At 40.4% G+C, this 144179-nt stretch overlaps 4 protein-coding genes and 1 pseudogene across 19 annotated transcripts; 3 read left to right on the top strand and 2 right to left on the bottom strand.

The window, feature by feature from the left end:
• Positions 1-28259: 28259 nt before the first annotated feature.
• On the bottom strand, positions 28260-60600 carry fbln1 (fibulin 1). Of its 2 annotated transcripts, XM_080304606.1 has the most exons (18): positions 60445-60600; positions 60008-60173; positions 55973-56081; positions 54222-54351; positions 50900-51041; positions 50383-50442; positions 50206-50292; positions 49894-50031; positions 49657-49794; positions 48596-48739; positions 48372-48497; positions 48068-48193; positions 47292-47411; positions 46683-46814; positions 46443-46566; positions 41777-41922; positions 39985-40125; positions 28260-28823 (listed from the first exon to the last, which is right to left on the bottom strand). In XM_080304606.1, the coding sequence occupies exons 2-18, from the start codon at positions 60060-60062 to the stop codon at positions 28684-28686; spliced, it is 2058 nt and encodes a 685-aa protein (XP_080160732.1). In that variant the 5' UTR covers positions 60063-60173; positions 60445-60600; the 3' UTR covers positions 28260-28683. The 2 variants fall into 2 exon arrangements, with proteins under 2 accessions (XP_080160732.1, XP_026031090.2); XM_026175305.2 differs by lacking the exons at positions 28260-28823; positions 39985-40125; positions 41777-41922; positions 60445-60600 and adding an exon at positions 44797-45664 and having other exon boundaries at positions 60008-60348.
• An 874-nt stretch (positions 60601-61474) lies between these two features.
• On the bottom strand, positions 61475-76862 carry LOC113026466 (transcription intermediary factor 1-alpha-like). 12 transcript variants are annotated; one of them, XR_013910580.1, is made up of 21 exons: positions 76279-76840; positions 75923-76041; positions 75332-75479; positions 75007-75139; positions 74622-74738; positions 74397-74511; positions 74038-74184; positions 73745-73859; positions 71081-71421; positions 70350-70475; positions 70160-70265; positions 69990-70044; positions 69719-69851; positions 66783-67129; positions 66395-66524; positions 64740-64814; positions 64181-64336; positions 63774-64084; positions 62583-63062; positions 62258-62375; positions 61475-62123 (listed from the first exon to the last, which is right to left on the bottom strand). XR_013910580.1 is itself a non-coding variant. In XM_026175294.2 (19 exons), the coding sequence occupies exons 1-18, from the start codon at positions 76547-76549 to the stop codon at positions 63812-63814; spliced, it is 2907 nt and encodes a 968-aa protein (XP_026031079.1). In that variant the 5' UTR covers positions 76550-76840; the 3' UTR covers positions 61475-62375; positions 63774-63811. The 12 variants fall into 12 exon arrangements, 2 of the variants coding, with proteins under 2 accessions (XP_026031079.1, XP_080160731.1); XR_003272922.2 differs by having other exon boundaries at positions 61475-62375; XR_013910581.1 differs by lacking the exon at positions 62583-63062.
• A 100-nt stretch (positions 76863-76962) lies between these two features.
• On the top strand, positions 76963-81991 carry LOC113026470 (aldo-keto reductase family 1 member D1-like; annotated as a pseudogene). Its single transcript, XR_013910589.1, has 9 exons — positions 76963-77525; positions 77703-77870; positions 78012-78128; positions 78443-78520; positions 79644-79766; positions 80052-80161; positions 80355-80520; positions 81686-81768; positions 81877-81991. The product of XR_013910589.1 is annotated as an aldo-keto reductase family 1 member D1-like (transcript).
• A 149-nt stretch (positions 81992-82140) lies between these two features.
• Positions 82141-105490, top strand: slc6a13 (solute carrier family 6 member 13). Of its 2 annotated transcripts, XM_026175300.2 has the most exons (16): positions 82141-86957; positions 87189-87304; positions 91178-91387; positions 91960-92094; positions 92695-92835; positions 93766-93847; positions 94083-94215; positions 94576-94710; positions 98883-98986; positions 99160-99284; positions 100600-100712; positions 100947-101084; positions 101540-101642; positions 101887-101987; positions 102170-102340; positions 103138-105490. In XM_026175300.2, the coding sequence occupies exons 2-16, from the start codon at positions 87298-87300 to the stop codon at positions 103300-103302; spliced, it is 1863 nt and encodes a 620-aa protein (XP_026031085.1). In that variant the 5' UTR covers positions 82141-86957; positions 87189-87297; the 3' UTR covers positions 103303-105490. The 2 variants fall into 2 exon arrangements, with proteins under 2 accessions (XP_026031085.1, XP_026031086.1); XM_026175301.2 differs by lacking the exon at positions 82141-86957 and having other exon boundaries at positions 87123-87304.
• A 2587-nt stretch (positions 105491-108077) lies between these two features.
• mon2 (MON2 homolog, regulator of endosome-to-Golgi trafficking) lies at positions 108078-142149 on the top strand. Of its 2 annotated transcripts, XM_026175291.2 has the most exons (35): positions 108078-109244; positions 117119-117182; positions 117922-118049; positions 120470-120601; positions 120689-120818; positions 121009-121106; positions 121431-121556; positions 122029-122223; positions 122598-122722; positions 122988-123127; positions 123257-123410; positions 123765-123955; positions 124296-124377; positions 126417-126598; positions 127228-127340; positions 128309-128413; positions 128698-128778; positions 128891-128964; positions 129194-129284; positions 129432-129533; positions 131006-131116; positions 132815-132990; positions 133264-133426; positions 134010-134303; positions 134405-134603; positions 134775-135418; positions 135765-135908; positions 136883-136900; positions 137482-137610; positions 138869-139059; positions 139137-139197; positions 139290-139413; positions 139640-139847; positions 140944-141026; positions 141377-142149. In XM_026175291.2, the coding sequence occupies exons 1-35, from the start codon at positions 109137-109139 to the stop codon at positions 141538-141540; spliced, it is 5130 nt and encodes a 1709-aa protein (XP_026031076.2). In that variant the 5' UTR covers positions 108078-109136; the 3' UTR covers positions 141541-142149. The 2 variants fall into 2 exon arrangements, with proteins under 2 accessions (XP_026031076.2, XP_026031078.2); XM_026175293.2 differs by lacking the exon at positions 136883-136900.
• Positions 142150-144179: the final 2030 nt, after the last annotated feature.

Below are 144179 nucleotides of genomic sequence, written 5' to 3'. Positions count from 1 at the left end.
ACTTGAAAGAAGAGTGGTTGGTGGTTATTTGTAAAACTTTCTAAAAAAAAGGTGCATCCTTTTTAGTCGCAGGGAGATTAAACCTTTTATTCAAGTGACAAAACACCTTATTAACCTCCACCTAACCTCTCAGGATTGACCTTTGACTTGTGACCCTGACACCGCTGTGCTTTACTCCGGCTGGGAATCATGAGCCTTTTTCAATACAAAAGTTGTGCCAAAATGGAAAAAAGTGCTGATTGTCTGAGTGTATGTGGAATAGAAGATTGAAGGGGGTGGAACAGAGAGAAGAGTTTAATTAGTGACACAGTACCCCCGGTAATCCACTCTCCCTCAGCTCATAAAAAGAATATGGGAGGGAGGGATGGGTGGGAGACATGAGCAGTTTTTAACAAGAGGTCAGGGAAACTTTGGCTTAGAACATGGGCTTTTATCAAATCCACTGGCAAATCTGCAGATTAGTCCATTCCTTTGTTTTCAGGAAGTCTGCTCCCACCAACTCAGAATGGTCCTAAATCCACTTAGGACCGTTGCAAGAGCTCCAAGTCACTGAACTGGATGGCAAAATACGCATGTGTCTGTCTGTTTGTGCGTGCACATGTGACTGCATGTGCAAGTGTGGAAACACATGTGCACGAGTTTCTATGAGCCGGGGGGATGACACAGTCAGGAAGGGGTTGTCAGGAAGCCTTGAGCTCAAACAAGAAGCATTGACCAAAAAAATTCCAGTGATCGCTCATGACTTTCTGGCCACCAGAAGAAATGCAAAAGGATGGCAGGCCACTTTCCCACTGTGACCTCTCCATAGATAATATGTACTTTGGAAACTGTCATACCTTGTGGTTTCATTAAAGGTCTTTTGATATTTACATGGCCTGTTGAGCTGCTCTCTATACAGAGTCAATTTGGTCAAAATGTGAAATTCTCCCCCTTAAGTAAACACCATGCTTTCTTCCCTGCAGAATCATTTTACCACAACCGAAGTCACTGGCATTTGATATAGGGTTATGGTCAAAACACTTGTGGACAGCAACAAAAGTCAGGGTCTTTAAATCCAATATTCAGTTCCTGACAAAAGCCCTTTTCTTTTTCAGTCTTCCCCTCTCCTTTACCTGTTACTTTCACCAAATATCTCTAGCTTTATGCTTCCTGTCCTATTCAACCTGGGGAAATGGGGCATTAGAGTGATGACAAGGAGCCAGAATCACTGAGTGTGCTAAGACTCCACGGGATGCTTCTTCGTTCACTCCTGCATATATTTAAAGTAGGTATCTTTCAACTCCAAAACAAAGATCTAGAAGAGAAAACACATTAGCAAAATTGGCAGAAAGCTGAGACACAAAAGGCAAATGATTTATTATAGCTTTCAGCAGAAATACCAGAGTAGTGCAGGCCCTCAGGTGCTTTTTTGGCAGACTATAGTGGAGGATAAGAGAATCAGTGCTGAGAGATGTGCTGGAATGATGAGCCTGGGAAGCAGAGAAGGTGTAGGTAGCGCTCCTTGCAGGTGGGGAAAACTGAAGGAAAATGCCAATGAGGGGGTACTTTTAAGACTTCAAAGGAATTTCAGCAGGTTTTGCAAAAAAAAAAAAAAAAAGAAAACCCCCCACATATTTTTTACCTGCATATCTGTCACCTGAAACAGAAAAAATATTGAAGGTGTTTTATTTCTCTTTAGTAAATCTAAATTAAGGACCATAAAACCTTTTAATTAAAAAGAAAATTAGAAATTACAGTCCTCTGGAGAGATTTGCCTGTGACTGACCTAGTTGCAGCCTAATCATATTTGTTATTGGCCCATGTGATATCAGATATTTTCTTACAGTAGTTTCACCCCTTCCACAATTATGCTGTCCAACCAACAGACCTCACCGCAAATCCTGGCAAAGTTGGATCACTAAGTCAGTGTCTCATTCACTGCTGGAATATAGGTTGAAATTCATGTTTAGGAGCTGGCTGACTGTCAGTCGACTTATGGACATTGCACTGAGCTGACTGGGGTGATCGTGGTGTATGCAGAATAACAGCAGGAAAAATATATCATCGTGGTACATTCTGCATTTGTTAGTGACTTGAGACATTATAGTAGGCTCCACAAGTGTTTTTCATGGCTCCAGTAAGTTGTTGAATATTATCAGTGCAGTGTTACCTTTGTGTGGCACCAATCATTATAGAACAATTAGTACATTTTCATGCAGTCAGTCAGTTCAATCACCTTGAAGCTTGTGCTTTAACCCTCTTGTGTTTTTTCCAGTGCCCTCTCAGCTTGGCTATTATGATACCCAAGAGAAAACATCCTCATTTTTGTAAGCGGGTTATCAGCCAGTTATTTTAAGGTGTTCCTTCATGATTAGGATCATCAATAATTTTAAGTAAGTGTTGTTAACAGGTCACTTATTTGTGTTGTCAGGAAATTTTGGCATGTTGTTATCTTTTTCAACCAGAAAGACTGCTTTCTGGCTGTCCAGCGCTTCATGCCAAATACTCACTGTTGGATCTCTTCCTCTGTTTGGGTCTTGTTCTAGGAGGTTATTTGTAGGTTTATTAGCCACTTGGCATTGTGTTGGTGGGTAATGCCTCTTTATTCCACAGAATTGCTCAGTCTCATTTATGGGAGGGTTGATCTTTGTTCTGTTTATCCTTTGGAGATGGGTGTATATTGTAGATGGTTCTAAGAGAGATGGATGAGATGGAAACAGATGATGTACTGTGGTGACGCCCAGGAGGAGCATTTACTCAAGAGGAGCAGCTGAAACAAGAAGACTATTGTCATTAACATAAAGCTAGATCTTGCCTTTATTTTTCACCATTCAAGTTTCATAGTTTCAAGGTTGATTTTTGCACTTCTAGGTCACTTAAGTGCTTCTCTACTCCTTCGCTAATCTGTAGTGTTTCCCGTGGTTCAGTCCTGGGTCCATTACTATCTTCTGTCGACGTCCTTTCTTTAGCTGACACCATTCAGTCTTTTTCTAGCATTTCCTATCATTTCTGTGCCGATGATATTCAGTTGTATCTGTCTCACCACCTGGATAAGTTTTCCACCCTAGTCCACTGTTAAACCCGGGTTCATGACTGCCTCTTTAGCAGTTACTTTATCTTAAACACTAACATAACTGAAACCATGATCATCACTCCTCATGATTTGTAATGCCTTGTGCACTGGATTGGATAAATTAGCTCTTATAAATATCTCCTACACCCAAGAGACACTTCCAGAATACTGCAGTAACACGTTCCAGCAAGCGAATTCATGTCACTCCCATTTTATATACTTTATATTGGCTTCCAGAATTTGTTTTAAAATCCTTGTTCTCACATACAGATCACTAAACAGGATCTAGACATTTATCCCTGCTAATACTGATACTATTGCTCATAGACTTTGATCTTAGGCTCAGAATCTGCTGATTGTTCATCATACAAGAATGAAAACAGGGTCACAAAGCATTGTTTTTAATGTTTTGTTACTTACTTTCTTAGTTACATTGGGATTATGTTACTATTACCTGCTGTGATGTGTTTTGATATAACATATGAACATGAATTAATGGTTTAAACTTGCATTAGAACCAGAAGGAGATACAAGGAAGCTATAACTTTTGTTATTAAAGATTAAGTGCAGCTTTATTATAGAAGCGCACAGGTGAAAGGATCCTTTTTTGCAAGTGATCGTAGTTGTGGTATAAAGGAGGAACCAAAATGTAAAAATTTTATTGCTTTTCCACCAAAGGAAAACTGAGTCTTTTTTGATTTACATTGTTCTAGAAATTATATTACATGGCCATTTTAGAAGGTATGCCCAAACAGTATAAACAATGTTTGTAACATGTTATTGTATTAAATTCAGTAATTACGTCATCGTTACAGTTATGTTGTAAGTTGCATTACAGAGATCCCTAGATGTAGAGATAGAGTTAGCGATAGAAAGAGAAAAACATCAACATTCTTCCACTTGTGCTACAATCCGTTGATTTCAGTTGGTGAGCAAGAAGGAGGAAAATAGCATAGTGGTCTAGGACATTTGTGGAGTGACACAAGAAACTGTGTCCAGGACAGAAACGCAGATGTTTCTGCATTATGCTAGATTAAATTCATTTTCACCTCAAAATACCTGAAATTAGTTGCAACTTCTTTAAAAAAAACTTTTTTGAACATGTACATATGTATTCACAGACTTTGCCATGACACTCAAAACTGAACTTAGATGTTCCTCTTTATATAAAGTCCCATAGTTGCAGTACATGTCCGAGCACAAATCAGCCCAACAGTGTCAGATCCACTTTAAAAAAAAAAACACGTCAAAACAGTCGCACTTTATTAACAGAAACGTTCAACATATCCTCAAAAACTCATCTCATCAGTCTTGTAAGTGACTCCTTTCACAAGGAAAGCTGAGGTAAACATCAAGGTAGCCAGACTGAAGAGCCTACACTCACTACAGATGAACGGGGACCAGCATTGCTAGGATTATGCACTTAAAATGGGTGGAATAAGAAAACAGAATACAGTTGACTGCAATCTACTGACATCTAGTGGTGAGATTTTACAAGTCATTTCTTCTTCATGTCCTGTAGACCCTGGCCTTATGGCCTGGCTGTCACATGTTGACAAGATCATGTTCTTCCTCTTTAAGGTTGGGGAATCTCTTTCATGGATTTTATATCTCACATAAAACTTCCAGAATACATTTACAATTCTATGTTTATCAGTAATTGTGCTATGGTTCAGGTATATCAAAGATTAAATGGTCTTTATTTGTCGCTTTCATTGAGGCTAACTTCTTTACAAGGCTGGAAAACTACACCAACCTTTGTACTGCAGTTAAACCTAGCCAAACAGAGTTGCCCACAATACAAAGTATTGGTCAGGCTGACTAAACAGACCAGGGTTTTTGTTTGGGTTTTGCCATAGTGTCACGGATGCCAAGTTACTCATTTGTAATGTCTGCAGCTTTGTCTGTGTATTTTTTCAATGTAAATTCTAGATGGGGAAAGGTTCAAACACTGTTGTGATGAAAATAAACATGACTTTAATTGCTTACAATTTGTTGTTCTCTCTTACAATGTAGTGAGCAGGCCCTGGAGCCTTCCTCCTTTTGGGTAGTAATGCTTTTGCTCATTCATAGGAACGCACATTAACATCCACTCTCAGTATTGGCTTTCACACACACCTCACCAGTGTCAAGTCTAGTAGTTCTAAAAACGTCATTGGCAGCTCGAAGGAAAAGCAAATATTTAACTAGAACTTAAAAATAATTTTCCACCTCACTAAGAGGACCACACACACATACACACACACACACGGATGCACTCACACCAACACATATGCATGCATGCGTGTTAAAATCTTCTCCTTTCCTTGTGCACTCTCTCTCCCTTTCACAAACACACACACACATATGCACACAGACACGGCTTTCCTTCAAACCCACATCCTGAATATCCTTCCCCAGGGGAGAAGATTTACACTGTGGTTGTCCTTCAGGTAAACCATAAGAGCTCTGCACTGAAGCCTCTACTCTCACAACCCCATGATTTTTGACTTGGTTTACAGTCAAATGAATACAGTGGAAAGAATGGAAAAGTGGGAGAGTTGCATTTGGGTATGAAATCATATTAGTAGCTTTACAAAAAATTCAAACTTGTATCCACGGGGCAATTAATAATTCCATTCAGACATAAAAACACACCCTCACAAACACACAAGACAAGAAAAGTGATACTAATTGCAACACTCTAACCTATATAGTGTTCTTACTCTATATTCTTTGGCTGGGCTGCTCTAGAGGTCTAGCAGGAGAATTGATGGGTGCTTAAAGCAGACCAGCAAAGCTAGGCTACTGGAGGAAGCAGTGGCAACAATTAATTCAAGCCCTGTAAACGAACCAGATTAACTATACTCACTTGGCCTCTATCATTGTGGCTTGAGAGTATAAAACTCTATTCTCCACAGACTTGGTTGGCACCAGTGTTTAAAAAAAGTCCGGCATTGTAAATGTCCTGCAGTACTAGATTTGGTTGTGACTACAGCAAGAATCTAGCAGTTTTAATGCATTCCAGAGTGGACCAAAGGAGACTCAATACTTGAAATGTGCAATTCACTTGTATTTTTATTTTTTATTCCTATTTATTCTATTTATCCCCTTTGTATATTTTATTTATATTGTCTCTGTATTTATATGTGTGTGTGTGTGTGTGTGTGTGTGTGTGTGTGTGTGTGTGTGTGTGTGTGTGTGTGTATATATATAACAATTCTGTAACTGTAACTTCGGTCGTTGCTGTGCTTTTTTTTTTGGAAGTCGAATTTCCCAGAGGAACCCACCCGAGGGATTAATAAAGTTCTATCTTATCTTATCTTATCTTATCTTATCTTATCTTATCTTATCTAATTGCTACAGCGCAGAGAAAAACATTTGTGTAGGGCTGCTCTTTCAAAACAATTGAGTGCATAACGAAACCCAACAGATGTTTACTGAGAACACACTTGGTTAGCCATGATATAAAAACGAGCTTTCCACCCAAAGGTATTAGAAATACGAAAAAAATATTTCTCTGGATAAAACACAAGAACATTATGTTCACGCTGTGCTTACATGTAAGCTAGGAAGGAAACTGGACTACCGGATTCAGTTTAGCTAGTAGCTAAGCTAATGGGTACGTAACAACTGTTTTTCTGCGTTCTTGTTCAGTTCAAATGTTTAACCCTTGTAAATTTGTAGGTTCATTTATTTTTATTTTACCACTTGTCAGTGCTGATGTTTAGTTTAAATGTGACTACTTCACATTAGAACTGTAAAACTTTATGCTTCATCCATTAAGTTCATAAAGTCTGACAGTCTTCCATAGCCTAATGAATGAGTTGTGAAATCACTTGTGAAGAGTGAATATGGAATACTATATGTAAGACAGTGAACAAAATTACACACTCTTGGTGTTAAATGGTCCACAAATGTAACTGAACCTGACGTCAACAGGCTGGTTGGTTGCTGTCAATAGATTAATAGTTAACAGTATCAGTACCAGTCATTCATACAGAGTATTTTTTAAACAAGGACTGCACTGAGGAGAGCCACGATGTGAGGGGGGGGGGGGGGGGGGGGGGGGGGAGTCTGGCATCTCTTCCTCAGAGCATCCATTTATTTGTTTTTGTTATCCTTCGCACACGTTGACCTATTTTCCTTGCAGACGTGCTGATGGGATTCCTGATCATGCTCCTGTAACATAGTCATGTTGTGGTGTGATGTGCATGCTGCAATCTGTTATGTTGTAATCTGTTTGGATGTACTTGGGAAGACAAAGATTATTTTATTGCATAAAATAGCGCTGGTTGCATCAGCTGACTGTGCCACTTGGTACACCTGGCAAGATGAGGAAAAATCAGAGTTACATTAACCCATTGTCACTTAGGGCAATAAAGTTAAAAGCAAGTAGTTGTCACATAATTTAGTTTTTCCCACCATTCTGCTTAGAAACATTGTCCTGTTGCATGACCTGTTTTTGGTCAAGCTCTAGCTGACAGATGACCTCAAATTTGAATCTAAAATACTTTGCTAGACAGAGTAGTTCATGACTGATTCAATGCTTGCAAAGTCCCCAGGTCATGTGGCTTCAAAGCAAGCCTTGATCATCACCCCTCCACCACTGTGCTGTTGGTACCAACTGTACAGTTGGTATGAGATGTCTGTGCCCATATGCTGTTTGAGTTTCGCCAGACATGGATATTTCAAATTATGGCCACAAATTTCCACTGTGGTCTTGTCTGTTCAAAGGACATTGTTTTAGAAGTCTTGCAGTTTGTTCAGATGTAGCTTTGCAGTCCTAGCAACCTTTCCAAGCAAGCCACGCTAGATGAGTTCAGATATTTTTTAGTTGTACTATCATGAACTTCAACTTTTAACTGCTAACTGAAACCTGTAGAGCTTGGGGTTTTTTGTCATTTCTCTGAGCACTGCACAGTTTGAGGTTGAGGTGAATGTGCTGGAATATCAACTTTTGGGAAGATTGGCAGTTGTCGTGAATGTTTTCCACTTATGAATAATCGTTTTCACTGTAGAATGATGGACTTCAAATTATTTAGAAATGGTCTTGTATCCCTTCCCAGTTGAATTATGGCTGAAGTCTTTCCTCCTTGGGTTTTTTAACACATGCCTCAATGCTGCAGCAAACCAGGAAACTCACACTTGTTGATGATTAATTAAAGTTCATATGATCAGCAGCACCTGACTGGTACTTACCGTTTTAATTCCTATGGAATCATGTGAAAAATTTCTTCTTCATGACTGTATTAAAAACTTTCCACTCTGAAGAAGGAGAATTAGTGATACTTTTCACATGAGATGCATCCTTCTGAGTACAAATTTCAGTCTTGTCACTGAAACTTAACTAAAATAAGAGGTACATGGCACATAAGATTGTAAATTTAAAAGATTAGAGAATGCCTTAAAGGGAAGAAAATAAAATTGACTTTGGGTGTGAATTATTGTGCATGTTTCCAAACCTATTATATTCAGTTCATGCTGACACCAGTACCGTTTTCCCAATCATTTTGTGAAAGACTGTTCTGATGATTGGCTGGTGATAAACACCACCCACCTAATACAGGGGTTACCAATCTACAATAAATGATAATTTAGCTTCCTACAGCAGGCAGGGTGTCAGCTTACACATCATCAGCATTCCTGAAGTCTTGCCCAGTGCAAAGGTCTATTTACACTGCCATAATAACACAATTGTTCAAATGGGCTGTATGAAATATTAAATGAAACAGGAGATGAATGGAATCCAGTCTGATATGCTTGGTTTCAGAAAGGAAAGAATCGCCTCTCTCGCCTTGTTTATCATATGCAAGAAAAATAAGTCATAATACTTTCCAGCCTATGAGCATATGATGCCGTTGTGTGGTTTCTTGTCACAGGGCACACTGTCAGATGCAATTACATACAGCAAACCTTCTTCTTTGAAATATACCACTCACAATAGAGGTACTAGTGCACTCACAGTAAATTGTTACCCTTTAGGCTAAATTTAATGTTGTTTACTTTGTAATGTAGTGGCTGTATGTACAGATTTTGAAGTTTTACTTATCAGGAGGGACCATGCGTTTACCTGCTGCTCCTTGGCAGGTAGCTCCATGCCCTCCTGGGTTTTAATTGCACCTTAGAACACACATGCATCAACACTACAATGAGCGGGTGGAGGGAGGTTTGGAGTCTTCTCCCACCCCCATTCTCTGCAGCCTGCTGGAGCGGGAGGGCTAGGTGGAGTTGGCCGTCCGACTGCGGTCTGGAGTGTGGGGCCTCCCTGCTGCTACGGAGTCGGGGTGGTCTGCCTCTCCCCACCGCAGGGAAAAGGGTAACACCACCTGGGTCTGGGTGCAGTTCCCCCCTCCAGGGGCAAGGGTACCTAGACCCGGTTTGTAGAGTACGCTTGGGGAGTGTGATCGTGTGTACAGCGTCTCTTTATGTCCGTCTCCACGTTGGTTGAGTGTGGAGTGAGTGCATATGAGAGCAGGGGGGGGGGGAATGGATGTTTGTGTCTGTGTGTGCCTGTATGTCTGTGTCTATATGTCAGGTGGGGTATCAGACGCCACCTCTCTGGGGACACCTCAGGCCCTCCAAGGTTTGGAGGCCTATCTCCACCTACCACCACTTCCCCTGCCGGTGGCGGACTCCCTCAGGTGTCGGTGCGTTGGTGGTTCTTTGTGTCTGGGGGTGGGCGTCCAGGTACACACCGGCTCACTCCTTGGCGGCCGCTTATCGGGGCCTGGAGCCTGGGGCTCGCTCGGGCCCCTTCGGGGGTGGGGTGCCCCCGGCCTCTCGGCCTGGGGCTCGGTCACTCAGGCACAGCTGGCGGCCGGCGGAGCTCACGGGCGCGTCACTGCAACTCCCCCTGGCTTCTGCTCCGCGGCTGCTGGGCGAGCCCTCATCTGGGACTCTCCTCAGCTCTTACTGGAACAGTGGCGCGGCTGCCCCTCTGTTGGTCTTCCTTGGTCTCTTGTGTTCTGGGGGCCTCTGGATGTCTGGAGTTTTGATCTCCTCCATACCTGCTTCACACCCTGGAGGACGGGGCTGTGGCCCCCCCACACTCCCTAGCAGATCATTACATGGAGAAACCTTTGGAATACAAGCGCGCTGATCCACACAGGTATGCACACGGGTGTTCACTGCTCGTAGACCCAAATTACACCTTTCTTGGCTGCTACCTCGAAGCACATCTGTCCTGCGTGCTGCACAACAACATTGAATATTTAGTATTTACTGCTGTTTACACTTAGCTAGATTAATGCGATGGTGTTGTGTTTAGTATGTTGCTTTGTTTCTTTTTTTTGTCTTTTTTTGCTTGTTTTCTATTCTTCTCTCAACAGGTGATCCAGGAGATTTTTATTTTTTTTCTCCCCCCCTTTCTCACTGTCCCTCTCCCCTTCTGTTTTTCCTTTCCTTCCTCTTTCTTTCTCCCTTTCCTATCCCTCACTCATGTCTGTAACATCTGAAAATAAAATATAATAAATAATAAAAACAAAGATCGACCAAATGGACCAATACGGCAATGCCACGATGATCCATTTGGCAAAGTAAATCCATTGGGTATCCTTGTTGGTCTTCAGACAACAATTCTGATGGCTAAAGAACCAAATGGGACAGGCGAAAAAAAAAAAAAAAAAAAAGAAGTTTTACTTACCTCGGGTTTAACACAAATGTAGCACTTCTGTTTTTTTTTTCACACAGAGTAGTGATTGCATACCATGCTATAAAAGCACATAATTCCTTTGCAGTACATTTCAGTTTTGATTAGAAAACACCCCATGGTGGTGTCTTGCAGGTCTGTCATGGGCTTCTTACTTTAGATTATTTTTATATAAGCCTTGATAAAGCATGGCAAGCTCAGACGTGCAAGAGTCTCAAAATATTGCCAAATACTATGAACACCTTAGATACCAAGGCATCCAGATGTAGTTTTTCTGCAGGGCATCAAACCGGGAACTTGATCCAACAGCACAAAGCTGAACAATGCAGAAAAAGGGTGTATTTTAGTCCCCTCTGTTTTTGTCAAGCAGGAGAAAATCTCTGTATACTTTTTGATGTATAGGTATGCATGGCTTTTACGCTCAAACTATTATAACATTGCTAACCTAAACCTGTGTAAGTACTGACAGGTGACTGCAATATGTGGTATACTGTGGTATACCACAGTACTAGCAGATATTTACATTCAAGTTCTCTGTGTTTTTCTGCAAAACTCTTCCATTGTAATGCCCCAAAATAGTTGTGTAAATGTCACTCCAAATCCTTATATTGCCTGCCATTACTCAACATCTCCCCATGAGGTTGAATGATTATGGATAGTTTTACAATATTATGCTAAGCCAGGCAATATGTCACGTAATATACAAAACACCAGTGTGCGCCAAGCAAAAACCATGTTATTGTCCAGCTGTGGTCAGAGAGTCCGCTTCCCATGAAACAAGGCTCCAGGGGCCAAATGTTGCCGGATTTGTGGCCAGGGCCACACTGCAGTTTAGCCATCACGTGTCACAGATCTGCCTCGTCCCCCGATGGTGGAACAATGAATGTGTCCAGGACTAGGCTGAAAGAGAAAGCTTCCTGAGGTCAGATGAGTATAATGCACTAGCTGGCTTTGAAATAAAACTGGTTTGTTTTTCTTAAAAGAAGGTTGAGGTTTTGGGGTTTCAGTCCATCACCCCCACACAACACCACCTCCACTCCTCTCCATTTGTTACAATGGAAGCATTATGACTTATGTATTTTGACCTTTTTGATCTTAACACGAGATGGTGATTGGCACAAAACTTGTTTCATCATAACTGGAGCTCTGGTTTGGCCCACTTAAATGTCAGCTATGTATAAACTGTGAACATAGTGCTTTTGTTAAAAAAATTAAAGCAGTCATGAAACACTACATGTATAAAGTCTCATTTATACCATGGAGCCAGTTTTAACACTGTCTGTGAGGCTGGATTTAATGAATAAGTGTTAAAAGGTTTTTAGAGCATGTGTAGCAGCATCTTGTGCCAAAACAGAATGTGATGTCACTAAGTTGGTTTGTTGGTTGCTACTGATAGACTTATAAAAGTTTAAGTTAGCTAACTAGTGACAGAACCAATAAATAAGTGGAAAACAAGGAGACTGAAAGTATAAAATGGTCTAAAGGAACTGTCGCTGACTGCAACAATGAGTTTTATGTTTAAAAAAAACAAAACAAGGATATACTGTCACTTTCACTCTCTGTCTCTTAAGCAGTAAGTGGTTCTTTAATGTTGGTTAGCGGCACCTAGCCGCTAATTCTCCTGTTAGCCATAATGTTAGGGTTTGTAGAGCACTTCATAAATGAGGACTGCATAAAAGAGAGCCCATTGTGTCAGGTCCACTGGTTGTTCACAGGACCAACAAGCCAGATGGCGACAAGCTGGAGACCGACACTGTCCCCTCAGTTTACAGACTGGGCGGTGCTATAAGTTGACAGAGCAGAAGTGATCAATGCTTATTCAATAAACGAATCTGTTTTCACATCCAAACAGTTTACAACTGTCTGGTGAATCACCGGCGCACCTGAATCAAGTGCCCTAAAACCCCTAACATTATGGCTAACAGGTGAATTTTCCTGTTTCTGTGCAGCTAGCCAGCAACAAAGAACCACTTACTGTTTAAAAGACAGGGTGAAAGTGAAGAATAACTTGTTGTTGTTGTTGTTGTTGTGGTTGGGGTCATCAAAAAACTCCTTGTTGGACCCAGGGGCAGTACAAATGTGACCAGCTTATACTGATTTTTAGTTAGTTAGTTATTGGTTCTGTCACTAGTTAGCTAGGATAAATTAAAGTAAATCTATTTGAAGCAACCAACCCAGTGACGTCACATTCTTTGGCACAAGATGGTGCTACAAATGCTCTAAAAACTTTAACTTTAAACATTTATTTATGAAATCTTGTTCCACAGACAGTGTTAAATCTACAACAGATTTTTAGAGTAGGACTCCGTGGTCTAAATTAGCTTTTATACATGTAGTGCTTCATGTCCAGTTTAAGAATATTGCATAGAATAAACATTGAATATAAAAAATGTTTTTCATTATTTTTTCATCAACAGTAATTTAACTGCCACTGAAAAAAAGTTACAGAGCTGCTTCAGTCTTCAGAAACAGCATGGCCCAAAAAAAGAAAACAGAGTCATCTTATTTTATAAGGTCTAACCTATACTGAAGGCGGTGGCAGAAAACGGAAGACATTATGAACAAAAAGTTTATCTTTTGTCACACACAGAGATTATGCAAAGTGTAAATGTACTCTCCTAACCTAGAGATAGCCAGGATCCAAAAATAGTTAAAGCTCATTGGGTGTAATGGTCAGCAATGGTCAGTAATGGCCAGTGGTTTGGCCCAATCTGCTCCTTGTTACACAGCTCTTCCTGTCCACACACATACTGTATAATAAAGACTTCCTCAACAGGCTGGAAACCACTCCATTCTCAACAACAGTCTTGAGGTCCGCTTTCTCTCCTTACCCCCCTCCCCATCTCATTCTTTCTTTGATTCTTGCTTTCTCTCAGCCTTTCCCATCTCTATCGCGCTCTTTCCTTCTACATACTGACCTTCCCAGGCTGGCCTGAGTCTTTATATTTCAGGCTTTGAGGCTACATCTGAAACAAAAGCAAAATTATGGGTCTGGTTTGGCTTGGGGAGAGCGCAGTGACCCCGGCATGCGGTTTTCTTAGGCCAGACCAGAGAGAGGTGAGGTGGGGAGAAGAATTTGTGTGAATCTAGCTGTGTATTTGAAGAAACCCCTAACCACACCTAATTTGAATGTGTCATTTGCAGGAGGGGGGGGCGATCTAAACTTGGGCTAGCCAGTGATAGACTAAAATCCACATACTACAGAAGGCACCCCTTGTTTTACCTTCTGTGTTAAGAGGTTTTCCGAGGGGCCATAGTCCGGAGAGAAAACATACAAATTATCACCTCATAAATATGCTCCCCTCTTCGCCGTTTATCCAATACATCATTTTTTACATTTCCATTATTTCTTTCATGTTGCTTTGGGCCATCAACCTGAAATAGCAAAGCATAATCTGAATGCTTTTATTGTCAAACTGTCACATGTTCAAGCATTCACTCATACAGTTTATGTTTTTAGAAGATTATCAATACAAATTTTGAAGTAACAAAGAAAATGCTTTAATGCTAGCATCTCATTGTTTGTATTCATGAAGAAGAGGTGTAGCAATGAGAAAGATTTAAAAAGACATATTTTAAGACCATACACAGATGGATCACCCTAAAGCAAAACAATCGGTGAATAAAGCTCACAGTTTCATCCTGTGTCTCTGAGAGTTTCCTACAGTGGGTCTGCATCGTACTGTGTGGTCTTGAACCCTATTTAGACCTAGTGGGTGACCACTGTACAATTAGGTATTCCATGTTTCACAGCAGCAGCAGAAAGTGGAATTCCTGTCAATGGAGGAGACCTTCTCATGTTTACTGCTCACATATTCCTCCTACGATCCATGGCAGTGCACCCAAGCCGGCTTATGGTTGATTGTAACACTCAGTATGAAAGAGACAGAATTTGAAAACCTCATAAGACACTGTGTTTATCTAACTGTAGAGCCTCGAAGGGAAGATCTTACTACATGCAAGGATGAAAGTTGACGCCCCATGTGGCAATTCGAGAACAGGCAGCTTGACAGTGTTTGACATAACTAATTCAAGGATGACGCGGGTTCATGTGATAGGGAGAAATCATCATTTTGTCCTTTTTTTTCTTTAAGTTGTATACATATAATGAGAGCAACGCAACACGCAGTCATCAGCGTTTCTCATTTGTCTACATTTCAAGACAAACCTCATGTAAGCTTATCTTGAAGTTTTATTTCTAAGCTAAAAATAAACTAGAATCAACAATCCGGAGAAGATTTCACCAAACAATCACACAGTCTTGAAGTATTTCTGTTTGAACTTTTGCGGAGAAGTCAGTTGCCACGGAATACAGTTGCCAAGTATTCCGTTTGTTTACTGGTTTAAGTCAGTGACTGTTGATAGATGACAGTCACTGACAGCTCTAGACATCTCCTGACAGCTCTAGACATCTCCTAAGACAGACCAGATAGTCTTGATTCTTTGCAAAGAATCAAAGAATCAAATTGCAGACCCACCCCATGGGGTGGGTCTGCAATTTGGGGAAAATGTATAACAATGGGGAGAAATCACATTATGGTTTTCATCCATTGAGCCAAACAGTGCCATGCGTCATTCGTAATTGTGGAAAGGCGACTTAAAACATCAAAGTATAAAAGCAGGACTTGATCCATGACAGTTTTCAGAAAAAAAAACAGAAAAAAAGACACAGCTTTGGATTCATATGCTTAAATCATTATAGAGTAAGACCACTTACCACTGCAAGCGTGCTCTAATGAGAAATCTCTCCATGCTGCTTGCTTGCTGAGTGGTGTTGTTGGGAGGTTTGATGACAGACCCTTGTGTGAACAACTGTAGCTTCATCACCGTTACATCCTTGAGATTAAGCTGTATAAGCAGCAATGACCTCTTAGTAGAACCCAAACAAATGCAATGGCTTTTTAAAATCTATAAGAAAGGGCCCTTCTCACTTTTTATCATGATTGCCACAAACTTACTTCATTTCAGAACAAAGCTGGCATCCATAAATTGTAGGGTTGGTCGATTGGGCATGAGCTCTTGGAGAGCAAAGAATCTAAAATCTACATACTTATACTTAAGTGATGAGAAACAGTCACAGACTAATGAGCTCATATGTTATTGCAAATCCTTGGAGATCACAATTTCAGGAAGGTGAATATAGAAAGCCTATCCTGCAAAAAAAGAAGAGCCAAGCAACTGGACAGATTAATTTTTCTTAGGTTTATCTGTCAACTAAAGATAGATTAGTCTTTGTCATAAAGACAAGGCATTTCAAAAGCAGAGAATAGGAATCGTGCCATTATTGAGACTTACGAGGTAATGAGCCAAATCTTGGCAGCACCACCATTAATCAGTTTGAGGAGGCTTCCCACTATAAAAGATAAACTGGTATGTAGCCATCTTCGACCAGACTCACAACAAACATGAATTGGACTAGATTTGTTCAGTCAGTGCCATCATTGCATAAATGTAGTAAAGACCAAGAGATTTGTTGATTTTCACTTCTCAAATGGCGTTTACTATTAGTCAGTTAAAATCTTAAGACATTATTTTAACATCCTTTATTTGATCCAAGAAACATTCCTTCAAAAGAGCCTTAAACAATTCAATTCATTTTTGTTCATATAGCACCAAATGACAACAACAATCACGTGAAGGTGCTTAATATTGTAAGGTAAAGACGATAATGATGATAATAACAGTGTTCCTTCCTTTGGTAAAGGAACTTGTTCTTGTAAATTTAAAATGTTTCTTTTCGGCTTCACTCTCAGCAGGTGCACCGTTTCCTGTTGTCCAGCTGTTTGGCCATGGTGTTCAAAATGGTGAGTGGTAGAGATTGCCAGCTCTACCCTCTTCCCACACTTGGTTCCTGTGCAACTGGGCAGAATGTGCTCTAGTCAAAGGTCTGTGTGTGGTCCATGGAGCTCCCACGGCAGCTCAGTGTTGCCCAAAAGAAAGCCAAAGCCAAATCCACAATCTATGTAAAATTGCAATAATATTTCTTCAAATCTGGAAAATCATATTTAGAAAAGTATACAAAAGGACCTCTAGCTCCCTGGTCACCCTGGTCTGGTCAGCTATCGTTGCTGAAGTCACATTTTTTGCGACTTGAAAACTTTTGACATGATACAGAGTCTAATGGAATTGAGAAAGAAAATAATAATAACAATAAATAATCTTTTCTTTTCTCTATATTTTTGAAGTAATAATGAATGCTAGGACAGAACGATAGAACAAAATGTCATGGCATTTTCTAAGCTTAAATACTTTGCCCCTATTGTCATGTCTCAAAGGACAGTGCAAAGCCTGCTTCTTTATCTTGTGCGTTCTCCAGCACACAGCGTGTCTGCTCTTAATTGTGGTAGGCGGAACATCAACAAGACTCATTCTATTCTTCATTTAATCCCACAGACACACCAGAAAACAGCTACAGTAGTTTCTGCAAGCTACATTTTCCACGGGAAACGGCCACAAGCCCAAAAAAGCAAAGCGCAGTGTCATCACCCAGGAATCCAAGAAATACCAGAAAGTCTGAGTTTTATTACAAAAATCATCTATGAGCACAAACAAATGTGGAGCACAAACATGCCTATTAATTGAGAAGGCAGATGGTCCTGTTGCGGGTGGGACGCAGTGAGCAGGGACTGTGGAAAACAAAGCATCCTCGGTGACCACGACCTTCCATTTCTGTCGCTCCAACTGGGAGACAGGGTCTGAGGTTGAAACCCACAAGAGTTGAACAGAATTTGCCAGTGTTGCCTCAGCAAGACACACAGACAGACCAATTCACAGGAACAAGTTGTATTGGGTTTCCGGGGGGACTGTTGTTTATCCACTTCATCATCAGTGTTGTGTTTTCGATTCTGTTTTTTTCCTTGATAGCTTTGGGCTTGAATTCACTTCCACTCTGACCTAAAATCCCCAGTGCAAAAGGAAAATTCACAAAATCAAGTTTTTAGTAGTAATATTGAAACAAGTAGACTCTGGAAGTGACAAGCAAAGCAATTATCAAAAGCTCATTTGTCTGTAGCCTTCCATAATTTGGGGAATTCCACTGGGTGCTTGATTTAGACAACACATATAAAATAGTTTTCTTTAGGGTGGGATCATACTGACGCATCCCAAGAAACAAAATTCCCCCTAAAGATGTCTTTTCTCCCAGACATAGTAACTGGATCCTCTGTTTAATAGTTTGCCGTAGCAGGGGACTGACAGAGTGGTTTCCATTCCGCTGGGCTGTAACCGATTGTCCCAGTGACCACAACAAAGGATAAAAAAGGAAGGAGGGTGAGTGGATAGAGAATAACTCAGGGCTTAGTGTGGACTTGAGAATCCTGAGATCAATGACTCAATGGCTTCCAGAGTCTCCTCCAGCTTTTAATCCTCAGCACAGTATCTGTAAGTCAAGGCTGCGTGATACAAGTATAGCATAATCATATGCACAGGATGTGGTGTCCTACCAGTCAATCTGGCATTTCAAAATGTTACACAAAGATGCGGGAATCAATGAAGCTTGACCTATTTAATTCATCCAGATATGAGTTTAAACCAAGGAAGAGACATCACCACAGTGGGCTACCAACAGTGCACTCCATATGTCAAATAAGTGGCATTCAGCCCTGCTTTGTGGGTTGGGTGCTCACACGGGTGACTTTGAAGGCAACAGACAATTTATTTAAGTGTGTGTTGATGGAGCAGTGTTACCTTCGCAGACTTCCTCTCCAGACGTCCATGGGTAACCATTAACCAAGCCTACTTTCTGTGACCTTCTACCACTACAAGACATATTATGATGGACTTCCTCATCACTCTGAATTTACAAAGGGTGATAAAAAAAAAAAAAAATTACGACAATATTAATTATTGTTGGCAATTGTGTGCTACATTAAGCCACACAGAAAAGCTCCATGCCAGGGTGCCAGAGTCAAAGACACTCATTAATATCACAGATGACCTTTTTTTCCTTGTGGTTTATGGAACTCTAAATCACTTGCCTAGTCATGCACAAAGTAAAGCAGAGCACTAAGTAGGCAGAGATGCAGTAATGTTAAAAGGAAAGCAGGCAAACACATTTTGACTGTCATCAAATTAAAAATACGCCTTTTGATGCCCTAAGTCCTTTTACCCACGATGGTGTCTTTGAACAATTGGATAATTAATTCTCTAAATCTCTCTTCTTAAAATCTGAGTGTATACAGAGACAGTGGTTTAGGAACAATGACATACAGATGTGCTCTGGAAGACTGAGCTTTGCTATTATAAACCCATAAATAGTATTTCTATCAAAACTTATTTTTTTCCCTCGCTCAGCTCCAGCACAAACAATTGTGGATTTTAAACTGTATGACAGCAGCTAATATATTCTTCCCTTCTCTTTTTCAGATTAATATTGTTTCAGAATGAGTTTGGCAGGAGGCTCATTATATTTAAATCTGTTTTACACTTTAGCATTATGATTATGGCAATTTGAAGTCTAGAGGTTTTAATACATTTTGTAAATAAGCGGTGACCCAAGTCATATAGATCAGGGGTGTCAAACCTAAGGCCTGCGGGCCAGAATCGGACTGCCAAAGACTAGAATCTGGCCCATTGGTCAACTTTAATAAATATGGGCATAAAGTTTGGACTTTTAAATGTATTTTCATAAGTTTTAAGGTTTTTCCTGCTCATTAAGACCTCCCCCATTTATACTGCACTAAAGTAAATAAGAAATAGATATGCAGAACAGTTAAATGACAGAAAGTTCATGTTTTTTCACCAATTACTATAGAAATCCGTGTATTTTACAGAGTAACAAAACAAAAAAAGAAAGTACACATTCTGTCAGTTAACAAAAATGTTGTGTTTTATAATCACAGGACAGTCTAAACAATGAGCAAACAGAATCTTTTCTGTAATTTTACACATTTATTCCTTGTGTTAGTTTGGTGTATTAAAAGTGTTTTAGTGATAAAATAATGGCTATGGTTCTGATCATGGCAAGTGCGTCATAGTCAGAAGTATAAAGTGAATTCCCAGCCATTGCATACATGACACCTAAATGCAAAACATACAGTACGTATTGGTCTCAGATGAAAATGCAAAATTCCGCTGATAATTTCATATGTTTACAGAGTAAACCCTTCGTGTTTTATGTTCACTATCTGCTCACTGCTTAGAGACCCAGAGGCATCTGAGAAAGTGAGAAGTGTCCACTGAGGGGTGACAGTTGGGTGTATGTGCTTAGTCACAGACAAAACAAGACCTTAGCAGACACTGAAAACTCACAGCTCATTTTCAGATACAATGAAAGCTCAAACATTTGAGGTCTGAAGGCTCTGAGATCATGCTCATTAGTATATAGATATAGCCCTCAAAGGTCAAGCACATAGCTGAGCGCTGGAAAGTGAAGACAGCTATAGTTAATGATGTAAGTTTAATATGGGACTGGAATTCTTTTAAAATCCTTGTTTTGCATTGTATTCAGCAGAGCAATTGGCATAACATGTCTATTATGGTGCATTTTCTGAAAATACACAAGTTTCTATTAACCCTCTGTGTAAAATGTAAATAACAACAGAAATATTAACAGAACACAGTTATTTGCAAATATTATAAACCAGTATTTTATTCAAATAGAACATATGTGATAACATTTCAAATGTTTAAACTGAAACATTTTCTTTTTTTTAGTGAAAAGCATAATAAACATTTCTTTTAATTTGATGGCATCAACACATCTCAAAAAAGCTGTGACGGGACCAATAAAAGGCTTGAAAAGTAAGTGGTACCAAAAAGAGACAGCTAGAGGAACACTTTGCAACTCATTAGATTAATTAGAGTGATTGGGTATTACAAATTTCCCACGTGTGGGACTAATAAAAGTTATCTTATCTTATCTTATCTTAAAACCATCTTAGACAGGCAGAGTTTCTCAGACTTAAAGGTTGGCAGAGGTTCACCAATCTGCAAAACTGTCTACAACAGTTTCTCAATTTTAGAATAATATCTGATCAATGAGAAATTATATCATCAAAAGATTCAGTCTCTGGCGGAATCTCTGTGTGCCAGAGACAAGGCCAAAACTCAATATTAGATGCCCGTGAGCTTTGAAAATCATTCCATGGGCTCAAGAACAATTCCAAAAATCCTTCTCTATCACAGTTCAGTGTGTTATCCATAAATGCAGGTTAAAGCTTTATCGCATAAAGAAAAAGCAATATGTGGACATAATCCAGAAACACAGCTGTCTGCCCTGGGCCAAAGCACATTTACAGCAGCCTGAGGCAAAATGAAAATTTCTTCTATGGTCGGGTGAATTGAAATTAGAAATTTTCTTTCAAAACATGAACGCCACACCCGCAAAACTAAAGAGAGGAGGAGCCACCCGCTGTCATTTTCAATTAAATTCAATTGTATTTGTATACAATGTTTAAATAAGTAACAAACAATTTGAATAAGCGCTATAGAATTTATAGTATAGAATCAAAACAACAGTTACACTTTTCACATTCAAGGCACTTTACAGTGGTCTGAAAAAGTATTGGTCCCCTTCCTGATTTCCTGTTTTTTGGTATGTTTGACACACTTAAATACTTCAAATCATTAAACAAATTTAAATATTAGCCAAAAATCACACAAGTGAACACAAAATGCAGTTTCTAAATGAAGGTGTTTATTATTAAGGAGAAAAAACCTACATGCCCATGTGTGAAAGAGTGATTGCCTTCTAAACCTAATAACTGGTTGGGCCACCCTTAACAGCAATAACTGCAATCAAGCATTTGTGATCACTGGCAATGAGTCTTTTACAGCACTGTGGGGGAATTTTGTCACACTCTTCTTTGCAGAATTGTTGTAATTTAGCCACATTGGAGGGAACACATCAGAGCATGACCCATCTTTTTTTTAAGGTCATGTCACAGCATCTCAATCAGATTCAGGTCAGGACTTTAACTAGGCCACTCCAAAGTCTTCATTTAGTTTTTCTTAAGTCTTTCAGAGGTGGACTTGCTCGTGTGTTTTGGATCATTGACCTAAAGCTGAAGCCAAGTGCAGCTTTAGGTCATGAACAGATGGCTGGAAATTCTCCTTCAGGATGTTTTGGTAGACAGCAGAATTCATGGTTCCATTTACCAGAGGTGTGGACTCGAGTCACATGACTTGGACTCGAGTCAGACTCGAGTCATTAATTTTATGACTTTAGACTTGACTTGAAAAAATGTTCTAAGACTTGTGACTTGACTTGGACTTTTACACCAATGACTTGGGACTTGAATTGGACTTGAACCGGTTTACTTGAAAAGACTTGATATTTTACCCCAAATATAAAATTTTACATGCATATTATATAGAGATTGAAAATGTGACGTCATTCAGGGGTAAAACCGCAAAGGATTCTGGGAACTCGTGGCAAGCGGTACTAGCGCACGCAGGCTTTCAATTAAAATCAGTCACACAGCGATAAAAAGAAACACAAAAATGTCAAGAAGCTGTTGTATTATTAACTGCAATAGCATGACAGCCACGGGAAGCCGACGGGTAAAGAGATCGGTTGTTATCGGATTACGTCGTTGAAGAGAAATTGTTCGAGCCATGTTTCCGAAGTAACAAAGACGCGACGGATGGCCTGGATTGCAGCCATTCAAAGATCAAATATAACGTCCCAGAACCCTCCAGCTCACAGGTTAGTCTGCTCCAAGCATTTACACAAAGGTCAGAGTTTTTTAGTAGTCAATGCGTCATTTTCATAACATAATTGGTGATATAGGTTACAAGCAAGTCTGGCGCTGAACAGAAATTGTCGCGCTATGCTCCTTTATTTATTGTGCATAAATAGTGAATTGTCCTGACACAATATTGCGTTTCGCTTCTGTTATTATGGTACATTGACAAAAACATATACTTTTATTCACAGGATAAAACAGTTGTTTTGTATCACTAATTGCCCAGTACGATTACAGCATACAATATTATTGTCACTGCTACATTTCTGTGATGCTACCAGAAATTATTTCCACTACTAATTAATTACCGTTGAGCTCAAAGGTCCTATTAATAAACGGTTAATGAATGTGTATTTATGACGACAGTTTGTGAGACTGGTAAACTTATGATACGTACGATGGTCTTTCGTTCTACACGGTGCGTTTCAAGGTCCTGCACCCATCTGTCGGTAAACTGTACCTGCTTGTTGCAGTGACCTGAAGTTACTAAACTTCATGAGTGTATGCACTCACTCCAAGAACCGTATGATTATAAATATGCATATAAATATGCTACGATGAGATAGCTGACTTCATCTAACTAGCAAATGTTGTCCAGGCTACGTTGGTGATGCAGTTTTTTTTAATGTGTATGATATTTTTGTCATGCGATTTTAAAGCTGGTCCTACAACCGCATCCAAGAATAACATGCAGCTTATCTCAGAACTGTCGGTGAAAATTATTCTTGGAGCTAGGTTTAATTGAGCTGCATTTTAAAGAGGTGCAATTTCACAATTTGTGTATATTTTCTAAGTTCACTATTTTGTATGTGTTGAGAAAAACACAGATTTTAAAATTACATGGTCTAATATTTACATTTAGCATATAACTGCAACATTATTTTTTTCGTTTTTTTTTTAAAGACTCGAAAGGACTTGAAATTCAAAATTTCAGACTTGTGACTTTACTTGGACTTTTACACCAGTGACTTGAGACTCGACTCTGACTTGCCTGACATTACTTAAGACTTGACTTGAGACTTGAGGATAAAGACTTGAGACTTACTTGAGACTTGCAAAACAATGACTTGGTCCCACCTCTGCCATTTACCACAGCAAGTCTTCCAGGTCCTGAAGCAGCAAAACAGCAGTGGTAGTGTGATGTACAGACCGTCACACTACCACCACTGTTGGTATTTTCTGAAATGCTGTGTTAGTTTTATGCCAGACATAACGGGACTTAAACCTTCAAAAAAGTTCTATTTTTGTCTCATCAATCCACATAATATTTTCCTAGATGTCTTGGGGATTATCAAGCTGTTGCTTTGGCAAATATGAGAAATGGCCTGCATTTGTATAGTGCTTTTCTAGTCCCTAAGGACCCCAAAGTGCTTCACACTACATTCAGTCATTCACACACTGGCGATGGCAAGCTACATTGTAGCCACAGCTGCCCACTGACAGAAGTGAGGCTGCCGGACACAGGCGCCACCGGGCCCTCTGACCACCACCAGTAGGCAAACATGGGGTTAGTATCTTGCCCAAGATATTTGGCATGCAGCCAGGAGGCAGCCTGGGATCGAACCACCGACCTTCTGATTAGTGGCTGACCTGCTCTGCCACCTGAGCTACAGCCACCCGAGAAGAGTACTGTTCTCCTTGAACACTCCTATTGATATCATTTTGCCCAGTCTCTTTCTTACTGTTGAATCATGAACCTCAGAACCTTAACTGAGACGTGTGAAGCCTGTGGCTCTTTAATATTGTTCTGGGTTCTTTTGTGACCTCCTGGATGAGTTGTCGATGTGCTCTTGGAGCAATTTTGGTAGGCTGGTCACTCCTGGGAAGCTTCACCACTGTTCCAAGTTTTCTTCATTTGTGTATAATGGCTCTCACCATGAATTAATGGAGTCCCAAAGCCTTAGACTGATAGAGGTCAAAGACTTTGTTTCTATGTTTTTTCTTTAGATTGTGGCATGATGTGTTGATGTGTTTTTGAGATCTTTAGCCTGCTTCACTTTGGCCGCAGGTTGTATTTAAGTAACTTCTTGACTCAACAGGTCTGCGGGTAATCAGGCCTGAGCGTGTTTTGTGAAACTGAACTCAGCTTTCCAAAAATGAGGTTAATCCCAGTTAATTCATGATCTAACAAGAGGGCTATTACTTTTTCACACAGGTCCAGGTAGGTTTGAATTACTTTTCACCCTTAATCAGTGAAATCATCATTGATTAATCATCACTGCATTTTGTATTTACTCAGGTTATTTTTGTCTAATATTAAAATTTGTTTGATGCTTGGTCTGTAACATGTCATTTGACAAATATGCAAAAATGCAAAATGTATATTGTAAGGCAAATACCCTACAATAATACAAAGAAAACTGAGTAAACCCCAACAATCAAACAACCCGCTATGAGTAAGCACTTTGGCAACAGTGGGAAGGAAAAACTCCCTTTTAACAGGAAGCAGAGGCAGAAGCAGGCTCAGGGAGGGGCGGCCATCTGCTGCGACCAGTTCAAAAGCCTATATCGCTGATGTGGTATGGGGTTTCACCAGATGAAAACAATGGGTCCCTCATACCATGAAATATACAACAAAGAAGACCCGGGAATTTTAAGCAGCTAGAATCCTCTATCAGGCACAAAATGGGACATTCCTCTCCCCAAAAATGTTTCTCAGTTTAAACATTTTATGTTTTTCAGTGTTTTTATTTACATTTCTCAACTTCTGTTAAACTGGGGTTGTAATCTTTAAGTTGTCATTGGATATTTAAACCTTACAATTAGAGTGTCATTACACAAAAAGCATATTGTTCACAATAAACAATGTACTTTTTGTGCTTATAAAGAGCATTTTATTCAAATGTTAAATTTTGCAACCGGTAGTAAAAGTTGTCTCAATACGTAACAAATAAAGGCCACATCAAACAAAACCATGTCTATACAGTCTAAGGTCAAGACTATCACACCAAGACTGTATGCGGTTGGATTGATTTTCCCTCTTTCCCTACGATATGCATCCACTTAAGCACTACGGACGTCACAGTGTGTTCTGAGCTGCTTGTAACAACAGAGAGAGTGCACACTGAATTTTCATGAGTACAGCCTTGGTCTATAGTCCCAAATGTGATTGATCTACTGTATAATCTGGCAACAGTTTGAGTTCAGTAGCGGTTATAAATGGTTACATTTACAATCTGTAATTTATGTAAGGGCACACATCTGTGCTTTGTGTTTTTCTTTTGGGTCAAGGTGGGGCCCCATTTATAATTGGTCAAATGTCTATCACATTAAAACTCAAAAGATTGAACTGATTTAAAGAGAAGTAAGTATATCACAAAAACAGTATAAAGTAGGTAATTTTCTGTGGAACCAGTCATTTATGATCCTATAGCTTTGTTTGTTTTTTAGTCATGTAAGACTCTCACAGTGGGTTTGTATAATGCAACACTCACAATCAATTTCACGTGGTATATATTTAGGAAAGATGGACATAGGTTTAAGTACACTATTTTTGTTTGACTTTTAGCTGAAAGATAGAAAAAAGATGCAGTTAGTTGGTTGTTTCTGACATTTTAATGCAAGGTGACATTTACTCAAGGATCTTTGTAGGATTCCCTGACTGTGCAGTGTTGTGTTGTATGTGTCTGCCATCTATTGGACTCACAAGAAACACCACTTGGCAAATTCATGTGACATATTTAGAAATAAGTTCTTATCAATAGAGGTAGATAACTGTAATTCATTTTTGGCTTTTGCATATTTAAAACTGTTACAGATAAAACTTGAGCTAAGATTGGATTAAAATATGCATCAATTAAATACAGTTAATTTACAATTACATTACAGTTGTTATTAACTCATTATCTCTGTGAATAGAAAATGTTCTAAAGAGATGAACATCTGAGGGACGAGGGGGAAGCATAGCAAGTTGGTAGTGCCCACCTAAAAGAAACATTTTTGTGTTTATGGCAAAGAGGAACGGTGGTTTGTAAAATAGAGGAAAAAAATAAATACCCACAAATGTATTAAAAGAGCTCACTTATATCCTATAACATGTGTTGCGGTCAGAGCTGTTGTAGGACGCCAGGAAAAAGAGGGAGTGGGTGAGTGCAGGAGTCGGCTGAGCACGTGCCTGCAGAGGTCCTCTGGTCTCTGTCTGGGATCAGCCTGCCACACCAGCCCCTGGGCTAGACTCCCATCAGCCCCATACCCTGTCTTCTCTGAGCCAGACACCACCATGACCACTTGTATTGAGAGCTCTGACCGCCATTGTGCCACAGTAGAGTACACAAACAAACAGTGCAGACACACACCGGTCTGCTCTCCTGCCATTACGTCTACTCAAGCCCACTTGGTTTAGTCATACCGTAGGTCTCCATTGCAAGCAGCTCCTTCTTGGCTTGGGATGAAGAATTTGGCAGAAGATATTTGCTCATTTGTCCCCACACATGTATGTGGTTTGGTAACTTTGCTAGGGACTGCTGCCCCAGTCTTTCTTACAGTGGAGCTTCAGAGCAAGCCAGGCCTTTTCTGGGTAATGTCCTCCCACACAGTCTGACTATACAGCTTTTTGCTGTTCGTTTCCAGCTGTTTACATCCTTACAATGTGTGTGTGTGGTTTTTTGTGGATTTTGGTATGCACTATAGAAAAGCCGAACATGTGGACATCTATTATCATCTGTCATCACAGCAGTTCACATTGTTTCATCATTTACTTCCAGCTATTCCCACCTCTTCTCCAAATAAGGCCATACAAAAAAAAGTCAGGCTACTCACTTATATGTCATCCAGAAATAAAACAGTTACAATGCATGCATTAACCATTTGCTCAGAGTATAGCTTAACGTTGTGCACATGCACATGCACTCACATCCACAGGCACACTGCATTTCTTCTTTCTTTTCATGTTGACCACAAGATTAACCTGCTGCCCTCTATTTCCTCTGAAGAGGATTCCCCCTCCTCCCCTTCAGTAGAGCCTTAAAATCTATCACAGACTTTAGATCCTGATGTGCCCCATCCTCTGTTTTCTTTGAAGTCTTTAACTGGCCCTGGCCACATTGCAGTCTGATAGCTGGACTGTCGCTTACACATATTCAGCTTTTTTCTGTCTGAGATGAGCCTCTCACCCATCCCAACATCCTTAGTATTGTCTGAAGAGGGAATATCTGGTTTAAACATAATTTGTCAGGCACAATTAAAAATACAGTTACATGGGTTCAAGTGACTCTGGCCTTTAAGTGTTGCTATCACCTTGTTTCCTATTGTTACTTTGCCATGTAGGAAAATCTTACATTTCCCAACTTCTAAACTGCAAAAAGATCACAAGTACTGATATGTCTGAATGCTCAAAATCAACTTTAGTACTTGTAATGACGATGGCACTCTAGGCAAAATTATAAAGGATCACTAATGTGATAAAAATACATTTCACATATGCTTACATTTAAAATATTTCTTCACTATTCTGAGCCATCAGGATACAAGGTTTGAATTTTTTTGTTTTGTTTAATTCCAGTTTTAGCTTGTAAATCCTGACATCTTTATACTGTTGTCAATTTCATCTCCATGTGTGAATTCTGCCTTATAATATATTTTATTTCAGTCTTTACATCTGTTTCTGAGATCTTAACATTTATGGATTACTTGTATTAAAACAGCCAGTAGTGAGCCTTTGAATGACATGAGCCCAAATAATATTTATACTACAGTTGGTATACTATTTTAAGGTAGTAAAGCAATTTGAAATTACTTTGCATTGCATACCTTGTTTTACATTAAAACTGTGTTGGGTATGTCAATGCCAAACATGATGAAGGATAGGAAAAAGGACTGAACCAAAGCTGTTAAAATAACAAACAATTTTGGTCTTCAAATGTTATCAGGAAAAAACAACAGATATAACAAATACTGTAACAAAAAAAATAATGTTTATTCCTTTAAAAAAGTTTGTGCACAGTAGGAAAGGAAAGGTAGGTGTTTTAAAAACAGAGGCTTAAACATCATGAAAAGAGTATGGCTGAATGTAATCCCCATATCCTTTAAGGGCCTCTCCAAATGCATGCACGTTCAATTAAAAAAGTCTTTTTAAAATATAAAGTTTCTTCATATTTGTGCACATAATGCTGAGCTTGTCATCAAAACAAAGTGTATTGCTCTTTTCAGAAGCAGCTAGGAGCATTTCATCTCAGCAACAGTCAAAAGCAATTCCATAGTCAACACATAACATTAAAACCTCAACACTGATATGTCCATTGATATAACAAAACCAATGTGTACAGTGTTGACAATGGATGTCTTATATTGTGATTGTTGGTAAAATCTTGACATTTTCAGAACCAAAACTCTGAGACAAACACATGGACGTTGACGATGTTATGGCCAGAGTCGCCCTGAATTGTCAGGTTGCGCATAGATAGCTTGAGTACTGTCATCGCTGGACCAATCAGAGGCTTCACCTGGCGAACAATACCTGGAAAAGACAAAGATGAATGAGAAAAAGTAGTATGGCTAAATGTGTAGATCCGTGCTAAGCAAGACTACTTGTTGTATCATGACATGTCTCAATAATCTCAATAAACAAAAAAAGAATTATTTTGTTCAGAAGCTTGAGAGTTGGTTAGCTTAAGGAACTACAATCAGTCAGAATAATTTTCCTCAAAGAGACTGTTGTCATTGTGGAGTCTTTTTGTCATTATTAATGTAGTTCTGTGTGTTTTAAATATGGTTTCTTTGTTCACCCTAGTGATATCTAGCTCTGGATAGTTTGGGTTTATAGTGTTGAGGATCAAAGTGTTTGCTCTTACCTCACTACAGTTTGTGATTGTATTTGTAATTTACCAGCAAAAGTGAAAAGACAGTAACATGTAGTCACAAGCTAGTCACAGCTTGCTTTAACTAGCCATTCTTCAGTCGTTAATTTCACATGTCTGATAGCTCTGTCAGTCTTGCATATCCTTAAATTATCTGTCTAGACAGGTTGCATAATAGCTTAGAACATATTTTTGAGTTTCAAGCTTATTTTCTTCCAACTTCAATAACTGAATTTGCAGCATACTATGGTTATACACATCTAGAGTCTTAGGACATGAAGTTTAATCAAAATTGAATTTATAAACTACTAATTTACAAAAACAGTTGTCTCAAGGATGCTTTATATTGTAAGATAAAGACCCTATAATATTATTATAGAGAAAACCCAACAATCAGACAATCCCCTATGAGCAAATACTTGGCAAGTGTAGGAAGGAGGAACTCCCTTTTAACAGGAAGAGACATGTGGTGGAACCATGATCAAGGAGGGCCAGCCATCTGTCATGACTTGTTCAGGGGTGAGGGTAGAACCTGAAAGCTGAGGGAAGTCCCTTAGCAGACTAAACCTTTAAGTTTCTAACCCATAGGTTTTTATCAAAAATCAAAGTCTTAAACCTAATTTAAAAGTACAGTTAACTCTGCTCACAACTGTGCAGCAATGCAGAATTCGAACCACATCATCAAGTTCGCCAATGACACGACTGTGGTGGGTCTCATCAGCAAGAACAAGTCAGAATACAGAGAGGAGGTGCAACAGCTAATGGACTGGTGAAGAGTTGTCAAGAGCACCAAATTCCTTGGTGTCCACCTGGGGGAGAACCTCCCCTGGCCCCTCAATACCAGCTCCATAACTAAGAAGGCCCAACAGCATCTCTATTTCCCACAGAAGCTGAGAAAAGCCCATCTCCCACCATCCATTCTCACCACCTTCTACAGAGGGACTATAGAGAGCATCCTGAGCACGCACACCTTCATACATCAAGTTGCTTTTTGCATACTTCTCAGACTTTTGCACATTTCTATTGCACTGTTGTGTCTGCACTGTCTTGTGTCTGTATCATTCTGTTCTGTATGGTGTTGCACTGTCTTTGTTTTGTTTTGTTTGCAATTTTTTCACATTGCACCTTAAGTACTCCGGTGCTTATTGTCTGTTATATGTCATATGTGGCACCATGGTTTGGAGGAACGTTATCTCATTTCACTGTGTACTGTACCACTGCACGTGGTTGGAATGACAATAAAGCCACTTGACTTGACTTGTGTCTTTCCCAAATGCAAACTGGAAGCTGGTTCCATGGGACACAGGGCGAACAGTTGAAAACTGCCTCCCATTCTACTCTTGGAAAGTCTAGGAAACATTAGTAAGCCAGCAGCCTGAAATTGAAGTGGTCTATTGGGATAGTATAATACTATGAGGTCTTTAAGGTAGGATCATTCAGGACTTTATATGTAACAAAAAGGATTTAACAGTAAGTCAGTGAAGAGAAGCTAATACAGTATGTGAGATGTATAATCTTTCCTTCTAGTAGTGCTCTCACTGGGGTACTTTGGATCTTTAAAATATCCTGATGATAAGGAATTACAATAGTCCTGCCTAGAAAGAGTAGTATTACAGCAGGATTTTCCAAATTTTAGCAAAACTGTGTAGACGAAAGGAGGCAGACCTAGATATTTGATTAATGTGTCATATCCTATACAAAAATGACTCCAAGATTCCTCACAGTAGTATAAAACTTTGTTAATTTGTCTGGATTTATAACTTTAAAACAACACAGGTTTTTATGTTTTTTAAAGGGACATGTACACAGGAAGCAATTCTGTGGTTCCCTGGTTATATAACCCTCTAATGTATAAGTCAATCAACTGTCATGTGTTAATCAATGATATTATTTGCTCTCACAGGTAGTGGGTTCAACTCCTTCCCTTCAAATTGAGAAAGTTTTAATTCAGGACTCACTCAGTTTGCATTGCCAGTGGTTAATTTTTTGTTGGGACTCGCAGTCAGAGAATATCATTAAGTATCTACTATCTGGGGCTCACCCCATCACTGCAAATCACTTCCTGTGTGATTAAGACATGTCTGCAGTTTAAATAATTGATTTGTGCCGTTTGGCTTCATTAACAAAGATGACTATCATTTGAACGACACAAACTTTGTAGTATTTTTTTTATATCTGCTAAAGGTTTTATGTATTAAATGAAAACTATTGGACCCAGCACAAAACCTTGTGGGACTCCATGACTAGATTTCATTTGTGAAGAAGACTTTTTTATACAAAAAAAATGGGAATCTATCAGATAAATATATTTCAAACCAGCCAGTGCATTTTCTACTAATGGTGTACACTATTCCCTGTAGTAAAATGTAGTAAAAAATTTCTGCCCACAGTCCAGTGTGCTAGATTGTTAACTTCCACGTCTAGGGTATACCTTATGTTTTACCATCCACTGACTGAGATCTATTGATCCATCCACAAAAAAGGGATGAATCAATAGTTGTTTCTTCAGTAGGAAATATTTAACTGTTCATTAATCAGGCTTTTGAGCAACAGATTTGGGAGTTTTTTAGCTCTATTCTTCACTGTCTGTGCAATCAGGCCTGTCAACTCAAAACAAAAAGTCAAACTGAATATGCAGAGATTCTATGTTCTCTCCCTCCTTTTCTCTCACAATGCAACGATTAATAAATTATAAAGTGTATATGTGACTTGTTTTCTGTCTTGAGATTTTGGCCTAGATATTGACCAGCAAACCTATTAAAAACAGAGCATGTTAACTACCAGACACCGTGATGGTAATAGATGCTACTGTAGAAACAAATATGTATAGTTAAAGATCACTATAGCAAATGAAAAGTTCTGAATAACAAAGTAAAATGAGGCACAGTTCAAACCACCGCACGCAAAGCTAACATATCACAACTCTATCAAAACTATGTCATTGAGAATAGAGTGGAGGCTGGAAGTTGGGTCGATCTTTAAAGAACAGTGAAGTAATCATCAATGAATACTGAATAGCATTTATTGCTTAAAATGCGTTTCCCTACTTTTTTGGCATCAGCTGATCAATTTAGATGAGTTTCAAATAACCTTTGCTGTTAATGAGCCAAAGATCTGCCAATGAACAACCCCATAAACAGAAGACACAGTGATATCATGGTAAAACAGATGGAAGAATAAACATACTGCAACAGAGCATTACTGAATCCCCATGGAATTCATTGGGTGCTCTTTTTAAGTGAACATGCGATTAGAGGGGGGAAAAATGCCAGTGTTTACACAAGCTGTCAACAGACTTTTCTCTGCAGAGGGCTGGGGACATTTCAGCTCTGGCCTGTTTGAACAGCTATCGGTGGTATAGTCAGGCAGCACAATCACCACACTGTCCTCCTATCACACCTTCAGCCGCCCTCTTTCTTTTTCCCCATTTACTTCTGCTTCTCATACTCATCTGAGTCAGTAACATGTTAAAGCCTTTAGTAGGATGACTCAAGAGTTTAACTCAGCATGGATCAAAATGACAGATCACTGCCTAGATCACTATGAATTATGAGGCTCTTTCCTGTGGTACTTGTAAAAAAAAAAAAAGGCAGTAAAATCCATTTGGTTGTCATTCACTACAGGGCAAATGATGATCCATTATGAGCCATGCACTGGGTCCTGTGGGACACTGGCATTGTATGATGGCCCCCCACTCACATATTCGCCTTTTTTTCCCTCCCTTCTCTTCCCTTCCTGAGGGGGGCTGGCGTTTGTGGCACCATCACTGTGGCCCACAAGGCTAAATGAGTCCCATGTGTTTGATGGAGGGGAGCAGTTGCAGTCACGCGATACAGCCATGGAGGCATTTCTCCAGGAATCGATCTTTAACTCTGGGAGGGGCAAGCTATAGGAACTTAGACTGGCGTCTCTCCTTCTCTCTGTCACTTTATTTTGCTCTCTTGTCCTTCTCCGAGCCAGGAATGTGGGCACACAACAGATTCCAGCAGATTCTGGTGATAAGCACTTGGAGAAGTGTGGAATGGGGCCCACTTCTACCAGGGTTGCCCCTTGTTTTGGTGTTTTGGGATTCTGTTGCGTAGTGACACTAAAGGGGCCCGGGTCTGAGATTTTATTGTTTCCAAACCATTAGCGTTGTCAGAGAGAACTAACCTTTTCTTAAACCTAACAACAGCTGCAATATTAAGAAAATAACTGACATGGAAAAAGAGATTGGATTTTGAGTCGGAAAATTATTTTCAGACATAAGCCAGCTGAGATGGCATGCAACGCCAGTGGAGTTAATCAGTGCAAAGGTTCATTCTTTGCTCATTTGCTTAAATCAAACGAGATCTGATCAAAAGCTTCCGTCCTGGGATGAGCAATCATGCAATGAAGATGAGTAAGTTGTTATGAGCACAATATGGACCACCGCAAGGACAGATGGGTTTAAGTCCACATTAAGGGCATTTTTAAAAAATGTTATTATTGCATTAATTGTGGCCTATATCTAATTACGGCTAAACACTTATAATCAGGGCCAGCTGAGGTTAAGTTTTCCATTAAAACTCCAGAGGATGGTTTCCGTGAAAAGTAAAACAAAAAAAATCTTACCACATAAATAAATAACAAAAACACAGAGACTAAACTAAACTAAAATTTATTTAGGGCATCTAAACAAGGCTATGTGGTATGTGTGTCGGCCCCATTAGAGTTTTGTAAATTTGTTTGTGGTCTAATTAGCACATGCAGAGTGCAAAAGTGTGCTGTCCGGAATTTTTGCAATGGCTCGTCCAAATCCTTCAGTTTTCTCAGAGCATTTGAAAAGAAACATGAACCATGGTTCAGGGTGCCTCGCTTCAGATTTTGGAATTTCTTTTAATCCTATATATGTTCATCTATATAAGATGTGCCACAGTTATCTTGCACACCTCATGTGAACTATTTTTTGTGAACCTTGAGGACAAGAAAGGGTCATTATGTCATTATACTGTGGGCTTAAGCGCCCAACTCTGCACGAAGTAGCGTGATACCATAGTCGTTTTACATGACCTCTCGGAAACCTCAGCGAAATCCCAACATGATGACTTTGTGTTTCCGTGAGCTTCCCATCAAAAGCACAGTGGTATCCTCAGTGAAGGCAAAGCATCAGCTAACAGCTGGGCCTCAACGCACTCACAGCGAACCTGAGGTGAAACCACAACCACATACGCATCTTTAACATTTCTTCCAAGCTATAAGGCAAAGGGCCAACATCCACATAACAGGTTGACTTTGATTTGCTGCAATGCCACCTGAGATTCATATAAATAAAGACGGGAAGGTTTTCAAACCTCTACAGCTGACAGCATGCCCTGTGACTGGGTTGCAAAGTTGCAAAGTAATGCCGGAAAAGTTTGTGGTGTCTTTCCAATTCTTTGAAGTATCTGCCGCAGGGTGCAAAGGTGACCCCACTGGTTTTTAACAGCCACCATCACACTAAACCCTAACAGCTGTACAGTTTGTCCACTCCCCAGAAGCATCCCACCACACAATAAAGTAGCCTCCCATGAAGAAAACAGTCCTAAATAAACACATAGTAGTAGCAGAGACGCTGCCCCCAAAACAAAGTGAAGCAAATGCCAGGAGGCATTTGTCATCCTTCATGGCCACGAGGTCTGCAATATTGAAGGGTTACATGTAAACAGTACAATTTCGGGGTTTTCTGGTTTCTACAACTCAGCAAGGAAGTGTATGACAAAATCCAAAATGAACGGGTTTAACACCAGAGACAAATGAAAAGTATGCATTGGCTTCACCGCAGTATTGTATAATGACATGCTGGTTGTGGCGCTATGCATGCTCACTGCAGTGAAACCCCTGGAGAGCATCCAGGTGCTGTACAAAGTTCCAGTATACAAAGAGGGTACTGGAGGACATTCTTGAGCACCCTCACTGTAGTAACTGTGAGATCATCCGGATCTCTCACTGATGTACCAAGTGCATCTCTTACTGATTCACAGCTGCTGGCATTTGTATAAACAGAGCAAAGAGTGGTTTCTTTTTCAATAACTCTTTTTTACTGCCTGAAAGGTTTTCTCCATAAAAACTCGAAGGCAAGCCAAAGAAATTGCTAACTAGCTCCCTTGTTACCCCATTAGTAAAACAAGCAATTTCAGTTTTGATAACCCTTCAGTTTGGCTGAAATATAATACATTCAAATGTCCCGGCGCGGCAGGATAATCAACTGTACGAAGACAGCGTACAGACCCCTCAGGGTCTGACTTTGTATTTATCTTCTGACTGGTGCACTGATGGCCACTCAGGTCAGGCTGTCCAAACACAACTCTGACCACTCCAAAGAGGGAGTGGGACCCATGTATACCCCATCCATGTCTGTGTGGCTTGGTATTTTAAGGCCAATTAACAGTGATTCACTGTTGGACAGTGGCACGCATGGGCTGTGACATCACTGAAGTGGCCTTAGGGAACTGGTTGGTTCTTTTCTTGGACTTTCTGTTTTAGCAGTTGTGGGCCAGAGCAGCTGAGATGACATAACATGCACCATTATCTTTACCACAACCTTTGCACTACATTACAACTGACCTTTCAAAGCGAAAAACCATAGCTCAGGGGCATAAAATAGACTTGAATGTAGACTAAATGGATAAAAGCGTATGTGAGGAAAAACTGCCCTGTTTGCATTTTAAATCATTGCACTTTATTATGCATTAGAACTGAAGTATACAGCGTGTTCATGAGCTTTTAGCGCACTTTGCTATCTATCTGGGCAAGTCACATCATGAGCGTGGATTAAAAACAGGCATTAATTTTGGGAATTGAGTGGTTAACTAAACACAGTTGGTTTTTCTTAAAAACACAGTGCTGGAAAGCAAAGAGTAATGATGAGTGTAAATTAAATGGATCACCAAAGCACGGGAGATAAGTGTATCATAATGAATTATTGCGACAGTTTTATTGCGAGCAATGTGTACTATATGTGTTCACACCAGTGTCTTGGTAACTTGACTTACTGACTGGGTACGCAGAATGTCTGTGCGAGCTTGACATTGCTGCATCGCTATCTCTTCATCAGTACATTTGAAAGCGGTGGACCACCCGAGCGGAGCGCTGTGTGTTTGATTGTGGGATTACTGTGTGGAGGAGAACGTGTTTTGATTAGCCATACTGTAATCTCCCGACAGGGATTCTTCGTGGGCTTGGCGCACTCTGGTGGGCCGTGTAAAGATCCAGCCAAATAACAGCCTCGCTCGAAGCAGAGCGGCGTGTTGTCTGCTTATCTCCACAGCTGTCCTCAGCTTCTCACCAGCAACAGCCACAAGCTAGAGCTGCAGGCTTCACTGGCTCAGAGGCGGTCATGTCTCACACAGAAGGTTCACATTCCGCCAGTCACTGTGGACGGCAGCATCGAAGACCACGACTACCTGCACAGAGGCGCTTTGTCCATGGCTACCTCGCTTGCTGCCAACATCGTGCCAATGGGAGTGCGAAAGATATTTATCTCTGGACATCGTATAAACCACTAAGGCATATTTCCACCTGCCTTTCAAACTGGAATGGAATTTAGCCCCAGCGTCTCAAACTCACAGATTCTCTACATCATGGCTGTGATTCATAAACAAAGTCATTACGTAATCTGTTGCCATCCAGCAAGATAAACATCAATACTACACAATAAAATCTGTTTTTCCAACTTAAAAGAAGAAGAAATGCAGACAGCAATGATTAATGGCACATTAAAATCCTTCCATGACAAATAATTACTCATGAAGAGGAGTCATTTGAACAAATCCAAGGCATGACTAAATGTGTGGTGACTGGTTCATTCAATGGTTGGCTACTGATTGTGTTGTACATTGGATTTACACACAAGGATCCTGGTCAGGGGTTTGGCTGTGTCAACTGAAAGTGGAGATTGCATAGCATAAGAGCTGTGGCTGAATGTATAGTTACTTATAGTTAAAGCGGTCACATGAAGAGAAGCCTTCTCAGTAACAGTTAAAGTCAAAAGAACGCTTCCATGCTCTCTGAGCTGGCCTTGATACGTGGTGATAGAAAAAGCATGACCACTCTTGGATGATAGTTCGCTGGTAGACAATCAAACAAGGGAACTACCAGCATTTTATTAACACCTCAAACCACGCTCGTGCTTCCAGCTGAAGCCACCGAGCCAGTGTTTTTAAAAGCAGGATTCATCTACCCTCCCGCTGACTGCCAGAGTCAATCACCCCGTCATCAACCCGACTCAAACAACCTGCCCCTAATCAAAATCAATGACTGCTTCCAACACTTTTTGACAGGTGACAAATAAAACACTTTGGAGAATCTGGTGTTTGTCTACCTGAAGAGATGTTTCTTTGTGTGGTCGCTGTTGCGCTACTGCTGTGGTCATCCTGGGAATTTGTCCACGTCTGATTGGTTGTGATTATGTTTTCCAAGTGCTGAGGGATGTCTTTGTTTGCACAGATGCATCAGGGTTGTTATCCAGATGTGACAGAGCTGTTGAAGCCAGTGATGGATGACCGGGAACTATGAAAGAGCGGTGTGGTTCTTACATTGTGGTGTGTTCTCAGCCAGTGCTGTACATGTGCGTGTGTGTGCTTGCGCGTGTATGCGTCCGTGCATATGTCTACGGCTACACCGCATGCATGTGCGCACTTTTAAAGTTGATGGGTTTTAAAATAGGGAGTGAAAGGGAAAAGAGCAGCAGCCAATCAGACCTTTTTAAGAATCACTTTTTTTCGAGTTAGCAACAGATTCTGTGGACTGCTAATTGCCTCTTTTGTCCCGTTCAATAACACAAAAAGTGGCCAAAAATAATGACCGAAGTCAGTTTGAGTTCACACACTTGTTCATTAGTGGAGCCTCAATGTCTGCTACTCTTCACATCCCACCAAGCTGTAATACCACTGTTGGAGACACACTGGAGATACTGGAAACTAAGCTTCCTTAAGTGACACGTCAGCTAGCCTCACAATGGTTATGCAACAGCTGCATCTGCGAGCCAAAGCACCAGCAGCACAACCCACTAAATAAAACCAAGAGGGCCTTCATCACACCATGGACGCCACACTTCACAGCAAGTAGTCAGTGACCAAAGGCTCCAGTGCGCAGGGCCTCAATTTGGATACGTGATGGGCAACTGGTGCTAACATGCAAGAGCTGCATCCAATAAGCATCCAATGGGTTTGGGAGAGAAGTGGCTCCTCACAAACAGGCCTTTCATGTGGTCGTCAGTTTAAGTGCTCTAATGCTCGGCGAGACACTGAGGCCTAGTGCAGGGAAATGGAACAATACATTTAACCACATGAAGCACAGCGCCCAGGATTACTTCTGCACATATTTTCTCTCTCCCGGCCTCTTTGACTGAACTGCAGTCTCTCGCTTTGTCTTTCTCTCCATACTCTTTTGCTCTCTTTGCTCTCCCTCGCGCAAACACACGCTGCCCCTGCAAATGAGCACCGCTATAAACAGGGAATTTCTCCTAAACCCTCTTTATACACATGCACACAGACGTGCACAGTGGATGACACATTACAAAACAGAGCTTATCGTTCATGTAGAATTACACCGTTGTGCATTCCAAGAAAAATACACCACTCGCAAGACAGTGCAATATAATTATAATTGGTTTTACAGGAATTTATGTGAGTTATTGCTGGTGATAAACTGTTTTTTTTTCTCTCCCATGTCTTTGGGTGTATTTGATAAGTACACATCTGTTTCTGCAAGTGCATGAAAGAGGAACACTTGCGTGCTCGCACCAGTCTGGCCTTAACCAGTGACAGCCACACACTCTCTCCTCCTCCTTCCCTCCCTTTAATTCTTTAAAGACAGATGTGCATACTGACAAGCCATCCCTTCATCCATCACTCGGAGAAGAAGAACAAGGAGAAAAGGAAGAAACTATACTTCATCTACCAACCCTGCCTGCATCTCAACACACCAACTAAACAAAAACACCTAAGCAGGTCCAACAATGTGTCATCTCAGGGCTGAGAACGCCCTCATCCTCCCTCAGCCAAGGCTCAGTTCTGCTCCTCTACAGACACCACCAGTAGCCTTGGGTCACCACCACACTAAAGTATACCAATGGCTTCTACCCAAACATCTGTTGTTGTTACACACCGCTGGAGATGGTATCTGCTGCTCCTACTTGAAACAGTGCAAATCCTTTTTTTTTTTGTGCATAGTGGCAGCTACTGACCAGGTAGTTATGATGAATTGCCTGTCAACAGCAATTAATCATGCACACATGCATACGAACACACAAATGTAGATTTATGCCCTCTATTCTTGCACGTTCAGGCCACCATAACTTATTGTGGAAAATAATGATCTTTGGGATAAGCATAGCCATGGATAAGTGAATTAAATGGTACTTTGCTTAACCACAAGACTGTGAAAACCGATGCCAAATATTTGGTCAGGCAGAAACAGGCCTTTGTCTGTCTCAGAGAGCCACTCAGAGGACAGCTCGCCGAGCACAGAGACACGAGGAGCCCCCGTGAAGACGATGACAGCTACATGATGCCACCACGCTGCAACGACCATAACAAGCTGCGTCAGATGTACTTATGTCAATACATTCATCGTGAATATATTTTTGTGCTGTTTTGTTCTTGCACTTTTTAAATGCACACATGTGCGTTTGATTTGTTGTAAAATAGATATATATATTTCAAAATGAGATGAGGTCAGAAAAACCACCTCCTTTGTCAAAAAGAAAATGCAATTTCCAGTCACAGAGACCATCGGGTGGTATGTGTTACACGTTAAAGTCACTCTTGTCTGAATGTGCTATTGGTTCACCCAGACAAGCAAAAAATACCCTGTACTCACCCACATACAGCCCATTCTCCACTCGCTTGATGATGTCGAAGGCGTTGTCCACGTTGCCCTCCAGGATGTCAAACTTGACATCGTAACTCCCGAAGTTATAGGACCCGTAGGCTGGCACTGTTGTTCTCAGGAAGACGATCTCTGATGAATTATTCAGGGAGAAGAAGTTAAGACAGTGGGATTGCTGTGCAAAGCCGGTCCCAACTGTTGTTTTTTCTGAATTTAATTTTTTTTTAAAGAAATACAATAAAGTGTGTGATGACAGTGCTTGTGTTCGTGATAGTCAGAGAAACCTTAAGGATTTTTAGCACTAGTTCTTTACACTCCAATTCAGGACATATGAGGAATGACAAGAAGTGACACTGAGAACGGCTGTGTCTGAAACACACACTGCATGACAGCCAAAAGATGCTTATCAGCTGTCGCAACCTGCAAATGATTACAGTTGTTACATATGTGGCAGCAGTTCTCTGGGGAAAGCCAGCTAAAACTGTCTTCCACTGAGGACTTCATGGAAAAGCTCATTTGGGTGTCAGAGGCAGCCGTACGGATTCTGGCAACTGTACAGAAAGCAGTTGATGGGAGCTCAGAGATTAAAGCAGATAAAATTAAGATAATAATAATAATAATAATAATAATAATAATAATAAGAAGAAGAAGAAGAAGAAGAAGAAGAAGAAGAAGAAGAAGAAGAAGAAGAAGAAGAATGACACTGAAAAAAAGATGAGATTTGGAAAGAAAGATAAACATTTTTTAAACTTGGTGATGCTAAAGAAATTCTTCCAGTCCAGAAAAAAAATTTATAGTCATGGTAAAAAGAAAAAGCACCTCTGACAGTTTAGTGTATCAAGACATAATATTAATTTTTTTTTTAAATCATCTGGTTTAGAATAGGTGTTAAAATCATTCAAGAACAACATGATATGAACAAAAACACTTGACATATTAATCATTATATTCCATAAAAATTAATCCAAAATGCAGAAGCAGTGAAAAACTAAGGAATTAAGAGGGTATACATGTAAGTAGCAGCCACATGCTGTTAAATCAAATGTACTGCATGTGTTGTTGTTCATCTGAGGTTGGATTGAAAGACCTGCTAAGGTCTTTTTTTATTATTATTATGACCGAGGCAACTGTCTATCTGTGTGACATATATGAAACAGGAGAGGAGGAGGAAATGAAAGTCAGTAGAAGTAGAGTACATGTGTGTGAATGAGAGGGAGACAGGTGTAAAAGGGAACAGGCAAGGAGTGGAGATTGTGAAGGTAGATTTTAGGTGGAGTTTAAATGCCAATGCACAGTCCAACCCAATGCACAGTGCAGATGAGAGATGAAGAGAAGAGGGGAGGCATGGTGGAGACAAGTGTCAGGGGTAATTTTGTGACAGAAGAATAGCAGCAAAGATGAAAAGAATGGTTTACCAAATGATGTATATTTTGGTGATGGCGACTTTAACAAAAAGACAGGAGGCCAAACTGGATGTGGCAGGGCTGTAAATGCTAATGCATTGGTAGTGAGCAGGGAGGACAGAATTAGAAATGAGTACATTAGAGAGACAGCTCGGGTTGAGCAGTTTGGAGACAGTTAAGAGGTTTGGACACATGCTGAATGAAAATAATAAGAAGATATGTATATAAAACAGCAGCCAACCGCTTAGCTTCAGAGACCACAAGATATCGGCACATTGAAAACCTTTTTCTTTAAATAGAAAAAACCCCTCTTGTGTTTAGTGCTTTATTTACTGGATTATGTACCTTTTGTGTGACTATTCAAATAGTCGTGTACCTACCCTCAGGCCTTGGTAGTTCTCTGAAAGTAGGCAGGGAAATGAAGGTGTGTGACACTGAGTGCGTGGGGTCCAGAACGCAGGCGATGTTATTGGGCTGACAGGACTTTACACAGCGAACAACTTCAGACCGTTCAAGCCTCGCCGCTCTGAAGAAGTGAACAAACATACTTACCCACCAAAAACAAAACAAAAAATAATTGGAAAAGAAAACATGCACAGCCTCTGACCTTTTAGGTTCTGCTTGCTTAAAGCTAACCACCTTAGAACAAATCAGGGCAGCGCGATGCTGTTGCACAAACACTATTTGAATGAGGCAGAAGGGGCACTGAATGTAGCGCTCGGCACAAGAAAACAATCAAATTCTTCAAATTCTATGTGGTTTGGAAGAATAATAAACCAACAATGGCTAAGGCTCATGCCACAGTCAAACTTTGTAGCTTGTGGAGACTTGTGCTGTCATTGATGTCTTTCTGATCCACTATTTCAAGCTGTGTGGGAAATGAATTACTACATTTACAGAATGATCCACAACCTGCTCAGGAAAATATTTGGATTTGCAGAGCATCCCCGGCTTCACATCAGATAATCTCTTGAGGAGGATTTATGGGGAAAGGGAGTGTTCTAAAAGACTCCTAAATTGTAAGCCACATGACTAGACAACTCCCCAGCCTCTCCCCAGGGCAGCTCTCATCCTATTATTTAGGGCTTTGTTTATTCCACAGACTAATCAGTGACAGGTCGGAGGGATTGGAGTGCCTCTACTGGCTCCTAAAGCTAACGCCACCTGAAACATCACTATTAACTACCTGTCTGCTACATAAGACAGCTTTTTTAGAGAGGTTTCTAAGGCATTAGCAACCCCATAAATCAAGAGTTTGAAAACTTGTGATCATTTGGGAACTTTTGGAACAAAATAAAAGCCTTGATTATGACATTCAAGATGTTAAACTCAAGCTGAGCCTTGCTTGAGTTTAACAAAGGAGGCAAGTCAGTACACGGTTACACTGGGTTATGAAAACATCCATGTTGTCATGTATAAGTCCAGTTAATGTGCATGGCAGCCATATAGCCACACTGTGAGTCATGCCCGTGGATCTCTGGCGCTCCTCGGGGGACCTATCTGCTGCAGCTCAAAGCTCAAGCCCAAGCTTGGGTTGCAGGGCTCCTTTCATGGAGAGCGAGGAGAGAAGCCCCTGACAAAAAGTCAAGCCACCACTGGGTAGGGGCTTGTAATTAGCAATTAGCGGCGGGTCCAGGTTTTGCTCTGCTCTGGGCCAAACCCACAAAATGTTCTCCTAGTTTATAATACCACGTCCTGAGCTGCAGAAAGACCCAAGTGGGGCTCTAGAGGATGAGGTGAAAGCTGTTGGGGTAGAGAGTAAATTTATGAGAAGACAATGACCTAGAGTGAACTGCCCCCCCCCCCCCCCCCCCCCCAACCCTAACCCTTTTACACTCAGATGGGCTCTTCAAAGCAGAGGCATCAGCTCAATGTAATTACAGTTCAGTGTAAAAACAAAAAAAACTTCTACGTCTTCATTTGTGAATATGTGTGCATTTATTTCATGCACACACACTTGGACACACATGAACATATGCGCGCCTTCTCCATGTCCCCATGCCTCACGTGGCCCAGCCCAGGAGAAAAAAACCCCAATATTCTCAGACCAGAAAGAAAAACAGACTTTTTTGGATGAAAGTCTTCTGGTCAAGTGTAGGGCCTTTTATTTTTTTGGTAATTATTATTTATAGTCAGCACATTGATAACGCCCCAACACAAACACTGCAGGGCATCATTCATTTTGTGCGCGGTGATGTTGCTGTACCGCAAATTGTTCAGACCACCGGCCAGAGCCCAGAGCCCCATAACTCAATGTCAAAAGGGGAGGAAAAAACTCCTGTACGCCACTAGACTCTTATTTTAAGGCTATCCCCAACAGGGACCAAGTGCATCCTTACTAGCCCAAACGTTCGGGACAGGAGGAACCTGAGAAATCTGCATTTACAGTTATTAAAAGCCACAGCCGCTCAGGCAGCACCCTCACAGCATGTCAAGCTATTTATAATCTCCACTGGTGCACATTTCCCCTCTCCTTTCCCACTGCATCTCTTCTCATGTCACTTACTCAGCCTTCATTTGGAATTGTCTGTCTGTGTTGGGGTTTGCACCCGCAGTATGCAGTGGAAATCTGTGCAACGGGAGCTAAAGAGATGTGCACGAAAAAAATCACTGGTAATGGTAAGTGACATTTGGGAAGCAGGAGTAACAATGCAAAGTCTGGTGTCAGTCTGGCTTACTGGAATTTGAAGGAGTGGAGTCACTCTAAGTACTTTATATATTACGTGTAGTTAGTGACTGAAGGTTTTGCTGTTTGCGATTTTTAACAGGTTTTTTTAAGCCAATGTTAAAGACAAAAATACAGCCTGGTTTGCACATATGTTTGCAGATATAATGCAGGAAACCCTTTAAAAAAAAAACAAGAAAATTAACTTTAATGGCATCTAATAACATTAATAAATGCTGTTTAGCACTAAAATGTTTAAAATACTAAAACACTTTCTTGTAATTGAAGAACTTTTTTTTTTAATGACAAAACAGAATATACGCAATGTTCTGAAACTACTGGAATAATAGTAATATGAAACTTTGTGAGGGGAAATCTTCATGCCTCCATCTGTGACTTAGCCTCACATTCCAACTGCTCCCTTTGCTGTATTTGATTAAACCCCACAAAGCACCATTATCAAACACTGGTTTTAACTTGAACATGTGTTATTTCTATTGCAGTTTTAATAGAAAACTGTTCATCCAGCACATAAACCATAAAATACTGCAAAATGTCAGACTTTATCATGCAACCATCATCAAATTACACTCAGTTGTCGGCAGACTTGGGTTGTTACCATTTTGAGAGTTACACTGACCTAGAACGCCACCTACAGTGGCTTCTTTGACAATGCCTCACCTAAAAAGATGCATTCTGTTGGTCCTAATATAAACTCCTGAATAATAATCCATGTTTTTTTGTTTAAAACAAAAGCTTTATTGTGTGTAATGCTATACAACTACAAATTGTGATTGTTTTTCCTTCTGATTAATGTATTTTACAGTGTCATTAAAAAAATAATGTGCCATGTTTAATGTGCATTTATTAGGAGACAGAGTAGTATTTGAGTTCATTCATTTAAAAAACTGTAGTAGAAAAAAGCCTCAATAGCAGACAAGATAAAGGGGACAGCGGTACCATAGTTTTGGACCAGCAGTAGCCCTGAAAGGCCTGCACTTGCCAGAAACTCATGAAAATTTGAATTATATTTTTACCTGTACATGCTCTAACTATACTTAACTCGTGTAATCATTAATATATAGCAGGCTATATTGCATCACCATCCTTTACTCTTGCATGCATTTTGCAATTTTTCTGATTTCTTAGTGAGATTAAGTTAATATGCCACATCCATTTTAAGGGGGTAAAAACTTGTGCAAACCTATGAATCCCTTTTGTTTATTCTAGTAGGGGATTATAAGGTACTCTAGGCTCCTCCTGGGTAACAAACACCAGCACTTTAGCCAGGTATGTAGTGATTGTGCCATAGCGGCGCAGCCTCAGTTCCAGAGACAGCTCAAAGTCCTCTGGCTTGTTGATGAGCTTTGCCACTGACATCACACCACCAGTGGGCATCTGCTCAGTTCTGAAGAAGCCGCCCTCGTTGCCAGCTGTGATAGCAATGTGGATGTCATCGCCAGGCACGGTGTGGGAGGGGCCCATGCGGAAGATGGTGGTGAAGATGGGGATGTTGGTGGGGAAGGTGAGGTAGTAGTAGGTTATTCTCAGGGGCATGGTCAGGCACTGGACAGACTCATTGCAAAGCAAGCGTTCGCATCGACTGCAAAAGAAAAAAAAGAGATCGGAGGCAGGACGGGACAAGACGGAACAAAACGGGCAAAAAGAGAGAAAGAGAAAGGGAGATCAGGTGAAAATTTCATTTGCCGTGCATGGCATGCAGAGAAAGGAATTATCACTTTCAGTTATAGTGCCCTCTTTAGGATCATGCAAAACGTTCTGTCACTGGGTGCCTCCAAACAAGGGTGTGGGTGTACACATTGTCATCGTCATGTGCGCCAAAATTAAACTGAAAAACACCCATGTGCATGTCATCACTCGGAAACAGCAAAACATGCTACAGCCAGATTCATACTGAAATCATTCCAGCATTGAGCATACTGGACATGCAGGGGCTCTGATCCATATACAAACTTGGAGTGCTTTAAAAAGCCTGATATGTAAACTTAAAGCTCTTTAGATGGTGACTGTTTCAAATTTAACTATATGGAGCACAGACCGTGTTCTTTGAGTGTTGCATGAAACTATGTAACAAAACAGAAAATGTCCTGGCAATTGGTTATTTTATGCCTTTTTTTTTTTTTTAAATGGTGATGGTCCATAAATAGTAATTGATAAATGCTAAAATTAAATATGTGGTTAAAAAAATACACGAAAAAAATGTGAAATTTACTATATTTTTACGAATTTGTTTTAATGTGTAATAGGGGTAAACTCATTCAATTTAATTCTGTCGTAACACAGACAACACAATCATAGTTATGCCTGTTCATAAACATGTCCCTGCTCAGCAAAGAATCTGCACCAGTTCAAATACTCACGTCTCTCCGACCCGTCTGTAATTGTTCGGACACTCGAAAGACAGGCATCTGAATCCTCCCTGTACATTGAAGCAGCTTTGATTCTCTGTGCACGTATGGCTTCCTGTCACACATTCATCAATATCTGAAAGACAAAAAAGGGTCTTAAAAGTCACTAACATGATTTTTTTCCCAAAGCTGGGGAAAAAGGGCCTCCAACAAACGCCACATGACTGCAACATGACATTACAGAGAGCTCACCCTGGCAGCTGCGCCCGTTTACCGCCAAGGTGTAGCCATTGACGGGGCAGGAACAGTGGAAACTGCCAGGCGTGTTGTGACAGCGGTAGGAGCAAATGTGACCTCCGGTGGGCAGGGCACATTCATCTATATCTGGAAACGTCAAAGAAAAAGGTGAATTTGTAACACATTCATTTTATTTATATACACATAATAAGGATGGCCAACCACCATTAATGTCTGATCCATATGTGCCACACATTAGCGTTCTCACATACGTCTCTGTCAGGTCATGTCTAGAAAAATTCAAGGCTGATCTGCATGTTTGAATGTTCCTATTTGTGGAAATTCGGCTAATACCCCCAACTCGTCACAGCAGATGGCCGCCCTGGGTTCTGGCAGATGTTTCTTCCTGTTAAAAGGGAGTTTTTCCTTCTCACCATCGCCAAGTGCTTGCTAATAGGAGGTCATCTGATTATAAGGCTTTTTTCTGTTTTTTTCTGCTATCCTTCTTTTATTGTAGGGTCTTTACCTTACAATGTGCCTCGAGGTTGTGATTTGGTGCTACACAATAAAATGTCAACTGAATTAAACTGAGTATCAGTTGCAGTTCACATGCTTCAACTTTACCTTCACAAGTAGTGCCATCTAGGTCACTGAGCTGGTAGCCACGGCGGCAGTAACACTGGTAGGAACCGTACACATTGGCGCACTCTTGACTACATGGGGTGCTCTCACACTCGTTCAAATCTGCACAGAGAAAGTATCAAAGTTAGCATCAAAATGTATGCGTGCATGTGTCTGTAATGCAATATTTACCTATTTATGGATAAAGAACAAGTAACTATGAAAGCTACCTAAAAAATATGACTCCTAGATTGATGACTGGTAAAATGCTACGTAGGCTGAAGATATACAGCAACATATTTCTTAAGTTAGACTTGAAAGTGTACCCCAGTGTACACAGGGGTATCTAGGTGTATCGGTTATCTCTTTGTTGGTCTTGTTCCAGCATTACCATAATAATGTTGGTCCAGGATCAACATTGCAACTGAATGCTTCCCTGATCCTGGACCAGTATTATTATGATACAGGAAAAACATTAACACTGGGATGTCAGATCATGCAGGATTTCTATTGTGTAAGTCAGAGGGGAGACATGTTATTGACTGTCCCTTATACTATATGGCACCTTTCTTCTTTAAAAAAAAAAAAAAAGAATCTGACATTCAGACCAACACTCCGTTAGATGCATCGGGGGCAAAAACGCATTTAGGAATGCATGGGGAGCAGGAGATTGATCCACAAAGATTCTGATTACCAGATCCACATCCGCCCACATAAACTCTGTCTAGTCAACAGTATCTAGGCTCTATAAAGTCTCCCAAATTACTTGATTGTCTTACCATCACAATTTCTGCCGTCAGCAGCTAACGTGAAGCCTGTAGTGCAGCTACATTTGTAGGATCCCAAAGTGTTCTCACACTTATGAGCACACAGACGACCAGGGTAATGCCTGCATTCATTGACATCTAAGACAAAAAGTCCAAAACTGACAAAGTAAGAAGCTGAAATTGTGACTTCAATGCTTATTTTAACTAGAAGTAGTACACACACATACATGCTGTGGGCATTTACATGCTCAGGATACACTTGGATTTAGCTACCAACGTAAGAACGCAAAGCAAAAGAAAAAGAAAAACAGTTTACCTTCACAAAGCCGAGTGATGCTATTGAACATGTAGCCAGCTTCACACTCACATCGGTAAGACCCCAACATGTTGAGGCACGCATGACCTCCACAGACGTTTTCAGTAGTCTTACACTCATCGATATCTGTAAGCAGGGGTGCAAGCGACAGAGAACACCATGATATCCACCGCAGGTAGGCTAGTAAGACACTTTGCATGTAGGTATGATGAGCTCTTCCGTACCAACGCAGCGTGTGCCCTCTTCATTGAGGTGGTATCCTCGACCGCAGTTAACCGAGTTCCTCTGGCAAGTGTACGAGCCCACTGTGTTGACACAGATCTGCCCCCTGTTGCATGGACCTGTCTGGCTAACACATTCATTTATATCTGAAAACAGGAGCACAGATGACACAGATGTTACTCTAAATTTTAAAAATGCCCTGATGTTCCACAGTTTCTGTTATATTTTTTTCTTATCATGTCTTATATTGTTACATGATCAATTCCTTCTTTTTGTGACCCATATATAGAATAGAATAGAATAGAATAGAATAGAATAGAATTCAACTTTATTGTCATTGCACATGCACAGGTACAGGGCAACGAAATGCAGTTTGCATCCATCCAGAAGTGCTTTAGTGATATAGATATATTACAATATATATTAGCAATAGTATAGATATGTAAGTCGTATCTGTCTTAGTTTCCTTGACTTGTCTTCTTTTTCAGTTCCTATTTTAATTGGATCATTTCTATTCCTTGTGTGTGTCATTCCTTTCAGCTGTTTGTCTTCTCGTGTAATGAGGCCCTGATTGCCTTGATTTAACCTGGTCTTGTTTCCTAATTAGTCCTCTGTCTATAATTTGGCTCCTCTCAATCAATGTAATGATGGCAGTGATTAACCTTACACCAGGTAATTTATTGCATGATGAGCTAAAAACATTTTTTTTTAATTTAAGTCAATAAAATAAATAATTGATAATTCAAATTTGACCACAATGATGAGGACAGGTTTGAGTTTAATAGCGAGCCCCAAAAAGACCTAAGTCTAACTACATAGCTGGAAATTTAACTGACTTAAGGCTTCAAGAACAGAAGTCTTAATGATGTTAATTTATTAAAGAGCATATGCCAGTCATCATATTGTTAAATATTTTGAAATTTACATTAATATGAGGACATTTTGAGGGAAGCAATTTAAGAATCTCAATATCCTTACAAGTGCTCAAGTAAAGATCATAAATGGCAGCGGAGCTCTGTATGGGATGCTTGGCCACAATAAATCTTTTGGTGCTAATGCTTACCAATACAGTTTCCAAGAGCATCCTGGATAAAGCCAGATCCACACTGAACTTTGGGCAGACAACGGAACGACCCCTGGGTGTTTTGGCATTGAAACTGCGGTCCACAGTTATGGATACCGGTCTCACACTCATCAATATCTGGATGAAGACATCACAGAAGAATTGCCTGTCAACACGCTATGAATAGCAGCCAAAAAAAATACAGCAGATCAATGTCTCCCTACAAACAGCAGAGACCTTTGCAGTTGTTGCTGTCAGTGAGCTCATATCCTGTTCCACAGCTGACTTCTCTCTGGCAACGGAACGAGCCCTCTGTGTTGATGCAACGCTCTCCTCCCCGACAGTTGCTGGCTCCCACCAAACACTCGTTGATGTCTGCGAAAAAACAGGACAGACAGTAAAGGAATACATCACATGTCTCCTGCTGAGGCTCTGTTGTGTTAGTCTTTTCTAGTAGAAAAGTATTTTCTTTATCACCAAAAACAGTCCTGATATTAAAATATAAGACTGAAATCATTACATATATATAACAATACAAAAGGAGCTTACCCTCACAGCTCTTTCCATCTGGTTTGAGTTTATAGCCTTTGAAACAGGCACAAGTGTCATTCCCCACACAGCGATGAGCACACTTCCCTGAGAGGCACCACAGAAACATTAATATCTGATCCGCGCTTTTTAACGCAAGTGCAGAAATCACAATTGTTAGCTTTTATTGTGCTTTACCATTGCACTGATTATTTAATGCTGAATCTCCATTTTCAGTTGTCTCGTCCTTGTTAGGCACTGCAAGAGAGAGAAAAAAGCATGCTTATTCATGCTTTCATACCTTATGCATGAAATCATTTGGCACAACATTGTGTTACTAGTGAACTTCTGACTTTGATGGTCATTAAATTCTTATTTTATCCAGTCCAAAAGCTCATAATCAGCATGCTGAATCTTACCCATTTCCACATTAATGCTCAGTAGCTGAACCTAAGCTGCTTTATATTATGAGCTAAGAAAATGAGCATGCGATGACCATAAGCGTCCACTAGGGGGCGGTGTAGTCTTATGTTTGACACCAGTAGTCCTCCTATTTCTACTTCTAATTATTTTGTTGGCTTGCATAGGTTTTCACTTACTTTAATCCACTTTTTTATGCCCACTCTACTTTAAATTACATATTTTGTTTGTTTTATTTAAAAAAAAAAAACCAATAAAAGAAACTGCCTCCTGCAGGATCACATTTTTTACCCACGTTCTCTCTGATGCGCTGTGGCTCCTTCCACACAGCAGGCCCGGGACACCAGATTGCACTGATGGCCAACAGATAGGTTGTGGTCACAGGGTAGGCCAAGCTCATGGGCTGTTTTACCCAGAGTACAACAGTCACAGCACATCTATCGAAAACAGCATACAACACAGTATTAGAGAACTTAGAAGGATAGACATGAAAAATGTGCAAATAATTGAAAGAAAACAAAATACAGATCTTTTCAGGATATTGTGTACCAGCAGAGGTAAAACAAAAACAAAGAATAGCTGACAGAGGGTTGGTATGCTGGTTGGTTAAAGAAGTGAGACAGCCTTTTAAAGTGACAGCTGAGAATAAGTTGCTTTAGACAGACAGCCAAGCTCTCAATCAACCAGACAGACAGAAAAAGAGCTTTTTTGAGACGATACGCCAACTGGCAGGCTTCAGACGGGACCAGAAAGGCAGTCAGTCAGTTAGAAAAAGAGAACACAGAGGGAGACAGTGATGAGATGACATCAACCCCCCTCTCCTTAATGCATGCTCAGTCAATCATTATGACAGCCCGGTAATGTCAGTTATGGACAAGAAAGGTGGGGAGTGTGACAGATGGGCATGTTTTGGCAATTTGGTTATGCAACTGGAATCTGACTGTGTGTGCGGTGGTGCACACGTGCAGCGTTTGTAGCGACTGCAAGACTGAACACATGCTAAGGAGAGCAACTGTAAGAGTTGTGTACCAGTAGTGGCTGACTGCTACTCTCTGTGTTTGTTTGTGTGTGCTTGTTTATGTGTGGGTATATGCCTGTGTGGCCTTGACTGCTAGAAAACGTTTTGTTCTTAGGACTCTTTTAGTGTAAACCACTCACAACAAGCACACAAACACACTCCTGAACAGTTCGCACACACAACTGCTTTATATCTTGTTTTTGTGCAGCTTTTTCTTGCTTCTCCCATGCTTGCTTAGAGTAAGTGGCCTTTTTATTAGTTTCATATGTGAAACATCAATACAGCATTCTGCTATCATCACTGCAAATCTTACAAAACACAATAATGTAGTTTCTAAATTGAAAACATAAACCTTATCCAGACAGCACATTGAAGCAAATCCCCTTTTCTTCTCTCTGACTGCTTAGAGAAAGTACAACATTATTTTCACAGATATTGTCATTATTTATCATTTAAGCGTACATTTTGTTCTGTCCATCTCGCATCGTCGTGCTTTTTCCTTGAGAACACACAGATTATTTGAAGAAGTTCGGAGTTATTGAATAAGCCACCCACAGTCCTGATTTCTTTCTTGTCAATCTGACGTCCTCCATATCAAGTAAATGATTTTTGTGGAGTGTTTGTGGAGTTTTGCACATTTGAGACATATTTTCACACTATGTAAGCACCTAGAGATTTTAAGCATATTTGAAAATGTGCATATTTTTCTCAAGCTTCTCGTGTTCCTTCTTCCTGATGTTGGGAAGGTCCACAGCTGTCTTTCTCTTCGTGTCCACGGCTACTATGTCCGGTTGGTTAGTCATCACCAGTTTGTCAATGCATTTCTCAATCATCCTTGGGGACGTGACCTATTTTGACCTCGGGACTTCCAGGCCATAATCGGCAGAGATATTCCTGTATACTATGCCAGCCACTTGGTTCATTTGTGCTGCCAGATGCTCATAGAGTTACAGTCACTTTCTTTAGCCCGTAAGTGTGACTCATGTCAGGGCCAGGTACTGTCTAACGCTTCATGCTTGAGACTCTTTCTTGGATGTCTGCCGCTGTGATGGTTACTGGATCCTGTTCAGGGAAGTTGCTGTGGTCTTCTCTTAGCTCCACTAGCCACTGAGCATTGTTGTTATGTGTTGCAACCCCGTGGTGGTGTTATTCTCATATTGTTTTCGCGCTACTAAAGATGCTCCAGATTTTAAGCATTTTAATTTCACAAAAAGGGTGTGACAGGAGAAACTTTGTAAAACAACTTGAAAGCACTGTAGAGAAAATTATTTTTGTAAGTGCATCATCATAGCATGCTGGCAGCCATGCCAGCAGCAGCAGCAGAGAGAGGAACACAGAGCAGCTGATGTCTGCCAGCATAGAAGAGGTTCTGGTAAATATGGAAAGTAATCAGCTTTGGTTATGTGTTAAGGTTGGCTCATTTTCCCTCATCAGAGCTACGCTGCTAATTTTATTTTAAAGCATATTTGTAGCATGCGGTGGCTGTGTGGGGCTACAACACCTTTAAAAGCTTCTATGCAGTATATAGTAGATCACAACTAAACTGTTAAAAGATAGAAATTCTAGACCAATTTCTTTATTAAGTAATTTATCAAAATACTTCTGAAAGACATAAAACCAGTTAAAGGGAACTAATGAAGGTGAGAAAAAGAACACATTTAAATCTGTAATCAAAGATGGAAGCAGAACTTACACAAGCCTAGTTTTGTGTAAAAGTACAAATTTTCATGCTAGTTATAAAGCTCACTAATAATGAGGTTATATTGGATTGTAACCCCATTAAATGACTATTTATTTCAATTTAAAACAAATGGGAACATTTCTCTATAATGTTGATGTTTGGTGCAATAGCTATGCCTAATCATCTTCACTGTTTTGGTCCTTTTGTTTCTAAAGGTTGACTTTAGTGGTGGTTTTGATTTTCCTGAAGGAGACACCCTCATTACTCATCGAGTCACACCACTGACCAGCCAGTCGGTGGCATGCAGTCTGTTGATGACACATTTTTGGATTGCTCAGATCGCTTGGATCCCCAGAGGAATCGCTACTAAAAAAGTCCTGGTACCAGGTACTTCCATCTAATGGAAAACCCTGCAAACCGTGGCGTGCCAACCTGAGTAGCTACTAATGGAAAAGGGACTTAAAATTACAAGAAAGTCTGGCTTCTTGGAAGCAAAACATAAGGAAACCAAGGGTGATTCAAGATTTTTTGCCAAAAACACTGTATATACTGTGTATATAGTACATATAGAATGAAAATAAAGGCAAGAATTTGCCTGAGTTTGGTTAAGAAGCATTTCAAATCTGAAAGGTGCTTAGTGCTTGGATATGGGCTGGTGAAATATTCCACAGTCACAGTTTAATTTATAATCTAGCAACAAGTTTCATTCCTCCCTACAGTGACATGCCTCATCCTGCTGCACAACACACACACACTCCCACACACACCCACACACATAGAGATGTACAACACTGCTCTCATCAATCACTTGCCATAATCATCGTCCAGCAAAGTGGTGAAAGAAGTTTTTTGGTGATTTACTTTTCTGTTTTGTCATTTCTATTAGCAAAACACTCATATACACTCATACAAACACACCTTTGTAGTCTTGGTGTCGCAGGTGTTGGTGAATAAAGAATCGCAGGCCCCCTGGTCTTTGGCAATGTTGATACCATTGGTGCACATTTTATCCTCGAGCACTGTTACACAGCACTGCTCCTGCACTATCCTGTCAGCAAGAAAAAACACAAAACACAGGTGGTGCATTTACTCTCCGCTCTATCAATAATTGGCTTACGGCAAAGAAAATCTGTCTTAGAAGTGCAGCTCATTAAAATTGGCCCGAGGCGAGCCTAAAGGGGATCTCATGTCACACTGAAAACTGACGAATGACTGGGCTGAGTATGTCTAGAATGAGCTCAACGATGGACATTGTGTTTGCAATGCTGACAGCTCTCTGAGGTCTGTTCAGATTGTTTAACACCCAAGAAGTTAAACCAAAGATTTTAGTCCCGAGCTGCACATTTGTCCAAAAATATCTCCATATTCTTTTGCAGAGCAAAATCACTAAAACAAACCTCATCCTACATACACACCCTATAAAAACAACAAACAAAAAAAGCAGAACAGCAGGGGCCCTAATCGGCTGACTAACATTTGCCAGTATCTGTAGTTTACTTGCAGCCACAATGACATCACCGGGACAGAATCAGTCTGCATTTCTTAAGAATTTGGTGACACAGTTAGGATTTGAGAAATAGCCATAACCATAAAATGAGTAACATCTTGATACAGGATGTATCGTAATTGACCTTTACCTCTGAGATCCCCTTAGGGATTAGCATAACACAAATTTTCTGCAAGAATCATTTAAAAAATGACAATAGCTGTTTAATTGGGAAAAGCAGTACTGGGAAGCAGCCAGCCCAATCTGACAAAAGAGTGTTATCATAAAAATATGTTTTACTTAATGTTTCTGTTCAGATCAGATTTCGTTGTATTGTCTAACTGTCTGCCCAATCAGTTAAGGGAGCGGAGGGGAGGTTGACTGTTCCTCCCTGGTCTGGATCTCTGTCTCCCTGCAGTTTTACAAGACAAAAAAACATAACAAACCAAGTTTTTTTTATCATCTCTTACCAGAAACCTCTTTCCACATAAACCACTCGAGATCCGAAAGTCACAACAAAGTACACACCTCCTCTGCAGAACCTTTTAAGGGCACAGTAGCGTGCTCCTGTTTTCCTTTTACCATTTTTCTCCTGTTTTTTTTTCTTTCTTCTTACGTTGGTGTCTGAAGTAATCTCTCAGATTTCCTGTTATTCCCTCCCTCTATGTCGGATTTCACCTCTAAGGTATTTCCTGGGTTTTGAAACAGCCCCTCTTCTGACCCCCCTCACCTTTTTCCACCCCTAAATATTACCCTGCTACCCCCACAAATCCCTGCCCCTTTTCCTCTCCACTCCTCACACTATAATTTAGACAAATTTGGAATCACTTACAGTGGCTATGGCAAATGTGTTTGCCATCAGTTTGGCTTATAGGCCCTGAACCTGTGGTAGCACACCTTCTATGGTTACCAGCAGACGTGTTATTATCCCATCACTATTAGCGCTTCCTGCTCTCACGTGAAGTGAATAATGTGCCTAGAGATTTATGGGAGTAAGGTAAAGTGATCTCATATTAAGGGCATTTAGACATTTCCTTAATATCCAGCACATGCCAAATCACTTGGGCCCAGTACCATGGATAGAAAATATGATTTTAAGAAATGCAGCATTTAACAGCTTGGAAGTCTATAAACTACCACACTTAAACATAACAGAGGAAGGTAGCAGTCAGCAGCGGCTTACCTGCATGTGGTTGACTCAGAGATAAGGGGCAGGGATGCACAGTCTTCATGATCGGTGCCATGCTTTTGCCCATTTTTACAGCAGTCCTCCATTGAGATTTGTTCTGCTCCTATTAAAAACAACATTGTTTTTACCTTTGCATGTACAGGTGAATCACAACAGGCCCCACATTATAGTGCTGGCCACCTGCCTGCCTACACACACACACACACACACACACACACACACACACACACACACACACACACACACACACACACATCAAGTGCCTAAACACACTGTGCCTCAAATATATATCAGATGGCAAACTTCTGAGCATCATTTGAGGGGAATGAGCAACATTTATCCGATGAGCATTTGTCTTTCAGCAAGACCAAACAGTTTTTATTAATTGAGCAATGATGATCTGTTTTTTTGTCTCTCTTTCCTAAACAAAAGACAATCCTGCTATTGTGACCCAAGACAAATTGTATAGCAAATAAACAAAATTCAGAGTCTGTTTAACGATATGAAAAAAAGCCTTGAGAGATTTTTTTGTTTGTTTTTTGCCAAAGACAATGAATGATGGATATGTTTTTGCAGAACCACATGAGGCCTTTTGACTGGAGCGCGACCAACTCTGTGGTAATCTGGCTGTTTATTCATGTGGATTAGAGAGTTTGGAATGCTTCGACTCTCTAAACAATCAGCCGTAACAATCACATCAAGCACATTCGTTTGCCTGTGGTTAGTGTGTTATATGCCAAACGTGAAATAGCTTTGGCAGATCCACGTCTTGGGCTTTTTTTCCAGTTTTTTTGTTGCCTGTGTCTCAAACCAAGATCGGTCTACAAAATTGACATTAATCATCGTTATTTCCCCCCTGAGAGGAAAAAGAGAAAACAAATATTGAATTATCCAGAATAGTGATTGTGAAATACCTCAAACAGAACCATCTGCGTCTAGCAGGAGTAAGCAAGATCAGATAATAAGTTAGATTAGGCAGGTAGGGAGGGAGGACAAGTGTCCGGAATTGCAGTCCACAGTTTTATAGATTTGCTGCCCTCTCCCAGAGGTGCAGGAGGAATGTTTTATTATGACCATTAAATCAAACTAGTCAAGCTGAGGCAAAAGCGGGAATAGTTGTTATCACAAACAGTCTGCACACTGGTAAACCTCGTGGAAACACAACGCAAGAGCTGCTGTAAAACTTCATTTCTCAGGTTCATCACAAGTTTCTATAAGTCCCGCTTAAAATCTAGAACTAATATGAGGAGAAGCATAACAATGACACAAGAAAGAGTTCTTTAAAAAATGACACGTTTTGATTGTTGTCTGTTTCTTTAAGAAAGTAAGCGAGGTTACAGGAAAAAACAACTGTGCCCATTCCTACTACAGAAAGGAGGTTTAACCTGGCAGAAAGGAGCGAATATGGATATAGGATTTATTGGTAGACAGGCACATTAGCTGACTCACTACTGACTTCTGGAAGTCTGGCACATCACAGTATTCTCTGGCCAATAAACCTTGTAGCAGCTGGATGAAATGAGATGACATTTTAAAAGCTTTTCACATGGACCTACCAAGCAGGCTCCCCCAGCCTCTCTCTCTCTCTGTCTCTGTCTCTCGCTCACTGACTTAATTTGTTTTCTGAATGTGTAAGTAACAACGGGGTTTTCCAAAAAAGCTAGGAAAGCAAAACTGTGCTCACAAGAGGCTGAAAATATGGATGTTTATTAACAATAAAGAATCCTATTTAAATGTGTGTACCCCTGTGCATATGTGTAATGTTTTGGGGTTTTTTTACCACTTCCAGTAACTGACACCATCTTGTCAAAACACATGATTTGTATTAGAACTGGAAAGGCATCCAAGAGGTGTCCAGAGTCCATAAAAATGAACTAATCCTAAACTCTTTCTTAGCTTAGTCAGTGCATTTTAAATGCCAGGAACAGTTGGTCACTTATTCTAAACTTCCCCCAGCGATCTGTTCTGGACTTTTCCCCTCACAGTAGCGTTCTGCTGATAACTAACTCTAACCCACTAGGCATCACTGACTCATTCCTTTGCTACCGCTGTCTGCTGACTTGAAAACCTAAGATTGAAAGACCAGAAGTGCTTTAAAACTGCATGGCTTCTTGTCTTTTATCAAAAAAGAAGAAGAAGAAGAAGAAGAAGCAAACCAGGCACAGCTGTGCTCTGGTTTAGATACAGCCTGCCATAATTCTCAGTCATCCTCGGTGCATTGTCTGTCTGGAGAGGGCTAATTTCCATTTTGGATGATGTTGTAGCTGTGAGGGCCATTCTGTCTTGGCAGAGCAGCACATGTCTTGTCTGCGTCTAGACGCCTCATGTAAACAAGGCATAATGAGCATAATGAGCCTACTCGTGGAGCCCCGCCTACACAGAGGAGCTGGCCTCAGACTGACATCACAACATAGAAGTGTGCATCTCTTTCATAGGCACCACTCAAAGCTGACATGTGGAAGCTTCTTCCAATCTTACTGATATATACAAAAGGCTGAAACCAAAGTCGAGCTTATCTATCTGGAATGCATTTGGTTATGCAGTTGGTTGAGCTGATACCCAGCAGATCTGCAGAAAGACCTGCAACACAACCTCCTACAGAGAAGGCAGCTGAGAGAAAGGTCCCCCTGCTGACTGTGAAATTGCCCCGTGTGTGACCACAGCACACTGGGCTTTTTAAGACACGGCTAGTCTTATGATTTGGTGACCCTGCTGTGAGGCTCAATCTCACCCTTCTGTCTAGGACCACCCTGCCCTGGTGAGATACTGGTTGCTCTTACATAGCATCGCAGCATACCAGCACTCGGCCTTTGACTTGCAGGGCAGAGAGTGAAGAAACCTCAGGCAGGGATGACTTTTGCTTCACAACTGGTGTGAAACTACATTTTAACACTCTCCATGTGGGGTAACATATCATCACTTCATGGAATGGAGTGATTCCACTCCACAGTGTAACTAAATAAAACACAGTAGTGAGAGAGTTAAAGGTAGAAAAGGTTAACTGTAAAGTTCTATAGTTGTGGGTTTTGTTGATGCAGTGCACAAAAGTTGGAAAATGGTTTAGATGGCACTTTATATGGTCACACTGCTACTTATTGTACATTGTAAGTGGTAATAAAAAAAGAAAGAGGTGTGGGATTATAATATTATTTTATGCCATGTTAGACCTCTAATTAAAGTTTGTGAATTATTATGTAGTTTTAGTTTGCATTATTCTCCTGAATTAGAAGAAGGTGGTAACTATTGCATTTGTTAAACTGATTTGCATTACATTAGACTGCTGATTTATTGTGAATGAATGACATTGTTTTATGATGCATTATACTGCTGAGTTATAAGAAATACTGTTCGCAGAAAGTCATCGCCTTATTTGTCTGATTAGAAGAGAACAGAACATACTGGAGTTTTCTGCCCCATCTCAGCAGGAGCAGATAAACAGGGAGCCAAGGTCGTAGCTTAGGCGCTGTGTGAGAGAAAGCATGTGAATGTTTAGGCTTTTATGAATAGGTGGGGGCCACTAGAGGCTATAAGAGGTTGATCAATGCTCCACCATTTTGAGATCGGATGCTGTCTGCGTACGGTGTCCATCTCCCACGCGTGTGATCATTAAAATCATTGTTTGACTCAACCTGGCCGGACCAGTGTTGTTATTGTGGTTTTTCCTCTTGTATCCATCCCCAATATCAATATTTGAATCCGTAACAGAGGAAAAACAATGATTCTAAACAACAGTTTCAATCTTTTAATTTGAGATGTTCGAGCCTTAGCAATTTTAATAAAGACCTGCAACACTTTGAAGCACCCACCTTTGCAAACTTTGCTTTCATCACATGCCCCAACTAGCCCCCAGACAAATGCATCACTTCCCCAAGTATCACCCTTTAGCCTGTTATCTGTCTGCTTCTTACTTTGAGTACTTTAAAGTGAAGCTGTCATGCAATATGCGCTATTCATCCAAATCACTGTCACATGCACAGTCCCACTGCTTGGCTCACCTAGCAGCAGTGATACCCAGCTTCTCACGCTTACCTTGGCCAAGAAGAACTCCGAACAGAGAGCAGAGCAGCGCTACGCGCAAAGCCATTGAAAGAGGTGAGACTCAAAGTATCAAAAACTGGAGAGAAACAGACGTGGACGAGGTGGACTTTCCGATGCTGGTTGTTCCGCGGGGATGTGTGAAAAAGCTGCAGTGCTCCTTAAAAAAAGATGAAGAAGAAGAAGCTAGACTGGGAAAAGAAGTGGATTTGATGGAGCTGAGAGTCGCAGTTGCAGCTTGACTGAAGGAATGAGCGTCTAATTACGGCACCGCGAGGGGCGGGCTGAGGGCCACAGGCGCACACTTACTGCTTATCTTGTTTGTGTGGCTTATTTCAAACCACATCGCAGTTAGAGTTTATGATTACAATATATAATTTACAGATAGTATATTTTAGCGAGTGTACAAAAGAGCTGTCGTTTTAAAATACCTCCTATTGCAGATCCTTTGTTGTTGTTGTTGTTGTTGTTGTTGTTAAGTGTCCTGAAGCAACATCTGAAAAACTGCCTCTGGAGATGGGACTCGCAGTCATCTCCGGGCTACTGTACCGTGAAGTGTGCGCTCACACATGGAAACTGCACTTCCATCAATGGCAGAGCAGAGTATTTCTGCCTGTGACTAATGACTGTAGTGATTACCCAACATCTGGAGCTGGTTTGGGGGTATTTTAAAAATGTGTTGTGGCTATGTCCAGACTGTAAGCCTTGAAACCTTTTGGATTCCTCTGAGGAAATAAGGGGAATAAAAAATAAATAAATATTTTCACTACCACTAACTGCTGTTATTCGCTGTTATTTCTGAGTTTGGTGCACTTACAGAGACCTAAGACCTGGCTCTGTGACACCCCCGCCTCCCAACCCATCCCACCCTTAATATTGTATCTTCACAGCAGTGTCACAGGTCCCTGCAGTCCTACTATAAAGCTTAATTTTCTATAGTAATGTGAATGAATTCAATCTTCCCTAAGTGTGCCACATGTGTGCAATCAACATCAGTCAAAGTGATCACGAGCTGTGAAAAGTGGCTACATATAAACAAGCCACAGACGCATGCACTCACACACGTCTACCAGAACTGGCAAGAAGTGGAGAAATAATTGATATAGTGCTTTATAAACATTTTGTACCAACTAAGACCCTCTGCAAATTCAATCAGTCTACTGGCTCTGGGCATTGTGACAGAGAGAGATTAAATGATCTTCTAATCAAAGCCATATGGCTCCACCACCACCAGTCTAACCAACAAGAAACACCACCAAGGGCTTGATATAAGGACACCACAGGCGTATAAAAAAGGCCACAGGTATATGACTGTCATAAAAGGATAACTGCCCTTTTAAATGTGTAGTGCTTGATGATCCGTGTCTTGATCTCTTTGTGCTTCCGTCCACTACAGTGTGTATTTTCTGCTAGTACTCTGACAATCTCTCTGTAAAAGTACATTTTAATACAGCACACTGGTGTTTTGAATGTTGTAGCTCATTTAATAGAATAAACAAATTGCAAATTCTTGGCAGTTCTCTTTCATTTCACTATACCACACCAGTTTTACAGAGGTGGGTAACTGGGGTAAGTTGTTAGGATGAAAATCCACAGCTTCCTTTCTCAGTATATGTATCAAATTGCAATATTTCTAATATAATATTTTTGAAAATGGGCTTTATATTATAAACAAGCTTCGGGGGAAATTGTTTGAGCAGGTAATCCATCACAGAAAGGTTTTGTCTCTTTTTTATTTCCTCCTTTTTCACTTCACCTGCATGGAAAATGGGAAATATTTTTGAATCAACCTGCACTTGGACACTACAGTACAGCAATTAGACCTTGCCACAAGTAAAAGCAGACACGGTGGGGTGGCTTTTGTAATGGATTGCCAAATCATTTGGAAAAATAAGCAAAGTCTAGTATCAGCAAGACAGGAAAAAAAGTTGCTATAAATCCTAAACGGTGTTATCAAAAAGTATTTGGCCCCTTCCTGATTTCTTTGTGTTACTTTCTCACAGAAACAGAAACGTCCACGACGCAGGACTTTGTTGTGTTCTCAACCTGTGGGTTAAGCCTCTACTAGCAGTGCATATGTAGTTCTTGGAGACCTCTATGAGCCAAGGATCTAGGGGGGTTATCACAATAACAAAGGCAATTACTTTTTCACACAGTCAGGTATGTTTGGATAGATTTTTTTTTTACCTTAATAAAGTTACTTATTATTTCAAAATTGCATTTTTTTTTCTTTCTCATAGTTACCACTGTTGCTTCACTCAAGGACATGAGTTTAACTCCACCATCTGGCCTTTCAGTGTGGAGTTTGCATGTTCTCCCCATGTTTGCATGGGTTGTCTCTGGGTACTCCGCCTTCCTCCTCCTTGCCAAAGACATGCAGTTAGTGAGTTTGGGTTAATTGGTGATTCCAAATTGCCCCCCCCCCCTCCCACAACCCTGATAAGGATTTGGTTTTTACTCTGGTTATTTTCATCTATTGTTAAAATGTGTTTGATGATCTGAAACATGTAACAAATATGCAAAACAAAAAAAAGGAAAGGGGGGGGGGGGGGTGCTCTGTGTGCTGTACCTTTGGGTTAAGACTGTAGTACTACTATAGTAAAGCATATGTAGTTCCTGGAGTCCTCTATCAGCTGAAGACGTAGCAACCCCTTCTTAGAATTATCACAACAAAGGGCAAGTCTTTAGTGCTGACCAATCCTAATCTTATCTAATAAGAGATAATATGCCATAAAAGGAATGAAGAATGTCCAACATGAAAGCCAGGACCCTGCCATGCTTCCAGTCCAGCTGGCTGGAGAACAGTCAGAGGGCAACTTCCCATGCCTTTCAGTCCACCAAAAACAACTAAGCCTCATTCCTTCACTCCACCTCAAATCTACATTTGGGTTTTAACAAGTAAACGCAGCATGAGCTGACTTGCAAGCTAATAGGTGAAGGAAATTGGAGTGGCCAAGGTCGCATTCAAACAGTGTTAATCTTGTTGTTGGGGGTGTAGCGCAGCTCCTTTGAAGCTCCTTAAAGCTGGTCTTGCCACGTCTATGTCAATCTGCAGAGGGTCACAAACACATCAAAGGCAGACTGAAATCTGCCCCGTGGGACACAAAGGAGTTTGTAGAACAACATTAAACTCTATTAACATGGAGCTACCGAGCAAAAAAGGCGTAGAACATTAAACCTTAGCTGGAGCTGCTACTCAGTATATAAGGAATAACAGTTACTATACTTGTTCAGTTATGCAAGTTGACCTGAATGCAGGAAGGTGTATGCGTAAATGTTTTGACCTCTGGTGATGAGAAAACCATTCTCCATGCCTTATGTTTATAAGAAAGCTTTTTACGTCAACATTATGCCCCTGACGGATATAATCACACATATTGTTACATGGGCAGCGTCACCAGAATATATAATATAAAGAAGCCAGAATATACATTAAAAGATGGTAAATAAAACTGCATTTTCCTTCACGATGTTCTGGCTGTGAGGGGCCTTGAAACACATTTTAACAATAGAAACCTGAGAGTTTGTGATTACTGTCATTTGATTACAGGAGTAGTAACAAAAGAACAACTAAAATGTCAGGTTTCAGTCAGAAGTAGAAATACTGCAAAACCTACTAGCTTTAATTCTGATTTGAACACAAAAAAGTACCATTTGATGTCTGAATTGATAATTCTTGTCATGCAATACCATTTAATCATTAAAACTAAAATGTATTTGGTAACTTGAAGGCAATATTTTTTAATAAAACAGTACACACCACACATTCTTTGTGCCATCTGGCACATATCCAATTGTTTAGGAAAATTGGAGCTTTAATCCAATACCCTCTTCTCCACTGTGACAGCTTGGTGCATCTTGGGAATCTGAATATGTGCGTTGGCGTTTTGCAAGTGGGAATATATTGTCAAGAGACTGGAGTTGAGAATCTTGACAATCGGGTGAAGCAGTCTGAAACATCTCTGGTTTGATTTCTGGAAAGGTCTGATCAGGGTAGATGAGCTTCAGATAATCTTCAAAGAGTTCTTTAAATCTCCTACATGTCACGGCAAGTTCAGTGTTACTCTGGCACTGAAGGAAGATAAAACGAAAAGGATGAAACAGTTTTAATAACAGGTGTCAAGAACTGAATAATAGTTATTGTTGCAGAATATTTGTCTATGGTACCTCACAGCAGGCCACACAGTTTCCAAAGATGAGCCTGATGTCTAATACAAACTCTGCGGGGTTTTGATAGCACATACTCTGCTCAGCCTCTAGACGGTTTTTCACTGTGGAAAAACTCACTGGTCCCTTTATAGTCAGACTGTCATCAGCATGTACCTGTAGTATTTAGAAAGGAAATGATAACAGAACAATAACACATTATTGTCATTTTAGTTTTTTCAAATCTGTGGTGTCCATCGACATGTAAACAGCATGCACATGGGACTATGGAGTTTTACCCTGTTTTGCCATGTAAAAGTTCAAATAAACAGCTATTTCAAGCCAAACCACCAGAATCACACTGACCCCTCAAGTCCAATTATCAAACACTGCAAGTTCTGGGCCTGCAATGAACTTACGGTTTATTTACAGTAAAGCTGCTCTGCCTCTGATTTCTAATTTCTGTCATCACTGATAAATATGGTGCATTACATACAATTAAAATTACAGTTACAGTAACTCCATCTGACAGTAATCCTGTTAATTTTTCCACTATAGTCAGTCTTACGTTCAGACTCACCAAGAGAGATGCAGACTTTTGAAAGACTGAGTTGAGCTCACTGCAAAACAAGTACAGCAACAGCCTCTCACACTTCTGCAACACAAAAAATAAGCCTGAATTAATACATGTCAGAACAACCAAACACATTTCTCCCATCTGTGGTGTGTCAAGCAGAATATTAAACTGGTAAGAGTCGTCTCTCAGGATCTCTCAACACCGTTCTGCTTTGTGTCAGCGCTTGCACTCTTACCAGTTGTTATCAGTTATTAAATGCATGATGCAATGTCAGGCATCTAGCCCTTCAGATACTAAGTTTAACAAACCACTGTTTTAAAGCAATGTAAATGTTTTACCATAAAAATAACAGCCTTGAAATCCTTTTGATGGTAAACTGATTTGTAACAGGGTGAATGACGTCTTTATTTCTACTCCCTGCCTCCAACGCCTGTTCTGGCAGTGTTGTACTTGGAAGTGCAGGTGAAATCTCCTGGGAAAATGAACTGCGTAGCTGAAGACTGAGCCAGCAGACAAGACCCTAGTGTGACAGCACAAGTCTTGGTTGCACGTAGGAGAAGGCAGTGCACTGCAGAAGCAGATGAGAATATTAGCTAACCTAACAGCTATCACGTACAGGATGACTACACATTTACTTTTTCCATCAAACATTTGCTTTATGCATGTTTTTTTTTTTTTAAAAACAGAACTTTTCTTGTTAAGATAACAAACACAAAATTAGACAAGGAACTCCCTTCTAACCCAAGCTATTTCAATTTTATTTATACAGCACAAATCATAACACGCTTCAAGATGCTTTATATTGTAAGGTAGACCCTACAATAATAGAAAATCCCAACAATCATATGACCCACTGTGGGCAAGCACTTTGGTGACAGTGGGAAGGAAAAACTCCCTTTTAACAGGAAGAAACCCCAGCTGAACCAGGCTCAGGGAGGGGTGACCATCCGCTACAACTGGCTGGGCAAGAGAAGAAAGACATGAAAAAACTTGATGGTTCATTTCCCAATTGACTGACACTCCTGTTCAGGGAAAAGCAGATGAGCTGCACTATTTTACTACTTACAATTACTATTTTTTATTGGTGTTTGTACCCATGATTTAAAATCGTACATTTAGGAACATAAGCGCTGGTTACAAATTAAAGTAATGTCGTATAAACTAACAAGTTTTCTGCCTCCTACACACTATAATCAAGTAACATCCCCACATAGACCGAGACGAGTATTTCTATAAATGTAAAGTTATCTGAAATGTGCTGAATGTGAGAATGAAAAGACCGAATTTGAACATTCAGACATTCGGCCTATATTAAGACAACATAACTGGTGGATCAAACTGAGGTAAGATGGGATGATCTATCTTATTGCAGAGAACGCAGCTGTATTTACGGTTTATATCTTATATAATGTAGTCATAATGATAACTGGTGATTCTCTGTTAATGAATGAGTGGATTTGTTTTTTAAAAAAGATGCTGCTTACTGGTGTTTTACAAAACGGCTGTAAATTTGGAAAATACATGACTTATCAGATTATGCTGAATTCTGAACTTAATTTGAATTACTTGGCATTCAAGTCATTTGGCTATTGTAGTATTATCATTATTATAATTACATAAATGGTAGTAAATCTTTTTTTTTTTAAAAAAGCACTGACTCGTTTGTCCACAGGGGAAAATGCTCCTTCAAAATCCGTCTCCTTCTTTATCGTTTTGGCTTCAGGTTTGCAGACATACTCCATCTCAGGCATTAACAGGTCACAACAGAAAGTGCAAAACCATTCCCTGCTGAAAAAGAGACCATTTACAGACTGAAAACAACAGCCAGTAAGCAGTAACTCACATCAACAAGTGCATAATGCTGCAGTCAGATGTAAATCTCACACCTCCAAGATGTAAAAATCAACTTGCCAAAAGTGGATTTGTTCTGACGTGCTTTTAATTCCACAAAGAAAACAAGCGATTGAATTGCTATTAAAATGAAAACATATGAGCTGTGACATTTTCATCCAAGACCAGTAATAAATAAAGTTTGATGGAGCTGACCTTGGAGATTTGAGGAGAGCTGGAATGTGGCACGTCAGATGAAAAGCTTTATGACATTTTTGGCAGCACAACAGCTGTCCTGTAGTCTGACACACAGCACACGAGGCCTCATTAGAGTCTTCCAGTTGGGTTTTATTTTGCTCTACCTGCTGCTGTTCCCCCACTGAACTGATATGAGTTGGAGGTCCAGTCTTACTCTGGCCCAGTGGCTCACTTGGAGCGTGTGAAGAGCAACAGGGTTTGTTGTCTGTGCTATGTATACAAGTCTGGACATCTTCACCTTGGGAATTTATTTGGGATTGGTCATCTGTGCTGTCGGGGAGGCTGGCTCTTTGTTTGGGATGTACCTAAAAACAAGAAAACAAGAACTGAAAATAACATAACCAACATTTTACAGATTTATCATGGTGCTGAAAGTTTTCATGATTGGTTATTACTGCATTATTATTATTATTATTGTTGTTATTATTATTATTGATAGTAGTAGTAGTAGCTTTAGTTTACATAGCATTTCCCTGTCTATTCCTTCCACCGTCTTGTATTTGTCAAAGTCAAAGACCATATGTACAGTTATACACAGGAATTTGAAACTGCAATGCTCCCATGGCCCTCAGTGTACACAAAAAATCTAAAGGGAGAAAAGGGGAAAAAATAATAAAATAAAATAAAAGTCTTATGTACAAGACAATACAATACTATACAATTATTTATGTATGTATTATTAAATACGATTTATGCATCACTGCCTTTTCCAGTCTTTGATATCATGTCTAGTTTGTGTCTAGTTTGAGTCTTCTTGTCTATGAGACAAGAAGACTCTTTGTCTTCTGGTTATTTCCTGTTTTACTTTGAAGGTGAGCTATCTGTTGTGCTTCCTCCTACTTTCTGTTCTTCCTCCCTCTGTGATTGCCATCCTTGCCCAAATTGTTTTCACATATTGCTCATTACTTTTACCTGTGTTCTTCTACTTCCTGCTGCTTGCTGAGTTAACTAGTCCCCTGTGTATATATATAATCCTGTGTTCCTCTTTGAGAAACACTGACTAAGCCCATTTTATAGGTGGACACCTGATTTGTTGATGTACTGATCAAATATGGACGTTTAAAGGGAAACGTTGGTTTTCATTTGCCAGTCATTCATAATATTTAATTCATTTATGCAGCTCCAAATCATAACAACATCCACCTTAAGATGCTAAACAATCACAATCATCTTTTTAATCACTTTTAGCCAGATTGTTTAACACAATCTTGGAAAGTGGCAGGATGCCTGAGGAATGGAGAAGTGTACTGATATTGCTGTTCAAGAATAAGCATGATGTGTAGATCTGTAGTAACTATAGAGGGATAAAGGTGATGAGACATACCATGAAGTTATGGGAAAGAGAGGTGACGATCAGTAAGCACCAGTACAGTACAAGTGCACTGAAGTCTGCTTCAATCACTACTCTCTCCCTCCTGGGGACACAGTCTAAACACTTCATCCACCTCATTCCAGAATTCCCCTTTCTGTTCTGACATCCAACCTGTGAGACATATGCACTGACAACATTCAAGGTCACCCCTTTTCCAGCTTCATACTCATAATTCTGTGTAATACCACCTTCACCTCAACAATACTAATCTTTTCCTTCAAGATTACTCAATTTCTCTTCGATACCATGGTAGAATCCACCTCCAATGGTCTTGGCCTTGCTTGCCTTCTACCAGGTTTCCTGCCCCAAAAAATAAATCTACCCTACTTCTCTCCATCATGGCATCCAATCTGCTCCCTTTATCAGTCATAGTACCTACATTTAAAGTCCCTACTCTCACCTCTCAAACTCCTGTCTTTCCTTCTTTCTCACTGCCTCCTAACACGCCTTTCCCCGTTCTTCTCTCTCTCTTGGCTCTCGGCGAAGGCGGTCGCACTTTTTTCCTCTCCTCCTTCCCCTTATCTTCCCTGCTTAGCCTCTTGTCCTTGTCTTGTCTCGTGTGTATTACTTTCCCTCGAACAGTCTCTCACTGTCGTTCTCTAAAACCTAAAAGAGAATTATGGATGGGAGATTGAGAGACCAGTGTCTGAGCTGCTCGCATAAAAAGAAAATTGACAACATCAACATGCGGACACCATGGCGCCAGCTGGGGCTGTCGCCGAACAAAAACTCCCTGATAACGACTGTGTGATGACTTCCCATCCCATGCACACATTTCCCTTCCCCTTCCAATGCCTTCGATGCTTGTTGCCTCCTGGGAACACGAGGCGGGTCTGGGCCCGCGCTGGAGAGTCGGTGCGGTGGCAGGATGACTGCTGTGTTGCCTAGGATTACTCCTTATCCCCTACCCAACCCTCTTGCTGGTCACGTGCTCTATAATGTTGTACTGTGGACATTTACTGTATGTGCTTTTCTGTGCAGAGGAGTTTTTTTTGTTTCCTGTTCTCATGCTGTCCTCCTGTAGCCCAGCATGAGTAGAGGTCTCTTTTTTTCCTCTTGTACCTTTCCCATTGTAGTGTACATTTCAGTGTTTTTTCTGTAATGCAACCATTCTCTGACTTGTATCCCCATGTGATGTCCGTGTTGTATGTGTAAGGTCGGGGGGCGGGTTCATTCCACTGCAGGGCAACCTGCCACTGCATGTGGCAAATAAACTTTGAACTTGAACTTTCTTTCATTGTCTTCAGCTTACAGTAGCACAGTTTTCAAAGGGACCCTATTGGCCAACAAGACCAAAGGCAGTTGTTGTTAATGCCGATCTAATATGGAAATCTCATTCTTTAAGATATGCATGGTTGAACTGGCCAAGATTTACCCTTCTTTATACAACCCTCACTGCTTATCCGGGCTTGGGAACAGCAGTAGGAATACACTGACTTGTGACTTGTGAAGTTACAGATAAAAGCAACTAGCAACAATACAAAATCTATACAGTATTTGAAATAAATCATTCCCTTCTTACATAACTACTTTCATCATCTGGCTCATCTTTGATGACAATTATAGGCCTTGGAGATGATCGTTGTCTCTTCTTTGCAGCAGATCCCACTGCTCCACTAGCCTGGTGTACTTCTGGGGCTTTCCAAAAAATGCTGCTTGGGAACAAAGCAAAAATCAATCAAAGATAAATTCACTTAAGAGACCCATAGCACAGAGTTAATAGTGCCATAACAGAACAAAGAGATAATCTGTGCTTGTATACTTGCAAAAGTGCGCATACTGCTCCCCCCTACCTTGTTTTTTTCTGGGATACTGGAGTGTACACCACTGAACTTTGATGTCTTGGTGCTTCAGAAAAGTTTACAATGCATTTGTCCATTATAAAAAATACAACATTACACATATTCTCTATGCTAAAAAAAACTGCAAAAAAACCAATATGCAAAAATAATTGCAAACATACCATTTCTGCTTGACAAGGAAGTTTCTGCTCCCTGAGGATAGTTTGGTTTCACTGTATACATTGGACCAGTTGAATCATTTCTCCTGGTCATATATGTGGGCTCAGTCTAAACACACCATTGCAAATCAATTACTTAAAAGCAGATATTATACCATGACAATGCCTTCAGTCAATACAGGAAGTTGCTTACCCTCTGTTGTGAATGAGGTAAACTGACACTACCACTGAGGGGTGGCGGAGTTAAAGGTGTGGAGAAAAATCCATCCATGGGCTTGGTTTGGTAGGTGGAGCCACTTCCTGTCCTTCTCTGCTGATACTATGATGAATGGAGACAATACAGAAAAAGGGAGAGCATGCCACAATCATTTTACTGCATGTGATAAAAAAGGCCCCACCATTATGCCGCAATCTAAAAACCCAATGCAATGTGACCACAGTATGCTTTGAAAAGTCTCAATCAGCTTTCCAGATTTGTCTGCAGAAGACTGCTGCTCCTTTACTACTAGTTTCCTGTGCAGCTTTAACAACTTGTTCACATCAGTAGAAAACAAATGTCTGCACTTTACATGCCAGTATTGTCCTGCTGCAGAATTGAAACCCAAACATCCAGTGAAGCAGACTAAACAACTTGAATAAGAAGATATTATCAAGCCTTACTCAAGAAGTTTCCCCTTTGTCCTCTGTTACATGCTGGCTTGCTGTTTGTCATGCAGATTTATTTGATTTACTTTATTTTTGAGCTATAAGTTCATCCAAAACTAAAATCCTTCCTGACAAGGAAAGACATAAATTGCTCAGGATGTGAAAGCTGTCAGCTCTATTTAGGACAATGCCATCTGCTGTCTGTGCTTGTTAAGAAGGCTTGTCAGTCAAACTTAGGCAAGCACACATCCACACTCACACAAAGAAACGCACAGTAACCTGGGGAGAAAGTATGCTCCTAGTTGAGCTAACATGGTTGGGCAGAGGCCTCGTAAACCTGTGGTCTGGTTGGGGAGGCAAACTGTGGGAGGGAGAGCCTCTCTGTAGGGGCCCTGGGACAGTTTGCTGTAGTTGGATGCTTTGGTGCCATGTGCAGGGGGGAGGAGGTGGTTGGGGCTGCCAATGAGCTTGGGGGTTTAGCTTGTCCACCTGCATCTGGAGCTGAGCCAGAGTGCTATGGGGAGCTCCCAGGGCAATGCTGTGGGGTGAGCCTGAGGAACTCTGCTCATGATGAAAACCACCCAGCTGGTGGCCTGGTACACTCTCCACCATTAAAGTGCCTGAGAGGACATACACACAGAGACAGGATGAGCATAACAGGGAGTGATGAAATATATACAGTACAGAAAGAAAATTCCAGAGAACTGTAGGGAGATATATGTAAAACTCGAGGCAGTTAGTAAGTAAAATTATGCTAACTTGGGTTACAATTGGATATAAGCAACAAAAGATAACAATTTCAATTAATTTGTTCCATTTAATCAGTTACTGTATAAACTGTGAAAAATCCACATGTGATGGTATTAGTTTTCTTGTTTTTATATTTCAAAATGCTATGTATCCAGTTTACAGTTATGGAAATTCTGCTTTCCTCAGACACTTCTGTTGACTAAATTAGACAAATGTTGCATTTCATTATGATTGTCAGCCTCAGATGAATATAAACAGTAGGGGTGCAACGATACACAAAATTCACGGTTCGGTTCGGTTCGATACTTTGGTGTCACGGTTCGATATTTTTTCGATACAAAAAAAATGTTCATGCCTTTTTAATTTGTCATTTATTAAAATTATAAATATATATTTTAACTCAAAAGTACAGTTTTTAAATTTAATGTTGCTGAAACAAAAGTAATTTAAAAAAATAAATAATCTGATTGAGGAATCACTCATCTTTGGAAAAGAGAGTTTATTACAGAGAAATGGCTCTTTCCAAAATAAAAGCTATACTATACGCTTCTTCTGGGCTATATTCTCAGCAGCATATTATAGCGGGAAAGGGCTGTTCGGGGTTCTGTTTGTACAGTTATGTTTTGTTTATGTTGCCATAGTGACGGGTGACGCCCTCTCGCTGCGACGGTGTGTCCTTCCGGGGTCAGAGGGCGCCCTGTGTGTTGTTGTTGTTGTTGCTGTGCGGTTGCCGCGCTGAGCAGTTAGCTAGCGGCAGTGTTCTTCTGCAGATGTCAATAAACGGCTGTGCTCCCTGGCTAGCTCACGGGAAGCAAGACCAAACGATACCTCCGTCTCCTCATTGTCTGAGCTCGCCACAATATTAAACATATCAGGTCCCCATAAGGAGAATCATGTGCTAACGGCTGTCTAAATGACTCGGGTAAAGTTTGTAGCATGCATGCTTGTTGTTTTTGTCTGCTTCCACTTGTCTTTGCACTAGGATGATGTCGGCGTAAATGTGCAGTCATATTCGTTGTGTTCCCACTAGTGCTGTCAGCGTTAATCTCGTTGAAATGACGTTAACGCCACAACACGGCAAATCTCCGTTAACGAGCTATCCTGCGTGGGGCTAGATGGCCAACACGTTAACGAGCTAACTGCGCTAACACACTAGCTCCCACCCATGTAATTGAGCATTGCGTGGCACATCCAGCATACTGTTTTACTTTAGTCCATGACGCGCTTACCTTCAGGGTCATACGTCACATGAAAACCAAAATAATTCCAAACGCCAGATCTGAATGAGGGTGGGGGAGGTTCAATTTGCCATGTTGCAAGGAGAGCTTAACTTCTGTCTCGCTAGCTTGCCCTGCGCTCTTCCTTCTGACTATGCTGTCTGTGTGGAGCGCTCAGTGGATCTGCGCTCGACAGTGCAGCCTAGGCGGAGTAGTCGAACGCAGATTCACTGAGCGCTCCACACAGACAGCATCGTCAGAAGGAAAGTTGATAAAATAAATTACAAATGTTGTATTGTTCGATACATATGCGTACCGAACCGAAAGCACTGTATTGAACGGTTCAATATCGATACGAATATCGTTGCACCCCTAATAAACAGCTAGACAAGGATTTTCATTTAATGCTGAGCTCTGCTCTCAATGAATCCTTCATTTAGATAGATAGATACGTTATTGATCCCACAAGGGAAATTTGTGTGTTACAGCAGCATGATGAAGAGTAAAAACAGTACAGTACATACCATGTAAACAACACAATTAAATAAAATGCCACAGGTGCCTAGTAAGGAGGCTTATAGTGTGAGATAGTCCAGGAATTTATATATTTACAACAGTGATAAAAAAACAAACAATTAACAGTAAAAATGAAGGTAGTTAAAAACAGTCAGAGTAAAACTGACATTGTGTGAGAGAGAAGTGCAAATGCATTAATAAATAATAGGATTTGTCATCCAAGTTTTACTGGCCTCCAGCTAACTCCCCGTGACCATCTGACTCTCCTCATGCCTGTTTATTAATACTGTGCAAGTCTCACTTAGATCACCACCACAGATACAATCTTATGGAAGAATGCCCCTAAAATTATTAAGTAAAATTGAAATAAAATTTCAAGGTATACAAGTTTACTGGAGCAGAAAACAAATAATCCATTCATTCTCAGGGCTGTGGATCACATCATTTGTTAATCTCTTACCCAAATCAACATTTGAGGCCCAGTAAGAGGCTCGGCACTGGAAGCGTATGGTGCTCTGCGGTACGAATGAAGCACTGCATTTTGCCTGAAGGAGGTTTTCGATCTGAAACAGAATCTGCAAACAGAAGGAATGTTATCAGTCATTTTCAGAGGAGGAACATGCATGCTGCAAAAGCCATATGCTTGCGCTTCATCACATCCGAGACATACTAGGCTTAAAGACAACCTGAGATCAGGAAAACAAGACTGTGACAAGATACTGCTTTATGGTTAATTGATTAAAGAGGCCTCACCAAACGTTTACAGTACAAGAGGGCCGTGCCCCCATTCTTGGCTGTGGCCCATTTGATGAAGTCGATGACATGATCCAGGTGTTGGGAGAGATAGCCAATGTCTTCCTGTTGTTTACGCAAGAGACTCTCATGATCTTTTGTAACAGCCTGCAAAAAAAGAAAACGAAAAAGAGGAGTGCAGTGTTAAAGCAGCTTGAGTGGCGGCACTCTGAGCCTCGAGGCCACACGAAACTCACCATACAAATAACATTCTTCTGGAAACAACTCCACAGCAAGCTACAGGACTACAGAGTAAAACTAGTCCATGATAGTTTTACTACACAGTATTGTTTTGCTGCATGTAATCGTCTTTGTCATACCTCAAGTTGATCAAGTAGAATTTTGCCCTTTTTGTTTATCGCGAGGATTAAACTGCTGACAGATTTCTTTATTTCATCACATAAAGAAGTACGGTTCTGTTCCACCAGAAGAAGTCTGAAAAACATACATTTAAAGTGTGACTAAGAACAAAATATACATTTATTAATATGGAAGAAGTGACTTTTTTTTAACTAGACATCTTTAAGGAAAAATGAAATACATACCCACTATTTATGGAGTCTGATACCTCTTCTATCAGTTTCTTTTTCTCCTGTAACTGATGAGTCATATGCTCCATGTGCTCTTTGTGGTTTTTATAAGCATCTTCAAGGAACTGATAACTAATTCAAAAACATTAGTGAGTTAATACAGACAGGTTAATATGCATAATATGCATAATGAACTGGGGGGTGGGGGTGTAACTTAATCTCTCAGTGAATTTTTTTCTCCGCCTCAAATGCATCACATGGAGAGATCACAGTATCAATCAAATCAATCCATGAACAGTGGTGAAAAAAAATTGCAATAATAATGTATTGTGATATCATTTCGAGGGGTGCCTGGTGATTCCCACTTCTGTCAATCAATATTACTGAAACAATGCGGTACCTGTGGTCTTTATGCTTGGTGAGTTGGCAGTCCCGACAGGTAAGCAGGTCACATGTCTCACAAAAGAGTTTCAGTGGCTCTTGTTTGTGGATATGACAGAACATCGGCCTCTGATTCGACACAACACAAACGTCTGGAAAACAGCAAAAGGCTCACCATAGTTATTTTTAAACTAATTCTTACAGTATAAAAAGCATGCAGTGCATACTGATGTATACTTATCATTTTGCCCATTAAAATATTGCAGTAGCAAGAATCACATGATACGTCAGCACAGGCATTTAATTTTTTTAAAACAGCTAAATGAGCAGGTAGGTTTGAGTACCTTGTGATACTTCTGACTTCTGTCTGATCATATGGTCTTTGGTGAATTTGACTCTTTGGTGGGCCTCCACACAGGTGGTACACAAGTACTCCACACACTCAACACAAAACCCAGCAGCTTCTGTGTTGTCATTGCAGGTCATACAGAGCTATAGAAAGAGGAGTCAAGCATCAAAAGTTAATAAATATTTGGAAACATGACGTGGAGATGATGGCTCGGCACATGTTTTACCATTTCTTGTTCAATCAAGGGAATGCAATGATGACCCTTATCTGCTAAGTTGATATCAGTGAAGTTTCTACTGACAAGCATTGCTTCTGCTGCCCAGATTTCAGAGCTACAAACCAACAGAAGACAAGGTAGCTTTGTTTTTACAGATATCTCCTTTAATATAGTGTGCACCTGCCCATTAAATCACTGCAAATGGAAATCATCTAGTGCCTTATTCTGATTCTTACAAGAGCAATGTTTTTTTCTGCATGGCCAATGACAAATAAAAAATACAAGTAAAACTTACGTAGTTATATTTTGATAATTACCCTCAAAAACCCAGCCTGTCCCCAAATTGATATTAATTCATTTGTTACCAACCTGGACTGCTCTCTCCACCGTGCTGCTGGGAGCCTCGAATGACTCCTTCACGAACATATTATCCACCACATCTGCCGCCATACATTCCTGCCTGCACACCGGACAGCGGATCACGTTTACTGGAATCAAGCAGGAGCATAGGTGTTGGTGTAAATCAGTAAAACTGTACATTTCTGGTATTATTTACCATCAGATTATATTTTTTATGACATTTAGACATTTAGGTGATTATGGTTAGAGGTAGCTACAAGCATTTGTAAAATGTATGCAGTTGTGCGTGCAGCTGCTCTGGTTGTAGAAAAGGTTGACAGCCATTAATCGGTCCTTGATCTGTGTTTGTAAACAAAGTGACTCACGTGGTTTGGTCGCGCCGTCGTCGCTCTGGGAGACGGACGGTTCCGTCACGTCCAGATTCCTCGACGGTAAAGGCAAGCACCTCTCGCAGAAAGTGTGCAGGCACGGCAGAAGTTTGGGCTCCTTGCTATGGAAGCTTAGATGACAAACGGGGCACGTGTCCAGGTCATGTTGGTCGAGTGCACCGGACCGCTCCTCTCGCGTGCTCTCTGCTTCGTTCTCGACTGACAGGACAGCAGTATGTCCCGACTCCTGTTTTTCCATCGCATCCATCGGAAACAGTTTCTGTTCTCCAAGTCTAGTTTACTCTGATTCAACGGCACGTACAGGGAGGGTAGTCTGAAGCGTAGGCTATATGTCATTGCTCTCTAGCCGAAGAGAGCGCCTACTTCGTACCTGCGTTGTCCTCCGCGCGCTCTCTATCAGTTCAGCATTTGTAAGCGTCGAGGGTATTATTGTCTACGTGTGATATTTTGGGGAAAATAATTTTTTGGACTGTTGCAGCAAACAGGAAGCACTAAAGAAAAAAAAGGGTACCTGTGTCGCATGCTCGTGTGCCCCAGATGTTGTTGGTCAAATTAGAGCGCACGCGCTCGTTGAGGTAAGAGTGGGGCGGGGTCAAAATCTTGATATGAGAGCCACTGGCTGCGTGTGCTGTGCTATCAGGAGGACAAAGTCCACTGAGCAGCAAGAGTTTGCCTGATTCTTGTTATTCTGAAACTTTACACAGGGTTCAGTTCAGTACAGTAATACTGTGTTATGCTTCTGGTGACGTTATTTATTTATGGCACTTCATGATAGGCTGTGTGAAATTCAAATGTATTAGGTTTTGTTGGCTTCAGGCTTCAGCCAGGCCTATGGACATTTTTTTGTAACGTTGTAACACTGTTTGCTGAAAAGATACTCACAAAGTGCTGGTGTCATATTCACATTTGATTATGATTATAAGAGTGTTTTGTTCTCAAGTTAAATGGCATTCTGAAAAGCTGGTGAAGAACTGTTTTAAAAATGGACACACTGCTCTGGTTCAGATCAAAGTCACTTGTGCAATTGAGTGGAAGATAATGTCTTCATGGTTCAAGGTTCATGGCCAATCTATGGGTTAGCCTTGAGAGAAGTGCGCTGCAGTTCAATTGTCCACATTTTGGACACAAACATGAATCTAACAGCGGAAAGCCACAGAATCCCTTTGAGTAATGGTAACAGTATTCCACTCCTGGGACTGGGCACCTATGGGGACCCTCAAACGGTGAGGAAAATATCACGTAGTCTCTCTATTTCTAGATTTAGAGTGCTGTGTTTGATTCCCCGTTTATGCGAGGCTTGTTTACCTTTAGTGATTTGAGTTTCACTGAGAAGTACACACTGTGGCTGTAGCTTAAAAAAAATCAAATAAAATGTATATTTTCTGTGATTTTTTTTAAAGACACCCAGAGGCACTGCATTGGACTGTGTCAAGCTGGCCATAGATGTGGGCTACAGGCACTTTGATGGGGCGTTGGTATATTTCAACGAGCATGAAGTGGGTCAAGCCATTAGGGAGAAGATAGCTGATGGAACCGTTAGAAGAGAGGACATCTTTTACTGCGGAAAGGTAATATTTGTTAGCTTTTGTTTAATCAACTTTCATTCCTATAAACCTACAAGAATTAATCATGTTATTGCAATGGTCTGTTGCCTGGATGTTCAGGTTGTTTAAATTGTTTTTTAAATTTAGCAATGTTATTTTTCTCAGCTCTGGAATACCTTCCATCCACCAGAGTTGGTGAGACCAGCCTTAGAGAAGACATTGAAAGCCTTAAAACTGGACTATGTGGATCTCTACATCATTGAGCTTCCAATGGCCTTCAAGGTTTCTAAAAAATAATTTTACTAATTTTTACAGCAAAGTATTTTTAATTATTTATGCAAAATTAGATAATAGGGGTTCAAACACAAGAGCTGCATAGCAAATACTTCAAATCTGGCCGTTGCCACATTACACACATTAGAATCAGATAAGATTATGTAGACAGGTGTTTGGTTAAGATTGGGTACCTGGAATCAGTATGTTTCTTTGTTTAAGCGTTTTGACCATGAACACATTGTGTCACCTTAGGTCACTATAAATTATATGCTTAAATAACCACTTTTAATGCAAAGTATTTAATTATGCATATATTTTAGCCTGGAAAGGCCTTTTATCCAAAGGACCAAGATGGAAACTACATCTACCACCACACAGATCTCTGTGCAACATGGGAGGTGAGCTCTATTAAAACAATGGTCATACTATGTAAAGTCTTTGCATGTCTACTGCTCATCTCTAATATAATATCACTATGAAATTAAAAATCTGTTGTTTTGTTATGTAAATTGAAATACTTTTTTACATTTGTATTAGCAGCTTGCATGAGAATATGCTTTTCCTCCACATGTCAAGCTAAGCATGACTTCATTGCAGGGCTTGAATGAATGAATCCCGATCAGCACATCAAGGATTTCATTCTTCATGTAGTTATGTTATCATAGGCAGAAAATATTAAAATCAACGAGCAGAACTTAACACAACCTTTGTAGCGACATCATAAAGCCGTCACTACAAATGAAATCTAACGATTGAGCTCTTGAGCCACCTCTAAGTTCTTTATACTTTGATTTTAGGAGCCAGACTTCCATGTGATGTTTAAGAGGTCTTGAGAACCAGTTCTCCAAGCTATTATTCTTAAGTCATTGGGTGGTTTTCATTTCTGCATTTCGGCCAGTGGTGTCGGTGATTCTGTCAAAAAGTGGAATGTAGAACCGAATGGTTATCACTCATTGATTGGCCTTCCGTGACCCCAGATCACAATGTTATTGAAGCAGTGTTGGATCATCTTGACAGAATGGAACAAAATGCAGTCAACACTGAAAGAAGAGCTTTGAATATCCTTCTAGCAGTCTGGAGAACTATTCTTGAAGACTACTTAAAGGAGTTGCAGACTGTGTTAAAGAATAAAATTGGGCATGTCTAATAAACTTTCAAGCTTGTTAGAATTCTAAAAACTCTATTTTGTTATATGTATAATTTTATATTTTGGTTAGTCTGCACCTATTTTCCATTTTGCAAAATATTTCTTTAAAAGGGAGATGGCTCACGACTTTTGTACTTGCATTTGTACTGCATGCATCTAATAAAATATTAGGTAGGCATTGTTTTATCTTATTCAAGTGTTCTTACATGTTAATACTGGTCAGAGTGTTTTTTTCTGCAGCACATTACTCTCAAGGACAGTGTCATAAACAGTTTTTTTTCCTTGTGTCTTGTATTTTTCTTGGCTATCTCAGTTAGCCTGTAAAGATTACTACTATCAATCTTTGATAAGATATTAATATTTTCTTCTGTCAGGCTTTAGAGGCTTGCAAAGATGCTGGACTGGTTAAGTCCCTGGGAGTCTCCAACTTCAATCGCAGGCAGCTGGAGCTGCTTCTGAATAAACCTGGTCTCAAACACAAACCCGTATCCAACCAGGTGATCCCAGTTTGTTTCCTGACCCCTAATGACATCTCAATGAGGGTAGTTTACAAAGTAAAAAAGTACTGTACGGCATACATTAGTATTCTGGGTTTTTAATATGAAGGCATTTCTAAAATAGACTCTCTGCCAAAAAATAGTCAAACACTATGCTGAAATACATTTTCTTTCATTAATCTAGATTAAATGGAATAGATTTTACTTTTGATTCCCATCCAGTTTCCTTCCTACTTGTAAGACTGAGCCCTGTCATCTTTTTCCCTTCTTCTTATTTACCTTTAGGTCGAATGCCACCCATATTTCACACAACCAAAACTTCTGGAGTACTGTCGTCACAATGACATCGTGATTGTTGGCTATTGCCCAATTGGCTCCTCCAGAGATGCATCTTGGTAGGTTTGAAAATATATACACTTATGTAGGCTGGTGTGAGGTCATTGTGATTTTATCCCCCCTGTTACTGCATTAATGTGAGACTGCAAAAATAAAAACAAATTATTGTTGTTACCAAACCCTCAACGTGACCCTAAGCAGAATTCATTTGGTAAATGACATGGTGCGTATTTAACTGTGTCTCTTTTATAGGGTGAATTTGAAATGTCCTCCTCTGCTGGACGATGAGGTGCTTGTATCCATTGGGAAAAAATACAACAAAAGTAGTGCCCAGGTGGCCCTGCGCTTCAACATACAGAGAGGAGTTGTAGTGATCCCAAAGAGCTTCAACCCTGAGCGGATCAAACATAACTTCCAGGTACTGTACCAACATTTTTAACTCTATGTGCACGTAAAGTCAAAGTTATGGTACCATTGCTGCCCGGTTTTAACTCTTACATGCATTTTTGGTTATATTTGACCATTTTGACATTGGAGAACAGTAAATATACCCAAAATGCCACCTTTCTGGCCTGAAATTTGATGATGTTCCCTAAAATGACCCAAAATTAAAACTATTTTAAAATGTTATACTTTTGAGCAGGTGCTACAAGTTTTTGTAGGCTGATGCGCAGCCCACATCCTCAACTCTGCTGTTTAAGCCCCAAATGCATTTTCCTTACACATGTGGCACATTCAAGGGGAAATAAACAGGCCTTGCAACAGTGTGAGATTTATTGCCAAGAAGCATTGTTACAACAAACAAATAATCCACCAAACACAAATATCCGTAGGTTTTGCAACAAGTTTAGTTATAAGTGTAATTATATTATTAGCCTACACTGACTGGTGCTTGTGCTTTGCACCTGTAAACAAAAGTAAGCATTATGTAAGAAAATAATCGAACAATAAACTAATTAGGACCCATTTTGTCTGAGCTAAGTGAAATTAAAAAGAGATCGAAACAGGGATCAAAAGAGGAATTAGAGGTCATAAGATTATAAAGTCACCTGATCTGCCATTTCAGTAAATGTAAGAAACGTGCAAATGCTGCACAGGCAATGCTTTGAATGCTCAGACTATTTTTCAATAAGCAAGTTTTTTACTCTAAGTTTAAAATAATATTGAATTCACAAAGACATGAGGACAGCCTTTAATGTTTGTAGTGATTATACATGGTTATGCAATAAATCCAACCAGTTCCAGAATGGTTTTGCCATTTTCACCTTTAATAAAATCTCATGAAATCGTTATCGCTATTATTTTCATGTCTAAAGTAAATCAGAGCACGAGATTGTGCATAATATTTATTTTTCTCCCTGCTCTTTGAAACATTAATTAAAAATTAATCCTCCATTAATGTCAGCTAGACTATTTATACACTCTAAATAGATCTGTAGTTCAGACTTTGTTGTAGACACTTAGGAATCCTGGCATATCATAATGCAAAGACATGAAATATATACAGTATGTAAGGGTTAAACAGTTGAATGAATGAAATAATGAATGGATGAATTTAAACAGAAGCAAATTATTTTTTTCAGATATTTGATTTTTCACTGACTGAGGAAGAAATGAAAGCCATTGAAGCACTGAACAAAAATATTCGGTTTGTTGAGTTGCTGATGTAAGTACAAGCTTTGACGGACAAATATCTAAACATTTTTTTTGTTGTATAATGCATGAACCAAATCCTCGATATTAATGGTAGTAAACACTTTTTTTTAAAACTCAGGTGGAGTGATCATCCGGAGTACCCCTTTCATGATGAATACTGACCTTTGTAACTTTTACGTGATGTACTTGATTTTTAAGAAAGATGGAATAAATAACAGAGAAATAAAAGTTCACACATTTGTTGAACCAGCTTAGTTTAGTTTGCTACCAGTTTGGTACATTTTCCACTCTAAACACTAGAGGTCTCTAGCTCACAGTGGATTAAAAGAAGTCTAACAGGCCCATAATTCATTGTTAATTTCACCAGCATAAACAGCAGCTGCATTTAAGACTAAGATCTTGAGCCACCCTTCATTTCTTTAGATTTGCATCCAAGGAGCCAGACATTTTTTTCAAATTTTTTAAAGTGGTCTTGAGCAATAGTTCTCCAAACTTTCTGCAGGTCTTTCAAAGTTTTTCTTTGGATATTGAATAATTTAAAATCATTTTAGTCCAGTACCATTTTCACAGGAATGTATCTTTGGGCACTTTGTTACTAGTAGCCTGTCACAAAAATTCATGATTTGTTCGTGTATTTGAAAAATGCCAGTGATAGCACAATACAATAGTACTAACGACAAAAAATGAAATACTATTTTTGCACCAATACAATGATAGCCAAAGAGCTATTGGCAAAACATTTGGCATGTCTCACCATGCCGTGCGCTGTGTCCTTAGAAAATCTGAGGAAACTGGGTGAGGAGAGGACAAAAGAAAAACCAGGCCTAAAAAAACTATTGGCAGCAAAAATCTGTCTAAAAATCATGTCTTCATGAATAGGAAAATATCAAGCAAATGCCTGACATAAGACCTGAGAGATGCATCTGGCCCTTCAGTTTTTATCAAGTCTCATCAAAAATGTTCTCAGCGGAAGAGCGGCTGTCAAGAAGCCATTCTTATCAATCAGAATCAGAATTAGCATACTTTATTAATCCCTAAGGAAATTATGTGGGTGCAGTTGCTCCAGTACAGTAACAGAAACAATACAATATGTTACAGATTTAAGAAATAGCACAATATATACAAATCACTTAATATTAAATTATCAAGGATCAAGGACTGACAAAGGTGAATAATAAATATCAAGGATTGACAGAGGTGATTATAAATTAAACTCAACCAACTATATGATTGTGGTGGTTGTGTGAGTGAGCCGTGGTGTGTAAAATGCTTTGAGTGCTCAAGAGGAAAAGCACTATAAGAACCAATCCAATGACCAGTAACTGAAAATCAGTGGCAACATTTATTATAGAGTGAAGAATACACTTTATATTGTAGGGTAGAACCTACAATAATACATAGAGAGAAAAACCCAGCAATCATATGACCCCCTTTAAACAAGTACTTTGGCCCAGTGAGGGGCAGCCATCTGCCGTGACCAGTTGGGGTGAGAGAAGGAAAACAGGATAAAAGACATGCTGTGGGAGAGAGACAGAGGTTAATAACAAGTATGATTCAATGCAGAGAGGTCTGTTAATACATAGCGAGTGAGAAAGGTGACTGAAGAAGAAATACATGCATCATGGGAATCCCCCAGCAGCCTACACCTATTGTAGCATAACTAAGGGAGGATTCACGGTCACCTGATCCAGCTCTAACTATACTTTAGCAAAAAGGAAAGTTTTAAGCCTAAGCTTAAAAGTAGAAATAGTGTCTGTCTCCCGAATCCAAACTGGAAGCTGGTTCCACAGAAGAAAACTGAAGGCTCTCCCTCCCATTCTACTTTAAAATACTCTAGGAACAACAAGTAGGCCTGCAGTGCGAGAGCGAAGTGCTCTAATAGGGTGAAATGGTACTACAAGGTCATTAAGATAAGATGGGGCCTGATTATTTAAGACCTTGTATGTAAGTAGCAGGATTTTGAATTCAATTCTGGATTTGACAGGAAGCCAATGAAGGGAAGCCAATATAGGAGAAATATTCTCTCTCTTTCTAGTCCCTGTCAGTAGTCATTGTAAACATGTACACAGGAGGTCATTAGAGAGATACAGCAGTGAGCGTGTACAGTCATCTGTATTACATCGTGGAAGTTCTGTCGTGGTTTTGAGGTGCATTTCAGAAATGGTGTTAGGGAGCTTGTCAAAATGACTGTCAGGGCACTAAAAGTATATCTGGATAGAAAAACACACACTATGACACCTTAAGAAATAGTACATACATATTTGTTTTGTCGTCTTCTACCCAAATCTGATTTCTATGTTCTATTAGCCTCCCCAAAGCCCTCAATTATTGAAGCAGCATGAGATCATGAGATATTGACAGAGAACAGAATAAGCCCACAACCAAAGAAGCTCTTTTAATGCCCCTCAAGATGCCTATAGAACTATTCCTGCGGACTACTTTTGCAGGAAAGTGTGCCTAAGGTGATCATTCCCAATATTGACTTTCATGCTTGTCAGAACTGTACAAAGTCTGTTAAGCTCTATGACCTTATGTACTGTTTTTGCATGTATCTTTGCAATTTTCAACAAGTCTCTGCAACAGTTTCGCAGGAAAGTATTTTAAGAGGAGGGGTGGCTCAAGACATTTTTAAAGTACACTAGTACACTTTATACAACAGATTGGAGATGGATAGGCTGAGGAGTAGCTCAATTCTTCTTAGGCAGGCCTTCTTGTAGGGTGTATGCGACTCAAGGAGGCCTGATTAAAAAAAAATTACATCAGAAATTATGCTTGGGCGGGGCTTTTCCCACTTGTGGGTATTTTCCATTCAACGGTTATTTAGAATTAAAGAATATGTAAAAGAACCGGAGGCATATTTCAGGGCATGTCTGCACAGGTTTTTCTCTCCCCGTCACGTTTTTATTCAGTAAAGTCCTTTGTGTTATAACGGAATAGGATGTCGGGCCACTATGGCAACATGTTTTCTTAAGTTTGAGGTTTTCAGTTGTTGTGTTACTTATGTCCTTATCATACTCCAGAAAATATAGCAGTATTTTAATTTAACTAAAAAGGTATCAAGTGTGATACAAAGACCAAGATCATTTTTATCCATGAATGGAGGGAACTGTACAGCTCCTGAGGAAAGAACACTGTTGTCTATAAGATTATAATTTTCTCGTTGCAGTTCCTCCTCTGCAAGTTAACAAACTAACACATTTTCATGTTGAAGGTTCCAGTGTAGTGTTTTGGACAATGATCGGTGGGTTATCCAAAAAACTTAAAACCATTTTAAACCTAGCCACTCATTTCGAGAGGCTTAAAACTAGTGAGACAAAATGATATAATTTCAATATATGATGGGGTATTTTGTTGTTTTTTTATACTTTGATGAAAATCATTATTTTAAAACATATGGAAGTCACCAACTGCTATGTTTGCTCCCTTGCTCTGCAGCCACTTTGATCTTTGCATTCACCTTTATTCACCATTAAAATCATGGATGAGGCAAGAGTTGTCTGTCAAACATTGATGTGAATTGCCTAATAATGTCTGTCTTGTTGCTTTAGAGAGGGTAAATGAGTTCATTTGGATCAATTGGAATTACAGTTGTGGGTATTTTATGACTGGCCCAATGCTTCTTGGAAAAAAAGTTTTTGTAAATAGCTATATAACATCTTTTTTTAACCTTAACCGACACATTTTAAGGTCGCCCAATCCAGTCAAACTGCTGTGGATTAGATTTTAACCTATAGTCTCAGCAAGCATTAAACAAGATGTGTTTACACATATGGTTTAACCAGCACACTTCTGTTTGATCTGTGGAGACCAGATGGACCCTGGAGAATGCACAGAGCAAGCTTGTTACAGGTAACAAAAACTAAACTAAAAACTAAAACGTTGTATAAAAAAACATTTTGAATTAATGAAAATATATATTAAAGTTACACTTCTGAAAAAAAGAAAACTAACTGAATTGATTTTGTGAGATTGAAAAATGAACAAAACTGACATTAGATTTAAAATATACCGAGGATATATCATTTGTTGATTATTTGTTTTGCTTTATTTTATTTTTTAAATGAAATAAAAAATAAAGCCTATATATAGAATTCCAACCTGTAAGAACTCTGGCACAGGGGATAATCAGAGTTGTGATTTGTGGCTGCACACTTAAGGGAGCAGCAAAAAAAGACGAGGAAACGCAGCCCATTGCTGAGCTCTCCAGTGTCTTTTACCTGGTTTTGCTTGTCTACACATGTTGCTACAGAAGCGTATGAAGTAGTTGTAATAATTTAAAGCAGTGGTTCCACCTTGGTGAAGGTCAGAGTTGCATTTTTATCTATGGAAAGGGGCCCTATGGGCGGCGAAAAAAGCTTAGAAACCACTGATACCTGTCTGTACGTGTTAACAGCAGTTAAACTATTTTTTTAGACGAGTTTTTGAACTTCTAAGTTTCTCTTCTGTGTTTTCCTCTGTTTGTCTGACTACTTTACATACTCTGTATTTTTCTTTTTTGATGTAACTTTGAAAAAACTTTACTTACAATGCAATGCTCATATTTGCAACTTTTCAGATGCCCTGTGTGTTCAGTTTGTCACAGTAGAGGAAACTAAAGGGAATCACCGATGGCTTCATTTGTATGGATAATGCATACGTTTTAAAACGATGGAACAGTGGGGGAACAAAGGAGATGGAGTTTAGTGGGTTGGTGGGGGTGGGGGTGGAGTTAAGAACATCTTAACTCTGTCCTTAAATCTGTCTCCACCTCCACACAGATCCTCTGCATTGTGACCTTATAACAAATGCCTTGAACTAGACCGATCTGGACCCCTGTGGTGGGAAAAAAAAATCTGAATGGGCTTCTGGGACTGTGAAGAAGGATTGAGGGAATAAAGCCTCCTTTTTCGTGGTCTGAATTAATGGTGTTTTTGGAGCCGGGACTTCATGAAGCAGGATGGATATTTTAATTCCCAGGAGTAGAAAAATACTGAAGAGAGACAGCAGAAACAACTAGAACGATTCGTTTGAGCAGATGATTCAAAGTTGCACATTCTAAGCATGATGCATTTCTGCATACCAGCCCCAGTAACAAACATGACTGAACATGTGTGCTGATGGTCCACATAGTCCAACCAGTGTCTCCACCGTACTAGTTGCTCTCAGAACAGACCCTGGGAGAATGTGCGCGTCAAAAGGTTACGTAATTATCCCACCACGGTAAGACAGCACAGACCTCTAGTGTGCAGTGTGTGTGCATTTCAGTCTGGGGGTGTCTGAATAGAAATGGATGGCAGAGTGTGTGTGTGTGTGTGTGTGTGTGTGTGTGTGTGTGTGTGTGTGTGTGTGTGTGTGTGTGTGTGTGTGTGTGTGTGTGGTGTGTGCGCGCGCGCTTATGGGGCAAAGCAGAGGGAAAATCACTCAGCTTCACCAAAGTTTCCAATTTCTCAGTTCTCCGCCCCCTTCACTATATAACAAGCGTGTTATATAGTGAAACCTGAAGCGGCAGCAGAGCTCCATATGATCTGCTCTCTCCTGGAAACTGTCACACTTTAACACTATGAAAGGTGAGTAGCTTTGATTATTAAACACTTTATATTGTTCTGGGTTCACAGATGAAAAAAATAAGTGAAGTCATTGCTCCAGAAAGCTTCAAACTTATTTGGTACAGAAGCTTAGTGAAAGCTCTTGGGACACTTAGTTTATTAACCTGATCTCTGCACTAGTTCCCGATTTGTCCATGAAGTACTGCTGTGTAAAAAGACAAAAACAAAAAAAACGTACTAACATTTTTTCAGCAAGCCGTTTCCTTCATTGTCTGCAGTTATTAGTTCTGTTCATTAAAAAGAAAGCCTGCAAAACCTGATTAAATGCACTTCTCATCTAAAGCAAGAGCTTTTGATTAAAACGCAATTCTTATTAACTAGCTGTGCTTTTCATTGCATTGTGTCTATCAAGCATTAATTTTTTTTCTTAGATGTAACATCAAAAATTACAAAATGTCAGAAAAACTGATTGATTAGCTCAAAGGCTAAGCTTATTCATTTATCTCTGAGACGACTTCTCGTGCAGTATTTAACTGATGGCCGATAAATCCAGTGTCCACATACAAGCAATGCAACTTACAACGTGTAATTTTAGAGTAGATGGCGTGAGAGGATTTGATATAGTGACGACAGGAAATATACACAGCTGACCGACAGTGTGGTGTTCAGTATTAAAACGTGATTATGAAAACAAAGTGTGAGGAAAATAGCCTTGAGAAATCTCCGTGCTGTTGGTTCTTGGCATCTCACAGTCAAATAATGACCGGGGCTCCTCTTCCTAACACGTGCACTCAGAGCAAGTTGCACATAATGAGGCTCCGACCGTTAGCTAACAGCAGTGTGCGGTTATTTCGTAATGGATCTCTTCCGAGAACAGGTTATGGCAGGTGTCGTGCCAAGGTAGTTATCCCCGACAGAATTTGTTTCCAATGCGTCGGGAGCGCGCACTGGACAGGGAGCGCGGATCCAGTTGACTCCTCTACCATTCCAACCAAGCAGGCGTGGAAACTGATATGCTTTAGTGAAAAAGTGAAAGATGAGTGTCGTTACATAACCGTTCAGTTTGTAGCTTGCAGCAGAAAACGTTACATTCAGTGTTCTTACGTGGTGTCGGAATTGATTATTCATCAACCCGAGAACTTGTTGCCTAATTACAGGATAATCGCAACTGTGTAAACTTAGTCTGATTGTTGGACATCGATGGAAGTTATGTCTGCTGGAACCAAAACTACACCTTTCTGAGTACATCACTGAACACAACCGTTTTAGTCTTGTAAAACACAACCTAACTAAGCTTTAGAGGGAGGAAAAATAACCCGTTGATTGTGAAATAACTTTGCCATAGATCAAGTTGTTGAGTTTTCTTCCAGCCTATCTGAGTGATAACAGATTTTTTTAATACATTACTGTTTACAGTCCCACTGAACTTAGAGCAGGGGATGTCAAACATAGTCAGAATCGATCGGCAAAGACTGCAATCCGGCCTGCTGAATGGGTTTACAAAATATTAAAGAAGGTACCGTATAAATATTGGAAACTTAACTTTAAAAAAAAAAAAACTTTACAGTTTTCACTGCTGATAAAGACCTATACCCTACAGCCATTCATTATGCACCAATGTTCAGTTCAGTAATAGATAAACAATTAAATGACAGAAAAATTGCTATATTTCACTGTCTACTATAGAAACGTCCGTTTTATGAATATGGGACAGTCAGTGAGCTACTGGAACCTTTTCTGTAATTTTACACATGTATCATGTAGAGAAACTGAGATGTGCTGCCAAAATTGTAATTGTAAATTGTAAAAATTTTATTATTTCATAATCTCAGGGATTAAATGTGGAAAGTGTAGTTTCACTCTTTGGGCCCACTTAAGATCAAATATCCAAAAGGCTGATTCTGTTCATCTGAACGTAGTGTTTTCAGTGGGAGGAACGCTTCGGCACTCATCCAAGTGACTTCTTCAGTCTCAGCTGACTGCAGGTTTTCACAACCTTATAAACAGTACATTTGCACAATGACTTAAACTAGGCCACTGATCAATGGTCTTTGATCAATGGTTGTTGATCAGTGGTCATGACAATTTGCACGTCAATGATCAAGTTGTGCACAACCATTACAAGTAAACTTTTTAACTTCTTTCCACAGGCTAATTTCCTTATAGATTTACAGTATTTATGTTCACAGTGTTACCCACTCAAAATTAAGTCAGTCAGATTTTGGATTTGAAAATAATAGCCCTGTGAATTCACCTATATGTGAATATTTTTTGACTCAGTTCAGAATCCTATTATAAGGACACAAAACCCAGATCTTATAATATAGCCCTACTTATCAGGCAACATTTTGAATACTAAAAATTTAGTTTACAATAATTATTTACCGACTTTGATGTATTTACAATACAGTACTGGACCACAAAGTCAGCCTAACCTTCAGTCAGTCGGCCAGTCATTCAGTAGCTCAGTCTGTCGGTCACTCAGTGGTTCAGTCAGCCCATTATGTTTCAGAAAGAGGAAATGTTGGCTCCGTTTCCTAGGAAGAAGGTCCTTTTTGCCTCCATGAGCTTGTTCCCAGTTTTGGCACATTTTCTCACAGTGTGCCTCTTCTCTGATGTCCTGTATTGAACGTGTGTGAATACCTACTATTTCAGCAAGGAAAGGCTATTGTAAGTTCGATCTTTTAGAGCCTATTAAAATTATGCTTTTTGAAGTGAGGCACTTGGCCCACAGAGAAACTGTGAAAAGGGGAGGTAAACTGTGATCTGGCTGCAAGGCCACTCCACTTTTGTTGAACTGAGCCTTCATTCCCACCAAGTAGCTTCCGAAAACAAGAGCTCTATTTTTTACCTCGGCCACAATTTGGCTCTGCCGCTGAGATTTTGGCTCCTAAAGTGGTTCTAACCTCCATCCCTATGTACACATCACATACAAAGTCACTTTTGTGCTCCACCTCTGCCCTTTATCAGCAGGAGCGAATTCCTGAAGATGGCTTCACACAAGGCTTTGTGATAAATGAACCTTCTATCCCCCGTGCTGTTTTCAGAAGTAAACATAGAAAACATGGAGAAACTACTCCTGTTAAACTAGGTCACACTACATGTAACTTGTGTTTGTGTGGATGTTTGGGGTGAAAAAAGAATTGGTGCATTTTTGTAATCGGATTAGTGTGAGCGTGTTTCCTGCAGAAGGATGCAGGACTGCAGCAGTGACCATAATGTGTTCCAGAGAGAGGAAAAAGGGGTAATAGACGGACTGTGAGAAGCCTGTTAATGCAACCTGACAGGAGTGAGCACAGTCAGTGAGCTGTCTGTTTCCTCCATAGAGAGAAATTCTTTCAGTAGTGCTGGCCCCAAAACAGGGTTTGGCAGAGGTCCTGACCAACTTCTAATGTGGTCACATAACCTCAAGTAATTGCTGACCTCATTCAACGCACAAAAAAGATGGCATACATTTTGGCTTTTGTAAATACAATAATAGATGGCACATCATATAAATGTTCACCAAGAACTACCCAAGGTCCTGAAATTGCTTAATCTCCTGTTGAGGTTGTTGGTGCATTATCCTGAATGCAAACATTTTCACGGATAAAAATGCAGAAACAAATCTCACTCAGAATTGTTGCAGCTGCGTATCATCACAAATGTATAGAAAGACTTTTTATGAAGCAATCAAACGTGTTAATTTTATAGACAAAAAAGTTCAGTCTGTACGAACTGCTGTCATGGTTGAATTGAAATGAGAGTGACTGGGACAAATAATGCATGATGTTTTTCAGCAATCTACCTTTAAGCTCTACTGAAATTGGACAAGCCATAAATGCCTTCTGAATGAAAGCTTTATTCTCTGCCTTTAAAACAAATCCTGACACTATGTTATGTTCAATTTCTTAGGTCAATCAAACGATATGGAAAACACGTCCAAGGTGGAAGCTTCTAATGGGCACAGCAGGCCGCTGGACATTGTACCCAGTACAGAGGAGAAGATGACAGAAAGGGGACAATGGGGCAACAAGGTTGAGTTTATTCTGTCCGTGGCAGGAGAAATTATTGGCCTTGGGAATGTCTGGCGTTTTCCTTACCTTTGTTATAAGAATGGAGGAGGTGAGTGTCGCCAATGAACGTTTTTTGCTCGTTACCTCGTTATCTTTAGTTTATTTTTGCATTTACATAGTCATACACTGCATCGGGGTCTGGTGGCAAGATTACAGCCACAAGACACTTCAGATTAGTAGATGTAGTAGACTTTATGCATCATTTCCTTTCCTTTGGAAAGAGTAGTCCACCTAGCATGCAAATTAAACTGATAAACTGCAAGTGCTTTGCTTTAAAGTTGGATTAATTATCATTTTTTATAATTACTATCGTATGCATTAGCGTTGAAAGAAAAAAAATACATGAGCTAACGTGTGAAATTCCAAGACAATCAATAAAATAGTGAATAAGTAGGCCAGGCTTGTTAAATCCTTTAAAAATATGAAGAATGAGCCAATTCATGCTTAACTTCTAGCAAAATAACTTTGGAGCAGGATGTTTTACTAGAAACTTTTTTGCCACCTTACCTTGCAGTATGTGTACAATAACTTCAAGATGCAGCAGTCCTAACTGCACCACATTGCTCGAGGACATGTTGAAAACAACTTAGTCAACTTTTCCTTCAATCTGTGTGTGTACAGGTGCCTTTTTTATACCATACCTCATCTTCTTGTTTGCTTGTGGGATCCCTGTCTTCTTCCTGGAGACAGCGTTGGGTCAGTACACCAGTGAGGGAGGCATTACCTGCTGGAGGAAAATCTGCCCTTTGTTTGAAGGTAATCAACTTGTGTTCCCAAGAAATCATTTTATGGATATTTTATGGTGTTAACAGTACCATACATGGATACATTTGTCTAATTCACGTGTTAAATGTAAATGTGTCTGCAGCAGCTGCTTGTGAACTACAGAGTATTCCTAACAAAAATGTAGAACAACACTGAAAAAAGATACAGTACAAAGTAAATGGATATAGGGGATTGCAAGTTGTGCAGGGTCGAGTGAAGGAAACAGTCATGTAACTGAAACTTTTTCCTTACTTGAACTGACAACTTTGGGTGGATCACATCAGACACAGCACAATTAGCTTCAGTGGAGCTTTAGTGTTTACAGGCTGCTGTTAACAAGTGATAAAAACAGATTCAGTACATCTCCAGCTGTGCTTCGACTAGTACATGTCACAAGAATGTGACAATATTAAAGTACGCCTCTGTGGAACTACACTAAACAATACATTTGCACAGTTACCTGACTGTATGTTGGTTCAGCGACAGGTACTGCGGAAAAATAATGACCTAACTGGCCTGACCAATCAAGTCAAAGGATTGGTAATAGTGGTATTTTATTGCTTATCACCAAAAGCGTGTTTTCTGTTTCAGGCCTGGGTTATGGCAGCCAGGTAATTGTTGCTCTGCTGAACATCTACTACATTATTGTGTTAGCCTGGGCCATCTTCTTTCTGTTCCACTCCTTCACCTGGGATCTGCCCTGGGCATCCTGCAACAATAGCTGGAACACAAGTAAGACAAAGATTTTGTATCTCTGCTTATCATATAAACTTAAGAAAATTCTTATTGGTGTTTATGACTTTGCTGTCCACATAGGGTAAATTTCTTTAATGGCCATATTCTAACACAATACATAAATACAATATTCAAGTATCTTACACTGTCACTATGAACAATAATGGAAGAGCATCTTTTTATTCTCAATAGACAAAAGCAGCAAATGTGACCTACACACAGTGTCATCCATGTCGGGCAGTTTGGATTGGTTGAAAAGCCCTCTCTGTAGGCTGTCTATAGATAAATACATATATAAATGAACACAATTGTGATACAATAAACTGAGAAAAAGGGATGCTGATCATTTTTATGTTGGTTAAGATCATAGAAACCAGCCAATTATAATACCTCATGGAATTTCTGTGATTGGTCCTTTCTGTCATACAATTTTTTGTATTCAAGTGTAGACAACCTGTCATACACAATATGCAACATTTCAGAACAGTTAATATCCATGTAAACCACAGGAGGAGTGGAAGGGGCAGACTCTTTGTTCTTCTTGTCACTGACAGTTCTTTGGCATCTGTATCTGTATGTTTGGAGTCACTGCCAACTGAATTACGATGTTTAAGAATTTTAGCATGTGAAGTGCCGAAAATTTTTGCTGGTGCTGCACATACTATTGGTGTAATCTTTAATCAAGGATACCTAGGTCAGCATCTCTAAAGGTCTCTAAAGACTACTTTTAGGGATGCAGATAAAACGTCCTTTTGTGATTTTTTTCCCATATTTTTGAATAAAGGGAGTGAATGCTGCAGGAAAACTGTTTCTGTCTGTCTCAGTGTCGGCACTTGTTTGTCTTGCCTGTGTGTAACTTGGAAACCTTGGAGAACGCTTGGATTTCTTCACAGGATTGAATGTCTTTTTGTCTGTCCTTCATTCAAGATTCCTGTATGCCATTGCAGAAGGGGAATACCTCCATCAATCACCATGAGAACACCACCTCTCCTGTCATTGAGTTCTGGGAGTAAGTGTCCTTTTGTTTGACCATGTCCTCAAATGACCTTACATACCAACAGATTTACTAAACAAAAAATTTCTTCTAGAGGTTTGGATTAAATTAGGTCAAACTACTTGTTCAAAGTTGTCTTATTTTTGTTTCTCTCCGCTTTTTAACTCTTAGCTTCTGGTTCCTAAGGGTTTGTATCAGTACATTAGGTATGATAATTAGTTTTTCTCCTGTGCATATGTTTTCGATTTAGGCGCAGAGTACTGAGAATATCTTCAGGTATTGACCACATTGGTTCTCTGAACTGGGATCTGGCTCTGTGTCTTGCCTTTGCATGGGTAATCTGTTACTTCTGTGTATGGAAGGGAGTGAAATCCACAGGCAAGGTAAAAAAAGAAAAATAATAATAATAAACCCTCCCGTGCTAAACATTCACAGTTAGAACAGCATCTGTGTTATTGATGTGCACCATTAAATACCAATCTTCTGCCAGTCTTTTGTTGTTTGTAATAAATGAAAAACAAAGATTTGCGTTTAACCAAACTCATATAATGAAAATCTGCACTGCTTAATGCTACGAAAGATATTCTACTTTTTTTTCATATTTGAAATTTTTGCAGACTAAAGAAGTCACATTTTGGAAAAAAAGAGAGAAAATAACACGTTTAATTGAAATCAAAAAAATAGAATGGTAGGAATTGTTATAAAAGATGTTAGAATCACAAGAAAATGTTGTTTCCTTCCAGGTAGTTTACTTCACAGCTACTTTTCCGTATGTAATGCTCCTGGTTCTCCTGATCAGAGGAGTAACACTGCCAGGCGCCTCCATTGGAATCCACTTCTACCTTTACCCCGACATCAATCGACTGTCTGACCCCCAAGTAAGTTAAAAAAAAAACAATACACTTGTGCTGAGGTGGTGAACAGTGGTTCACCTTGTCAGAAAAACATATGTCCAGGCATGCAGATCAAATCTGGGAAACACAGCCTTTCATCTGTTCCACTAGACAAGTACTAACTGATCCATCTGCTAATTTGGCAAGACTGTGGCATCTGAGAGACAAGCTAATAAAATTTGGGTTAAGGAGAGAAACTTGATATAAACTGACTTAAAACCTGCTCACAATGCAGAGGTCCCCAGTCAAAGTCCAGCATCCTAAGAATCTATGAAAAATAATAAGAAGTAGGGTGAGGGTTAGTGAGTGTCAGAGCCACAATGCAGGATTAAACAACAGAGTATCTGTGAATATATTAAGATGACGACTTTGAGTTCCAGCTGCTGGCAACCAAGCATATATAGAGATGGTTAACAAGAAGCATAAAATGTAGTTGTGATAGAGTCAAAGGAGCTTGCAAAGAAAAGCGTCTGGACTTCTTTAAGTTGCTTGAAGACGTTTCACCTCTCATCCGAGAAGCTTCTTCAGTTCTAAGGTCAAATGGTGGAGAGTCCCAGATATAAACCTAGTGGGAGTGACCCCCCACAGAGGGACAAAAGGACCCCCTGATAATCCTCTAATCGCCTGAGCCAAGGTGGGAAACTGGGCGTGGGTCCCAATCAGCCAGAGTTTCGGGTGTGTTCATTGTGAAACCTGGCCCCACCTTATCATGCGAATTCCTGAGGTCAGATGGCCCAGGATGTGAGTGGGCGTTAAGGCGTCTGGGAAGGGATCTCAAAACTGGATTATAGATGGCAGAGAGTTGGTGTCGTAAACCCCCGCCTCTGTTCAAAGATGGTCGCTCACAGTGGACATAGATGGCTTCTTTCACTCCTCTTTCAAACCATCTGTCCTCTCTGTCCAAAATTTCAGACCCAGCAACACGCTCAGACAGAAACTGGTTCACCCGAAAGACAAAACGCCAAAACACAAACTTAACAATGTGGTGTATGCTGTACAGTGCAGCGAGGAATGCTCAGACCTCTACATTGGAGAGACCAAACAGCCACTTCACAAGCGCATGGCACAACACAGAAGAGCCACCTCCACAGGACAAGACTCAGCAGTCCATCTGCATCTTAAGGATAAAGGACGCTCTTTCGAGGATGCCAATGTTCACATTTTGGACAGAGAGGACAGATGGTTTGAAAGAGGAGTGAAAGAAGCCATCTATGTCCACTGTGAGCGACCATCTTTGAACAGAGGCGGGGGTTTACGACACCAACTCTCTGCCATCTATAATCCAGTTTTGAGATCCCTTCCCAGACGCCTTAACGCCCACTCACATCCTGGGCCATCTGACCTCAGGAATTCGCATGATAAGGTGGGGCCAGGTTTCACAATGAACACACCCGAAACTCTGGCTGATTGGGACCCACGCCCAGTTTCCCACCTTGGCTCAGGGGATTAGAGGAACATCAGGGGGTCCTTTTGTCCCTCTTTGGGGGGTCCCTCCCACTAGGTTTATATCTGGGACTCTCCACCATTTGACCTTAGAACTGAAGAAGCTTCTCGGATGAGAGGTGAAACGTCTTCAAGCAACTTAAAGAAGTCCAGACGCTTTTCTTTGCAAGCTCCTTTGACTACGATGACCTGGATGACTGAGAACCTTCACAGACATAGTTGTGATAGACGTGACAATTACAGCATACAGCAACATCAGGAAGAAGAAACACGAGAAAATAGAGAAGTACCAGAGCCTGAAGGAACAACTGGAACAGATATGGAATATAAGGCCAAAGCATTTCCAGTAGTTACAGGAACATTAAGAGTTGTAACCCCAAAACTGGAAGAACAGCTTCAACAGATTCCAGGCTCAACATCAGAGAGTCCTAGGAAGAGCTAAGATATTGTGCAGAACCTTCAACTCCCAGACCTTTCGTAGACGGTTGGCCTGATCATGTACTTAATGGTTCACTGTGAGACTGGCAGCTTTTAACACCAAAAATTTCTAAACATATGTACTGAATCATCTTTAACGTTTTTGTTGTATTGTACATTTGTAATTTCTTGGAAAGTCACCACTGTTTACGAGAAATTGTCAGCATGACTGTTTGATCCATCCCATAGGCAAAGATGTGATTTCAGGTTCAGATAGATTTTCACTGCTTTGCCTTTTTGCTCTTAAGAAAAGCTTTTCAGATTTGTCAAAAGCAAACACCGGATACAGCACTTAAGATTTTGAATTGAGTGCACTGTTACTTTGTGTTGTTCACTTTTATGGCCTCATAAAGTCACTAGCCACATTGGGGTGGTTGCTCAAAAAAAGCAAAAAGGAACATCCCAGCAAGCTCAGTATCGAGCAACACAATTAAAACAATAAAGCTTTGAAGGCTGTTACTGAATGGCCAAATTTGCATTCTATGTTTAGAATTTGACTTTATGTACTCATCCATCCACCTAAAGCTAACACAGTTACTCCACCCATCATCCTGTCTGTCTGAAAAAAAGAGATAGAAAATATGTTTCTCTTGGCATTGAGACATTACCAAATTGAGAAAGGTTTCCCTTTTTAGCTTCACGCAGAAGACTGACACACTTAAGGACTAGCTGGAGGATCATTGAACAGCTAAAAGATAAAGCCAGTTATTGTAGGTTTATGACAGGGGTGGGCAATTCCAGGCCTCGAGGGCCGGTGTCCTGCAGGTTTCTATATCTCACCTTGGGTCAACACACCTGAATCACATGATTAGTTCATTACCAGGCCTCTGGAGAACTTCAGGACAAGTTGAGGAGCTTATTTAGCCATTTAAATCAGCTGTGTTGGTCCAAGGACACATCTAAAACCTGCAGGGACACCAGCCCTCGAGGCCTGGAGTTGCCCACCCCTGGTTTATGATGAGGGACTGAATCCTGTCTCATTTTTGTGCCTTTAAACTAACTAAACAACTGGTTGCTTTAAACCGTTTTAACAATCACATGAGAGTGGGTTGGGAATATGGGTGGTAACAAGGACACTTGCAGTTTCCTTTGTGCTTGCTTTTGTTTGAATTCCAAACACTCGCCCCACCCCTCCTTCATTGTCCTTTAGAGAATGAACACAAGCCACGTGTATGCAGTCCTAGACAAGGCTGAGTGTAAAGCGTTTAAGAGTTCAAAATATCTGCCTTTGGTTGTAATGATGTGTCCAGAGTTACTGTCAGTCAGATCTTCAGTCCCGGCTGCCAGCTACCTTGAAAAATGCCTCAGTGCAGTGGGAGCATTTTACCAGAAAAGCAATTAGAAAGAGAAATCTCATTTACATGTTGAAGTGTGAGTGAGTGTTCCAAGAGTGCTCTGCTTTGTGCCTTAGATGTGGAAATGGCTTTACTAGGAAGCTCATGTCAGGGTTGTGGGGTGAGAAGAGATTTCAGAGATAGTAGCAGTACTTTTCTAGACTTTTTTCAAAAATTAAAAGGGACATGGGAGGTTTCGAAGACTGAGTTCACTATTTGCATTTTTGGGTGTGGTGCTGCCGTTGTGCAAAACAATCTTATCTTACCCTGATCACACAGTGATCTGGTGGGGCTGTATCTGGCCTTTTGTCCAGTGTCAACTGCTCCTGCAAACTGGATAAGAGGGCAAAGAGAATTTTATGGGTGGGTGTTAAAGGTTTCTTTTAATTCGAAGCAGAAGAAAGAAACAAAATAACAGCGAATGTAGTTCTTGCTTAATGTTATGGATTGAAGTCTGTTTCCAAACATTCAAACTGGACTGAGCCTTTCAGGAACACAGAAATATGCAAACCAAAATAATGTGTAAACTTGTCTGTATTTTCTTTGGTTGTCAAGGACATCTGATTATTCTGTTGGAAATATATTCTCTTAAGGTCATCCCATTTTTTTCATACAGGGTAGGTTTGGTTAGACTGGGTTTTTTCGTTAATAAATTAAATCATCATTTGAAAACTGCGCTTTGTAATATTAAACTGTATTTGATCGTCTGAAACATGAAAAAATGACAAATATTAAAATCAAAAACAAGAAAGAAATGATGAAGGGGAAAATATTTTTCACAACACCGTAGAAAGCTGATAAACATTCGTTTTTTCTTTTTCTGTCTGAGTTTATCCTTTTTTTTTTTTAAAGAGTCTTTAAAAATGTATTTCTTTCCTCATCTGGTTTCATTTCTGTTCAAAGGTATGGATGGATGCTGGAACTCAGATCTTTTTCTCATTCGCCATCTGTCTTGGCTGCCTCACTGCCCTAGGAAGCTACAACAAATATAACAACAACTGCTACAGGTAATGACTCTCTCTCTCTCTCTCTCTCTCTCCGTCTTTTGTCCAGTGACAAAAGACGCTTTACACTCATATATATATATGTGAGCATATCAAGTAATTCTGTTCCATGTAATGTCAGTAATATTTTCAACAATTTATTTTCAGTGACTATATTCTTGTTGTGCTGTTTGCAGGGATTGTGTGGCCCTCTGTTTCCTTAACAGTGGTACCAGTTTTGTTGCGGGCTTTGCCATCTTCTCCATCCTGGGCTTCATGTCCAACGAGCAAAATGTGCCCATCTCAGAAGTGGCTGAATCTGGTTTGTAGTTCTTATATTGTGTAGGTAGGTAGGTAGGTAGGTAGGTAGGTAGGTAGGTAGGTAGGTAGGTAGATAGATAGATAGATAGATAGATAGATAGATAGATAGATAGATAGATAGATAGATAGATAGATAGATAGATAGATAAGATAGGTTTGTACATCAAGGTCCATGCCAGGGGTTGAGAAACCAGTAAATACTGATGTGGGTAGTGGAACAAAGCTAATATGGACAAGGACTTACAATGTGGAATTGATGTAAAGCTACTAATCCAACTGAGAGGTCATATGCAATACATGGGAGTGCAATAGCGTTTGTAGCAGTTGAAGACAGCTACTATTGAAGGTGAAGATCCAGAGCCTATAGCACAGTGGGAGGTGTATTGAGCACTATTGACATAATTCATTTCAATTCTGGAATAATAAGCTAGCCACATAAGGAGATAAATGCCTCTGATGTCAAGACACAAAAACTGCTCACAATACACTGAGGTCTCCAAAATCCTGAGGCACTATGAACAATGAATAGAGGAAGGGGTGAGGATTAGTGAGTGTCAGAGTCACAGTGCAGGATGAAGATAAGTGCCCCACCCCCAGCCCCTGTTGAGATCTGAGGCAGCTGAAGACAGACAGTGATTGGAACAAGAAGAGGAACCGTCATGGACCACCAAGCCCCAACTTGGCCTGTACCTCTGACAGATACCATCAGATCCATAGAGGCAGGAGTCCACCATAGACAACAGGACCCAAGTTGCAGACCGTACAAAGGTGTCGTGAAGACTATCCAACATATAATAGCAGGATGTAAGATGCAAGTTGATGCAGTATATCCCAGCTGGGATAGTGTACAGGGACATCTGTGCACAATATAGACTAGATGTCCCCAAGTCCCGATAGGAGACACTACCAAGGAGAAAAGGTCCTGTGTTGCAGCCTTTGAGTTCCAGCTGCTGGCAACCAACCAGATGTAGTGGTAATCAACAGGCACAACATCAAAGGGTCTCCGTCCAGAAGAGCAAAGTCCTAGGAAAAGCTTAGATACTGTGCAGAACCTCCAACTCCCAGGCGGTTTGTAGAGGGCCCGAGTTTGAGGAACACACAGAGCTTTCATGTATCCATATAGATGTATATATAAAGATACGGTGTATTGATCAGTACTGCAGGATGTTTATTGGGTGTGAATCAATGCATGGCAGAATACAATTTTCTAAAGCGCAGACAGTTGAACTGAACATGTCAGTATTATATCAAAATATGTGCTTGATTGAAAAGAAAAACACAAATTCTAACTTCAGTGGGATTTCTGTGTACGACAGGTCCAGGTTTAGCCTTCATTGCCTATCCTCGAGCTGTGACCATGATGCCTTTTTCCCCTCTGTGGGCCTGCTTCTTCTTCATTATGATTGTATTTCTAGGACTGGACAGCCAGGTGAGGCCAGCATGTAGCAAAATAACCCACACAAGAACACATACAAAAAGAAAATTCAAATAATAGTCATATGAACACAATCCCAACTAGTAGCCTTTGTACAGCTCTGCTATTTTTCCTCAGTTGCTCAGTACCTTTTTATTAACAGCTGGTCTGTGCACATGCATACACAAATGCAGTACACAACATCAAAAAGTACGCACATCTCATAACTTTGGCTTTTTTCCTGATTAGTTTGTATGTGTGGAGAGCCTGGTCACAGCCGTGGTGGATATGTATCCTTCCGTCTTCCGCCGTAAAAACCGCAGGGAACTCTTCATCCTGGCAGTAGCAATAGTATCCTTCTTCCTGGGCCTCATCATGCTGACAGAGGTTAGTTTGTGCAATTCTTTCAGTTTTAATACATACATAATTTCAAAGTGATACTGAGCATAAATGCTACCAATCCATGGTCTTGTGAATTTAAGTGAAGTACTTACTGGGGCATTTTGTTTGGGTTTTTTTTTTTATGATTTTTTCCTAAGTCAGACTGTCGCCAAGCAGTCTGCCAAACTCATTTAAAGTGCCTGAGTTCACCTACTGTAGCTTCTCTTTAGCAACCTATTAAAATTCCTTCATATCCAGTCACTTGGCACAAATCATGCTGTGACACAGCCAACTGTGAATAACTTTTGTTGTTGGCAAATTGTTTCCACTTTAGTAAAATCCAAGCACATAATGGATAAATGACCTGAAAGCAATATTTTGCGTCATGCAGGTTGTGTTTCATTTGTTTTATCTTACACTTGTGAACTCATGTCTGTCTGTCTGTCTGTCTGTACCCACAGGGAGGCATGTATGTCTTCCAACTCTTTGACTACTATGCAGCCAGTGGGATGTGCCTGCTCTTCGTAGCCATTTTTCAGACAGTTTGCATCGGTTGGGTTTATGGTGAGTTTGTTATTTAAGACTGTCGGAACTTAAAAATGCTCAGTGCTTAATTTGCTAATAGAGACCATCCATAAAATGAAAGGTGTAGATTGATGGTTTGAGTTCAAAGGAATTAAAGAAATGATCATTACTAGTTGAAAATAACTGCAACTTGTTTTATTAAAATAATAGTGTGCTGGGGTTTTTAAGCTCTCTACTGGTCAGGGGGAATCTTGACACTGATCCAACTTTCCTCTGACCACAGGGGCAGATCGCTTCTATGATAACATTGAGGATATGATTGGCTATCGCCCCGGCCCTGCCATTAAATACTGCTGGCTTTTCTTCACTCCTGCAACATGCTTTGTGAGTTTTGCTTTATTAACAGTTCTCTTCTGAAAGTAGAGCAACCTCTGCTGGTCAAAATTAGAAATACATGTCAATAAAACTGGGCTAATATCTTAAGATGATACCAAAATTATACAGTCAAAGTATTCACTGGTGTATTAAATGTCAGTTGTTTATCAGTGTTATCATACTTCACACAGGGAACCTTTGCCTTTGCCTTAATCAAGTACTCACCTTTGAAGTACAACAATGATTATGTGTACCCGTTGTGGGCGGATGGGATCGGCTGGATCCTGGCTCTGTCCTCCATGCTTTGCATACCCCTTTGTATGGCATTCAAACTGTACAATACCCCAGGAACACTGAGAGAAGTAAGTCCGAAACTGTTTGGATTTTTCTGTGCATATGAAAAAACTGGCACCTTAAAGATTGAACCACAGAAACAAAACCAGTCAGATTCGTCATAATTCAGTATTTTTGAATGAACAATAGTTCAATTTGTTTGCTTCTTTGTTACAGAAGTATGTATACATATCTCAAGAGCATTTCCTTTTTGCTTTACTTTGAAAAAGTTCTGGATCATCCGTTCACTATTTCTATTGTCTGAAATTGGCAGCTGCCATAGAATTCATCACAATATTTGAATATATTTATTTATATACACCGTTATCTTAAGTGAATAAAGGGAACTTCTATCTTCTGTTGGTTAAGGTATTCACCAAATAAGAATATTGTTCCAGGTTTTCAGCAGGAAAACATCGTAACTTACCATGCCCCCACCTTCCCAAAACCATGTCCCAAATGCAGACACAAGCAAGCAGGTAAATGAGCAAGAGTACCTTTTAATGAGTTTACAGATAAATGACAACTAGTCCTGCAAGGCAGAGATGAAATGAATCCATTGCAAATCCCACTGAGATCATTCCAGCAGGCAACAAGATGAATCCAAAGAGGTGGTAATACGGAAAATCCAAATAACTGGGTGAAATGAAATGATGGCACAGAGAGAGAGGGAGAGAAACAAGACACACAGAGTTCAAGTTTCAAAATCATAATGAATGTCTTTAAGTTAAAAAAAGGTTTATTAGAAATTGAAGAACAATCAATCAGTTTGTCAGACATCATATCACTGACATGCTTTGTTTTTTAATCAATTTTCTGTTCACAGCGTTTTGTTCTTCTAAGCACTCCTTCCACTGAGTTACCAAAGACAAAGCAGGAGCAGGAGGCACTCCATGCCATCTTTGCAGCAGACGGTGAAAGCCTCCATCAGAAAGCACCTCCCTCTCGAGATGGCTACGTCCCTGTTGGTGAAAAGGAGTCTCATTGCTAGAAGTTTGAGGATTGGAATCGGAGTCTATTTAGAGGTCAGTTGTCACTGTGAGGCTCTCAGTGACTGGCCCCATCACTGTTCTCTCTGTATTACCTCACAAGATAAGCTGGTGAAAACAGACATGTATGCAGACTTTTACAGTCTGCTCACCTGCTATTGGCTGCTGGAACTTTCTTCTTTGCATGTTGTCTTCAGTACACAGTGTTGTGCAAATATCCTGAGCTGCCCTTCATTTCTTTATATTTTGCTAGCAAAATGTGAAATGGGTGCAGTGATCTACTGAAACATGCAACCATACATGGTAATAGAGCATGTGAGGCAAAAAGTAACCTTTGGGAATAGTTCTCCAGGCTTCCAGAAGGACATTTAGATGTTCTTTGGCTGTTGGCTGTCTTTTGTTCCATTCTCTGTTAAGATGATCCCACACCGCCTCAGTAATGTTGCCTATGTGGAGGCCAATCCTTGACTATTAGTGTTCCACTGTGTGTTTTTCTGTCCAGGTACATTTTTACTGTATTGACAGTGTGTTTGGGATTACTACTAATCAGACATGTTCAAGATTGTATTACATGGTGGGTGAAAATTTGATAGTACTTTTTTGCTTTCATAATTCCATCATTTTTGACAAGATTCCCAGTACCGATTGTTGAAATGCAGACCCATACCATGCTCCTTCTTTTTTGGCCACTTGTTCTGTTTCCTCAAATTTTTTAAGTACAAATTGCACACCATTCTAAGCTATGCTAGGTTTCCACGTAATAGGTTTTTAGGAATCACCTTGTTGGTGCAAAAATACTCTTTCTATGACAATACTGTTTTTGCAACAGGCAGCTAGTAAAGTGCCTAAAGATACAATTCAAAGTGAATTTTTCGCTAAGTTGTCTGTTGTGTGTAGACACAACACCGGTTAATACCTGGAGTTGGGCAACTTAGGTTTTTGCAAATAATTCACAGGTCAGTGTTAAACAGGTCATATATTAAAAAAAAACATTCCTTCAAAAATAGTCAGGTCTAAGAATTGGGATGAATGAATGAAAAAGCAAACCATCTTCAGAAAGCCTGGAGATCAACCGCTAAAAAAATCAACAGTATAAAGAAACGATGGGGTGACTCAAGACTTTTGCACAGTACTGTACCATATGATGGCAACAGCAACATTACGCAAAGATTTACTTCCGTTATTTGAAAGTGGGTTGACATCTCATTTGCCTGTGGCAGAGTAACGTGACAATGTAAACACTGTTGTTACACAGTGGCAAAGAATTTACATTTGACTGTCTGCTTTCTAAGGAAGCATTTTCTTCTGTTGTGGACATCTCTAATGTTCAGTGAATCTCATTCTGGCTGCTTCATTAAATTTAACAGCCGTCTGCTGCAGACTGAGTGCAGGAAAGTGTCACATGATCGCACAGCTCACAAACCCCTCTGGGCTTAAATTAATCTGCTTAATGTATACAGAGGAGAACCACATTGTTTATCCACCAACAGTTGAGGTGTTCTCTCAGGATTGGTAAAAAAAAAAAAGTCACAAAAAACATTACTACACAAGGTGTTTTAGTAACCAATGCTTCAGGATACAAAGACTGGTTACATTTCTACAGATCAACCCACTTAAACTCTGTTTGTTTATTTTTATCTTAACACTGTTTGTACCATTTTAAAGGCTTCTCTGTATAATTTTGGTCTGCTTTGGGCACTGCAGATTTGTATTGATGTTTTATATTAAATGTTTATGTTAAATGTTCAGATTCTTGACATGGATTTAATTTAGTCTTGTTTTAATGTGCCTTATGTCTAATTCTGGGAATGTATGAAATAAAGTTAAAAGGTACCCAAAGCAAAGGGACAGTTGATCCACTTAGATTATATCAGAAGTGAGTTCCAATGCAGGAGATTCATTCCAAAAAAGAAGAAGAAGAAGAAGCTTGTTATCTCTTTCTGCTGTATCGCAATGAACTTCAGCCTGTGTTTCTTTTTCTTTACATGTTGAAATGAATATATGATCACTGATTTTGGCGCATGAACACTTTTTGTTATAAGATTTTATACACTAAAACACTTTTTTTTAAATGAATGAATACAAATACCTTCATTTGGAACATATATTTCTACTACATGTGTATATTTTGTGGGACATCTTCAGTGAATTTGTGTTGGCCTTGATTACAAATAAATGTTTTACATTTTAGCAATTGTGTATGTGATGCCTCATTTCCAGTTATGAACATTTATGTAGAATTTTACATTCAAATCACACAACCCAACCAGGACGTCTACGCTATAGGTAAAAAATAAATGCTGAATTTTATGTTTTGACAATTTAAAGTGTACTTAATCGTACTTAAAAAACATCATGAAGGTCAGTAAACACCCACAACATCACCTGTTCATACCTCTGCCCTCGGGCAAGCGCTACAGGAGTCTGACATCGAGGCCTAAAAGACTCAAACAGCTTCCGCCCACAGGCCATTAGACTCCTGAATAAAACAATTTACACAGTCCCTCTATTACCTCATCACAGCTATAGAATGCAACTGTATTATTATGTTGTATTTATTATTGTCTGCTATCACACTAATCAGCACAGATCTCTTTGCAAACTTGCACAAGAATAAACAAAAAGCCTCAGGTCTCTGACTCATTTCACTGTTTGCAGATTTATTACTTGTACTTTCTCTGTGAATTTCTTGGACATTTTTATAATAATAATAATAATAATGTATACTTTATTGATCCCTGTGGGGAAATTCCTCTCTGCATTTAGCCCATTCACTCAGTGGGCAGCCATTGGGCGCCTGGGGAGCAGAGTGTGGGGACGGTACCTTGCTCAGGTGTGCCTCAGGGTAGCCGTTCAGTGGATTCGAAACCCCGACATTCCAGTCATGGGGCCACCACTCTACCTACTGAGCTATCCCTGCCCTTATTTACTCATTTTATTTATTTTTGCCTTATTACATTTTTATAACTTTATGCTATTTGTCATATTAGAATGTCTCTGACTGCTGTGTGAAGTGAGTCTCAGTATAAACTGTATTTCTGTATTATTATTATTTACATATGACACATATGACACTACTTCTGCTTATCCTTTCCCCAGACATCTGCTCACTCTTCATCACTGTGTTAAACTATCTAGTCAAAACTCCACTGCCCTCTCTTCAGGACATATTCATACTTCTACAAGTTTGTCATCTGGACACACTACCTTTGCACTCTTTTCCCACCTCATAGTTGCCCTCTCCTACCTTACTGAGCCTCTTCACTTCCTGATTCACAAACAGTCCTCTATCCTCCCCCTCATTTTCTTCATTAATCATCCCCTCAGTGTACTCCTTCCACCTTCTCAGCACACCCTCTTCATTTGTTTGTTCAGTATTTTTTTGTAGATTGTATTGTCATGATCCTTTTATTGTTTTATATTTACTACTTGTGAATAATCTTTCTCACTATAGAATGATGGACTATTTGGAAGTGGCCTCATAACCCTTCTCAGACTGGTGGGCACCGACAGTTGGTTGCCTGGGATAATTTTTGATGTTTTCCCTCTGTGGAATTATGGTAGCACACACCTGAATGCTCCGATGATCACATAATCAAATGCCTTTGATTGACATGACCTCTTAATTCCTCTGAAAGCCATTAAGGTGTGCTTAAATTTTCATGTAGACTGTGTTTCTGCATTTTTGGCTTAGTTTTTCATCAATAAATATTAATGACACCATGTGATATATCATGTTTTGTTCATGTCAGGTGGTATTTAGCTAATTTTAAGGCTGGAGAGGTCGGACGATATTTTATTTTTAAATCTCCTGGTATGTGAACCTAGAAGTGAAAAAGGGCGCACTTTCTCTTTACCATGACTGTAGATGTCATATGCCGCTACACATCATCAGCATGAGAAATCGATGCATATATGTACAACGCCGGAGTGTTAGTCAGTATCAGCCATCATACCAGGTATTCCAGGCAGATGCATATGCACTCCCGGTTGTAGTTTCTTATCATTTTCTGTCTTATAGTACACATATAAAAATGTAGAGGTTTATGAATTTAGTTTTAGCCCTTGGCTCTTCAAAGTAGAAGACATTGTCTTACATCAGTATAAAGAATGACAGGCATTTAACAAACTCAAAAACAAAACATCAGAATCTCTTATACAAGAAAGTATTTATAGGCAGTGACCCTGAGGAGATGGTATGACTAACACAAAAACTTCCTCTGTCGTTTCTTCAAAGTGGTGAAAATCCTCAGAAATATTAGTGAATTGCTTGGGGTATTCTCTTCTAGTGTTTTGACAGGATTCGGCATGTGGTCCTGAAGTAAAATGTCACAATTTGACATTTAGTGTCAGAAGTGTGAGTTACTGGAAAAGGTGAGGTACAGGCTGGAGTGCAGCACCAAGCTATTTGGTGTCAATTACTTGGTGTAACACCAGGTAAATGTGTTCTAAAGCTGTTTTGATACAGAAAACACTGAATTAATCTGGTTAATGATTGGTTTAACAGAACCAATATGTTCGAAAGTAATAATTCCACTCCAATTGTAAAAGGATTGTTACTGTGCTTCTGATAATATTGGGGTTGTTTTTCCACTCTTTTCTTGGCAGTTAAATGAGTCTAAGGTGTGAAACTTTGCACTCCACCTCCCCAAAGACAAAATTGCATTCCTTAGCAAGGCAGCACTGAAAGCAGCCGGTGAAGGGATCCATGTGAGATGCAGAACAAAGACCAAAATTTACATATTTATTTTGGAAATAAAAAAATCTGAACCTGGATGAAAAGAAAATCAGAAACTTGGTGCAGCTTTAAGTGGAAACTTACAAGCAGTTCTGGGTGACTGTAGACTGTAGATATATTTTTCTTTATTTTTCTTTTTATTTATCTTACAAACAATAGACACGGTGAATAATGCTCACGATTCATTTTCATGCATTATATCTTGTGATAACAATTAACTGGGAGGCACATTTATGTTTAAAAAGTGCCATTCATGAACCGATAGCTTCTTTATTTAAGTAAATGCAGTGACTACATTGATGTCAAGACAAACTACTCACAAATGCTTGTCTATTTAATTGCTGAATTAATGCACAATCAAGTTAAACATTTTAGGTTATATTCAGTTAAATTGAACCTTAATTAGTCAGTTAAACGTATTTCTTAAAATAATAAAATTTTTGATATTGTCAATAATCGTTTTTTTTCTTGTTTTTGTAAGCACTGCAAAGACATTTCTAGACAGCCTCCTGCAGCCTCTTTCCGGGCCAATAGGTGGTGTGTGTGGACAGGTAACCGAGCAGAAGCGCTGATACCGTGGTCCAGATCAGACTACTGTGTGCTTCGTGGCTATCTGTCTGTGCCGATCTCTTCCTGCAGGGGTCGCTGCAGTCACCTGCATACGCCACTGTTTACGGAAGTCCAAGTGACGTGTCAGTGTCCAGCGAAGCATTGTGGGAAAGAAAGTGGAGCTGACACGGCCGCTGATGGCAGACTGCTCAATTTAGCAGATATCTTCGACTAGTAAGCAGCCGTAAGAAGCAGAAATTTAGGGTAACGATGCGACTCCTTGAAGCTAATGTCAGCTGGCTGTGAGGAGGTCGGACTTATGCCGGTGTCATCGCTGCTCACCTGCGCACGGGCGCTCGAAGCACAGAAGTGGGATCCCGTATCAATGGACCGCAGCGTTTTTATTTCCTTTTCCGAGGGAGGCGAATAAAGTAGTGACGGATTATATCCCCCCACGGTGGATGGGTGGTGGGGGGGCGACCGCGCTCCCACATTCCTTTCAACGTTTAAAGTATTTCTGAGGTTTTCTATCGAAAGGCGCCGTCAAAGATGTCGACCAGCAGTCCCGAGGCGGTGAAGAAATTACTAGAGAACATGCAGACGGATCTGCGGTCTCTCTCCATGGAGTGCAAGAAGAAATTCCCCCCTGTCAAAGAGGTTAGCCTGCTAGTTAGCTTCACCGAGCCCCGATTTTTAGCAGTTTGCATCCGTTTGTGAAGCTCGTTTTATGTTTTTATTAGGTTTTACATTAAAAAATGTATGCGCTCGTTCTGTCACAGCAACCGTGGGGCCTTTGAGTTGTTCCCATACTGTACTTCTCATAAGTTGTATCAGCTGCTGGGCCTCCCTACGCTTAATATGTTTGGTGTAATGCGTTTAAACAGAAGCAGATTCACAAAAACACCGAGCTAAACTTTTTTACGTAGCTACACTTTAAGTATCTTTGTTAGATGTAACTTATGTCAAAGGCGTAAACACTGAAGTTAAATTTTCAGTGGCTATAAAAAGGCAAGTAAAAGTGAGAAAACGTGTATTTTGGGGATGGGGTGAACTAACTATTCAAGTCAAGCAATGTAAATGTACTTTATTTTGTATTTTATTTGATGCTAGCATCTTTGGGCAAGAGTGGTTGGGCCACTGTCACCCACCTTGCATAGGGTTCACATCAAAGTTATTATAGTTAAGTAAAACTAAATGTGAGAAAACATTTTAGTTAGCTAAAATAAAAACTAGACCTTCTAGAACTAGAAGCGATTTGAATGGGAAAAACAAACTAAAATAAAATGTATAATAGATGAAATATACTTAGTTTTGTTATCTGTTAATTTGTTAAAATTTGCTATCACAAACTGCCTGATGAGGCTTTTATGATCATGTTTTTTGAGGCTTTTGATGTCTACAAGACTGAGTCAGCATTCAAAAGGTTCTGTTTATATTTTAATATCTCTACAGATTTTTTTTAAAAATCTACAACTAACACTGAAATTAATAAAAACTAAAGTGAAACCAGTCAACCTGCTATGGAAACTCACTGAAACTTAAAAAGGAAAACTAACAATATAATAAAAAGTAATCAGAAAATACAAAACTGTATTAACTCAGACTCAGAGTCCATGCAGGTGTCTGGCTGCAGAAATCAAAGATACATGGGAAACGCAGTCATTTTTAAAACCAGATGTGATATGAGCATGGATGCCACAGATATCATTTGACAGGGAGTGATTCTCATGATATAAGCGAACAGGCCCTTAAAACCTTTATTCCAATTTATCTTTATTTTTTAAAGTAAAAAGTCTTTGTTTTTAAGGGCTTTGGTGATACTCGGCCTCTGTTGACCTGTCCTGTCTGCAGTCTGACACTGAGAGTTGGTTTCAACAGGCTTGCTAGTTACTGACACAGCCAAGTGATTTCACACACACATTGTTGTTTGAATGACTTACTGTATTATTAAGGCCTTCACACTGGCTTTGTTGCGTGGCACTGTTTTGTTGGTGACATTTCTGATTACTCAATGACTGGAGCACAAACAATACAAAAGAAGTACACTTGAACATTTCACTTAGAAATGTAAGCAGTAGTAGCATGATAAAATGTCAAGTTTAACTGTACAGCAGGCATATGCGGGGGCATAGACAACAATGTCGGCAACACTTGTAACTCATCAGTATTCATATTGGAACAACCGCTGGTAGTCGAGGCTGACGTCTTTATGTGAGGCTTTTGTGACCACAGCAGCACTCGTCAGCCAGCTCAGCAGAGCAATTCATATCACGCCATGGCAGCTTAGTTTGTTTCCCCTCAGGGTTCACCTTGGATAGAAGCAACATTCCCATGGAGAAAAAAAGGGGAAATAGCTCAGCAAGTGCTTCCATTTCCTTTGTGTTTTGCTCACTACAGATTTAGTCCATTGACTTCAGTGGTTGATGTTTCAAAATGAGTGGTATGGCCATCAAAAGACATGGCACGCGACTGATCTTACGTGTTGAACTGATTTCTGGCCCTTGCCTAAGGGGTCTTATGAAGTTGCTTCAAATATTGATTTATCATCAGTGAGGTTTTCCCATCCTTATCAGGCTTTTTTCCCCCAAGGGATCAGAGTATTGAAGAGATCCCTTTTGATGTTCCTCCCAACCTGAGTTACCGCCCGCTCTGATCAATGGTGTTGTGATTGAAACAACGTTTTCCAATCGAAACTGTCATGGTTAAATTTGCGGCGATGTTGTCATGCGAGAAACAATCAGGGTACTGTGGTTGCTCTTTGAATTGATTTGTGCAGCTTTTTCATCGTGCTAATGTGGCCATTTTTTTCCCTCATCCTTAGCGTCTACGTTTTAGAGAACTGTTCTAGGGACTTCTAAGGGACTTATGTCTGTAGTTTAATTGTAAAACTAAAATCTCAAATCCTTGCAGCTTTACTACTGAAGAACAAAATGTGCTTTTTCCCAGACTGTCTTCATTCCATTTCCTCTCCTGTTTCTCAGTCCATCTCCCACAGTGACACTACATGCAAGAGAACGAATCACATTGTTTGTTTGTTTTTCTTTTTTCTTCTCCCTCAATCACTCATAGCCTGTCTTACAAAAACAGCACATGTAATGTAATAGAATAGAATAGCCTTTTATTCTACAACCAAATTATTATATACATTTTCAATTAAATAATGAATGAAATGGAAATAAGTATTTGATCACTTGAATTTTTGTGGTAACTTCCAAACAAATGAACAGTCTGTATTTTTTATGGTATATAATTTTAATGGAGAGAAACATTATATCAGCCAAAGATTCTGACAAAACTCATTGTATAAAAGTTACAAATTAATTTGCATGTCATTGGGTGGGAAACAAAATTGATCTGCTACAATTCAGAAAGAATCTGGCCTAAGCCTACCCCTAACCCATTGATTGATTCATTAGATTACAGATACTTCTGACCTCAACTCATTATGTGTCTAAAGCATACCTGTCCACAAAATCAGTTTCTTCCAATCCAACCTTTCCACCACCATGTGTGACACCAAACAGGTGCCAAAAAATGCTGCACACAGCCACCAGCAAGAAGCTTGGTGAGAAGGTGAAAACTGTCAATGTGGTTATTTGGAAATGACCATCAGTCACCCTCTGTCTGAGGCAAGAGCTTGCTGCATGGTACAGGACTTCACCAAACTAAAGGGCTAATGGTTTGGGCCATATATCAACAGCTTCCTTTCCCTTAACTAGAAAACTGAAGATGGGTCTTGGATGAGTCTTTCTGCATGACAGTTACCCGAAACATATTACCAAGGCAACAAAGAAGAAGCAAATTACCATACCATACCATACCACCTTTATTTATAAAGCACTTTAACATAAAACCAGAGTTCACAAAGTGCTGTACATGCTAATAGCATAAGTAAAGAAAATTAAAATGAGATAAGATAAAATAAATAACTAAAAAACTAAAATAAATTGAAACATGTTAAATTAAGGTCATGAAGTGACCATAGCAAGTCTCCAGACCTCATTCCTATGGAAAATCTGTGGAGTGAGCTGAAGCTTCAGTCGCCAAGTGACAGCCAAGAAACCTAAAGGATTTAGAGTTTCTGTAAAGAGGAGTGGGCTAAATTCCCTCCTGAGATGTTTCAAACCTGGTGACCAACTACAAGAAATGTCTTCCCACTGTGCTTGCCAATTAGAGTTTCTCCAAATACTAAGTCATGTTTTGTAGGTTTTTGGTTGATATTCTCTCTCTCTCTCTCTATTAAAATAAAATTACTATTAAAAATTAGAGAATGTTCATTATTTTGTAAGAGAGCAATCCTACAAGAGTGTCAACTAATTATTTCCAGCCAGCCTTGAAAATTTTCAAATGTATATCGTGATAGATATTTTTGGACATATCGCCCTGCTCTATATACTATACAGACTATACTCTCACTGTCACATTGAAAAAGGCCTTTCAGAAAGTTACTCAGTTTAGAGTCTCACAGTACAACATGTTTAAGGAAGTAAATCTGTGAGTTTCGCTAATGTTGTTTTTAGACGACACAAGCTGGTTTGTAGATCAGGGTCAGTTTGACTTCGGCCACTCCTCAAGTTTATTTATATAGCACAATTCAACAATAAGGTGATTCAAAGTGCTTTACAGAGACATTAAAAAACAAAAGCATGATTTAAAATTGATTAAAAAAACAGTACATAAAATCAGAACGGTAGATAAGACCAGTAGTTAAAATGTAAGTTTTGAAATTTAAGCTTAAAAGTGTGGATTTGGTGTTTTACTCAAATGCAGCTGAGAATAGGTGAGTCTTCAACCTGGATTTAAATAAACTGAGTGTTTCAGCTGATCTGAGGCTTTCTGGGAGTTTGTTCCAGATATAAGGAGCATAAAAGCTGAATGCAGCTTCTCCGTTTCTGGTTCTGACTCTGGGAACTGATAAAAAACCGGATCCAGATGACCTGAGGGATCTGGAAGGTTCATACTGGGTCAGGAGGTCACTGATGTATTTTGGTCCTAAACCATTCAGAGCTTTATAGACCCTCATCAGAACTTTAAAGTCTATCCTCTGACGGACAGGCAGCCAGTGTAAAGACCTCAGAGCTGGACTGATGTGATCCACTTTTTTGGTCTTAGTGAGGACTCGAGCAGCAGAGATCTGAATGAGCTGTAGTTGTCTGACTTTTTAGGTAGACCTGTATAGATGCTGTTACAGTAGTCAAGCCTGCTAAAGATGAATGCATGGACTAGTTGTAAGAAGAGTAAGAAGTACTAAATGACTTTTTTAGTTTTTCTGTTTGTGTACTCCCAGTCAAGTCCTGAGATTTCAAACTTAGCATCTCATTCTTTATGTAATGTCCTCGAATCCCACATGTGGTCATGTTTACACAGTGTTTTGCACATGATACTGATAATGGTCAAATAATAAAATACTGGTGGTTGGTATCAGATTAGCAGATAAATGATGTCTATTCTGAAAAGCAGTAACCTTTTGACTTTTTCCTTGTGTTGAGCACATTCAGAATTTTGTTTAGTGATGGCCTAAATAATCTGCTTTGAAAGCTGTTAAAGTGAACACATACCAAGTGTCTTTGAAGGTGGATACAAACTCAAAGAATTAATTCTCAGCCAGGGATTCTCTGCAACGTGCTGCTTAATGTGACTGATAATGTATCTGTTCAGTGATACCAGAATAGTTGACTTTATGACATAGATAAGAGGGCAAGGTTTTTAACTGATAAATTTTACTAGAGTAACACTGCAGTTACCTTTGAATAGACTTTCAGATACACCAATAAAAGAACTCATGTATTAACATAGACAGTTTCTGGTGTCTCTCTCTGTTGCAATGGCATCATCAGGCCAGTGGTATTATCCTCAACAGTGTGGAGGCTTTTTAATGCTGACAGTTTTCCAGAGACAAGTGGAGGGGATACTTTTTACGCTAGAAAGCTTAAACAGCACTTTCTATGAGGAAGCAGAGAGAAAGATCAGTTTGTCTGCTGGGGAGAAATGTTGCAACTTCCTGTCAACCACAGACTCTAACAATTAGTAGGCTAATGTGAAAATATTTTTATTGTGAAAAGTTTTAATGGTTTTGTGGAAACTCACTGGCATTTTTTTCATATGGGAGGGTTCAGTTGGAGGCGGAATAAAGGACACACAATCTGTTTCTAATTAGAGAACTTGCTTGTCTCTGTTCAACTGACACACAGATTGTCAGTTCATATATGCCTTTAGTTCTCCTTTCATTTTTATAGAGTAGTCACTGTGGTTATTAACAGATATGGCTACTTCGGCAAAGGCAGGCCTTTTAAAAAGTACAATCCACTCTCTCATCACAACGTCAAAAACTTTGACTTAACAAAGTGCGCACATATTTCCCACGACTTTGTCTGCATGCTGCAATATTTCTAGTGCTCTCTTTTGAGTTGAATAGATAGTTGTTGTTGCACAGGTTGCAAATACACTCACTGGCCACTTCATTTATTACATCTTGCTAGTAACAGGTTGGACCCACGTTTCCCCTCAGAACTGCTTTAATCTTCATGATGCAAATTCAACGAGGTGCTGGAAACATTCATCAGAGATTTTTTGGTCCATATTGACATGACAGCATCACACAGTTCCTGCAAATTGTTCAGCTGGATTTCCATTATACCAGTGTCCCGTTCCACCACATCTCAAAGGTGCCCTATTGGATTGAGATCTGGTGACTGGAGGTCATCTAGATGCGCTGAACTTGCTGTCAGGAAACCAGTTTGAGATAATTTTAGATTTGTGACATGGTGCGTTATCCTGTTGGAAGGAGTCATCAGAAAATGGTTCAACTGAGGCCATAAAGGGATGGAAACGTTCATGAATACTCAATAGGTTGCAGTGTATTAAACCTGGTGGAACCTGATGCGGTCTTCTGCTGCTGAAGCCCATCTGCTTTAAAGTTCAATGTGTTTGCATTTAGAGATGCTCTCCTGAAAAACACCTTGGTTGTAACAAGTGGTTATCTTCCAGTTAGCTCAAAGCAGTGTAGCCGTGCTCCTCTGACCTCTGACATCACTGAGGCGTTTTCACCCAAAGAACTGATGCTATTCTCTGTAAACTCTAGAGATGGTTGTGCAGAAAATGCCTGTAGATCGTCGTTTTTTTGCAAATCCTCAAACATGCCTGTCTCGCACCGACATCTATGTTCACAGTTACTTAAATCACATTTCTTTTCCATTCCGATACTCACTTTGAACTTCAGCAGGTCTTGATCATGTCTACATGCTTAAATGCATCCTGTTGCAGCCATGTGATTGGTTGATTACGTATTTATGTTAACGAGCAGTTAAACAGTGTTTATTGTATAGTTATAAGGGGTTCACATTTGTGAAGATGGCACAACACATCCTGGCCTGCAGTTAACAGCAAAGGCTCATGTTTGATATGCTGTATAATTGTGTCGTAACTAATTGTTGCAGTCTGAAACTCTTTCTGTCACAGCTTATGCAAAGCCAGAATTTGCTGTTCTGATGCTGGATTTTTCACTCGTCTGTGCTGATGGAAATATCAAAAGTAGCAACAGGAAGGTTGCAATTATTTCAGACTAAAAAAAGCTCTCTGCGCTCCCCTCATTTTCCTGCAAGCCGCTATGGTTCGGTTTCTGGAACAAAAGGAGAAGAGGGAGAGAAGCTTTTTTTTTTTTTTTTTTTTTTAAGAGATTAACTTTTAGGGAGCTGTATGGTAAAAGATTTTCTGAAAAAGCTTAGCCATTAAGCAGGGGTTGTTACCAGCCGTTTAGTAATTTATGAATTGCGATCCTCCAAAGTGGCTCGACTTTTGTGACATGTTGGTGTATTGTAATCATGTTGTTACAGTATTTATCCCGTCAGTGGTGCCTAATCCAAAGAGGTGTGCCTTTTTTAAAAATGTCTTTCTTTAGCCAAAATTATACCAGCCTTTTAAAAAGGCAGTGTGTGTACTTCTGTAGCCACAAAGGTTAAAGCATTATGTTGTTTTCGTGAGGAGAAATACAAGACAGATGGCAGTACTGGCCCTGCAGACGGCCTTTGAGAAGAACTGCTCATAATAAGTTTTAAACAGTTTTTTAAAACATGTCTAAACAGGTGTTTTTTGTATGTGGAACAACTGGGGCAAGAAGTGAAATTACAGTTAAAATTGAAACCATGTAGGAATGAGGAGTGGAGTATTGATGGGAAGCAAAGATGGGAAAGAAAACATCTTGAGAGGCTTGCCGTGGCATGCAGTTGTTGAAGAAAGATAAGAGCGGCCTCTCCGTCCCCACTTGCCATCCTCCTCCTTTTACCCTTCCCCATTCTTGACAGTGCTCCTCACAGCTGTTCTGAACATCTCAAGCTTAGAGGAATACCTCACTGGGTGTTCCTCATAAGATGAAGATGTTTTTCTACAACTGGGCCTTCCTATTTTCCGCTACACCCACCATTACAAGTAGCCATGTCTACCACCAGCGGTGCATGTATGCTGCACTGTCAGCACCTTTCAATTTGATGTCACATCAAACAGTTACCTAAATGTCTGTCCTCTTTCCTCTCTAGGCTGCAGAGTCTGGTATAGTGAAGATTAAGACGATAGCAGCCAGGAACACAGACATATTAGCAGGTGAGTGATAATAGAAGTACTTAGTTGTTCTTCAATTGGCTATGTGTGCAGAGCTAGTGCTTTAAACTGCAACAAGCTTATATTCAAATGTTCAGGGAGACGGCAGTATTCATGATTTTCTGTTCACACAACTGCATCCTGCATACAAGTGACAGACTGAAATAGTCACTGGGCTTTCATGTATTTTCCTTTCATAATGCATGCATTCAGCCAAAGGCAAGTCATGTACAAACGGCCTTTGACTCCACCCCAAAAAAACCAAACAAAAAAAGTCATTGTGTTTATTAAGTTATATGATAAATGAGTCTTTTATTTCCCTCCTCTCTGAGCTTTGTTTGCAGTCTTTTTCTGGCTCTTTCTAGCTTGTTGCTCTGAATTATTGAAGTATTTTCAAACGGGGCTGGTCTCTCAGCACTCGTATGGAAAATTGGTTCTAGCGCCGTCTCTGTAAACAAGTCTAGCTTTTTGGTAGCATTTGCAGAGTTGACACATAGTTGACATTTCCTGAGTTCCATTGAATTGTTATTGTAAGTTGATACCTCCATGTATTCTTTTCATTTACTCTCCAAAGTTTTCGTTCTGCAGTACCAGACTTCATGAAATCAGAAGCAAAACAAAAGCAAACACATGTATTTTTCTTTTTTTTTACTTTAAGGCATTTTATTAGAAGTAAATTGCATGATGACATCTTTAAAAAAAGATTATTTGTGTCCTTTAATTGTGTCCCTTTTTCCTGCAGCCCTAAAGGAGAACAGCTCAGAGGTTGTGCAGCCTTTCCTGATGGGCTGTGGCACCAAAGAGCCAAAGATCACACAGCTGTGTTTGGCTGCCATCCAGAGACTCATGTCCCATGAGGTCGTATCTGAGGTGAGGGCTATAAGCTAGCCTTTTATTTGAAAATAGGATATTTATATTTTCATATGTATGATCTGCAGATGTGTACACAAGAAGGGAATCTAGTGTGTAGAAGGCCAAATAAAACCACAGTGTGGTAACAAGCAGTGCCGAATTGAGGACAGTTTGATTGATACATGTTAATTTACACACATCACAATAAATGCAATAATAATCATCAGGCTGTTAGACTAATGCACTCATTGGTGAGTTGCTTTTGGCAGGTGCACTCAGTAAGAGGCCTTTGCTGATCCGCTGTGTGACATTGAGCTTCACAAATACAGTGTGATTGTTATTTCAAAGAGTGGCGAGTCGGTGCGTGCGTCCTTGTTGGAAGGTTGTTCCCAAGCGAAGAAAACTCTTTTATAGAGAACACAGCCATGAAAAACACATTTTTCGAGTTTGTGATCGAACGACTCATTAAAAACAACGGAAAGTAGATGTGCTGTTTTTCTTTTTTAGCATTATTTGAATCTTTCGGGTTGTGGCCTTCTGTTGTTTTTTGTTTGATTACCTGGAAGTAAATAAAGACTGTTTTAAACCTCAATGTTTCATGCTCACCTTCAGTGTGTAAGCATGGACAAATGAAGGCTTGATTGATATCCAATTGGGTCAATACTGCAAGCACTGCAACACATCAATACCCAATCAAGCAGTGTAAATTTAATTTGACCTCGTTCCTGGCGCAAAGGCGCAGACCACCTTTACCACTTCCACTGCTCATTTTCGTGAAACCCGTTGACCTAGAAAATCTATTACTTGAACAGTTTAACATCATCTTTATGCGCAGTGGCAGTTAAACAACTCAGAAAAACGGAGTGGAATAAGGTACCGATCTCAGGAAAGGGGAGGCTACAATAACTTCCAAATTGAAATCGTCGTTTAATGGTAGCCTGTGAAATGGGTGTAGGGGTTTTCGACCTTTTAAACAACGCAGCTTTTGGCAGACCTGAGATGTGAGCGGTTTCCAAGATGTTACCCCAGAGGTGTTAGCACACTGCAAAGCAGGCTTTCTTCATTTTAATCATCATTTGTTGGATTACACTAAAATAGATTTCAAAGCTCTGTTTGTTTTTGTTAGTTTTCTTTTTTTTTTCCTTTGGTGGGAGAAAAGATGCGCTCGGCATTCCCTGAGAAAATTCTTTGTCAGAACTGGTCACGCTGGGTTACTTAGCGCTAATTCTTATCAACTATTTTTGTCACACAGATCTCGCTCTCACGCTCTGTCTCTCTCTTTCCACGCAGTAGTTTACCTCAAACACTGAAATGTTCTGAATCCCAGGACATCCAAGAAGAAACTTAACTAAATTTAAACCCTTGTTGCTGACCAGAGGAAAAATGGCTGTTTCTTAAAGCTGTATCCTTGAAAATAGCTGTGAATTTTAACTGTGAATTAAAAGGAATAATACATTTTTAATCATTCATTGTTATTTCCCCCACTCACCAGTAGTAGATGGGTAGTAATGTTAGTTAAACAGACTGAGAGTTTAAGCGTTTAGTATTTTATTTTACAAATACAAAAAAGTTTGCACACAAAAACAGCACAGCGTGGGGAGCGGGTTGATGCAGGTCAATCCAGTAAAACAGAAAGCAGCTTCTAACCTGTGCTGTTTCGTTTCATAAAAAGAAAGAAAAAGAAATCCTAAACTTCTTGAACCTCCATGGCCAAAACAACAAAACGATGCAGGAGTAGCTCCCCTAAAACGGTGGTCTCTAACAAAAGCAGCCAGGAGCAGAGGACAGGTGAACCACACCAAGTAGGCGGGACATAGGAGAAAGACAGGATGGTGAAGAAGTACAGGCCTCTCCAAACCAACTGAGATTTAGTTCCCATCTATCTCCCCAAGCATGTCTTGTCTATTCACGGAGATCTCAGCAATAAATTCACATCATTTCATTCTTGAATCCACCTGGACATTTGTGCCAAATTTGCAGAAGTTCCTTAAGGCATTGCTGAGATATTGCATTGAGGAGAGTAGACGACTAAAGCAGTGCCTTCAGGCAGGGCTGTGGCAGAGCATAAGACGCGTTCATATTTGAAAATTGAGTTTGTTTATCTTGTGAATTGAGCCAGTTACACATAAAAGCAGCTGTTAGGGGGATGCATGTAGATTTATTTTGGATAGCTTGACCCTGAGAAAGGACGTGCGGTGTCACTTACTATCAGCAGAAACTGACAGTGAGATCTGGTGTTATTGAACTGGGTGATGTTGTAACCCCAAGCAGGCACAACCATCTGCTCCCACAAGAGTGTGTTTTTGTGCATGTCTATTATTTATGGCTGTTACCTTGGGCAAGCCAAAGGCCTGATATCAGCTAGGAACTCTGATAATGCCTCCTAAATTCAGAGTGTGGCTATGTACTTTAGTTGTGTGTGTGTGTTTGTGAAACAGGCAGCAGCAGGGAACATCATCAACATGTTGTGGCAGCTGATGGAAAATGGTTTGGAAGAGCTGAAACTTTTACAGACAGTCCTCGTCCTGTTGACCACCAACACAGTTGTACATGATGAAGTGCTATCCAAGGTAAAAGCATAGACACACACACTGTTTGCATGTATTATATGGATGAACAGTATAGTAGCAGTAGTTTGTTTTTTCCCCTGTGCCCAGGCTATTGTGCTGTGTTTTCGTCTGCACTTCACCAAGGACAACATCACCAACAACACAGCAGCTGCCACCGTTAGACAAGTTGTCACCGTGGTGTTTGAGAGGATGGTGGCTGAGGACGAGCGCTTTAAAGGTTAGAGTTCATTGGTTCTGAAAGTAGGAAGATGATACAGTAAAATTCTGCGATGCTTAATATTACAGATGGTGTGAAAAACTGAAAAGTACATCTTTACACCTTAAGCTATTTAAATAGAACATAGATAAAAATGCTTTTTAATTGCAAGCTAATTTACTGTGTAATGTATTTTGTATTTAACCTCAAGGCATTGTGGAGCAGCCCCCTCCTGTCCAGGGAAACACCAACCGCCGGTCTGTTAGCACTTTGAGACCCAGTGCAAAGGATGCATACATGCTGTTTCAGGTATGTCCACCAGGAGGCGGTAGCCTTCTATAAGCCGTCCTGCCCTCTTGTCAGAGTTGGTTAGATGCTGATTTTGAGATCTTTCTTATAATCTCAAATTGAGGTCCAGTAAAACTAATTCAGAAATATTTCTTTTCATCTCTGAAATGAAGTAATTTTTTTAAAGAGGGATTCGGTTGTCTTGAAGTCTTTCACCCACATTACACTTTCATGTGATGATGATTGTTCTTCATGCAGAGCTCGGTCAAAGCCCTGTTTCAGCCACTGTGATGTGGGTAGGACAACACTGCATTGTTTTGAAGGCTGTTGTTCACCTTCCTGCAGGACTTGTGCCAGCTGGTGAATGCTGACGCCCCCTACTGGCTGGTGGGGATGACAGAGATGACACGGACGTTTGGCCTTGAGCTGCTGGAGTCTGTTCTTAATGATTTCCCCGGTGTATTCCTGCAGGTAAAGAGAGAAAAAAGAGCGAGTTTGTGAACATCTAGACCAGGGGTGGGCAATCTCAGTCCACGAGGGCTGGTGTCCCTGCAGGTTTTAGATGTGTCCTCAAACCAACACAGCTGATTTAAATGGCTAAATTAGCTCCTCAACATGTCCTGAAGTTCTCCAGAGGCCTGGTAACGAACTAATCATGTGCGTCAGGTGTGTTGACCGAAGGTGAGATCTAAAACCTGCAGGGACACCGCCCCTCGTGGACTGAGATTGCCCACCCCTGATCTAGACCAAAAACAAGGTGTCAGACCAGAAGTGGCAAAAAAGAGAAAAGTCTGCTCATTGTTAGGTTCCAACTTTTTTTATTTTAAAAGGTTTAGATCCATCTGATCCATCTTGTCCTTTCAATAAAATTCTTAATGAAACATTCTACAATAAAATAAATTAATTCACAGGATGTTTTGGTCTCCCTTTGTTTCCTACCCAGCATCAGGAGTTCAGTTTCCTGCTAAAAGAAAGAGTTTGTCCCCTCGTCATCAAGCTCTTCTCCCCTAACATCAAGTTCCGGCAGGGCAGCAGCAGCGCTGCTTCACCAGCTCCTGTGGAGAAACCTTACTTCCCCATCTGCATGAGGTTGCTGCGTGTGGTCTCCGTCCTCATCAAGCACTTCTACAGCTTACTGGTAAGTAACTGATCCGTTGCGATGGTTGGGTGGTCAAAACAGTTGTCTGATGGTTGTTTTTTTATGTCTATGGGATTTTCTTAAGCACAGAGCTGATGCACTTAATTGATCCAGTCAGATTAGCATTGGCTTACCCAAGCAGTAGTTTTGTCTTAGTTCTCCTCCAAGCACTTTAATGAGCTTAACTACAATCGAGTAACTCAGCATTCCAGCTGTTTTTATTTAGTGGCATTTATTCAATTTTTGAGATGGAATTTTTTTTTCTTCTTTTTTTGCTCAAATTGATCAAAAAGCCGTTCCACTTCCACAAAGCCAGAAGGTATTCAGAGATTTTGCATCACTTTCAGTCTGATATGTGTGTGCTTGGCTTGCAGGTGACTGAGTGTGAGATCTTCTTGTCTCTGTTGGTGAAATTTCTGGATGGGGAGAAGCCTCAGTGGCTCAGAGCAGTGGCTGTGGAATCAGTCCACAGACTGTGTGTGCAGCCTCATTTGTTACGGTAAGCAGCTTTAAAAAAACAACACAGATTTTTAGTTACAGGGTCTGGAAACTTACGTTTTTTTTTTCCTACTTTAGTTTAAAAAAATATAGCTGATTCTGCACAATTACATTCATTAAACCCTTTTGTGACTAAGGTTGTTTAACTGTTTCTCAGAGTGCAGTTTGGCCTAATGAAACTTGGCAAAGTCTGAAGTGTCCTTTTTTTTTTCTTTCTAATACAACCCCACACTGCTGTGATCTCACTCTGCTCTTTTCTGTTTCAGTTCGTTCTGCCAGTCTTATGACATGAAGCAGCACTCCACTAAAGTGTTCAGAGACATTGTCAATGCCCTGGGATCCTTCATCCAGTCCCTCTTCATCGTTCCCAATGCGGGAAACGTGGCTGCTGTCGGCGCGCCAGCTGGTAAGTTGACTGAGTTGTCCTTATTTAGAATTTCTATTGATGTCAAGGAGATGTGTTCAAATGGGCCTGAAATTCAGATTTACTGCACTTATACCCCCTTACCTCATTCCTCTCCGGCTTTTGTTGTAGGTGGGTCGGGTTCAGGTGCTCAAGGCACAGCACAAGGCGGTCCAGGCACAGGAGGGGTCAGCGGCACCCTGACTACCCAGGCTGCATTTGAATACCGTGGTACCTGGATCCCCCTTATGACTGTTAGTGTCCAGGGAAGCGCCAAGGCCACCTAGTAAGAATTTCTTTTGTACATACTGAATAATCTCCCCTTATTTATTGTGTGTTTATAAGGATGTAATTCCAGTCACAGATGCAGAAAGTAAACAGTTCCAGGACCGACTAGCTTTGTGCTGCAAAGTGGCATAAATATAGACAAGCTTGTCATTTTTTAAATTAATTTTTTCCCCCAAGATGTTGTTTCTGATGTTAATGATACAGCAGATCAAAAGTTATTTGCTGAAAAGAAATGGCTGCCTAATATGTTAATGGTCTTGGAAAAGGAGGCAGCTCTTATATGTCAATTTTCCAGACAGAAACTTCAGTTCATGTACTTCACCTCATTTCTCTTTCTCCATCTCTCTCCCAGCTTAGAGATGCTGGACAAGGTTGAGCCCCCATCCATCCCAGAGGGCTACGCCATGTCAGTGGCCTTCAGTGCTCTGCTTGACCTGGTGAGGGGCATCACCACCATGATTGAAAGAGAACTGGCCGCGGAGGAGGAGGCAGCTGCTGAATTTAGAGAAGCTCACCCTGACCAGGAGTGGAAGCCGCAACCTGGTGAGAATGTACAGAAGGAAAAAATGTTCTTTGGAGCGTTTTATTCTCATGATACACCCTGACAAGAAGGATATTAATCAGAAAATATATGAAAGCAGACATATGGAGATGGGGAAGCAGGAGTGGTGTGTATAATGGTCTAGCCTGTCATGATTCTGGGTGGTAGCACTTGTACAAACTCTAGTGACCACAATTATAACCGAACCTCTTTATAATTTCAAATAAGAAGTGGAAAAAAATTAGAGATGATCAATTTCTTTTCTTTTTCCCCAACATGAGACTGTCCAGACTGATGTGATAGTATTTAGGAATAAACCCCGTAATGTTTTGTTTGTCTCAGGGGCTCACCTGGTGTGGGAGGAGATGGTCAACGCCTGCTGGTGCGGTCTCCTGGCTGCACTGTCTCTGCTGCTGGATGCCAGGTACGGATTCTGGAGTCAGCAGACATGTTATATATTTACAGCAGTGATTCAGACAGGAACGTTTTAAAGCTTTAGTCATTTGTAAATTGCACCACATTAAAGATTACTTTAAACGCACGATGTATGCTTAACAGATAAATACACATTTAATTTCCCGTTCAAGTGTTTGTTCAATAGAACTAGGAGGTGAGTTTTTGTGCTGCTGAAACAGACATTATCATGTTGTAGTTATTAATGAATATTAATAATAGCTCTGTGTCCAACATAACAACCCTCAGGTCAGTGGCTTAGAGTTTAATGGCCTATTTATTTTTTTTTATTGGCTTGTGTTTTTATATTTTTAAATAGTCATGCAATTTAATTAAAACAATATTTCAGATGATTTCACTTACAAAATGGAAAACGATACAGAAGCCTTGAAATTAATATGGCGTGACCATGGTCTCTAATGCGGTCACTTCTCCGTTAGCTGCAGGTGTCGCTCCCATGTTAAATAGGACGGCGCCCTCAGCCTTCATCGAGCTGTATAATTTAACCAGTCTGGTATCTGGTGTCAGACTAAGTTAACTGTTCATATTTTAATACAACCTGTGCACATCTTTCACGGTGTAAAACTAACAGCGGTGGATGGAGCAGCTACAGAGTTTGCTTTTCTTCAGTTTGTTGATCAGGTGGTTCGATGCAGGACTCCCGCTCACTTTTTTCCCAGTTAAGGTTTTAATGGTGATCAGATGTTTTGGTGCTGCTGTTTTGGATGCTAGAAACATGTTTTCTTTTACTCTGAGTTCACTGTCTCAGTAATGGCTCTGCCTATTTACTGTTCACAGCGTGTAACGCTGTAGACTCTGGCTCTGACATTAAACTTTGCCAGCATCACCATCACTGCTTCTGTTGTGTTATCAGCGTTTTTGCTGAAAAACTGGAGGCTGCCTGGACTTAGGGTTGTCATACGCTGCTCCTAAATATGTTTGTAGTGCAGGGTCTGTTTTAAGTCGCAAATGTGGGTTTGCATCTTTTAACACAACAGCCCGCTACACAGCCGTGCATTAAACCATTAGTCCCCCTGATGCCAACATCATTTTTTGCTGGTCCCCACAACATAATATTCCTAGCAATGTGTTTCACTGTGGGGATGGAGTTCTTGTGGTTGTAGGTTTCTCCCTTCTTTCTCCAAACATAAGCAGCGTCTCTGTGGCCAAAGAGCTCAAGTTTTATCTCACCTGATCAAAGGACGCACTTCCAGTCCAGGTTGTCCTCAGCATACTTCAGTGTCTGTTCTTCCTGTGTTTTTCTTGGTCTGCAACCTCTCAGCCCATTCCTGTGCAGTATTCTAGTGATTCACTAAGTCCCTAGCAGTTGTGACTTTAGACACATTTGTCACTAGTTTTCTTTCCAGCCTTTGAAATATTTAGCTTCCTGCCTCTGTCAGGCTCTGTGGCTCTCTTTGAATTTCTTAATGATACTTCTCACTACAGTTCTTGACACTTGGAGATGCTGTGATAGCTTTCTATATCCACCTCCTGCTTTGTGAGCATTAGCAATTCTTTTTGTGGAGTCAAAAGAGATTTCTTGTTTTTGACATGATGCTTTCTCATGTGACAGCTCAAACAGTGAGTCAGTTGGAAGAAAACCCTCAGTTTTAACTTGCGTTTACAAGTTTTGAGCATTACAAAGTTAAAACACATCATTGCAAAGGTCAGCTTTTCAGCTGCTAATAACACAAACTCTGCTCATTTTTATTATTGTGTGCAAACAGAAATAATTGATGGTTTCTAAAGAAGACTCATTTGTTTAGATGTGCTATGTTGAAAATTCTTCACTTGGTCATAAAAGTACTTCGAAAGAAATTCAAATTTCATTGCTGGGTTTATCTATACATATCCTATCATGTTCTAATAATGAATAAAGGTCTAATATAGCCTTGGCAGCATTTCTTAGGATATAAATATTAAATTAGACAATAAGGAATACAGTCTGCAGTGTGTTATGTTTCACTTTTCTGTCCTCTTTCTTCCTTTTCTCACGTCTTGCGTGTTCAGCACTGATGAGACAGCGACTGAGAACATCTTGAAAGCAGAGCTGACCATGGCCTCGCTGTGTGGCCGTCTCGGCCTGGTGACACCTCGTGATGCCTTTATAACGGCCATCTGCAAGGCCTCTCTGCCCCCACACTACGCCCTAACTGTCCTCAGCAGCAACGCGGCCACCCTCTCCAGCAAAGGTGGGTGACTGAGAATGCATCTAAAGATAAATACAAAACACATTTTCAAGGGGACTCAAGTTTCATATAACCTCTATTTTTGTTGTACAAGTATGTCAGGCATGTAGTTATTCACTTGTACACACCAAGAATTGCAAGAGCAAATACATGTTTTATACTGCAAACCATTAAAAGTCCCCATGTAAAGCCCTGAGGGATGGCCTCTGGTCACATGTGTTTAATGAGCAGGTCTAATCTCCCACATGGGTAAGATGTGCCCAACATGTAAACTGTTGGCACTCTGCCTGTCCCTGTTCTCCTGCTCTTGTTGCATTAATCCATAAGTTTTCACTGTGGCTTCTAATTAGACACACCAAGGAGAATGTGCCTGGGGAACGTAGGCGTCCACACACAGCTGCTCTCAAGCCGGCCGCTCAGACTCTCACTATTTGCATATCAGCTTGTAGAGATAAAGCCGGCAAATTGGGTCTTGACTCACCGATGGGATGTTTGTCTTGGAGTTAATTAAGAGAGCTTTTCTTGCATGTTGTAAGCTTGCTACAAAATCCCCTCAAAAACCTTGACTCCTCTACGTGTGCGCGTGTGTAACAATATGTTTGCGTGGGTGCGTGTGTGTGTTTTCTCCACAGCTTATTCAATCCAGGGCCAGAACGTGCAGATTATCAGCCCCTCCAGTGAATCTCATCAGCAGGTGGTGGCTGTGGGGCAGCCACTAACTGCCCAGCCCCAGGGCACTGTTGTGGTAAGGACGCACACATTTGGAAGACTTGGTGGTTACATACTCGATAAGTGTAACAGATTTTCACATTTTAATTTGTGTAGCAGTTTTCCCAAAACAAAGCTCACAAGTGTTTTTTATCAAAACAAGTTAGATTAACAATAATCTTCCATAATGGAGACAATGTCAGCGGAGCTCTTGCTGTTGGGCAGGTTAAATCCAGATAAAGCAGGAAAACCACTTTTCCACAATAAATAAACAAATAGCAGCAGTTTGGTGAGTCCAAACGGCTCCAAACAATCAAGTTTAAAAAAATAAAGTTTCGTGCACTTTATGTTCAATATATGTATTTTATTGTGCCTGAAATGAATGAATAAATGAAATAAAATGAAATGAATACATCCAACACTGAACTATGAGTTAAGTAAAAGTAAATGGTTTTAATTTGTTGGTACTTGAAGGTTTCGGTAAATAAATATGTTCAGAATCTCTGTAAACAAAACAAAACAAAAAACCCCAGCTTCAAAACAGGTAATACTGCTTAACCATATTAAGCAGTATCGCCAGTATCAATGTGCATAGTAGAGTATATTCCGACAATATTGACTATGTGAAATAAGATGCTTTTCTTTGTCAGGGCCTCGTTCAGGTCGATAGTTCTTAATAGATGCTGGACATGGATGCTTGTGCGCTGAAATGTTTCTTGAGGGCAAAAAGATTTAAAAGTACCTGCACAGTGACCTCGATCCTGACCTGGAATAATCATGCAGAGTTTAAAGTTTTCCCTATAGTAATGTTAGCATATTGTTTTCATTTCCTTTGCTTTTACACTACGTTTCCACCACCTTCTTTTTGTTAACACACTTTTCATTGCCTGTGGTGAGACGGAATACTGTCATAAGTCATAATAACTTGTTCTATAGATGCGACTCACTTGGTAATATACAGTGTGCCTTAGAATTGACTGTAACGTTACTCTCTCCCTCTTTTAGCTGACTGCCAAAAACATCCAGTGTATGCGAACCCTGCTCAACCTGGCTCACTGCCACGGAGCCGTGCTGGGCACCTCCTGGCAGCTGGTACTGGCTACCCTCCAGGTACTACAACCACCTACAGCCACACGCTTACTTACTTGCAACCACGCACATATGTACACACTCTCATGTAATTAGACGTCACATACAAATCCATTCCATGTATAAATGCACAAAACTGTTCTTGCACTGTCTGCATTGTGCTTTATGCACCTCTCAGAGAGAAAGTGGAATCATTCTTAGCACATTTACATAAAAATACATGTCTTTCAGCATGTTGGTGTACTTTTTCAAGACCTGATATGAACTTTTCTTCAACTCTCCTTCACCTTCTGTTTTTCTCCCAGCACTTAGTGTGGATCCTCGGGCTTAAGCCAGGCGTGGGTGGTGCCTTGAAGCCTGGTCGAGCAGTGGAGGGCCCCAGTACGGTCAGTGTTTTTTATAACCTTTGTATTGAACTTGTATTGCACATTATGTTTCCCAGCTCATTGTTGAAGGTGATGGGCTTACATGCTAATCGTGTGTCTCCAACCTAAACAGGTGCTGACCACAGCAGTGATGACAGACCTGCCTGTTATCTCCAACATCCTGTCCAGACTGTTCGAGAGCTCTCAGTAAGGATCAGTGTGCCTGAGCATATGTAGATACTTTACTTACTTACCTGATGATCTTAAAATGGATATGTACAATAACCATTTGTTAATAAATATGACTGGGAAGGAGCACAGTATTTTCTTAGAGAGATAGGCTAGTGTTGCCTGTTGTAAAATCAGAATTTTAAGTTATTAATGCTAAGCAGAATAGGCACATGTTATCTGAAATAAGTATTTTTCTGTCATCTAGGTACCTGGATGATGTGTCCCTGCATCACCTGATCAATGCTCTCTGTTCCCTCTCCGTGGAAGCGATGGAAATGGCTTATGGAAACAACAAGGTAAACGGTTTCTCTAGTTGACTGATGTTTAGGAAGAGATTTGAGTTTGATTCAAATCTTATAAGGAACTTGTGCTTCTGTGAAACATATCCAGTGTTTTATTTTGGGTTTTCTACACCTTCTGTTTTGTGTTATGTTTTTTTTCAGGAGCCGTCTCTGTTTGCAGTCGCCAAGCTGCTTGAAACCGGTTTGGTCAACATGGATCGCATAGAGATCCTGTGGAGACCACTGACAGGCCACTTATTGGAGGTAATGACTACTTAGAACAGAAGCCTACATGTACATTTCATGTTAAATGAGGTACAGTCTATTTTTCCTGTACCTCTTTGATCAAATATCGCATCATTTTAGCTTAATAAATAAATGTACCTGTTAAATTGGTACTCAAGGTAAAGTCTTTGTCTTTGGAAATGTAGATTAATTATGTAGACATGAGTTCATGTAGTAGCTAAGACCAAAAAATGTCTTCCTTTTTTTTTGTTAAATAAACTATACAGAATTTAATCGCAGTGATTGGTGGTATTAGGTTTGTTTTTCCAGTACATATTTGTCTTAATACCACCAAATTTCCACTATACTGCTTACTGTTCTTTAGTGTTATATACCCAGAGTAAAACCTGTATGTTGTGGTAAATAATGCAGAACATAGGTCATATCAACCAGCAAGCTGACCTATCATTTCACAAGCAGTAATACAATATATGGACTGATATGAGCGATAAACTGGGTTTTTTTTGTTTTTGTTTTTTTTTTGTCATTTCTTCAGCTGTCATCAGAAAATCCCTGCTATGTATCTGTAAACATCTGTGTTTTGAGGTTTTCGTCACATTTTCTCTATCTCCTTTTTCTTTTGCACACCCGTTTGTTTTGCAGAAGGTAAGCTCAGATCCTCTCCTCAGTAAACACTGACTTTCCCATCTCTCCTTCCCTCTCTGCCTCTTGGTTCCAATCTGGTTGGTTTTTTTTTTTTGGTTTTTTTGGTTGTTGCTTTTTTTTGCTCCCTCTCGATCAGACATAAACATGCTGGAGCTGAGAGGTCGCTATGCCACAGTGTGTCCACAATGTGTTTGTGCTGTTATCAGTGTTTGATCCTACATTATTTTGCAAAGCTTTTTCAGTGTGAATTCCTGATTTGTCTCAAAGTAGAATCCAAAGCTGCAAACTGGCAAAAACGTGCTTAGATAAAATGCTGAATATCTTTCTTTGCGACTTTGTCTACTATTCATACAGATAACGATAATAATGAAAAATGTGCGGCGTTAAGTAGATACTTAAAGCCACACAGTATACAAAAGGGTGCACATGGATCATCTGGGTTTTGAAGCAGTAAATCTCGAGAATCGAGAAGTCTGATGCCATAAAAGTAGAAGATTTGTTTGACAAAGATAAACAAGGATGACTGATTTGGAACACAGAAAACACGGAAATGTTTTCTCTCAGATTCTTCAGGTTTTGTACCACATAGTGTACTTTTCTTTGCTCAGCCTGGTCTCTCCATGTGTATCTATGCTTTCATGATTACACTGTCTAGCACAGCATAATCTGTTGCCACAGGGGGATCCCAGTCTCTATCACACAGTCTGTGGTTTATTTCACCGACTTGTTTCACACCCACCCACTGTGAAAACTGCTGGGAAACGCTGTTCTGAACCGCCTGTGCATCAGATCTGTCATTGCGCCTGTTTGTGTCTGCATTTGTCCGTAAATGCTGTGTCCTGCAGGTCTGCCAGCATCCAAACTCCAGAATGAGAGAATGGGGAGCCGAGGCACTGACAGCACTTATTAAAGCTGGACTTGCCTACAAACACGATCCTCCACTGGCCCAAAATCAGGTAGGCAACGACACGATGGGTTATTTAGAAGAAGAAAAAACAAAGACGAAAGCAAACATGCACTTATCAGACATAAGATTACAACCATTGATAGGAAGTGAATAATGCTGATTATCTTTTCAGCGTGGCACCTGTTAGTGGGTGGGATGTATCAAGGAGCAAATGAACATTTTGTCCTGAAAGTTGACGCATTAGAAGAAGGAAAAATGGGCAAGCGTGAGAATGTGAGTGAGTTTCAAAAGGGTCAACCTCTGGTGGCTAGATGACTGGGTCAGACCATCTGCAAAAATGGAGCTCCTGTGGGCTGTTCCTAGTCTGTTGTGGTCAGTATCTATCAAAAGTGTTCCAATGAAGGAAATGTTGTGAACCAGCACCAGGGTCTCAGGCGGCCAAGACTCACTGAGTGAAGGCTGGCCCGTTAGGTCAGAGTTAATGCTGGTTCTGGTAGAAAGGTGCCAGAATACACAGGGCATCACAGTTTGTTTCTGGGGTTGCATAGCTGCAGACCAGTCTGGGTGCCCATGCTGACCCCATCCACCACTGAAAGCACCAACAATGGACACATGAGCATCGGCACTGGCCCATGGAGCAGTGGAAGAAGGTGGCCCGGTCTGATGAATCCTGTTTTCTTTTACACCACGTGGATGGCTGGGCGTGTGAGCGTCGCCTACCTGGGGAACTCCTGGCACCATGGAAGAAGGCAAGCCTGCGGAGGCAGTGCGATGCTTTGGGCAATGTTCTGTTGAGAAACCTTTGGTCCTGCCATCCATGTGGATGTTACTTTGACACCTACCAAAGAATCTTGCAGACCACACACATCCTTTCATAGGAAACAGTATTCCCTGATAGCTGTAGCCTCTTTCAGGAGGATAATGTGCCCTGCCACAAAGTAAAAAAGGTTCAGGAATGGTTTGAAAAGAACATGTTTCAGGTGTTTACTTGACCTCCAAATTCTGTCGATCTCAGTCAAATCGAGCATTTGTTGGATGTCCTAGACAAACAAGTCCAATCAGGACTTAAAGGATATGTTGCTGACATCTTGGTGCCAGATACCAAAGCACACCTTTGAGACCAACACAATATTTGGGCAGATGGTCATAATGTTATGGCTGATCGGCATACTGCACAATGTGTATGAATAACACAATACTTGCCTGTATATGATGCTGATGTTCATCCTGTAAGCCACGACAGAAAGATAGAAAAGTCACTTTATCTTGTCATTAATAAACACAAACTGTGACCTTAACCTTGGTGAGACTGATAACAAGCCTTATCTAAAACAGGGTGTGTGGAGGTTATATGAATAATAAAAATGACAGCCAATGAAACAATATTTTTAAAGCATTTCCTTGCATGTGGACAAGCTTTTACTACTTCATGTTGTCATTGCCAAACAAATTACTAAGCATAGTGACTCATCATCAAACCACTGCGTTTGAAAATTCAGTAAGCCTTAATCCTTTCATTTTCAAACATGCAGAGTTAAAAAGTTTAATGCCAATTAGGAAAAAATGTCCAAACACATTTTTCTTTAAACAGTTTGTACTTCACCTGTTTACCCTTCCAATATGAATGTTATACCGTAGCTTTAATAAAGGCGCCCCATTCTACTCTTTTAAAATTTAAAATACAAATTTATGAATAGAAAACTTGACAGGTAAGTTGATCACCGTCTCCCTTTTCTTGATCCCTAAGCGGCTGCAGCTTCTATTGCTGAACCCCCTGAAGGAGTTGTCCAACGTGCTGCACGCAGACATCCGGCAGAAACAGCTCGAGTGTGTCCTGCAGATCCTGCAGAGTCAGGGCGACAGCCTGGGGCCTGGTTGGCCCCTCGTTTTGGGTGTTATAGGAGCCATTCGCAATGATCAAGGGTAAGAGTGTAATAGAGGGGGCGATTTTTGTCTCCACCAAAGAGGTGGGTGGGTGTCTGTCTGTATGTATATTTAAAAAAAATCTATGCAAAGAAATAATACTATTACTATTATGCAATGCTATTCCCGGAAAAGTAAATGATGCCCAGAGAGTGAGCTGCCTGTGTGAAAAGAAATCATTAAAAAAGAATTTTAAAGTGATTTTATGTCCACAGTTACACTGCACATAGTTAATGAAACTAATGCATGCTGCATGTCTTGTTCCTTCATCAGTGAGTCATTGATCCGAACCGCCTTCCAGTGCCTGCAGTTGGTGGTGACAGACTTCCTTCCCACCATGCCTTGCACGTGCCTCCAGATTGTAGTGGATGTAGCTGGCAGCTTTGGCCTTCAGAACCAGGAGCTCAACATCAGCCTCACGTCCATCGGCTTACTGGTACGATGACAGATGTGTACAGCTGTGGTAGTTATTATAAAGGATTATCAGTCAGACTTTTTTTTCCATGCTTTGCTGTCAGATGGTACCTGTAATTAAACAATCAAGTAAGTTTTTTGAGAGTCAACTAGCAGAGTAATGTGATGTAACTGGTGAATTAGCAAGTGCGATTGTAACTGTGAAGGAGAAGCAGGACGACTCTTGCTTGCGAAGGAGTGACAGGTGGCCCACGGCTTTACTTTTCAAACACTAGTTTTCAAATAGAAACCCGGTGTTTTTAATATATGATCAAACAATTGCAGTTCCCCACCTTTTTATTTATTTATTTTTTTGTCGTATTATTTTCTTCTAACTCAGTCTTCTAATAACATTAGATAGACACTTTATGCAGGATTCAGGACATACAAAACCTGTTATTGATCTGTGGTTTGCCAGATTATTTCTCTTGGAGTGTGCCAGTTCCTGTGAGGTTACTTTATGGTAATATGGATAGCAAAACTATCAGAAGCATCTTACTGCTTTCTCTCCCTAATTTATACCCCCACTTCGTTTTTGGTTTTTTTCTTCTTCTTCTTACCCACAGTGGAACATTTCAGACTACTTCTTCCAAAGGGGAGAAGCCATCACGCAGGAGCTAGAGAGGGAGGAGGAAGCGCTGCAGAAACAGGCCCAGGAGAAAGGAGAGACCCTCAACAGGCCGTTCCACCCCGCCCCTCCCTTTGACTGCCTGTGGCTGTGTCTGTATGCCAAGCTTGGGGAGCTGTGCGTGGACCCGCGGCCTGCTGTGCGTAAGAGCGCCGGCCAGACGTTGTTCTCCACTATTGCTGCCCACGGAACCCTGCTCCAGCAGCCAACGTGGCACATTGTGGTGTGGAAGGTACAATCCCTGAAACGTCTCCATATAAGATGGAAAAAGAAAAACACGAAAAAATGTAAAATTTGACAGTACGTGATTGTTTTGTCACTCGTCGCCTCCAGGTCCTGTTCCAGCTGCTCGACTGTGTAAGAACGTCCTCCACCACAGCAGACAAGGAGAAGATCGAGTCAGGCGGTGGGAACATCCTTATCCATCACTCGCGCGACACAGCCGAGAAACAGTGGGCGGAGACGTGGGTGCTGACGCTAGCGGGCGTGGCGCGCATTTTCAACACAAGGCGGTATCTCCTTCAGCAGCTAGGTGAGCCCGCACGTGATGCTCTGTGACATTCAGCAGATTGCAGTTGGTGCATTTCTGCTTCAACACCTGTCAATATGTTCTGAGCCATTAATGCAGGACATCTTTGAAAATGGTGTCAAATATCAGAGCGCTAATGTTTCCACGCCGCCATCTTCTGCTGTGTATCTGCAGGTGATTTTTTTGAGGCCTGGGAGGTGCTGTTGAACCATATTCAGTCAGCTGCCCTCAGCAAAAACAATGAGGTCTCCCTGGCTGCCCTGAAGAGCTTTCAGGAAATCCTTCAGATCGTTACACCTGTTAAAGACTCGGACAAAGCAGGCGACGCACTTGCTGCAATGGGCGTCCCTCCAGTGCTCATTGACCCGCTGTCAGCATCCGGTCCTGGAAGACCCCTGGTGCGTTCAGATTCACTACTGGAACGGTTGACACGGTACAACGGAGCTGAGCTGCAGGCGCCCCCGCCAGGGGAGGAGTCGGCCTTGGAGGACTCGGCACTGTGGTGGTCTGCATGGAACACGTGGTATCGAATGGGAACGGACAGCACGAGACCACCTACTGGCCCAACAGAGAAGCTCTCTTTTATCCCCAGTCAGCCCTTCCTCACAGCATTAATCCAGATTTTTCCAGCACTCTACCAGCACATCAAAGCCAACTTCAGTATGGAGGATCTAAAAAAGCTAGGGGTCATCCTTCATGGGGCTGTTTCCGTGCCTATCAGCAGCGATGCCTCACCCTTCATCCTCCCCTCATACACTGAGGCAGTGCTCACCAACCTGCAGGAAGCCGTGCTCACCGCTCTGGATGTTTTGCAGAAGGTGGGAGAAGGATTATTGCCACCGGTGAAGCTTTTAGCAGTTTGATGTGAGGTGGTTTGTGCTACAGTGTAGCATCAAGATAAGAGCGGGGTCATGTGTGTAATCATCATCTGTTCAAATCCAGCAGGAGGTCCCATGTTGCATCTCGTTCTTTCCTTATTAATTACTCTAGCTTTTTCAGCATGCTTACCAAACATAGGCCCTTTCAGTTTAAAGTTAATTCCTCCCAGTTCGTTTCTATTCAGCCCAGGAAAGAAAAGAAAGTGTCAGTCTGCTAAATTGTGCAATATGCAGTCCTGTGGTGGAAGTCAGCAGTGTTTGTTCCTCCCTTCCCTCCCTGCTGCAGGCCATCTGTGTGGGCACGGAGAACCTGCAGGTCATGTACCCGGCCATCTTCGAGCAGCTGCTCCTTTTTGTGGAGTTCTCCTGCAAGCCGCCTCAGTACGGCAGGATGGAAACCAAACACGTGGCCAATGCCAAATACAACCAGGTAGGAAATGAAAAACGGACACCTAAATATTTGGTTTTCATTGCAGTTTATTTGCTTTTACAGTTTGTTTCATTAAGACTGTTGGATGACGCACATTGTTATTCACCCACCTCTCTTCAGCCATTCTCAATAAGATCATATCTGTTCTTTGATGCTCGTGAAGTCCCCCTTCCACTCCCTCTGCCGTCTTGTCCTTATGAAGCTTCTGTCACGGCTCTTCGTGAGATTGACAGATTGTTCTCGACCCCCATTAGAAGCCCCAAACCATTCCTTCCTCAAATTCCTTCCCTCATGATTCATCTTGCTGGGCGGTTGCCAGAGAAATGCTTCAGTCCAGCACAGTTCATAGTCATTTAAAAAAGGAAAAAACTAAGTGTTTCCAAGGCACCCAGTAATTTTGAGCAAGACTATTGAAGTCACAAAAACGGAGTATTTTTAAACGAGTCTGACGTCAGAGTCGTCTTAATCCTTGCTGTTCTGGAAACCTGGAAGTTCTGGAAACACGTAGCTCAAGCAGATGTTATTCCTGCACAGAAATCCTGAAAGGTGTCTCGATCAAATACTGAACGACTGATGGAGTCGGTCTAAATCCTGACCCTGCCTGTTTTAAATCTTGGCCGTGTGTCCGTCCTGCATTGGAGGTACAGTAAACTGGACATTTGTGTTGATCTGAGTCTGTTTAAATTGTTTAAGTTAGATGGTCAAACAAAATTCTCACCCAGCCAAACACCATTATGGGTGGTCTTTTTATTGCCTTCTTGGCTTTTATTCAGTCCTGATGTCAGATTGCGTCAAATGTCCTCAGTGCTGCTGGGAGGTTGTTTTGTTTTCCCCTCTTTTCCCTCGGCCCAGATTTTGGGATCTCGTTTAGCTGAGAGACGCACTTTAGATTTGATACAACTATAAAACATCGGTTTAATTTCAATCTTGTCTCATTCTGTTTCTTCGAACTACTCACTGGATAACCATTTTAGATCCAGCTGTTTGCGCCGGTGAGTGTCATCATCTCCCTCACCCCCACTCCCCCTCTCTGTAATTGTACTAAGCTGTGCTGAATGGTGATGATCTACCCTCTGCGGTAGATGAGATATCACTCCGCATGGTAGGCTCTCGCGTCTCATCTGCGTCTCTCACTCACTCCATGCTCCCCTCTTTCTCTGCCTGTCACTAACTGGTGGTTTTGCCTCTGTGTGCACAGCCCCACCTCCCTCTGTGGAGTTCATTTTCAGTTGATTTTGTGACTTTTGATGGTTTTATTTTGTTTTTGTTTTTTTTGTTCATATGCATACTTGTGGCTCTGTTTTCTATTTCCTAAAGACACACTTTGTAGAATAAAATCTTTAGTTTGGCTGTAACGTTTCAGTTGTGGTACTGTAAACCTAACAAAGCTTGAAGCCGACTAATAGCGACTGCAGTTTAAAAATAAAATGGCGTGTTACTTGCGTACTTATGCAAAGTGTGTCTTTTTTTTTTTTTTTTTAAACAAATGCTTTCACTGTCGCCAAAAGGTGAGCATAATGCCCATTCCTGTTTTGTTTGGTTTTCTTTTGTTAAATCTTCTTTACCCCTACAGGCAGAATGGGTTGCCTTAAACTATGTGCCCTTTGCTGAGCGCTCCTTGGAGGTGGTGGTGGACCTGTACCATAAAACAGCCTGCCACAAAGCTGTCATCAATGAAAAAGTTCTGCAGAATATCATTAAGGTATTTATCCCTGGGTGGTGTACTCGCTGTTGGTGATGGTGAGAAAGAGAAAATGTTTGATGTGTTTTATCACTGTTCCTGTTTAGTGCAGCGAAATTTACTGTTGAGCTGCTTTCTGCTGACCACCCAGTTATGTTTGAACCCTGCATATTCATCCAGTGTGGAAGATCACGAGAATGCTTCTTTCATTTTAACCTCCTAAGACCCGAACTCTTTCATGGCATGCATTTTAAATTTCTCTTTGCTATTTGGGCTGATTGGGACCCGATGAATGTAAAAACAAAGAACTACCAGATTTTTATTTTTTTTTAAAAAATTTTTTAACCTGATTTTTGTTTCTGAGAAGAATTAGATCCACACATGAGGACATTCACTTTAAATTTCAATAGAACAGTTGCAGTATAATGATTTGTTTAGCTACGTAAAGCACTGCTGTGTGAATATTCCTTAAGGCTGCTGCAATTGTTGCTTTTAAAAGAATAATGAATAAACTGGCTGTTTGCGTCTGAAACAACTTTCTTTATTAGACCTACAGACCTGCTCAACCTTTTTAGGATTTTAAACTGGCAAACATTTAAAAAAAAGTTTGGTGTGAAAATTTGGAAAATTCAGTTTACAAAAATGGGTGGAGGAACATAACTTTAGTAGTATGCGATACGCCGCTTCAGTTTTGAAATCGTTTAATTCTGAGAGACCTCCAGCCTCTGGGCAGATTTTACTTGATTGCCCTTTGACCTCACTGTATTGATCGTAATATTGGGTTCATACTGTACATCAGCGGGCAGATGCAAAGTGTTCCCAGTATTTTCAAAACTTTTTTCCAAATTCAGTCCATCAAACACTAAAGGATACTGTCAGTGTAAGCGATCCAAAATCTGCCACTCTTCCTTTTCCCCCTACTTCTGACATCTGTGTTTAACTGCTCTTTTCTTCTCAGTGAATTTTTAGAAACCCAAAACTGAAATGAGTCAGTTTATCAGAGAGATGCTCAAGAAGCAAGGCACTGGTATTTGTGAAATGTCATTGTAGGGAGCGCCAAGCTGCTCTTGGAAATAAGATGACTTTGTTAAAATGTCGGTGGCTGACTTTCTCACGAGGTTGATGAGGCGTCTTTACATTCTCCACTTATATTAACTCTGTCTTTTGTCTAAAAGGAAGAGGGGTGAAAGTTTTTCGTGCACCGCTGTCGAGATTAATTTTAAGTGTTCCTTTGTGTTTCAATCTCATGAGCTTTTTTGTTTTGTTTTTTGCCTTCAAGACTTTAAGAATGCCCTTGAGTCTGAAGTACGCCTGTCCGTCAGAGAGCACCTGGAAGCTCGCTGTGTCGTCTCTGCTCAAGGTGCTGTCCATTGGACTACCAGTGGCACGGCAGCATGCCTCATCCGGGAAGTTTGACACTATGTGGCCAGAGTTGGCCAATGCCTTTGAAGACTTTCTTTTCACCAAAAGGTAGAGATTCCCCCCACCCCCATGCTTATTGTGCAGCTTTCAGAGGTTCTAAGCAGAAAACTGTTGTTCTGTTACAGTACTCCTCCAGATAACCTGTCTATCCAGGAATTTCAGAAGAATGAAGCCATCGATGTAGAGGTACGTGCTTGTTTCTAGACTCTGATAATATATCCCCAAATAGTTTGCAAGTTTTTCCCAAGTTTGCATCATCGTTTCCCTCTTCATTTTAGGTGGTCCAGCTGATCAGCACAGAAATCTTACCATTTGCCAATTTCATCCCCAAAGACTTTGTTGGCCAGATTATGGCCATGCTGAATAAAGGATCCATTCACTCACAGTCTCCCTCATTCACAGGTAATATGGGACTCTGGCAGCTAAGTTGCTTTGGCTTTAGCAGTTGTGTATTCCTGAAACTAGCGCAACAGCATGCTGGCCAAGTGTTGGAATCTTAATTTAGGTACTTGGTTTGTTGCCGGAGTCTTTCTTGCGGCTTATCAGTAACAACTGTGCATGTGTTGAGCCGTACAGCCAAACCCTGTCAGTCCCTCTCACTGTCAATCGAAAATAATTCTTCCAACAGAGGCAGAGATAGATGTGCGGATGAGAGAGGAGTTTTCCAAAGTGTGTTTTGAGACACTGCTGCAGTTTTCCTTCAGCAACAAGGTTTCCACCCCGCAGGAGGGTTACATCTCTCGTATGGCGCTCTCCGTGCTCCTCAAGAGGTCCCAGGATGTTCTCCGACGATACGTAGAGGACGAGAGGTTGAGTGGACGCTGCCCATTACCAAGGTACCCAGCCACCATGGGTATCTATTTGTGTGTGCTTTTTTTTTAGCGCGTGTTGTTTTACACATTTTCCAAGAGGCCATTAATTCTGATGACTGTAATGCTACACTTTAACCACTGGGAGATTTAGCAAATGCAAAATCAAGACCAGCTCTGGCTTCATTTATCTCTTATTTCTCTTTTTAAACAATGTAAAACCGCCATACTTCTACCACATTTCTCCAAGACTCAGTGGAAGTTAAAGATGCCCATGGATAAACTGCACCACAAGCAGAGAAAATAAAGGGAGAGGGGGGAGAAGTAAAATATATTCTTATGTCTTCTGTATAAATACAAAGTTGGTTAAATAAAAGGGCCTGAAATAAAACAGTACATGCAGAGCTTAACAAATCTATTAGAGCATCTATCAAAACAGCAAAACAAATATCTCAGAAATCTGTCCTGAATTCATTTTTTTCAATTTTGAGCCGGCACACTGGACAACTTTGAAAAGTCAGAAATTAATCAAGCGTAACATTCAGCCACTAAGTAAATAACTGTAATATGACATCTTAATCAAAAATAATGATGTACTTTACCATTTTTTTCTGCTTTTGCTGTAAAACTGAAGCTTGAAGATTCATGGAGAACAACAATAATTATATTTTAACATTAAAAATATTTTTGTTTTAAGAGTTCCTGGTTCTTTCTTACCAGGTTTAAGCAGTGTAGCCATTCTCCTCTCACCCTTTGCATTTTCACCCAGAGAACTGTCGCTCATTGGATGTTTTCTCTTTTCAGACTGTTCTCTGTAAACTCTACAAGTGGTTTCATGAGAAAGTCCCAGCAGATCAGCACCTTCTGTAATACTCAGACCAGCCCGTTTAGCACCAACAATCACAGTTCTGCAGCTCTATATACGTGTGAACAGTATTAACAGAGAAAAAATATATAAAATGTACAAATATACAAACCAGTGTAAAAAGTAGATATGTAATAAATAGTGTTATGTATATACATGATTGTTATTGGCTCTCCCCCTCGCTGTTTGCCTCTTCCACTTTTCTCCTACTGCCGTGCCTTTGTAGCTAAGCAAGGCCTTTGTTGTTTTTCATTTTAGGCAACAAGTGACAGAGATTATCTTTGTCTTGAAAGCTATCAGCACTTTGATGGACTCCCTGAAAAAAACACAGCCAGAGAATGGTGAGTATCAAACTATAAAAATGGATAAATAAGTCTTGGAAAGATAATAAAGGAGACATTTTCTGCCCATTCTTTGTATCATTGCTTGTGTTTCTGGCAAGGTCAGTTAGAAAAAAAACTAAACAATTTCCTATAACTGCAGAAGATTGAAGGTAAGACATGGTGAAATAGTGTTTTTGAAGTGCCCTTCCGCATATTTGCATTGCATCGCCCTTTGCTCGATAAAATTCCTACAGGCACAGGGAAACAGTTTTGTTCTGAATAAATTGCTTTGATTGTTTTCTATTCACAACTCATATTCCCTTCCTTCTTCCCTCCTTTTCTGATATTCTCTCATTTACTTCCTGCAGTGGATGGCAACACGTGGGCTCAGGTGATCGCCCTGTACCCCACACTGGTCGAGTGTATTACGTGCTCATCGTCTGAGGTGAGCTCAGCCCTGAAGGAGGCCCTGGGGCCCTTTAAAGACTTTATGCAGCCACCCGTCTCCAAAGTCCAGAACGGAGAGTCCTGACCAGGCTCGCTCGCAACCCGGCATTTTTTTTAGTTTTTTTTGGTCTTCTTTCTAAATGAAGAAATCCCGAAGGTGTCTTCTCGACTTGACTCATGCACTTCACAAGTGCACGGATGTGAACTCTGCGGTGACATGAAGCAACCCACGGTGAATAGCGATATCGAGGCTGCCTCAGACTATACCATTGACCCCGACCTTCATGCACATTTTCATATGCTTTTCGTGTGAGCTGATAACGGGCCAACCCCCCCGCTTTCACACTCATATAAACTGGCTGCACTTGCCTGTTAACTACAGAGAATTAAAAAAACAACGGCAGTGTTGCCTCTGGGTTTAGTTTTTGTTCTCCTGAAGAGACTGCATCAGTGTACAGTGTGTGGTGAAAGTGTTGATGATGTTATAAAGAGAAAAATGCAAAAAAACAACAAAAAACTGGGGCTTTACTGATCTTAAAAAGAAATGAACATTTAATCTTTTGCAACATTTTCAACAGTGAGGATTTTATGCAAGAAAACAAATCTTACTGTAACATTCCATGTCATCTTTAACCAGCCATCGGAGAAGGGATGTATGTGTCTGTGTAAAATAAATGGGACAATTCTACAAACAGCTCTTGAGTGTGCTCGATTAAAGTGCATGTAATGAAAATGCAGCTTCCTAGAAGCCCAGATATACCACTTTGTACACAATTATATTTCTGAGTCATCCTGGTTTGAGACCTTTGGCCTGTAGGTGGATGGTGTTGATGTCTAAAGGCCTTCTGTGTTGTCTTGTAGCCTTCTATCAAAGACTGTATATAAAACAAGACAGCCACTGTAATTTGGAAAGTCAGATTTGGAACTTTTTTGAAATGAGACACCGCAGGTGAGACGTGGATCTGACTGAAACCAGTGATGCTGCGCGCTTATGAGGTGGTGACCTGCCAGTTACATCGACACCTCTTTGACCTGCATCGGTGCTCTGTCTCACAGTGTTTTAAATTGGAACATAATTTGCATAAATTGTGTGAAGCTAGCAATGAACATCATAGAATAACAAGATAATTTTTTACTCATAACTCATAAATCAAGTTGAGAAAATATAAGAGAAGCATTTGGGTTTCTTTTAAATGTAGAGTTGCCTCCTGCTGGCTATTAGAATCCATAAGCCACAGTTTTCAGACCTGTGACTATATCGATCTTTTATATACAGTCTGTGGCGACCTTATACGTATATAGAACTCATCTGATAATAGCCAAATAACAGCCTGGCATGTAGGGAACAAGCTTGTTTAACTAAGTAAATTACTGGTTTCAGGAGAAAAGCTCACATTTGAAAATGAGACCCTGCGGTATTTTTCTCTATCGCCTGACATATTAGAGACAGAATTAGGAGAAAAATAATGAGCAGTTTGACTTTCACATTGCAGTATGGTCAAAAGATTATTTGATTTTTGTATACATAGGTATACAAAATACGTAGGTGTCTAAGTATCTATTATTAACCTTTTTTTCTAACACTGATAATTCTTTACACCATCCCATTATAGCATCTTTTACAGCAGGGGTGGCCAACCCGCGGCTCGCGATCCGCATGCGGCTCTTTGCCTGGTTTCATGCGGCTCTCACGTTCATATCAAAGTTTGTGTTTTGGGGTTTTTTTGTGTTGTTTTAAAATGTGCGCGTTCGCTTCGTTTGAGTTCAATACATTATTTTCATCAAATGCGCATGTGTGTGAGATGAAAATACCGCAAAGTTTCCCAGTAGGAGCAAGTTCGCCCTTAAAATGGCAGGAAAAAATGCACAGCAAAAAGAAAATATGAAGATGAACACGGGACGTTTTTAACAGAGTGGGAGAGTTTATATTTTTTTGTTGAACGCAATGGCAAGCCATTCTGCCTTATATGTCAGACGTCATTAGCGCATTTCAATGCTTCAAATCTTCAGCACCACTTCAGCTCACTCCATGCTAACATCGACCAGGAATTTCCAAAAGGGACTGAACTTCGCAAGCACGAGCTGGCCACTTTGAAAAGTCAGGCAGAAAAGCAGACACAGTTTTTCCAAAAATTTATGAAGCGGTCAGAGACGCTCGCATCCTATCAGCTGGCTTGGAACACTGCACGGGCTAAAAAGCCACACAATGCCTCAGTGATGTTGTTGAAATCTTGTCTCCTGAAAACGACAAATGAAAACGCATGGTATCAGACGTCCAACTGTCCCGCCACACTATTGAACACAGAATATCGGACATTAACAGGGCTATTGAATCACAGTTGCACTCTGACCTTCAAGCATGTGAGTATTTTAGTGTCGCATTGGATGAGAGTTGTGATATACAAGACAAGCCTCAGTTGGCAATATTTGCACAGTCTGTGTCAAACGATTGTGTGATCAAAGAAGAACTCCTGGATATTGTACCATTAAAAGACGGAACCCGTGGCATAGATGTGAAAGAAACCATGATGGCTGCATTAGAAAAAGCAAATCTGCCCATAACGAAATTAACTGCAATAGCCACGGATGGAGCACCAGCCATGATGGGATCTGTGAACGGGCTTGTGGGGCTGTGCAAAGCTGACCAAACTATTCCTGACTTTTGGATCATCCACATGGAGCAACTGGTGTCTAAATCATTGAATTTAGATAACGTCATGAAGC

The sequence above is a fragment of the Astatotilapia calliptera genome, chromosome 7 (assembly GCF_964374335.1).
Source record: "Astatotilapia calliptera chromosome 7, fAstCal68.1, whole genome shotgun sequence".
Taxonomy (NCBI): Eukaryota; Metazoa; Chordata; class Actinopteri; order Cichliformes; family Cichlidae; genus Astatotilapia; species Astatotilapia calliptera.
Note: the sequence above shows the minus strand (reverse complement) of the source record. Positions and strands in the feature narration are given on the sequence as shown.

Excerpts from the sequence above, each read along its gene's own strand:
- LOC113026466 (XM_026175294.2), bottom strand. The coding sequence starts at position 76,549 with ATGGATGCGATGGAAAAACAGGAGTCGGGACATACTGCTGTCCTGTCA. Across the intron at positions 74,512-74,621 it reads TCAGACTCCATAAATAGTGG|ACTTCTTCTGGTGGAACAGA; the intron begins GTATGTATTTCA and ends TATGTTTTTCAG. Across the intron at positions 64,815-66,394 it reads TTTCCCCTGTGGACAAACGA|AAGTGTGAGAGGCTGTTGCT; the intron begins GTCAGTGCTTTT and ends TTTGTGTTGCAG.
- mon2 (XM_026175291.2), top strand. The coding sequence starts at position 109,137 with ATGTCGACCAGCAGTCCCGAGGCGGTGAAGAAATTACTAGAGAACATG. Across the intron at positions 118,050-120,469 it reads CCCATGAGGTCGTATCTGAG|GCAGCAGCAGGGAACATCAT; the intron begins GTGAGGGCTATA and ends TTTGTGAAACAG. Across the intron at positions 126,599-127,227 it reads GGCCACCCTCTCCAGCAAAG|CTTATTCAATCCAGGGCCAG; the intron begins GTGGGTGACTGA and ends TTTTCTCCACAG.
- fbln1 (XM_080304606.1), bottom strand. The coding sequence starts at position 60,062 with ATGGCTTTGCGCGTAGCGCTGCTCTGCTCTCTGTTCGGAGTTCTTCTT. Across the intron at positions 54,352-55,972 it reads TCTGAGTCAACCACATGCAG|GATAGTGCAGGAGCAGTGCT; the intron begins GTAAGCCGCTGC and ends TCTTGCTGACAG. Across the intron at positions 41,923-46,442 it reads TACAGACGGGTCGGAGAGAC|AGCGGCGAGGCTTGAACGGT; the intron begins GTGAGTATTTGA and ends TCACTTCTTCAG.
- slc6a13 (XM_026175300.2), top strand. Across the intron at positions 94,216-94,575 it reads GAGTGAAATCCACAGGCAAG|GTAGTTTACTTCACAGCTAC; the intron begins GTAAAAAAAGAA and ends GTTTCCTTCCAG. Across the intron at positions 101,988-102,169 it reads TCACTCCTGCAACATGCTTT|GGAACCTTTGCCTTTGCCTT; the intron begins GTGAGTTTTGCT and ends TACTTCACACAG.